Below are 112,278 nucleotides of genomic sequence, written 5' to 3'. Positions count from 1 at the left end.
GAACCTTCCTCTGGAATGTTGGAGTCCAGACGTCTTGAGTAAGATTGCGACCAAGATAGGTATGCCTATTACTACAGATAGGCTAACAGCTACCATGGAAAGGATGTCTTATGCTAGCGTTCTAATAGAGGTTGATGTCTCGAAGAAGTTGATCGAAAATGTTCATTTAAAGTTGTCTTCTGGGAGTTCTAGAGCCCAGCAGGTGGTGTTTGAATTTGAACCTAAGTTTTGTGCTCAATGCAAGATCTTTGGGCATACTCAGGAAGGTTGCAAAGCTTCCATGCAACAGCCGGATATCCGGGAGCATAATAGTACGTTGGAAATTGGGGCTTGTCTTACGAAGGTAGATTCGTCTGAAAGCCCAAGTGAGCCAGTGAATTATCCAATGAATGTTCCAGTCCAGTCCAATCGGAGACACAGGATCCTCAAGGCCCTATTGACACTCTAGCTCTGGATGGAGAAGGTCCGTTTCAGGAGGTCATTATAAAGAAGAAGGCGGCTAGCAAGAAGGCAGATTCATGCTTGGAGCAGAACCCTGAGGTGGGATCTTCCTGTCCGCCAGCCATTGAGAATGCTAAGGAGCCAAAGCTAAAGGCCCCATTTGTAGAGCAAAAGATTCAACCAACTAAAAGAGAAAGGAAAAAGGGCTCAACCCTTCGTATTTCCTCGTGAAGTTAGTTTGTTGGAATATTAAGGGTTTGAACATGCCCCTGACACAGAATGTTGTGCGCAGCACTATGAATCGGTATCAAGTTGATATCATGGGTGTTTTGGAAACCAAGCTCAACCAGGATAAATTATCTAGGGTGCTTCAAAATAAATTTCAGGTATGGATGCAGATCAATAACTTTCATACTCATGCTGCTAGTAAGATTTTGATTTTTTGGAATCCTTTAACAGTGGATATTCAGGCTATGGATTTTTCTCCCCAGGTGGTCCACTGTGAAGTGAGATGCAAGGTATCTTCTTCTGTTTTTCATATTAATTAATTTTGTCTATGTTTTCAACTCTGTGATTAGCAGAAGGCCGTTATAGAGCAGTCTTGTGAATTTTGGGGAGTAATGTTCAGGCCCTTGGATTTTGATGAGGGACTTCAATTGTGTTTTGAAAAATAGTGAGAAGCTCAATGGTTTGGCTGTCAGGCCTTATGAAACTCAAGATTTTTTTGGACTGTTGCTTAAGTGCTGGTCCTTCAAATATGGCTTCTATTGGGTGTTTCTATACCTAGATAAAAAATTCAGTTTGATCCAAGCTGGATCGAGTTTTGATAAACCGCAAGTGGTTCCTTGAAGGGCTTTATGGTCAAGCAACTTCCTCTCCTCCAGTTGCTTGTCAGGCCACTCCCCAAGTGTGGTGTCCCTCTTTAACCAGGAAAGGACCATCAAAAGATCATTCAAGTTTTTTAATATGTGGGCGGAGCATGGCCATTTTTAGTCTATTGTCAGAACGGAGTAGAAGCAATCTGTGTTCGATTCCAGTCAGTTTGTTCTTTGCAGGAAGCTTAAGAGGCTTAAGGGTCCCTTTAAGACCCTAAATGCCAAGAATTATGCAAACATCTCGGAGAGTGGAGAAGGCTTTTAAGGATTCTGATAAGGCTCAATTGGCCCTGTAAAATCACCTGGGTAATGTTGAGCTTCAGAGAGCTGTTGCGATTCTAAGGAAAAATGCTATTTTTCTATCTGATGCCGAGAGGTAGTTTTATTGGCAGAAGGTGAAGGGTGATTACCCCAAGCTAAGTGATAAGAACACTAAGTTTTTCCATGACGTTGTTAAGAGGAATGCTGGCAGAAATTTTATTTCCAAGGTGTTCAAAGCGGATGGGGTGGTTACTACCTCGATTGATCGGGTGGCTGAGGAATTTACTTGATTTTATAAGACTCTCCTGGGGTCTTCTTCCTCTTGTGATCCGATTGATCTAAGTATTTTGAGGTCAGGTCCATTAGTGTCTGATCAGGAGGCTGTTAGCCTTATTAGTGTAGCTACTGATCGGGAAATCAAAGCGGCTTTGTTTGTTATTGGGGAGGACAAATCGTCTGGGCCGGATGGTTACTCATCTTGTTTTTTCAAAAAGTCTTGGCATACTATGGGGGCTCATTTCTGTCAAGCCATTAAAGAATTCTTTTATTCGGGTTCCCTGTTGAAGCAACTTAACCATATAGTGATAGCTTTAGAGCATCTTCAATGGGGAGTGGCATATGGGATACCATTTTCATAACTGCCAAAATGGCTCCTTGGATTAAAAATTAACCACTCCAATGAGGGTGGGATATGAGGTTGTAAAATGGCAACAACCCTCTTGGGGTGCCATTTTTGCAATCTCTGGAGAGAGAAAAAAGAAGAGATGCAAATTCCAACCGCCATTTCTAATTGGTATATTTCAACTTTTATTATAAAATATTAATTATTTGAATTTAAAATTTAATAAAAAATATTAAAATATTAATGATACCTCTATTTTGGCACTTGCCATTGGAGCAGGTTTATTTTTTAGAAGTGCTATAACACTATTCAAAGTTGTAAATAGGTAATTTAGCACTCCAAAATGGCACTCCCCCCTGGAGATGCTCTTAGTGCCTAAATCACCTCATGCTTCAACTGTTGAGGACTATAGGCCTATATCTTGCTGCAATGTATCCTACAAGGTTATTTAAAAAATTTTGGCAGGTAGATTTGCCGCTATCCTTGGGTCTATTGTGGACCATGCCCAGTTTGCTTTCATAAAGGGTATAAGCTTATTTGATAATGTTCACCTTGCTCAAGAGTTATTGAGAAAGTATAGTTGTAAGAGGATTTCGCCTAGGTGTTTGATTAAAATGGATCTGCGCAAGGCTTATAACTCTATGGATTAGGGTTTCATCCATCGAGTCCTTAAGGGTCTCAGCTTCCCTCTTCTATTTGTTAGTTGGATTATGGAGTGCGTTACTGCTCCTTCATATTCGATTAGTGTTAATGGTAATCTTTGCGGGTTTTTTCAAGGTGCCAAAGGTCCCCATCAAGGGGATCTTATCTCTCCTTATCTTTTTTTGGTTGGCTTGGAGTATCTTTCAAGGGCCCTGAATTGTGCTACAACCAGCTTGGACTTTAATTTTCATCCCAAGTGTAGTAGGTTATGGATCTTTCATCTTGTGTTTGTGGATGATTTAATGTTAATAGCCTGTGGAGACCTTATTTCTGTTGAGATTTTGATGAAGTGTCTTAAAGATTTTGGCTCTATGTCAAGTTTGAAACCTAGTGTACTAAAATCTAACATATTCACTGTGGGGATTCAGAGTCATGATTTGGGGGTTATTCTTGCTCTTATTGGGTTTTAACAAGGTAGTATGTCTTTCTGGTACTTAGGTATCCCCTTAGCTACGAAAAGGTTAAGAGTTAGATGTTATGCTCTGTTGATTGACAAAATATTGGACAAGATCAACGCTTGGATAGCTTCATCGTTTTCTTATGTAGGTCGTGTGAAGCTTATTTGGGCGATGCTCTAAGGGGCTGAGTGTTTCTGGTTATCTATCATTTATGTTCTGGCTATTATTATTGAAAATATCTATCGTATGTGCAGGATTTTTCTTTGGAATTCCAAGTCTTTTCTAGTTTCTTGGAGAGATGTTTTCCTGCTGAAAAGATAAGGGGGTTTGGGCCTTAAGGATCTCAAGAGTTGGAACTCCAGCCTTTTGTCTAAAGTCCTCTGGAATATTCATTGCAAAAAAGACTCTTTATGGGTGAAATGGATCCATCATGTGTGCCTTGGTTCTACTTCTATATGGGAGAGAGGGGTAAAGAAGGATGATTCTCTTTTTTTTTAAGAAATTGATGGGCATTAGGGATGCCATCTAGAGTGCTCGGGGCTCTTTGGCTGATGTTTTTGTTATATTTTTCGGTTGGGCTAAAGGTATCATTTTATGCTCTAATGCAGCATATGATTTTATTTGACCAAAGGGGCAAAGGATGAGATGGCTTGCCTTGTTCCTAAACAAGAGTTTATCTTGTGGCTTTGTGCCAAGATGAAAATCCAAACGATGGACAAACTTTTTTTTATGGATATTGATCATTGTTGTCTGCTTTGCAGTGCAGCGGAGGAGACGCTTGCCCATCTTTTCTTTTAATGCTAGATGAGCTCTACAATTTGGAGCCATATTTGAGCTTGGCTGGGAATATCTCATGCTATGTCTTCTATATCTAGCGCCCTCAAATGGATTAAAAAGGAAACTAAAGGTAAGTCATGGCAAAGTGCAGTGAAACGGATTGATTTTGCTGCCATTGTCTACAATATTTTGGATTGCCAAGAATCGAATGGTGTTTGAGAATTTGGAGCCCCAAGTTGAGTATATTATTAATAAGATTAAAACCTCTGTATACAAGATTATTATTTTTTCTTGTATCCTCATATTTTAGTCCAGTACGAGTCTCTAACTATGGGGCATTAAATGTGGTCTCTCATGTTTTGTCTGGGTATGCCCAGTGTTTCTTTGTACATTTTTTGCTTAATGCATATTTTAGTCCCTAGACTAATAAAAAAAATGGCTTTAAGGATATTAATTAAATTATGTTCACTATTCATCTCTGGACAAAATAATTTTATACACTTTTAATCCCTGGCTTAACCGGCGTTAATTGAGACGTTAACTTTGCCTCATCACGTTGCCATGTCATTAACACGTCACTCCTCAGCATTGCCATGTCACCATGGCTTAATGCATTTTTTAGTCCCTAGACTAATCAAAAAATGGCTTTAAGGATATTAACTAAATTGTACTCACTATTCATCCCTGAACAAAACAATTTTATACACTTTTAGTTCTTGGCTTAACCGACGTTAACTGAGACGTTAACTTTGTCTCGTCATGCTGTCACATCACTACCATATCACTCATAATATCCACATTTATTGTCCATATTTTTATAAAATAAAATAAAAACATCTCCAAAGTTGGGCTCCCTGACCACAGCCATGGGGAGGCTGGGTTCCTCTACCCAACCGTGGCTGGGACCGGGAACCTAGTGATCGGGCGACTGACCGCCATGGTCGTCAGTTGTTGGGGGTCGAGGAACCCTAGAACCTTGGTCCCCGACCCACAGTTGTTCCTCGACTGCTGGGTTTAGGGTCCCCGACCCCCAACCGTTCCAAGGCGACTGACAATAGCTGAATCGACAACGAGTGCAAAGGCAAGAACGGTTCAGAACTAAGAGAGAAGGAAAAGGGCTCCCCATGGCCACCGGCAACTATGGCTGGGTGTGTGTAGACGTTGTTGTTGTTTTTTTTTTTTTTATAAAAATATGGACATCATACGTGGATATTATGAGTGATGTGATAGTGACGTGGCAATGTGACGAAGCAAAGTTAACGTCAATTAAGCCAGGGACTAAAAGTGTATAAAATTATTTTGTCCAGGGATGAATAGTGAGCACAATTTAGTTGATATTCTTAAAGCTATTTTTTTTATTAGTTCAGGGACTAAAAAATGTATTAAGCCATGGTGGCGTGGTAGTGCTGAGGAGTGACGTGACAGAGTGACGAGCCAAAGTTAACGTCGGTTAAGCCAGGGACTAAAAGTGTATAAAATTATTTTGTCCAGGGATGAATAGTGAACACAATTTAGTTGATATCCTTAAAGCCATTTTTTTTATTAGTCCAGGGACTAAAATATGCATTAAGCCTACATTTTTTGATCTATAAATTTTTACATTTTGATAAAAAAAGAAAAAAAAAAAAGGATGGGGGATGCGAGGGTTTTAGCTATATAGTGGTGGACAGTAATGATGGCCTATGAAGGCAGAGATTTAAAAGATGGATTTTGATCAAAACCATAACAGTAATAACATGTGATCACTAAAATACGATTAAGGTTTCTCTCTCTCACATGCACATAGAGTCGCTGTAACGACCCACTCCTATTTACAGGCGCCACCGATGAATAATCGACTGGATTACTCACACGACAAACCAACAACTGAAGAGATGGATTATATTTCATCATGAAACGCCCTAGGTGGGTACTAGATTTCGTCTTTCCCTTTACTCCACTTGAGGAATCAGTCTCCAAATAAAGAAGAAAACACAATGGACTGGGACTTGAAACCCGAGTGAGCTTCGCATTTCTTCAACTCGCCCCGCAACAAGACAAATGTGACCTAAGCACAAAACTAGCGCTTCAAACATCCATTGAGTACTGGGGATTTATGGGAACATACATTCTCTATCCTTACCTGATCCGAATGCAACTCCACCTACTAAAGCCATAAACAACAAGTAATCTCACAATCACCTATCACTCTATGATAATTATAACAACTAGATACATCTAGTGCTCAACAACATATTCATTCACACACAATGGTATATATACATGCCACCACATGAATACACACAAGAGATAATAAAATACACAAACTCGGACAACATCGCTAGTTGTCACAACAGCCTCTCAGCACCTTCCCTGCTTGCATCTGGACTTGCACATCTATAACACGAGGTAAAACCTCATGAGTCATAAAGACTCAGTAAGGGTGCAATATATAAGTAAATGAAGCATGAGAGAGTATGTAATGCAAAATGCAATGCAAATGGGTAGTTTTCCATGCCTTCATAACCTTCATAGGTTAAGGCATCAACCAACCCTTCCCACAACACTAGTCCTCCATATGGCCACAGGTACACTAAAACACATATCATGCAACTGTTGATTACTACATGCAACTCATAAAGAAACACTTACAAATGCAAGCAAGACCACCTCATTGGGGTCATCCCTTATATATGTGTTATTACCCACAATTAATTATCAATAATTGTAAAAAATAAGAAATAAATTTCATTAAATTCATTTTTTAACATGTGTATAAATACATTTTCTTGAACCTTATTTGAACATATAGAATTTGTAATTCCTCTTGTATATGGTAATTATTTTATCCATCTAATTTTGTAGCGAGTAAAGTTAATTTAACTATCTTATTTATTGATAGCCATTCATGGTAAAAACTTAAAGACTCCCAGGATGCAAAGAAAGTAGAGCCAGCCTACCACAAACAATATGATTTCAAGAAAAAATAGGTACATAATGTAATTATTACTTTTATAAATTTCAAATTTTCTTGATAAACTAATAAATTAAAAATATCTTTGTTTAGGTCAAAAAAATTTGAATATACAGTTTTCTACGACCAATAAATGCAACAAAATAAATGGCATTTTTTATTTTATTTATAATTCTAAAGTTAGATATATTATTGAAAAATTAAAACTAAATTTAGCTCTTTGTTATTTTAAAAAATACAAGGATATTGATTGTAATTTTATTAAACTTTAGCGCTGAACTATTATTTATTCAAAAGAAAAACCCGTACTTTCAAACATGTTCTTATATTACATGGTTTCCTTGGATGGTCCAAATCAAGAGTGTTGGAATAATTTACCTTAATATTTATGACTAACACTAACAAACACAATATCATACTTAATTATTAAAAGACAAATTATATGAAACACTCTGTACTTAAGGTCAGCCGTAACTTATCATTCTGAACTTTTGATTGTACCAAAAGACCCCATTATGCTTTCTAAATGTTACAATCATTCACTATTCGATAGTCAACCTTTCACTCTGTTAGTTGACCAGCACATGCACATCGTGTGTCACTAAAATCACCCCCAAATTGTATTGACCATGAGGTTGAGTTTAGATTCATATACAATGAAAGGGCTTCGAATTATAGTTATTGTACCACATACGGAAAAATGAAATTTTTTGAAGTAAAATAATCCCTGAACAAGACCTCGCAGCAGTATGCCTTAAGACGAATCATCGCAGTAGAGTAAGCCTTGTGGCGGGGATGGGTCTTGTAGAAAAACCTAAGTTTTCTCTTGACAAAGCCAAGCACCTTAGCAACAATGTGCTCCTATGCAGAAATGACTAGCCTTGGGGCAAGGCCAAGGCTCACAGCTGGACCAAGCCTCGCGATAAGATAGACCTCGCGACAGTGTGATATAAGGCGCACAAAAAGAAGGCCTCGCGGCATAGAGAATTGCGGTCGAAGCCTTGCAACATAAGGGCTTGCGGCAAGGGCAGATGTTACAAAGAAGCTTGGGGCATAGAGGCGAAGGTGTTGCATGGTGGCTCGCAACAAAGAAGGCTTGCGATAAGCAACTTTGTAGCATAAGAGCGAAGCCATTGCACGATGGCTTGGTGCAATAGGGCTTGTGGCAAAGGGGCGAGGCGTTGCATGGTGGCTCGGGGCAAGAAGGTTAGCGACAACATTGCTCGCGACAAATGGCTTGTGGTAACATAGGCTTGGGGCATGGCAGGCCTCGCAGCAAGGGCCTCCTCTCGGCAAGACCACGACCCTCACTCAACAACTGACACGCGCCAACACTTAGCAGCCTTGGGAATCACGCCCTATAAATACCCAGCTACAGGGCATTGAAAAGGACTTCTGAATTTGATAAAATTTTGACACATTAACTATGCTTTTACGATTTTTCATTAGCAATTATCCTTATTTGGTATTAACTTAGGCATCGGAGGGTTAACGCGGGTGAGGATTCCCGTGAGCCTTCTAACCCATTTTCGAGTATCTACAGAGCAATATCCTTATGCCAAAAGTCCTTGAGGCGAACATCCTTGCAGCGAGATCCTTGAGACGAACATCCTTAAGGCGAAAGTCCTTGAGGCGAACACCCTTGTGGCAAAAATCCTTGAGCGAACATCCTTGCAGCGAGATTCTTGATGCAAACATCCTTGAGGCGAACATCTTTAAGGCGAAAGTGTTAGGATTGCGAGTCTCAGCCCTTGAGGTTCGGGGCACATCGGGCTCAGACAACAGCCCGAGCGTTAGCGCAGTTGACGATAATTTGAGGCAACCTGATAAGGATAAGAAGCATGTTGCGCCAGTTGAGGCTCTAGCCCACCATCCAGTGGACCAGTTGGGCCAACATATGCCATTTGAGGCCCTAGTTTTAATCTCAACCCACAATTCAGCCACAGAAGGCCAGCCCAACCCAATAAGATGAAGCCCACAAGAGTAGGCTCATCATAAGCTCAATCTAGCAAGCCCATCAGCCCAACTCATGAAGCCCATCAAAGAGAGGAGACCAATAGCCAAGTCAGTTCACTTAATCTGGCTTCCTTAATTGATCCTTTAATTGTTTCCTTTAATTGTTCTTTTATTTCAGCATTGATATATTCTCTTTAATTCCAGCATTCATGTAGATGCTTCAGTTACATTTCTGCATTCATATACTTAGCATCCAGAGGATCAGGGATAACCTACTATATAAGGCTTTGATCTGCCTTTTATTTGGGACTTTTGAAGAAATATAAAAATGTAATTGTCAAAGTGTCTTCACACTTTTGATTTCTCCCTTCTATTCTGAGATAATTAGGTGAAAATCAGCCTTTCGGGAACTAAGGCATCCATCAGAAAATCCTTGAAGCGAACATCCTTGCGGCAAGATCCTTAAGGCATACATATTTGCGGCATGATCCTCATGGAGAAGATCCTTGAGGCAAATATCTTTCCTACAAAAGTCCTTGAGATGGACACCCTTGTGGCGAAAATCCTTTATGCAAAAATCCTTGTGGCAAGATCCTTGAGACAAACATCCTTGTGGCAAAATTCCTTGAGACGAACTTCCTTGCAGCAAAATCTCTTGTGACAAACGTCCTTATGGCAATCTTATTTCACTAGACACTAAGTTCAAGTGTCTACAACAATTGGTTCCACATCATAAAATCTAATTATTATATTTTTTGCAACAACAATAATGGGATGTGCGAACAAGTGGGAGTAGAGGATATATGCTTCACCTACATAAGAGAATGATGCTTTTCAAATAAAGACTTTCCATCATACATATTTTGACGGTGGTGACAGTGGCGGGCGATGATGTAACAATTGGCGGAGTAGATGCACACGACAGCGGAGATGGTAATAAATGGCGATGCATACAAAGGCGATGGCGGACAACGATAGAGGTGTGTTAGATGGTGATGGCAATGCGGGTGCGGCGGACAAAGACTACAGTCGCACACAAATGTGACCAGTAGCAGGCAATGATTGTTGTGGTAGCAGTAGAAATAGACGGAGTCACTAGTGGTGGCAGTTGCAACGGGAGGCGCCTCTAGTGATGGTGATCGCGATTGATGATATTGGTAGTGGCAGTGACAAATGGCGACAGAAAGGCAACATGGGTCATTGGTTAACAGGCGATAGGTAAGTTCTTGTGAAGCAAGATAGAGAATAAGATGGGTTTCAGGAGTGTTTTGGCAAATTGCATTTGGGGGTGAAATTAGAGATTATGTTATTCTTTCCTTCGACTTTGAGAGTTATTTCTTCAATTCAGACCCCATTAGGGGTGATTTTAGTAGGACGTGATGTGCATGTGTTGGTCAACTAATAAAGTTAAAGGTTAACTAACGAATAGTAGTTGATTGCAACATTTAGAAAGTATAATAAGATCTTTTGATGCAATCAAAAGATTAAGATTATAGGTTATACCTGGCCCTAACTGTATGGAATTTTATATAATTTGTCCATTATTAAATATTATTTTTATCAACATTATTTTCTGTTACGTAACAATGCTACAGGGGCCTACATTGAAGATAAATTTGAAAAGGGTAAATAATAATAATAATAATTTTTAGATTTAATATTGTTTTAGAATGAATTTTTAATTTTTTTCAATTCCTTCATTTAATTGTTGCAGTGTAAAACGATATTAACAACTGTTAACCTTTATCATTTCATAATGACTCAGCGCATTAATTAATTAAATAAAATAAAATAAAGGATAAATTGACTATATAGGTTTAGTGAACTTTGGTCATTTGATCCGGATACTCATTGAATATTAAAATTTGCTCAATTAATTTTTAGGTTTTTTAAAATTAGACACAACACCCCTTAATTAATGTTAAATAAATTGACTATACTTTAGATCTTTGACCCAAACACCTCTTAATTTTTTTTTTTTTATCAAATCAATTCTTAAGGGTCTATTTAATGTTTTCTGTTTTTTTATCTCTAGTTTTTATCTTTGTTTTGTGTTTCTATTTATAAAAAAAAATTAGAAAAAAATAAAAATATATTTATTTTTATTAAATATGAAAAATAAATAAATTTTTAAAAATAAAAGAATGTGTTTAAAATTATACAAATAAAAATATGTAAAGATCAAAAATAATAAGAGAGGTGAATGTTCAACGGTCAAAATGGTCCTATAAAGAAAAGAGTTGTTGTTATTATAATGATAAAAAATAGCTCAGTAATGCTAGTCAAGAGATAAGGATGGTAAGAAAAGAAAAAGAAGGCAAAAAAAATAAAACTTCAATAATATTTATCTTCGTAGTGACAATTAAATTAAGTTAAATTTAATAAAAATAAATAAAAATGAACCAATTGTCACCTTCAACTAATAGAATGAGTTTCAAGAGACCCTGACAGGCAAAAGAGAAGGGGAAACCATTTGTTGGCTATAGATTCCAATGAATTATAATGGATATTATTGAATTTTATGTTTTATTTTATATTAAATTTGATATTATTTAACTCAATTAAATAAAAATTAGGAATAAGTTTTTTACTTAATTTAATTTAATTAATGTCATTTTTTTACGTAGGAATCGATTTGATAAAAATAAATTTTAGATAGGGCATACTCATTATTATACTTAACACCATTAATTAGTAATGAAAGAATGTGATGATTAATTTGAAATAATTTAAAATTTAATTTGACGAAATATAAAATTTAAAAAATATTTAAATAAAAAGCCAATGAATCTACCTTACAATAATAAAATAAAATAAAATGATGAAAATTAAGTGGATTTAAGATTTGCAGATTTGAGTAAAAAAACATAGGAAATTAGCATACATTGAAGACAAAATTAAAAATCCGCAAGTGTCAACTCACTCCAACAAAAATCTTACTAATAGGGTGTTTGACTAAGCGATTTGACCACTTATAAGTTAAGCAATATTTTTGAGTTTAGTGTTTGACAACACAAATTGGCTTAAAAATTAAGTAGTTTAAACGCTACTATAATATCATTTGAGAAAAGCTGGTACCTCCAACTTTTACAAAAGAAGCTATTGTGTTGACTGATGTTATTATTATTTTGTCCTCAAACATTTTTAATATTTACACCCATTGTCTCTCTCTTCTCCAATCTTTCCTCGAACTTCTGCCATTATCACCACAGTCGCCATCGCCCTTCCTCCAGATTCGTCGTCGCCTCTCCTCCAGATTTGTTATCGTCGTCGTTTAGCAGAGCTGTCGCAAGTCACCGTTGGGTTGGTGGGTTGCGCCCATTAGCCGCCGCCCCTATCGTTCGTTGCCCCCATTTGTTTCAACTTCTCCTCAGTTGCTCGTAGTCTATCGCCTTATTAGCCACTACCCGTTGCTGTCCCCACCCTCATCTCTTCCGAGTTTCTCCTGCCCGCTTAGTGTATATATGTATATATATAACAATAATCAATATATATACATATAACAATATATTAGATAATTAATATATTTTTAATATAAATATATAATTTATCAATTAAAAAATTATATAATTTAAATATCATGTATATTTTGATTTTTTTGTCAAGTTTTAATCTTATTAGTTCTTTCAAACTAAACACATAATTATTAATTGATAAGTTAAAAATATATTTATTTAAATACATTATAAATTTAAACACTATCTAATTTTTAACTTAAAAATTAAATAACTTTAAAGCCACGACAAAAATGGGCAACCCAAACACCCTTCCTTAGGGAGGAAGGAAAGTTTGGTTTAATAATCACAATATTCACGTCGTTTTGTCTGTTCATCTTCACAGTTGACCACGTCCCCCTCGCTCGCTTTCAGCAAGAAAGATGGATCAGCAGAGCAAAATCGAGGAACCTCTGCTCTTAGGTACTGCCACTTTCATATTCTCGCATTGTTCTTCATTGATGTTTCCCTGTAATAGCACGCTAAAGTTCCAAATTGAATCGTCAAACAGAGAAGAGCGAGGTGTGGAAGTCGTACCAGTACTTGGGAAGGTCTGGTTCTGCAATTCCTACGACGCCTTTGGCTGGAAATGAAGTCAGCGTGGACGAGATACGCTCTGCGGCTTCTTCCGATCTATACTACCCTCCTTCTCTCCATGCTCCCTTGATCAGCTCGCCGGAGCCGAACCCTAATGGTACTCCAATTATTGATTCCCCCCAATTTTAATACAAATTATGTGTGCAGATAAATAATTGCAGGGAAATTTTACATTGAAAGGCATATGTGCCTCGGCTATTGCTCTCTGCAACATCCGGGTGAAAGATCTCATTTCTCTGCTTTTCCTTTATGCGATGTTATTAGGGTTGGGATTTCTTGGTCTTCTTGTTGCGTGCTAGGAAAGCTGTGTTGTTAAATTTAAGCTTCAAAGGTAGTTGTTTTAAATTAATGACCTGGAAATTCTTTTGGATTCCATATTTGGCGTTACCAGAGTTATGATGTTTACAGTGAGCTCTGGACATCCTGAATTCGTATTTATTAGATAGAACTGGAAAGGAATTCTGCTACTTGCTTGCAATCTACATGTTGCATGAGTCGGCCAAATCTTAACCCAAGACTCAAAAAAGAAAATATGAAGAACGCTATTAGCAGTCATCCACAAATATAATCTATTGTCATTGTTCCCATTGAGCTGGATATAAGGCTAGTTCATCTAGAGATAATATGTGGCAGAGTTTGTAAAATTATGGACTCTAAAAGCAGCTTCAGTCTTATAAGGGGTATAGATAATATGACATCTTGTCATTTCTAGGTATTGTATAATTGGTAAGCTTTTGGGTTTGTTAACATGAATACTTAAAAGTGATTTGATTCATGCACCTTAATTTCAAAAAAGGCCAACTTTTTCTAGTTCCAAAATATTTTTTCACAGGTCGTCACTATGTGTACTATGCCAACCAACTTAATATCACTGTTTCCTTTCCTGAAAATATTATCTTCTTTTAAGATATATTGTTTTGGATGATAAACTATGAACCCCTTTTGCAGAGCAAGCTATTGTTTATCAGGGTGAATATTATGGTGGCACTTCTAATGATTATCAGAGGTGAGGTTCATTAATGCTCTTTAGAACATTAATTTTCTTAGGACCTGTGCAACAATAAAGTTGACGTGGTACTTTTGATCATTCTTTCATTTTCAGAAGTCTTTTGGTCCATTTCCCTTTACCATGAAAATATATTTCTTTTGATTGAGAAAATACAGAAGGGGTAAGATGAAAAGAGAACGGGCAGTGAAAATGGCTAACTGTGATGCCATACATATATGAAATGAGCTCAGAGTCTATGTCCCTAGTGATGTGCAGAATGTAAAACCTGCTATATGCAGATGGCATGGCACCCCCTTTCACATATTGATTTTATCTTTTGCTAGTGGAATCCTTCTTTCTACCTTTGTTCCTTCTTTTTTGAGACAAATTGTATGTTATCATTGCAGAAGAGGCATGAGTAACAATTCCTCAAGAGTTAACAGAAGAATAATGAAGTAACATTGAATAATAATTATCGTTATTGCTTGTATTCTTGCTTCAGGGCGAATTGCCATTTTATGGTTCAACCATGCAGTTTAAGAATAGTGTTAACCACTGCTCGTTTAGACATTATGAGAAGCTTCAAGAACCTGATGATTTTCTAATTTTTGCTGTTAGATGGAACTCATGAAGATGTAGTATCTTTATTGGGGTTTTCTAACCTTTATTTTGGCCCTTTAGGCTTTCAACTTCTTTACATAAAGATTTTAGCAGCTCATATTGGCTGTGCTCACACTGTAGGTTGTTAGGGACACTTAAAACCATTATATGATATTGCTTGAAAAACTTAGATGAACTTTTAGGCCTGTTTGGTAGAGTGTTCATTTTCTTTCATTTCTTTTTCTTTTTCTTTTTTGTAAAAAAAATAGTGTTTGAGTCCATGTTTTCATTTTGTATCATATTAAATTTTGAAAACTTATGAAAGAGCCAAAAGTAAGAAAGGAATGTTTTCACAATTCCAATTTCATTTTCATTTTCTTCCCCTCCCTTCAAAACTGAAAATACTTAGTTATCAATAACATATTAGCTTTTTATTTTTTAAAATGAAAATGAAAATTAAAACACACAAAAAACATGAAGATGAACACTAAAAATAGAAAATTGAAAACTCTGTAAAATGCCCCATAACTATTCAACATTTTCATTTCCACCTAGAACTCTTGTAAACTTAGAAAGCATTATTATTAGGTTACTCAAATCATACTATCTAATGGTTAGAAAAAGAAAGAAATAAGATATATCTGTTATAGGAAACTTGAAATGGAATTGCTTCTGCAATTAATTCAAGTTTGCAATTATTGTTGTTCTAATATTCATGCGGGGTGCAATTGTACATTAAAGTTTATTCTACATTTTTGTCATAATTTTTAATCTTGATTTATTGGAGTATGTGTATGTATTGCTTGATTTACTTAAATTGTGCATGGAGAAAATCTTAGTTTATGTTTACATGAATCCTAATTATGGTCACTTTATTTCTGTTAGTAGAAAGATGTATACTTCAGCATTTTAATTTTCTAATTATTTGTACAGGCAAATACTGAATGAAGTAGAAATAAGAGAACTGCTTATTGATCATGTCGGTCATCGTTGCTGTTGGGGAAGTCTTCCGGCTCGGACCTGGAAAATTCATGCAGTGGAAGACTGTAATGTGTATGTTGGAACTTTAGAAACTTTCATTGAGGAGAGGCAGAATGTAAGAGAAGTAGAGCCATATCTCGGTGGCAGTATAGATGGAAAAGATAAGGGGCCTGAACTTGGAATTTGGGAATTAGATTTAAGGTCTGAATTCCCAGTTCTATTCACCCCTCATAAAGAATCACGAGCCAAAATTCCTCATTCTGAAGCTATTGAGAAATGCTCCGGTACAGATTCCTGAACTGTGACCTTATGCGATCATGATATGGAAATTTATCTTCTTGATATTGTAAAATTCATGTCCATCTGGTGCCAATTTGATGCAGAGGGTAAGGGAGAGGAATTGGCTTCAAATGAAACGCTCAAGTAAAGGCCAAATAGCAAAGTTTGAATTCTAATTTCAGGAATGAGAGAAAAGATGATTCGTATGAAAGAATTTAAATGAGTCAAACCCATAGAGGTTATTTAAGAATAATAAGTACGATGTATGGCAAAGATATAAATAAACTATGAAAAAATTAAAATAGTTTGCACAACTAACTAGCCAAGAGTGAGTCAGCCTTTACAACAATTGTTCTGTCCAAAAACTACTCAAAAATTAACCCCCGAAAGAATATTCGTTGAGCAAGATGTTCACCTACCTCTCTTAATGGATTTACCCAATCTCTTATCAACCTTGATTATAAATGATTTTAAGAAGTCAATTCTCATTCTTTAGTACAATTACTTTTTCCAAGTTGGTTATACAACTGAAGCAAATGAGATTGGCAGGCAGGAGTATTAGGTCTTGAAAGCTTTGAAAGATCATGTCTTGCTAATAAATGCTTTAGTTGCAATAAATGAAGAAATAGCCTTGGAGCTTCATATTAGCTATTGGACTGCATTTAATTCAGTTATATTTGTGTATCCCCCTTTCCTCTATTTTTTTATTTTTTTGGTTAAGTATCCCCCTTTCCTGTCTATTATTACTATTATTATATTTCCTCACAAACGTGGTGACCCTTTTGCTGAAGGCAGTGCCAGTGGGGGAACCAAGTATGGCAGGCAAAGGCCAATACTCTCCCAAAACTTGCAAACTTCTATCTAGATCCTATAATATCTTAGGTATCTAAGCCCTGTAATGAAACAAGTGAGAATAAAAGGCGGGAGAATTAGGTCTTGCAAGCTTTGAAAGATCTTGTCTTGCTAATAAATGCTTTAATTGTTGCAATACATGAAGAAATAGCCTTGGAGGCTAGAGCTTCATATTAGCTGTTGGACTGCATTTAAGTCACTTATATTTGTGCAACCCACTTTCATGGTTGTTATTATTTTCGTATTTCCTCGCAAACCTGTTGACCCTCTTGCTGAAGACAGTGGGGGAAACGAAGTATTGCTTGCAATACTTTATCTAGACACTATAATATTTTAGGTATTATGAACAGAATGTTGTACGGGTCCTTCCAATTTTCAGAAAATTTACTTAAGGCCAATTTGACATATTTATTGGTTCACCATTAGCTTAAGGAATTAGCACTTTCATGTTGACAACAACATGTGTTGAGTACAAACTCTGAAGGTGCTGACTCATTGTGGCAAATTTTAGATTTTGGAATGGCAGGAATTTACTGTCAGTCGTAAACATTTTGGTGAATTAACAAATTTAATAGCTTAGGCTGTTTCATATCCAATATATCATGGAAAAATAAGGGAAATCTTTCAGAGGATTGCATCGTTTTTTTAATCACCAAAATCAAATGTCATATTGGCCGTTCGAAGACCTTCAGGATATACCACTAACCTCAATAATGATCCTATCACTCTGTTAACTTCCATCACTATTTTCTCATCATACTAGAGCTATATTTTCTACCGGTGTCTCCTACTCAGTGCATGAGTTCTGTTTAACAACAATTAGGATTACCATTCCTGATCCAGGTTGCAGTCTTATTATGTTTGCAGGTTGTTCAGGACGAGGAGATATTGTATGTGCCACTTGCAATGCAGATCAAGAACCTGGATTTTACCAGGGAGATCGAATGAACCGGTGTCCTGCCTGTTTTGGGAGGGGACTGATTGCTCACAGAGATGGATCGGATACAAAGTGAGTCATTTATTATTAATGGATCTGCTAACTTATAATTGACTATTCAATCAATCAATTCTTGTGGCAGCCAATTATTGTGAGCTTTAGACTTCTAGATCAAGCTGTCCCTTCTTTTACTGTTTTACACCTGATTGATGGGAACTTATAGTGCAACCTGTATTTTGAACTTGGAATATGTTCAATATAGAGGTTGATTGCTAGTTTGATGGTCGATTAACAGTTGATTTAGAAATTGTTCATCTTTTCTGCTTTGTTGGAGCACCAGAAGGGCATAACTTACATTCATAGAATTGCTTTATTCCTGCAGATGTGTAAAGTGTGATGGCAAGGGGATGATTCCTTGTGCAACCTGTGGGTCTCGTGGCCTAATTAAATGTCAGATGTGTAAAGGCAGTGGCTCCCTCTTGACACATAGCATTGCCATTATAAGATGGTACGTATGCTTACTTCTTGATAGAATGTATGCACGCGTGCGCATGCACACATGCATATATGTATGATCATATTTTTAGACAGTAAAACAATCCTCAAATTTAGACCTAACTAACTGGTTTTTTGAAACTTGAAACATGAAGCTGCACCCACCCTAAAAAATAGACTAAAATAAGAGAAGCAAAAGTAAAACAGGATAAAGAAACAACAGAGAAAGGAAGAAAATTCAATAGATTGATTTCAATATGCTCAACGCCTTAATATGGAATCCCTCCATTCACTTCAATAGCTATCTTTCTCAGTTTTTGAATGAATTATTATGCAAACTTCTGTGAGTAGCTGGTGTGTGAATTTGGAAGCTATGCCCTATTTCTCTAGTTGCCTCACATTATTTGAGACAAGTGATTTTACCGGGTAATCTAGTCATGAAGGACTTCATGTTTTTTTCTTTCTGTCTTTCCTCTTTCTTTCTTCTTCTTTATGGCCATTTGACCATAACATTTGGAATTTGAAATTCCAAAATCATTGTTTGAATTCACTTTTGGTGAAAGCATTTGGGTTTGGGTCCAAATAACCTTGGATTTGGACTTCAAAAATAGAAGCATTAGAAATGACGTCTACATAGGTGTCACTTCAAATAACAGAACTTGAAATGCAAGCCTTTCTAATTACAAATTTCAAGTGACGTCATTTGAAATCCTTATATTCACACGCAACCTTAGATATAACTGGAATTTGGGCCACAGACTTCCAAGCTAGGGAGCCAAATCACGCTAAGGGCATGTTTCTTCCTGGTTTATAGGGTTAGAGAATATACACCTTGTTATCGTCCAATATAGATTCTGTGGTCAAGTGTCCATGAGCAGCATATGTTTACGTTATGGCATAACACATACCTGCAGCCACTAAACTACCTGCCAATTGTGTTCCAAATTCCTTCATTAGGGGAACTTGAAAGGTTGTATTAATTCTACGAGGACAACTATTAGTGTTCACTGTTTTCGTGCAAAATAGTTGAATTCTTATCAGCATGCATTGCAACACAAACCAATCAGCATCGCACATACCCTTAGATCTGGGTTTTTGTCTTGCAACTGCAGGGAGACACATTCTACTCGAAAAGTAAGTGCAACTAGTGGAGCAGCCTCAGTCCCAGATGAGGTCTTCCACAGAGCCAAAGGCGTACAGTTGTTGAACACTCAAGCCTATCAGTGCACCCCTGCGTATTTTGCTGATTCGTACTTCCTCAACAAGTTTTCCTCGGAGGTAATTGCGGACAGGACCCCAGTACCCCCCACAGCCCGGGTCATATGCGAGAGGCATACCATTTCTGTTGTGCCGGTAACTCATGTTACCATGCAACATCCCAGACACAACCGGACTTTCGGGTTCTACATCATCGGTTTTAGCAGAGAGGTTTACCTGAAGGATTACTATCCGGCTCGGTTTTGCTGGGGCCTGTGCCCGTGCCTGGCGTGGTTGAAGTTATGATTCTGCAAGTTTTCCATCGTCACTCGTCAGAGATGCACACACACAGCGAGCTTGTTGCTGTTGTTTTCTACATTTTGGTGAATTGTTTGGTATTGTAAATTTGTAATAGCAGCTTGTTGCTTTTAAAGAACTTTGAAAGTGATTGTTTTATGAATTTGTTTCCGGGATTAGATTGCAGCAGAGCTGCTGTGTTTATGGGTTTGCGAGAGTGGTATTTGCCATGCTTTATTTCTTTCTTTATAACCAGTGAATAAAACAGGAAGTTTACATAGAATTTTTACGTCAAGGGATATGCCTTATTTTTTGATCATTTTTAAACGTTAATCCTCCTCGTTACGTTCATAAATTAAAAGATATTTCTGTTGCCTTTTTTGTTGTTACATCTGTCTGCCTTTCTTTTTCTAGGAAAATGAAGAAAAATATTTTCTGCCTGTAGAATTGTGTTCGATCAGTTAAGGGTCATTCAGGCAAATACAAAGGTGAAGGTAATTAATGATGAAATTTTAATTCTTTCACTCTTGAAGTCCACTTTCAATATGGTAAATGATTATCCAAATTTTATGTGACATATGAGACTTCTAATTTTTTTTTAAAGGTAACTCTCATTGGGTTGGGCTTCCATGCTGGGCCTTCTTTTCTTGGGGGGATACTAGCTCTTGAGTTTACCCTATAAAACATCACATCTACATTTTAAGTAGATTTTTGAGTCTTTAATTATATTTACTTTTTGGGATAATGTGAAAGTGTAGGAGTTTCTAGTTGCCCACGAGACTAGTTTATTGACAGAGCACCAACCCTTTCCTTTGTCCCCTCCTACAAGTTAGAGAAAACCTAATTGAAACTCAAATCCAATGAAACCCAAAAAAGAAATTAAAACTAAGTCACTTTCATTCTAATATGTACAATTTATGGGTTTTTCTATTTTGTACTATAAAGGTTACTTTTAAATTTAAATAATTTTTTATTAGTTAATCTTAAAATAAATATAGTTATAATTTTAAATAATACAAAATTAAAAAAAAAAACCCATAATTTAGTTTATGCCTAAAATATGCAATGCAACGGTTATGTTTTTCACCAGCATTTTGTGTTATTACACCAACGCTTGCTTGGCCGACGAAATTAAAACCCATCGCCTTCTTTTACAACAAAAGCCAATGATCTTCAGACTTATTCCTAACTACTAATGTCACATTCTAACCATTTGTGTTAAAAGTAATCCAACAGTGACATTTATATTGTACGTGTACTATCATTACTCTAGCCAACATTAATTAATAAATTGCTTTCAACAATGTTTGTTGAGAGGTTATATGTTACCCATGTTGCAAGCTAGCAGGAGTGGTGTGTGTGTGGACATTTTGGAGTCCACGTCGCCTCTCTCAAATTATCAGTATCGGATAATTATTATGTTGTCCGACGTGAATAATATAACAATTTTATATATTTGCTACAGATAATCATCTTGATAACCAAATTATAATATTAATGAATTGTAGTTTATTCTGTCCAATCTTAATAATATAAAATATCTCTAATAATTAATAATTATTCAATTAGGAGCAATTAAGACATTTTTCAAAAAATTCGATACCCATTTTTGTTTCTCTTTCGAAATCTACAATCACAACTCTAGAAGTAACTTAAGAAGACTCTCTATATTTGAGTCAGAAAAAAAGAATTTAAGAATGAGATTACGTTTGAAAAATGAAAGTGTTTTCGTTGAAATCTGTAACCAATTGTTCAGGCCATAATGAATGTTGAATTAGTTATTTTGTGAGGAAAAATCTTTGTTAGAAACAACAATTTAAGAGGGAGAGAATAGTAACCGATTTGGTGGGTTATACTTTTAGATTGGTAGTGTGAATGCCCTTGTACAATAATCTTGATTGTAATGACATTACATTTGTTAAAAAAATAAATAAGATATTCCATTTAATTATATATATATAGAGAGAGATATATCATTTAAGACTTTAGATATTCTATAGGCATACACGTAAATATAGAAAAGTTTTATTTTAAATATTAAGCATTGAAAGCTTAAAGCACCTAAGACATAAATCGAATGATTAGATGAACAATATATCGATATTAATCCAATAAGTTATGAGTTTGACCTTTTACTTATGCAAGAACTAAAAATCTTAATTACTTGTGATTTATCTTTTTGACATAATCGAGGGCGCCACCAATATTAAAGAGATTGCACAACAACTATCATCCGAAGTATTGAATGCTTAAAAACAGATGTCATGGCAGTACCAATTAATTTGAAAGCACTGCAGCACTCACTCAAATCAAATCATTTCTTACTTACTTAACCAATTGTTCAGCTTATTAAATGCAGATGACTAATTAGGAGGAGGAACTTTGCGCAGTTGAGCCAGCGCTTGTCCAATTCGGGTTCAATAAATGAACCCCCCCCCCCATTACTAGCTAGCCCGGTTGTTGGTGGGGCCAAGACTGTAATTTCACCCGCCATGGATAACGTTATATTCTTTTTTCTAATTTAGGAACCATGTGTACAACCGTCATTTCACGTGTCTGCGTTTGGAAGGATCTCAAATTTAACAAAATCCAAATGTTTGCAACTTTATTGTTTTTAGTCATTTTCAAGTTGTGAATTTTAGGCACTTATTTTCTTTTATTGGGCATGGCTAAAGTAATTAACATTATGCTTTTTTTTTTTATATAAAATTTTAAAAAAATTATAATAAAATACTTAGACAAAAGTGTTAAGTAAGCCATTCTATTTTAGTTCAAGACTTTTAATTTCGGACATTTATGATTATGTGCGATTCTTCTTATTAGGAAAAAAGAGTCGACATCATTGAAAAATATTAAGATAATATTTTATCACAATAACTAACATATTCTAAAGTAGCATTTGCTAACTAAGATATAGACTATATAAAATATGAAAAATATTCTAAATTTTTATCATTTTTAATATATTTATTAAACTTATCTGACGACCCTTGAAAAAAAATTACGTAATTTCTTATTTAATATTTTTCACATATATTTATATTTTTCTTCTTGAAGATAAATATATGTTGGACTTTATAGTCAAGAAAAAAATAACGCATATATCCTCCAATGTATTCTAAAAAATTTAACAAACAGTTCAAGGGTAAACGCATGGGTGGACAAAGTAAGCTTTAGCCCACCCAATTTTTTTAAAAAGTAGATCTTAAACACTAAAAAATATATATTTTTTTATTACAAGTCCCCCAAGACCAAGTCCCCCTAACCCATCTCCCACTAGGTTTCTTTTTTTCTTCCCCAAATTCTATTAAAATTATAGTTTTGTCTTTGACTGTTATAGTTGAAAAAAAAAAATTATTGGGAAAATCTATGATTGAAAATTTGTTTTGAAACTCCCCCAAAGAAAAAATCCTAAGTACACCCCTAAAATAGTTTTATAAAAATTTTAGAATACTTCACACTCTTATATTGGCCATTTCATATCTTGATCCGAAAAATATTTTAATTTTATCTTATTTATTTTAACAAACACTATCTAAATATAACAATACAGTAACTTATTTGAATATTTTTAAAATATAAGGACTAATTTAACTACCCCCAAATACTGAGGCAAGTTGAAATTGATGGGATAAATGTATATTCAATAATCTAGAAGAAGAATGAGTCGTTAACAACCTTAGGCTCACATGCAAGGGTCAGGGAGGGGAGTGGGGGGAGGCTAATTCTATATAATAATAGAATTATTAGTTTGGAAAGTTCTTACATTAATATTTAATTCAAAATCACTTACCATGAAAGTAATAAATAATTAGTTGGAAATGGTATGGAGGGCCCAATTGACTATCCACTACGGTAACTACCACCCACCGTCGCGGCCAAACGCGGGGCGGCATTGCGCACCCGTTCGCTGCCAATTAAGTCAACTAACTATTACCATTATCATTGCTGCTTCTTAGCTGATGCAGTCTGTAGTAAAAGTTGAGCTAATTTTTGAATTTTATATTTTTTTAATAAATTACTTATTATATTTTAATTTTATTATTATTATAATTATTTGACGAGAAAATATTTTAGAGAGACAAATTTACTCTACTACCCCTAGAAAAATACCATTAACTTGGAGTCATATGTACCGATAGATGCCAGTATGTAATCGTCACGTATTCATTTTTGAAAGTTTCATATGTACTTATAATCTTCATTGTTATTTTAAACTGGGAGAGATAGCGATGAAGACTCAGTCAAACAAGAATCTCTTCAACACTTCAAGATTTTTTTTTTATTCGAAGGTTATCTTATATCTATCTGAAAGTTATCTGATCTTCTCAGGATAAGCTAAACACTATCTATAAATAGAGGACAACCTCTACAAGTATGGGGGATCTGATCTCTAAGAATTTTTTTATTTTTTTATTATTATTTTCAATTTATAATCCTTTAAATTGAATTAAGCGTTAGAGTAATCACAGTTAACAATTCCCAATATTTTTGCAGGTATTTGATCGGGACAAAAGAAAATGATCGACTCTACATCATAATTATTAAATTTTATAATAATAATAATTGTGCTCTTGGTTGGTGTTGGTGTTGGTTTTGATTTTGGTCCGACGGCTTTACAAGTGTACAAGTCAGAACGGTGGTGGCTTCCACTTTCTCTGACGCCGCCGGGTTTGAACTTTCTTTTGATTTCAGTGAGAAACCGTAGATATCGTAATTTGATTTTCTTTTTCTTTTGATTTTGATTTTGCCCCCACTTATTTAAATATATTACATAATTTGTCTCATTGTTCTTCTCGTTATTTATCAATCTTATTTTAAAAAATAAAATCAAGTAAATAAACGTACTCTTATTATTTGATCATCTGGGGGTCAACATTCATTCATAAAAGTACATTACGTGTCCTCCTTTAATTAGGCCGTGCATTAAGTCTCGTTTATTGGTCCAAAAGGTGAAATTGCTCACCTTGGGCGCCTTGTACACCCGGCCCGACAGGACGTGGGAAAGGTTAATCATGGTGACCCAGCCGGACCCAGTGGCTAGATCCGGGCTCACCACTCACAAGGAAGCCCCCTCACTTTAGAGAGAGGTACCCCCACACTGCCGCTTGCGAGATTCGATCCTCGATTTTGGTCCAAGATTCACCACGGAAGGCACTTTGTGCCCCCTTCTTGACCAACTGGGTTGCCCATGCGGGCATTAAGTCTTGTTTATTGATTTTAGTTGTAGATGGTGACAAAAACCACCCTCTAAATATTTGTTATTATAATCTTTACTGAGTGAGAAAATAATTAAGCCCACAAAATTAAATTAAATTAATCTAAACCCTTAAATTATTAAATCGTAAGAGAAGTAGTTGATTGATTGATTGTGGTTTGATAATTTTAAAAGTTGACTAAATCACATTTATGTCTTGAGTTTTATTAAATTACAAAACTGTTATAATTTGCTCAAATTCTAAATAGAATTAAAGCTTTATAATTTGAATTTTTTATTTAAAATAAAATTATGAATTTTAATTTATTGTCAGTAAATAACAAATTTATAATTTTTAGTTAATGAATAAGAGTAAAGTTTTTGAAAAAAATCAAAATGACATTAAATTTGTAAGTTTAGTGGATTGGTTTAATTGACAAATCTTGAATTTTTTTTATAAAAATTAAAAATGTTATTGTTGGAAGTGTGCTCCCTTTTTCATTAATTATTATAGTCAAACTGTCTAAATTATGATTTTGATAGTGTTACTAACATATGGTGGTTAAATTATCAAATCATACCAAGCAAAGTGTAATATCTCGAGAGCCCAGAAAAGTTAGAATATATCGAGGATAGTGTAAGAAAGGAAACAACACCAGCTGGATACCTTTTGGGCTGAATGTTGGCAAAGAACTCCCAAATTAAGCGTGCTTGACCTGGAGTAATCCAGGGATGGGTGACCCCCCCGGGAAGTTCGTGTAGGCCCATCAGGGTAAGTTGTTCCGATTCTTCCTATCGCTCGAGCGGGATGTTACACAAAGCCTGAGTAATACTAATTATTCTTGAAATTATCATTCTTGTACAGTCTCTCGTTGTTCGTGATCTTAATTTTGACAGAAAAAATAAATTGTAAACGGACATTTGACCCTTGCCTAAGTCGAGTATCGAACTCGTGATCTACTAATACTAATTTCAGTGTATCATTTGTCCATCACTTGATCTATGTCCTAAGAGTGAATAATATTAATTATTATTTTAAGAAGAATGGATGATTATGGTATAATGAAGGCATATTATTTTTAGATATTGTCTATTTGTTACATGTTCTTTGACTACTTTAACACTTTTATTAGTTGTTAATAAATGTATCGTATTTTTTAATATTTTATTTATAGATAAAAATATTTTATAAATGAAAATAAAATATATCTATTGTATTTTAACCGTTATTAAGATTACCTTTTTGTCTAAAAATTAAATTAAATTAATAAAAATTTTAATTTACTTTTGAAATTAGGGAAAAATAGAGCTTTCACCCCATTCAACCGGCCCTATTGTGATTGTGGTAAGAGGTTTAATTATATACAATTATTTAATAAATTGATGAAGTTTAATTAAGAGTCAACTATGATTATTTAGTAAAAGCACTTATATGTTTTTAATATCTCAATATGTTCAAATTAAGTTTAAGCTCTCTAAATTAAATTAAAATATATTAAATTTCTTCTTTATTACTATTACGGCATTTTCTAGATCGATTTGGGGCTATTGTCTGGATTGTTTTGGGTTGGGAATAGTCCAATGATTGGGCCCAACCTCTCAAAACTCAATAGACCTAAGGCCGAAAACATCTCAACGATGTCGCATAGTTGCAAAAGCACGAGCTCCAACTGCAATAGCAAGCGAGCTCCTAGCGATGTCTCTAGTTCGCTGGCTAACCCGATCAGTTCGCAAAAAGAATCATAAAGCAGGATAATCGGAGATAATGTCCACATGTTTTATCTATGGTAAACCAAGTCTCAAATAGTGCGGAACTTTTTCTTCATGTTTTATGGAGGTGATAAGGACACATTGTCTCTCATGATGTGACCCCACTCATTTGAAATTCGTATAAATTGCAAACACCCCACATTATAAATAGAGGGTCAAAAACTATTGTATGAGGAGAAAAATGCATATTTTTACTCTGCCAAAATTATCAGAGAGCAGTCATGGACTAAACATAATTCTGGCTGAACCATATAAAATCTCTCGCATATTGTCTGATTGATTGTGATATTACTTTTTTCTCCTATGCTCGTGATCATTCTACCAGTATAGGCCAACGAATCATAATCGACCAATTCTGAACGTCAACAATTATATTAAATTATTAAGTTAATGTAAGGATAAATGATATGTTGAGATTAGTGTTAATAGGTCATAAGTTCAATATTTAGATTAAAGGCTCACTTATAATTTTTTTTTTTTTTGGTTAAAATTAAAAACACAAACGAAAGGAGAGATAAAGACTATAATGCCAAGATGTTATTCATCCAATTATCCTGTAGCCGTAGAATAAAAAAAATAATTCAGAATTTGAGAGATGGAATCCGATCCCAACGGTAAAATTTCACGGGACGGGCCCACAAGGTGCTGCAGCCTGCAGGACGACAGCGACGGTTCCTGGCCGCGGGAAATACAATCGTGCGCGTGTGAAAGCATTGGGAGCGCGCATTGGGTTCATGACACGTGTAGCGCCGAACCCCGAAACTGGCGGTACGGAGAAGCTTTGCGCTGTCTCGGTTGTCGGTGTGTCCAGAAAGTGAGTGTGCCCCAGCGTTCAGGCTACTTGACGTGATTGCAATGCATTTTTAATATGTTTTGAATTGTTCAGATATACATTTCGATCCCCTTCCTTTGCCTCATCAAATGCGTTTAAAATAAAAATACCCTATTATTATATCTTACGTTTTGTTTTTAAGTTAATCTTGTCAATTAACTATAGGCTAATATTAATTATTATTTATTAACAATAAACACATCGTGTGTGGTAACATTTCGTCCATGTTACCACACACGATGGGTATGGACGGAGTCAACAAGGAGTGGATTGGATTAGTCCCTCTTCATTTTGAATTCTGAATAAGACCTTTTCTTCAAAGTATTTTTGATTTTTTTTTTTGAATGTTTATTTTTCTCTTCCAGATAGTTATCGGGCAAGTGGATACCTTCCTTGATAATCGAAGATATGAGCACGAGAAACTGTATAAGGGCAATCATCTCAAGATGACTTGGCAAGTGATTTTAGAATAAATTTCTAAATTACTACAACTTAATAGATAAATGTAAAAGTCATTTATTTTTACCAAAATAAAATGACATGCCTTAAAAATAAACTTAATTTGTGCAACCCGTTTGGCATATTTGCTACATTTGATATTACCAAATAAAATCTATACATACTACTTGTGCATCACATAAAAATACATATAATATCAACAAAACATGTTATGTCACAAAATTAACAAAACTTTCAAAACCTACGCTTCAAGTACTTCTTTTCCCTTCAAATTGCTTGAATATTTGAATATTTCAAAAGATGAACTCAAGTTAGAAAATAAATTTTCTAAGTGAGGAACCTCCCAAAATAAATTATTTTTAGAAAATTTGTATGTGAAAGAAAGTATAAATTTCGACTCTGAGATGCTACTTGTGACCATATCAATATTTTTCCAAAAACTTTCTCAACCGTTACCTTAAACAACTTTTGAAAAGTCCTTGATCATATCATTTTGAGCCCAAGTGGGGCAGAGTAAAATAACATGGCCATTTATGATTGTGAATTTAAATGAAAAGTTGAACATAATAAGTTTCCCTTGATTACCAAAGTTTCTTATTTTTTTCATTAGTTTTTTCTTCTCTTTCATTCTTTCTTTATTTTTATTTTTTTATTTTTATTTCTCTCTTATACTTGTTTCAACTTCCTCGACTAGGAGATCCGCTCCTAATCTCCCATATATAGGACCCTTGATTTTTTTTTATAAAAAAGTTAATTTAAGTCGAGAGAAATTTGATTTATTTTTATCTTTTAAGACTTTTTAGTGAAATATCTCTATATACACATAAGAAAAAAAACAAAAGAGGAAAAGAGTAGAAGGAATTAATGGGGATGGCTTCCATTAATTCTAAGCCATCCCCAATGGTGCAAGGTTGGCGCGCACATGAGTAACGAGTCTCTTTGGGATCTCGCGCACGGCCCCTTGAGGAAGGGGGGAGGGGGACGGAGAGAGATTGAGCCAATTTGCTGGCTTTTTATTATATACATTACACTTTATTTTTATATATACACATATACATTTTTATACATATATCTAACCAGTTTGACCCACTCACTTGGTTAAATAACTTTTTCTTTAAATTGAAGTAAAATTTATTTTCTTAAGTCTCTAAATATTTTAAAAATAATTTGAGATAATATAATTTCTCTACTTCGCTCTTAGTTTGTTGTTGTGGTGGCATCAATGATGACAACCAGGGGGTTCTTTTGCAAAGTAGCACGGAAACGGAAAATGATATGTTTTCGAAATGAAACGAAAATGTTAAAACGACATTTTTTTAAAAAGGTAAAAATTCAAAATGTGGGGTAAACTATAAATTTAAAACATGCAGGAGATTTTTTGTAAATATAATTTTTAATATAAAAAATTATACAAAATAATTCAAATATAATACAAATAAACATAAACAATAAATATAAGTTCAATAATGTATTGAAACAAATATAAACATAAATTTCACAATGCATTCAAACAATCATCAACAATATTTTTAAAGTTCTATTATCCTTCCACAACTTAGTAATTAAAAATAAATAGTAAATTTAAATAACAAAATCAAATATAATACAATTTATAAAAGTTCATTCAGTTCATCATTCCTTATCTCTATTAATATTTTCATCAAAAAATATAGACTCTAACTCTAGTTCATCTAGGGATAGATTAGCAAACTCGAGAACACTCACATTTTCTATACTCTCAAATTTATCTCTACCTACATCTCACATCTTTATCTTCTCGTCATAATATTAGGAGGTGTTCCTTGATAAAAGACGAAAATTGTTATGAACAAAGACTAAATTCTCTGCACGTTTTGGAGATAGTTTATTCCTTCTAAATGAATGAAAGAAGGAATAAGTACTCTAATTCCTTTCACCACAAAAGGAAGAAGTAGGTTGGCCAAACACTTTCAGGGCCTGTTTGATAGTCACTTTTTTTCACCCAATTTTTCATTTGTGTAGTGTTTGACAACCAATTTTTTTTCAGAGAATTCATTTTCCCATTTTTTGTCACGTGATAGTTTTTTCCTTCAAATCAAGGAAACCAAATTCCTTGGGGGGGAGGAGCTCCAATTTTTCAGGCAATTAAAGCAGCAACCCACTGTGTTCCCGTCTTCATCCCCTTCAACTTCCATGGAAACAGATCTGTAGCGAGAGAAAGGGTGAGCAAGCGAATGGGTCAACAGTGGTGAGTGGCAACGTATGGGTGAACGGGGAGCAGTGAGAGAAAAGACGTATATATATATGTATGTATGTGTGCGTATATATATGGCTGTGTATGCGGAGATGTATACATTTTCAGTGTTGGTTTGGATATATATATATGTGTATCTGTGTGTGTATATATATATATATTTATGTATATATGTATCTCTGTGTAGGGATTTAGTATTTTTTAATACATTTTCACCATTGAATTCCATGGAAAATGTGTCATTTTTTTTAGAAAATAATGCCTATCAAACACTAAATGTCAGGAAAATGATCAAATTCTGTACAAAATATTACCAATCAAACACCCAAAAATAGAAAATAACATCATTTTCAAGTAAAAAATTATACCAATCAAACAGTTTAAACTTTCAATTCATTGGAATTCATTTTCTCAAGAATTCAATTTCTTAGAATTCATTTTCTTTCCGCCCAAATTCCAGCATTGCAGTCAAATGCACCATAAAAGTTAACTTTTGAAGCAAAGGAGCATGTGAACCATAGCATGCCCACCACTTTCACAAACAACCATAAAATTAATCAAGGGCCTTCTTTGTGGGTCATTCCAATATTCAGTAACAATGCTAACACATTTTCCCAACCAATTGCTTTTAATGGATTCCAACAATTTTTCAACATTTGTCTTTTTTTATTAAAGTAATGTGGTCCTCAACTTATTATAACCAAGAGGCATATAACTACCCAATTGATGATTAGCAGCAAATGAATAAGAACTTAAATAATATGGGTTTTTAGCAAGATTAAAAGGTAAATCCCTAATATTGAACATTCTAACAATTTCAGCATCTAATTGTGCTCTAATTTACATGTCAAAAGCTTTAGTAATAGGTGAATTAATAGTTTTTCTCTTCTTTAATAGTTCTGAAACTATTGGCTCATATAAAGACAAAGAAGATCCCAAAGAAACACTACTTGTGAGTAATGACACTTGTTTATGTTGTAAATTTAACAATCTTTCTGCACTTTCTCCTTCAATTTTTTTCATCTCAGCTATAATTTCAAAACCTATCTTTTTATAACAAGCAATCTCTTTCCCACTGATATTTAATAGATGAGCCCTAACTCTTATATATGTCCTAAATTTTTGCAAACTGCAAAAGTTACAAGTCCATTTCCAACTACCCCTCATTTTCCTATTTTCTCAATTCTAGTCACATATTTCCATAACGAACTATTTTCCTCATTCTTATTTTTTGATGCAACACAACTGTTAGATCCTTAACTTGAAGTTGAATGAGCTTGAGTCATATGACCTATAAATTAAATTAATAAATCACTAACTAAATGAAATAACAAACCTATGAATTAAATTAATAAATCTGTAAGTAAACGAAAGAATAGTGAATTGTCAATAACTAGTGTTCATAATTTATAATTTTTAAGTCAAAGCCAAAATTCCAAATTAACTATTAACTTTAAGATATTTAGGGCCTTAATGCAATATGCAATATGCCATATTATTGATACGTATAATTTTGCAAACACCAGTTTTGATATTGGTAGACTTTAAATAAAAGAAAATTTTAAAGATTATTTAAAAATTTTGAAAATAGTTGACTAAGAGAAGGATTGGGTTGACCATGAAGAAGTAATTTATGATTTGGATAAAACACCTTATTATGTTGAAAAAGTTATTTCTAATATAAGACACTGATAAGGTTTTGTTATATTCAACCGACAATTTCCTTGTATGCTTGGGGTTAATAACACTTAAAAGAGGATTGAAGTTATAAAAGGCAATAATAGATTAAATAGATTAAAATTAAAATACTAAACAGAAACCAAACAAATAACAACATAGATACAAATTCATATACAAACACAAACAAATTCTTAAAGCAAACAAAGAACAACATAAATACGATACAAATTCAAATCCAAATCCAAACAGTAATGAACATGCATACAGAACACATACAAATCCAAATCCAAACACAAATAGAAATGAATATATATATATATATATAGAGAGAGAGGGAGAGAGATCGGCATCGACCTGAGAATGAGTGAGCGAGGGTGGACGGTGGTGAGATTTCAGGGTCGACACCGAAAGAAAAAGCAACAGCGGCAATCAAAAAAGAGAGAGAAACAGGGGTAATCAACAACTTAACCAGTGTGCGTGAGTGATAACGGAGGAGAAACAACCAGAAAAATGAAGAAGAAGAAGAAGAAGAAAAATAGAGGGAAAATGGGTATTGGGCAGAGATCTTTTTGGGATGCGTGCGACGTGGGCTATCGCCGAGCAATAGGCATTTCGCCTCTAGAATGCGAGGCTACTGGTCACCGCGCGTTTCCAACAAGTTTAAGTAAATTGCGAAATGACTCCCATACATTTTCGAAATTTACAGAAACGCCCAAAAATTAGTTTCTGGCTGTTCTCTTCATCTCCAAAACAAAAAAACGGTTCGGAAATGCAGAAACGACGTCCTGAACGCGTTTCCGTGCTACCTAGTCCTTTTGTGGTGCTTGTTTATCTTTTTTTTTTTTTTTTTCTCCTTACTTTATTTCTCTCTTTTGCTCTTAGTTTGTAGTAGTGAAAACTGGTCTTATGGCGATGACAACAATGATAATGGAGAAAACAAATTGTAGATCTGCGATAAAATTGGATTTGCTTTCATCGCACAAATGCAAATACATTTTCATTGCTAAATGGACCCATTGGGTTTATCTTTAGCGATGTAGCGTGTTCACTGTGGTGGCAACACCATCAATTCTCTCTCTCTCTCTCTCTATATATATCACAAATTTGGGATGAGACCAAATTTGCTTTCATTGTAGATTTGTGATGAATTCGCTGTAGAAATGTATATTAGCATTCATCGTTCGTATGGGGTTTATCTTCTTTTCCTCTTTTGCAGCAACAAATGTTGTTCACGGTAGCAACGGTTAGAGCCAGCCCAACCAGTTTGGGGGCTCTAGGCAAAAAAATTTTTTGAGGCTTTTTTAAAAGTATTAATTTTTTTATAAAAAAATAAATAACACATATTTTTTTTAAAAAAATTCATCATTTCATTAAATTAAAAAAAAAATTAAAGTTCAATCCACTACAAAATTTGTTCATTTTTTATTTTAATCAATTACATAATTGATGTCATTTTTTATTTTTATTTACTAATTTTTTTTAAAAAAATAAAAACATCGTTTAATTTTACTAAATTTGTATTCAATATCAAATTCATACTATGGTTAAAAAAATATTATTGGTAGACCTACATCAATTCAATTATTATAATTATTAGTTATAAATTAAATGAGTAATTTAATTAAATATTAAAAATAATCTAATAATTTTTTTTAAATTTACATTACCCATTAAAAATGTATTATAAATTTATATTAAACTCCATATCAAATCATCTATGTTAAATAAAAATAGTTGGAGATACATGTTGGTTGAAAAGTAATAAAAATAAAAATAAAGACAACTAACTTAGCTATTAATCAATAATCACAACACAACAATCAACAAATTAAAGCCAAAAAAATACCCAAACAAGAATACAAAAACCTGAAAAACTACATATGTTATACACCAAAAAATAAAAGTTAAAAGTAAAAAAAATCAAAGTTATCGAACACAGATGTTGTTGTTGCTGTCTGCAGTCTGTCGAAGCAACGAAGCCTGAAAGTTGAAGTTGAAGGCTTGAAGTGAGTCTACAAATCGTACTGTGAGTTTGTGAAAATTGAGTCTGAATCTTGAACTCTGAAGTAAGTGTGAGAGAGAAGGGGGCACTGAGAAGTGAGAAGAAAAAGTGAATTAAAAAAGTGAAGAAGAAGAACATGCAGTGAGCTAATGACCCAGATTGCAAAAAGAGAAAGAATAGGAAAAAATGAGTTTAATTGGGATTTTGAGAGAGAGATAGAGAGGGGGGAAAGGAAAGGAAGGAGAAGTGAAAAGCGAATTTAATGAATGTGTTTAAGAATTGAGAACTGTGAATATACTACAAAATTGGGAAGGTAACTGTACAAAATTGGACAGAGAGTATGGGAAGGAAATATAAAATTAGTATTTAATTATTTAATAAAATATTTATTATTAAAAAATAAAAAATATATAAAAATTATAAAATTTTAAAAATATGGCCTTTCACAATTGGGGCCTTAGGCAGCCCCACCTACTTGGCCTTAGAGTAAGGCCGGCACTGACAACAGTAATAAATGCCTATGAGCTTTTGCCAACAAGGGCTTTACTCTTTTTTTTGTCTAAGAGTGCGTTTGATTGTAAGGGTGGAATTTGAGTGGATAGAAAATGAATTTCAGGGAATTGAATTGCAGGGAAAATGAATTTTTGAAAATTGAAAGTTTAACCTGTTTGATTGGTATAATTTTTTACCTGAAAAATAATGTTATTTTTCATCTTTTGGTGTTTAATTGGTAATATTTTCTATAGAATTTGGTCATTTTTCATGGAATTCAATGGTGAAAATGAATTGAAAAATATTAAATTTTGTACAGAAAAATTAAAATAATAATGTATTTTAAATTAATTAAATTATTTTCTCAAAGAAAGAAAACTACAAAATTATTTTTTTTTGTTTTCCAAAGAAATAATTTATATAGAATATTTTTTATTTTTATATATTTATATTTATTAATTATTAAAAATAAAACATATAAATAATTTACAAATTCTCCCCACCCACCTGTCTTTCTCCCTCATCCACCCATCCCCTGCTTTCAATTGTCTAGAAAATTCCATCTCCTCCTCCTAAGGAATTTGATTTCCATGATTTGAAGGAAAATGTTTTCATGTGACCACTATAAAAATGATTTTCCTAGAAAAAAAATTGACTATCAAACAATGCACAAATTAGAAATTAGATAAAACATTTATCTTTTTCATAGAAAAAATTGACTATCAAACATGTACTAAGTTCATTGCAGACGCCAGACATGTACTTAGTAGGTCCTACACTACATCAATGTGGGTTTATTTATTATATTTTTTATTTATAAATTAAAGAGAAAAGAGTAAATTGATCGTTTTACTTTTTTTTTTTTTTTTAAAGCAGGGATAGTTATTACTGTTTTCCAAAGATTGAGGGAAACTTAAGGGTATTTTTTACAATTTATCCTAAGAAAGTCCTTTAGCTTACGGTAGAAATACATTACTAACTAACTAGAGGGAGGGGTATAAATGTAAAGAACATTTTTTATATTAAAAATGGATAATGCTAACAAAGTGTATTTATTGTATATGGTTTCTATTTTTAAATAATTTTATTTTTTTAGACTTTCACATAAATATATTGGTTGATAAATATATTATGTTCTAAAGAATTTAATTAATCAATAAATTGTTTCAAAATTAAAAATAATATACAATAAATATAAATTATTTAAAACATTGCCTTTAACTGACAATGGTTAACATAAGTTTTTTATTCTATATTTAAAGGGTGCAAGATGAAAGAGTTGTTGTTCTAATAAACCTTAATTAATGTACCTCAGTCAATCCAGCCAAGGTATATAATTGAAGTGTATTAAATATCACTCAATTAATATATCTCAATTAAATGAACCTCAGTTACATATTTCTTAATATCAAAAAAATATTTCTTTGAAGATAAATATTTTTTAACCTAAGTTAATTCTTTGAATTTTGCTTGGGTTTAAGAACTAACTAGGGTTATTTCGGTTAATATTTTTCATTATTTTCTCAATTTTTCCTCTCAAATAATCAATTAGTGTCACTTTTCACCACTTAAAGGCAAGTTTGGTGTTTTTAATTTTAATTGATATGTAATAATAAAATTGTGTATAATTGTTGAAGATTATAGTTATTTTTCTTTTTCCAATAGTTTTTGGCTAAAAAATAATGTCAAAGAGTACTGTTATTGATCAAAAATAAAAAAATCAAAAAGAATTAAGTGTCCTAAATTGTTTCAAAAAGGAGAGATCTATGAAAAGAAAAACTCTCTCTCTCTCTCTCTCTCTCGTATTAGATTCTTTCTTCATTTAAGTATTTAATAATTGACTAAAGTGGGCAAATACTACGAAAGTAATATTGCCCACAATTGTGACGGGCTTGGAGCTGGGACCATGAAGTTGCCATTTAAGGCAGATGGACATGGACGTGGCTACCCAACTATTATATATTATTAATAAACGCTGTTTCTTCTCGTGGTCGAACGGAGCTTGCAATGATAGGGAATAGGCTCTTAAGAATGGTCGAACGTGAGTTTGCAATGATAGGGTATAGGCTTTGGGGATTGGTTCGGTGGGAGTGACTAATTTTTACAAGTATTCTGATGCTCAAGTAAATAAGAGAATAAATTGACAGAGTATCAGTAAATTAAAAAATAATATATTTTGGCTCTTGATAAAATTGATTTATATAGAAAAAGGAGATGTTTTCTTACATGCATGCTTGCATCAGGCATTATAGGGTGATGAAATCGAATATTCGGTGCCGACGGGACTCCATAACAATGGCATGGTGCTGACGAGACCTCCATTAAAGACAGATGGGATCTGTCATTAATGAGGATATGATCTGGAGCGGACATAGGAATACCCAACATACAATTATAATGATACTGCTGCAGACTGACACATGACCAAGATCAGGTCAAGACTGGGACGAGGGCCAAAATTGAGTCGATACAGTCCAAACGTAAAACCTTTTTCCCTCACAAATATAATATAATATGAAAAAAAAAAATCCAATACCCATTTAAATTTAATCAAGTGAGAAGCCAAAATTATCATCCGCTTATTAAATAAATAAATAAATAAACGGGTGGGTTGATATTTGCCTGTTGTCTTTAGTCATCATCCTCTTATTATTATTATTATTATCATTATCATTACTAATAAAAGGAATTCCACTGCAACTCCAACTCTCCCATTTTGGGATCTCGACAACTTTAAGGACTGACTCCCCACGCCACTTAGAATGTTCTTCCTTCCTGCTTTCCTTTCCTTTCCTTTCCTTTCTTATTATGCTCCCAAATTAAGGATTAATTAATGTTCTCTGTATTTGCATATTTGTTGCTTTTTACAAATTTGAGGACTGGACGGACTTAACAAACAAGCGGTTAAAATCCCCTGCTCCACCCCATCACATTTGTAAGGGGCCTAAAACGACGCCGTCCACCCGCTCTTCATTCGGTACATGCATGCATATTCCTCAAGGTGGACTCTCGTTGTATGTAGCCTGGACACATTACTTGGACGTTAATATTATTAGCTAAAAGTTTGAATCAGCACGACTGCAATTTTTGAGGAAAGAAAAAATAAATAAATAAATAAAATCTTAAAGGTATCAAATAGCACAAAATTGGGGTTACAGAATGGATTCCTCGTATTCCCAAAATCCAAATCTTAAATCACTGCGCGCTGGGCAGTGGGGGAGACACAAGAGAAGAGAACGTGGCCGGGTTGGGGTGCAATTGTAGATTTGGCGTGGCTGCCCCTTCGTGCGTGCGTCCATGTACGTGCGTGCATTTGTCCAATTGCTAATCAGTAGGTGAAATGTAAGATCTCATGTTGCCCATTCGATCTCCTACGCTCTAATTAGTAGGTAAAATGTACACATGCATTTACTCCTTCGTTTCACCTAATAATCCCCTCATTTCCCTTTCTGATCTTCCATTCTCGTTTTGCTCAGGCTGTAAATTTAGTCGTGTTTAAGTATATATATATAATAATTAAATCTAAGAAATGACTCGAAGTGAAGAGATTATTAAATTAGTTAAATTCAAAAAGCTGGGTTCAACAAATCGTTGAACTAGATGGATGTTTCAAACTAATAATTAATTACCATAAAAAAAAAAAACTAATACTTTGATGAGTTTAGAATTTAGTTGCGTATTGTATTGTAGATAGTATATTTGATGTGGAATTATTCTTCCTTAATATGAGCCTCTCAATAAAATAAAAGGTGAGCTATGCATGCAAAATATTTATTATAAATTTACATAGGCTAAACCATTTTTATATATGATAGAGTTTAATTATCATTTGGAGGAGATATTATTCGCTTTGACTTAGAGAGATGTACTTGGCCATTGTCACATGTTTATTTGCAACAAATTTGTAATTTTTTTTTTGGTCTCAAAACAAATGTTAATGATCCCAATAAGTGGATGCATGGCAGGTTCTCACGAAACGAACATCCAAGCAAGCCGATGGATGGAGCCTGGTTTTGAACCGGAGCGGAAGGCGAGTAGGCAGACGACGACGAGCCCAGCACGCGTCAGCGGGAGGCTGCCTGCCTATATATTAAGGCGAAGGGGAATAATAATAAGAGGAGTCCACACACATTATTAGAAGACGACTCAGCCCCTATCCTCGCCTCCTCTTTCGGACCCTTACCCTCTCCTTTGAGCAACCTATATATTCAGAGAGAGAAAAACCAAACAAAAAAGGATATTTGCAGGAGGGAGGCGCACAGAAGCACAAAATAAAAATAAAAAAACAAAACAAAAAGAAGACAACGCACCCCCCCCCCCCCCACCCCACAACAACAACGGTTCCTGAATCACGTCCCTTCTCTCTCCAATTCGATCCAATTTCCTCTTCTTTCCGACGGCCGGCCGATGACAAGCGGTTGCGCCGCCACCACCAACTCCTCCGGCAGCCCCCGCACCACAGCACACCGCCGCCGCGTCGCCGATTTCGCAGACGCAGAGAAGGCCCTGGACGTCGCCGACGAGGTCGACTCGGGCGCCGCAAATGTCGCCGTGTACCACGACCACCCGGTGATTCGGTACCTCTCATTGCTGCGGAAGGACACGTGGCAGCCGGACTGGATGGCGGCGGTGGCCCAGGCGCTGGTGTCGGGGCGCCTGATCTTTGTGCTGCTGATGGTCATGGTCGTCGCTTCGGTGTTCGTGAAGGTGTCGTTCTTCATAGGCGGCGGCAGTTTGGAGGTGGCGGTGGTGGAGAGGGATAAGGCGGTGTTTGTTCGGACGTTGAAGGATGATTTGGCCGTAGCTCAGCGAGCGGTTTCCGACGTTGAGACGGGCGCCGTCATGCCCAAGCGGTTATTGGAGAAGCTCCCGGTAAGTGTTCTTTCATCGATTTTCCCACGTATGTTTTCCGGGAAAATCCAGGAAAATAATCGCCCAGTTGGGTCAGTCCCGAAATTTTTATTTGTAAAAAGGGGAATTTTTAGCACCCTTCTGAATTCAAAATTCTGATTTTCTCGGCAACCGAACGGGGGAAGCCATTTTTTCCGGCGACTTAGCAATTGCAGATGGTCAAAAGCTCCTTTTTCTCAACCCCTAGATTCTCAATGTTCTTTATCAAAACTTTCCGTCTGTCAAATTTTCATTTTGGGTTTTCGTTTTCTCTGCCCTCGTAAATTAAAAAATCAATCTGGGTTCAGAATGGAATGGCTTGATTGGCTCTGCCCCACCCGTATCTGTTTCTAGACCCACCAAATTAGTGGGCGGCAAAAACGTGTTCTTTTGGCGAGCTGGCCAGCCTTGGTCAGTGGTATGGTCCGTGTTGCCTTTTAGTTTTTTCAATTTTCCATTTTCCAAGACGCCTTTCATACGACATTCGCATCCAGCCGACGGTGGGAATACAATTATTATAAAAGTCAAATTTTAACTTCCCTTGTTGCAACGTTAATTTCAATTTTCCACCGTTTAGATTAATCATTAACGTGTCTTCGTTCTTGTTTTGTCAGACGCCGGATATCTGGATGAAGCCAAACAGCGATAGCTATTATCAGTGCATACAGCGGCCAAGGAATCGCATTAGTACGTTTCAATTCTCTGGAATTTATGATTTAATCACTCTTTGGTTTATGGTCTGAAACTGATTGTGATTCGATTCAGGGTCAGGCTCTGCCACCAATGGGTATCTTTTAGTTCACGCCAATGGCGGATTGAATCAGATGAGAACCGGAGTAAGCTTCGATCACCATTTACTAAATCATGATTTTGCTTAGTTTTTTAGGCAATTTCTGAGAGTTGATTTGTGTCCCAGATATGCGACATGGTTGCGGTTGCGAAGATCATGAACGCCACCTTGGTTCTTCCTTATCTGGATCATGAATCGTTCTGGTCTGATCCCAGCGGATTCAAAGATATTTTCGACTGGGAGCACTTCATCGAAGTTCTCAGGGAGGATATTGAGATCGTTGAATCTCTGCCGGACAGCCATGCTTCGATAAGGCCCCTTTTGAAGGCTCCCATCTCCTGGTCCAAGGTATGCGCCGGCCAGACGTTCGACGAAATGTCTATGGTCTTCCATCTCGCTTGGTTAACTAGAAATGCAATCTTTCTTATATGCAGGCTGGTTACTACAGGACGGAGATGGTTCAGCTGCTGAAGCAGCACAAAGTGATCAAGTTTACGCACACCGATTCGCGGCTCGCCAATAACGGGCTCTCCAGCTCGATACAGAAGCTCAGGTGCCGGGCGAATTACGAGGCTCTCAGGTACGCAGCCGAGATCGAGGAGCTTGGGAGTAGGCTAGTTGAGAGGCTCCGGAATGATAGCCAGCCGTATATTGCCCTTCATTTAAGGTACCTATCGAAAAGCACCTGGTTGGTTTTGCTAGACGATTTTCCACTGAGTGACTGGTTGTTTTGTAGGTACGAGAAGGACATGCTTGCGTTCACCGGCTGCAGCCACAATCTGACGGCTGCCGAGGCAGAGGAGCTTCGGATTATGAGGTACAGTGTCAAGCATTGGAAGGAGAAAGAGATTGACAGCGAGGAAAGGCGACTCCAAGGGGGATGCCCGATGTCCCCAAGGGAAGCTGCCATCTTCCTCAAGGCGATGGGGTACCCTTCGAGCACAAGAATATATATAGTTGCAGGGGAGATTTATGGCGGGAACAGCATGAACGCATTCCGGGCTGAGTACCCGAACATTTTCTCCCATTCGACCCTGACAACCGAAGAAGAGCTCAAGCCCTTCGAGCAGTACCAGAACCGGCTGGCTGCCTTGGATTACATTGTGGCTCTAGAGAGTGATGTTTTCGTCTACACCTATGATGGGAATATGGCAAAGGCTGTGCAAGGGCACCGGAGGTTTGAAGGTTTTCGAAAGACCATCAACCCTGACAGGTGCTCTAAGCTTCTTTGAACCCTTCTCAGGTTTTCGCTATCAAAGTAAAAACCGCAATCACACGATGGATCACTAATCTACAATAATTTTTCATCAATTCAGGCAAAATTTCATCGGATTGATCAACCAATTGGATGAGGGTACCTTATCTTGGGAAGAGTTTTCTTCCGAGGTTAAGAAGTTGCATTCAGACAGGCTCGGGGCACCATATCTCAGGCTGCGCGGGGAATCGCCAAGACTAGAAGAGAACTTCTACGCAAATCCTTTCCCGGGTTGTGTTTGCAACACGAACACGTCTCAGGAAGCCCTTCCCCGGAGACCACACCCGAGGGCTGCTGCCTCACAAAGATAGTGTTTCTAAACATTTGGCACATAGGGTGTAAACTAGGTGAGAGACCTGTTGCTTGGAAGGCGGGTAAGTTGGGTTTTCCAGAGGCTCTCTAATTTTGACGGTGGCAGCGAACGAGACGAGGCCGTTCGAAGCTGTAAAGCTCAGTACAATGGGATTGATTTGCAGATGCAGGCCACAGTTTTGATGTAAATAGGGTAATTAAGAATGTGGGAATGGGCAAAGAGGGAAGGTTACAGATAAATTACCACAAACACACAGGTCAGACACAGTGCAGATTTTCATTCCTTGTTCTAATTAGTTCATTCCTTATTTTTTTCTTGGATTATTGTTCATATCAATTATTGAAGTTACCCTTTACAGACTCCAATGTAATATTTTTCATTCAAGACCAAATAGAAAATTGTCCCCCGTTTAGTGAAAACCATTTGTGCCAGCTACTAATTCGTCTTAACAAATTTTCCATGCATTTCTATGAAACTAACAAATAAGAAAACGGTAATTGGCTGCAAACTAAGGAAAGGAGAGTTCACTCAACCCACCCGCCATGGTAAGGTTGTTGCTGTTGCTCTCTGTGGTATTGCGTACAGATATGATTCTTTTTGGGCTCATTTCACCCGATTTGCAACATAATTTCGTTTCTTCTAAATGGAGGGAGAGTCCAAGGTGGGTTGTACCTCGCCAGCAACAACTCCCCCACCACCTTATACCCATCCCTCTCCAAGCACCGCCGCAGCTGCTCCGCTTTCCCTGCCACGTCCTCCTCCGCCGCCGTCCCACCGAATCTAACCACTCCATACTTCTTCTCCGCCTCCTCCCGGACCACCACCCTCTCGTCCAGTGGCCGCGGCGCCTCCTCCGCCTTCCGGTATTTCGCAGGCAATATGAACTGCATGGTCACCGCCCTCCTCTCTCCCTCTCCTCCCCCGGTCGTCGTCACCACCGGAGCCGTCATCGCAATCTTCTCTGACGCCGCCTGCGTTATCACCGGCGCCGTCATCGCGATCTTCTCCGGGGCGGCGTTCTGGGGACTCCCCAGAGCGCCGATGTAGTTGGCCAGAATGGTAAAGCCGCCGTCTTTGTTGCCGTTCAACTGGGCTGGATCGTACGTAACCTCCGCGATTACCGAGGAAGGGTAGCTGCGGATCTCGTAGTCGTCGGTGGATCGGATGACTTCGAACTTCGGGGTTTCAACATCGATCTTCCCGAAAACCATTCCCATTTTGGGAAATTTGGATAAACAAGTGCGGATTGTGAATTTGATCGGTTGAGTGTGCCTGGTAACGGGATTTATGGAGGAGGAGGAAGATGAAGAAGAGATGAGTTGAAGGTTGGGGTTGAAGCGTCGTTAAGAAAATTGGGTTGCTAGAAGGTTCCAAGTGGATCGAGGAGCTTCACCTTGCATAGTGGAATTGCATTTCAGTGGCGGGAAGTGAAGGATGGATGGATGGATTACATGTCTCCACGCTCTCTCTTCCATCAACTATTATCGTGTCAAAATAGGACTCCTCGTCAATCCTGATTATAAACATTTTTATTCGTATATTATTTTATTCTTATTTTTATAAAATTTATGTGAAATTATCAACCTCACTCTTATAATTATCTCGATAATTAGGGGACTTTTGGCTACCCTAAACCCTAAATAAAAATACCCTACAATTTTTAAAATTTATATTAATGTATGTTATGTTAGTTTCCTCTAACAGAATCTAACGAAAACACAAAAGAGAGACTAAATTATAATAAAAATTTAAAATTTAATAATTATGCTGATAAAATAAAAATATAATAAATAATTTATTATAAAATATAAAGTTGGAGAGTAACAATTTAATTTACCTGAAATACACTTTATACTCATCGATAGAAGGAAAAAAAAAAAAAAAACACTGCAGTGATCATGGGGACCATGGGTTTACCAGGAGCCCAATCGCAAGTCGAATCAGAAAAGTTTGAAAGGGCTAGGCCCAGTGGAGCTCTCTATGGGCCCAGCCCAGCCCGAATAATCAAGGGCTCTCTTTCACCATTCCCTCCCACACTATATATAGGAGCTTCGAAGGTCGCCCCAGCCCCACACATCTCTGGTTCGCGTTCGATCTCTTGTTGTAGGGCTCACGTTTTTGTGTTTCCGCTGGAGATCAAATGCTTTATTTCTTCGGATCTCTTGATCTTCTGCAAGTTACCTCTTCCGTTTTCCTTTACCATGACTTTTATTTTCTTGTGTCTTTGATTCCGTAGTCAGATGTACGTTCAGTGAAATCCGTCACTCCGTTTCTGTTGTTGCGTCATACTTGTCTTGTTTCGGTTTGTATGATATTATCTTTTGGTATAGGATCAATGATGTTCAATGAAAACTGCGTTATCTTTCTGTAATTCCCGATCCAGGGTTGAAGATAGACTTATCATTCTGAGATCCATTTGCAAGATTGTTCTTTTTCTTAAGTTCACTATGTCCGTAATTTTTTGCCAGTATGTATATACCAGTGATTACTTGTTTAGATGGAGGTCTTATGATGTGGAATCCAATCGTCTTGATTGGGGGTTAACGGAGTTTAAATTTGTTAAAAATGAAATTCAATTCTAAGCCCAAGATGAAAATGTTATGGTGCAGGACCCCATGTGTGTGTATTGGGATAATTTTTGTGCCAGAGGTATCAGCAGAAAGTTTTGATACTCTAAATGAATGGTTTAGTGTGACCTTGAATTGGGAAATGCAATTATCTTTAATAAACATGATTAGGTGGCTCCAATAATTTGTTTGGGGCACTAAGATTTGTTATTATTATTATTTTTAATATTATTATTTATGTTGAGCTTCCGAGCCACAAAATATTTTCTCTAGTTTTACGTCATCTTTGCACTAGTCTTCCATGTCAAATTCTTTTTTGGGAGCACCTTTATGGTAATTTATTGATACTAGAGAGTTCACGATTGCATCTAGCTTTAACCAGTGTTGCTTGTATGGTTATCATCAACCTTGATATATTATTCGCTTCCTTCTCTTGAGGAATTGTTCTTTGTTTCTCCCCTCATCTATGCTTGGGGAGACTGATAAGTTACATTCACTTCTGGTTCATTGTTGAAACAAATTTCCTTTCATGTTTAGCGACCCCATTTTAAAATCTGTGGATTCTATTGAGCATCAGTGATGAGTAGCTTCCTTATGTTATCCTTGCACTTTGATTGCCCGTGAAGAAATCTATGGGGACTGTTGACTCTGAGATGCTTTGTTGCAAATTTCCACCCCCCAGTCACAACCATACAAGAGAGGTCATAGTTTCCCCTAGTTTGGCTGTTGATTTTGTTTTCATAAACTGTTTTACGTCTTAAGAGTAAAACCAATGTTATTAAAGGCGTGCCTAGGTGCAAGGTGCACCTTTGGTGCCTGGAATGCTTCCAGGTAGGCGTAAACCTGGGTATGCCTAGGCCCAAGCCGCCTTCGGCTTAGGCTCACCTGGCTTTTCTTTAACTGTTTTTAGGGTTTATATTTTACTGTTTATTACTTTATTTAATTTTTTATTGTTTAGTGTTTAAATTTATTGATTCAACTCAAAATTTGACAATGAATAAAAGGGCTACTACTTCAAATGCTCCAATTGAATTTGAACTTGTATGGAAATTTTATTGTTCTTTTCATTATATATATATATATATATGCCAACAATAGATTTTAAAATTTCTTACAAAGTTTGTAACTTTTGTGATGTTTATATGCTGATTGTTGAATTATGATAGGATGTGCTTTGCTGAAATTTACTGGTATTTAACTTTGTTTAATATTTTTTTAGTTAGTATATGTTGAATTTTTTAATTTTTTTGATAACATGATTGTGAATATGTTATTAGGAGTTAAGACTTACTTTATATCTTATTTTTCAATTAGGATATATATATATATATATATTTTAGTTAGCATGCACTTAGTTCCACTAGCGCGCATGCCTCGCCTTGTGCCTTGCGTCTTAGGCTCCAACACCCTTTTGTGCGTTGGGCCTTTGATAACATTGAGTAAAACATCAACTTTGTTGAATCCATAAATGCTTTTGATCCCAGTTGTTGCATGTTCCAAATTAACCCTTTCTAATTATTTTCTCTTTGAATTCTCATGCTTTTGTATATGGTATCAAAACTAGAAGGTAACAGGGTTGGCTCGTTTTCCCATTGACTGCTGTTTGTTCCGTCTTTGATCTTTCAAATGAAAATGAGAAGTCCATGCTCTTCTTTATGTTGTTTTTGGTTTGTCTCTTCTCATTTGCTGCATGCTTTTGTTTTCGTATAGGAATTGATAGTGGTTTCATTTAATCTGTGGTTTACTTGAAATGAGCCTGAAGATATTGATTTATTTTGAAATATATTTGCTATGCATATGCTCATTCACCTATTGTTTCTTCCATTTTTCTTTATGCTTTTGTACTTTAGAATTTTGTTCAAAGGGGAAGCTGTTCCTGTAGTCAGTAATCATTTGATGACTTTATTTGTGGTGGTCTTGTGGGGAGTCCATATAGGATCCCTCTACAGAAACCTGGGGGTTTCAAGCCTGGGAGATGTGGTGCTATCACATTGGTCCAAAGAAATGTTAAATGTTACTCTTAACTGTTAAAAGTTACTAAAAACTTAAAAAAGTTTACTAAACCCTAAGGTGGGTTTAGGGAACCCCTTTGGTCCCGTACATTTTTCCATCCATAATTGGATGTCACCTTGGTTCAAAAATTTAAGGGGACATTTCAAACTCCAAGAGCTATTGTCATGGTTTGAAGGTGGTGGTTGGGTGGGTCCTGTTGTTGCTTTTTGTGGTTTGTCTCAATTTTTTGTCAGTAAATTCAATGCAGCACCCTTGAGGTTTAGTAAAAAGGCACAAACTACTCCTATGTTATCAGGAATTATAAGGGATTCCTTAAATTTATTGACAGTGTAATGCTTTACCCATGCAGTGAGAAAGTTGCTGTTAAATGTTTGAAAATTACCCCCCAACCCCCAAAACACACACAATTCCCTCCCAAATTGTGGGGTAAATGTGGGGGGAAATAGGTTTCCTTCCTTTTCCTCGTTAAATATCCAAACAAGGGGAATGTAACTCCCCCTCCCATCCTTACCCCTAATTCGTAATTCCCTTCCGTTTATTTTATAAACTCTTCCCTCCCCTCCCCTCCCCTACGGAACTCCCAGACATATCCTTAGTCCATTGATGTGGTGTAGGATCAATGGTCTTCAACAAAAACGTTGTTATCTATCTTTAATTCCTTAACTGGGGTTGAATATAGCCTTATCATTTGGAGATCCGTTTACCACAGAACTGTTCTTTTTCTTTAATTTGTTTAAGTCCCACTGTGCTTCCGGTGGTGAAAGCATTAACTATACCCATGATTACTTGTTTTTTTTATGGTGTGTTATGATGTGGAATCCAATCGTTTAGCTGGGGGTTAACATAAATTGATTTTTTTAAAATGATATTCAATTCTAAATCCATGAGATAGTTTTTATGGTGCCAGGCCCTATATGTATTCGAGGCCATATTTGCAATATGAATCCATGTCAAATTCTCTTCTGGAGACCACTTTATTTTCCTTCATTTGCACCAGAGAGCTCAAGATTGCATGTAGTTTGTTTCTTTGTATTACTGCTTGATTAGAAAACATAAGGTTTCCAGTTTAACCAGGGTGGCTTGTATGATTATCATCAATTTTGGATTTTGTTGTGCCCTCGCTTCTCTTGAGGAACTATTCTTTGTTTGTCCTGCTATCTATGCTTGGATAGACCGGCAAGTTATATTCATTTTTTGGTTCATAGTTGACACGTATTGTCTTTCATGTTTAGTTGCTCCTATTTAAAATCCGTGGATTCTGTTGAGCATCAGTGATGAGTAGTTTCCTTTTGTTTGTTATCTTGGACTTTGATTGCTAGTGAAGAAGTTAATGAGGACTATTGACTCAGATGGTTTGTTGCAATAGTCTCCGACCCCCACAAGTGCAATCATTCAAGAAACATCCTTTTTCCCTCTAGTTTGGACATTGATTTTTGTTTTCACAATCTGTTTCATATAGCAAAAGGGAGTAATATATGAACTTTGTAGAATCTATAAATGCTTCTGATCCTAGTTACATGTTTAAATTCTTCACTGTTTTCTCTCTGAATTCTCATGCTTTTGTATTTGCTATCAAAACTAGAAAGCAGTGGACATAACTCTTTATCCTATTGACTGCTTTTTGTTTCCCCTTCAGTTTTTTAAATGCAAATAAAAGGTTGATGCTTTTCTTTGTGTTGTTTTTGGTTCTTATTTCTCGTCTTATTTGCTATTTGCTTTTTTCATATTGGGATTGATGGTGGTATGATTAAATCTGTCGCAAAATTGAAAATAGTCTGCAGAGACTGATTTATTTTGAAATCCATAACCTTGGACGTGCTGATACACCTAGTATTTCTTCGTTATTTTATTTTTTCAGACTCCATTAGCTTTGGATGTTGTTCTCGGGGGGAAGCTGTTCGGTAAGCATTTGATGACTTCTTATGTTTGTTGTGGAGTGGCTGTCATGACGAGTTCATTTAATTGGATGTCACCTTGGATCAAAACTTTGAGATGACATTTCTAGCTCCGAGAGCTGTTGTCCGGGCTTGAACAAATGACATTTAGCCTAAAAATTTAAACACTGTTAGATTGGGCTCATAGTGCACTTATATGGCCAAGACTTTACTTCAAGGGCATAAGTCAAGCAGTCGTATAAGTGATATGTTGGATTCGTATCGTTGGGTCATGAGTTTGATTTTTGTTTTGTGTAGTGAAATAAAGTCTCACACTTATGATTTATTTTTTCTTTAAAATTAAGAGCACGAATAACAAGAGTTGCATAAAACGGTCATTCCAACATCTTTCTTATTAAGTATTTTTGGCATGGAGTTCTCTGACATGCCCTTTCACATAATCACCCTCTTACTTTCTCTTTAAAATTTAGAGCACAAGTAGCGAGAATGGCAGAAGACGGTCATTCCAACATTTTTCTTATTAAGGAGTCGTTCTACAGGCTCGACGGGCCTATCGAGCAGCTCACAAAAAATGGGCAAAAAGATGATTTTCCCTCGTCTTATTGCTCTCATCTCTCCTATATTGGTCGTTATCGTTGCCTCACCGCCGCGCCTCGTCTCCATCCCTTTTTTGCCATCACCGTCTCGTCGACAATCGATGTAGCGACTGTTGGCGAGGCGAGGCGAGGCGAGGCGGCGATGATAGAGAGGCGAGGCGACGACAACGGCCATGATAGGGGAGACGAGAGCAATTGGGCGGGACAAATCCATGGGAGAGGAATGAGAGAGTAGCGCATGGGGGCAAAATTATCTTTTTGTCCCCTCTCGATAATTCTGTAAGTTCGAGTTCGTCGATCTTTCTAGAATTTTTCTTTAATAAGTCTGGCTCACATGCCCTCCATGGATACATTACGTACTCATAAAGGGCAATGAGCTTTACAACTGGTAAGTTCTATAATCTATTCTTATGAATTTTAGATTTTTCTATTATTATTATTTTATTTTAAGGTTAATGAATTTTTAAACCATTACTTTTTATTGGGGATTATTTATAGTTTACACAAAAATTACAAACTCTCACTTTAAAAGCATCTTAAGAAATTAGAAGCACAATATTTTGTTTTTGCTCTTACTTTGCAATAATACATCAAAGTTTTGGGAGCCTATTGGAATTATTATTACTTTTATATTTTTGTTCTCATCTCTCTTTTTAGCTGGTTGAAATCACCCCCCCCCCCCCCCACACACACACACACACATATATATATAATTTTAATCTCTTAAACAACATTATTTAATAAATTAAGCAACCTGTTAATGTGAGTTAATGTAATAACTCAAATATAATAGTGTGAGATTTACTCTATCAAATTATTATGTTGAAAGAATTAAATAGATAAGTCTTATATAATTATTATATTTGAATTGTTACATTAATATTATTTAATATAAATAAATTAAAGAACGTTGTTTAGAAAATTAAAAAACATTGTCTCTCTCTCTATATATATATGAAAATAGAGAGAAAAGGCACTGGACTTTTATGGCCGAATGGAAAAACCTTCAAACCCAATAATTGGATAGATAATTAAAAAAATCTTCAATTTAAAAATAACAAAATCAGTAATAAAATTAATGACCTTATATGAAATTAACAAAAAAATTGTGTTTGATAGCACTTAAGGGTGTATTTAATAGCATAAAAAATACATAAAAAATATCACATCTTAAGAATTAAATTTTATTTTTGGTGTTTAACACATTATATTTTTTATGAAATTGAATTTCATAATATAATCATTAAAACATATTTTTGTCTTTTTTTCCATAGAAAAATTTATCTAAGGGAGAAATGATTTTTATTTTTCATGCAAGTTAAAAAATACTTTCTTTTTTAATTAAATACTATCAAACATACTCTAAGAGGTTCAAATGGAATTAAATGATTTGAAACAACCAAAGAAAACTAAGCGTTGCTATTTGTGTGCGCATGATGTGTGTGAGGGAGTGAGAGAAGTATGATTGACCAACATCGGAGAAAAAGCCTAATTTGCAATAAGTCATTGATCGACACTATTAGGTTAGAGGGGAAATAATGAGAATAATAGAAAACAAAAGGTTTAGCTTTTATTAAATCTTTTGGTTCAATTATATGGCCAAACGATAATAAAGAGAGAGTGATAATATACATAGACAGAGAGTAAAAGAATTTGGTTCAACCATGATTTAGTTTAGGGCAAAAATCAAAAAACACTGCGAGGTTTTAAGGAACTACAATGACACTTTTACACTATTGAAAACCTATATTTTCCACTCTATTGAAAGACTCTTGGTGTTAAATGTAACGGTGTGATGGCAAAATTATCTTTTTAGAAGGAGAAGCAAATGGAACACAATTTTCTTATGATTTTAGAGATTTTTTTAATTTATTTTTGTATTAAATGATTGATATTGTGTATTTGATTATTAATTTGTGAGTTTAATTATTGATTTTGTATATGTGTGTATTTGATTATTGTGCGTATTTAATTATTAATTTTATTTATGCGAGTATCTGATTATTTTATATATTTAATTATTAATTTTGTGTATTAGTAGTGAAAATTATAAATAAGATAAAATATATAGAATTGAAGGTAAAATATATCAACGTAGAGTTTTTGTTTTAGGTTTAAATACTTGTATTTTCCTTTTAAAATATTGACTTTACTACACTTGTTACTAATATATGATTGAATTATTTCTTCGTTACTTGATTTAGTATGTATACTAAATTTAATTATTTTTTGTCAAAATATTTTTATATAATTATAAATTTGTTTACTTGATTTCTTTTTTATTTCTTGTTTTTTCATTTTAAATTTGCATGTGCATTGATATTTGGATGTTATGTATACTATTTATTATTTTAGTAATTAATTTTATTTTATTTTTTTATTTCATTGATTTTGTTTGTTCTAATTATTTATTGTTTTAGTCATTCACGAGGATCCCATAAAGATACTTTGGTACATTCCATAGTTATCAGATTCTAAAACTAACATCTATTAATTTACAGGTCTTTTGTACTACATTGATTAATTCACAAGGGGGAAAAATATAGATTTTCAATAGTATAAGGGTGTCCTTGTAGTTTCTTAAAACTTCAGGGTGTGATTTTTGATTTTTGCTCTTTAGTTTAGCTATGGTTGACTCTAAACATTGAGAGAGAGAGAGAGAAAGGGATATTATTTTTTTAAAAAAAAGAAAAACAGTTAATTTATTCATTTCTTTTTAATAAAAGAGATTATTATTATTAACATAATAATTTTCACTTTTCATAAAATACAGTATCTCTTAGATTTTTTTTTAAAGTAATGTTAGATTTACATCACAAGTGGACTACTTATTATAAAAGGGCATCTTTAAAATTTTGTAAAATTACATAAATTTTTAGAAAAATTTTATTCATAGCCTATATTTTTCCTCTTCACAACTTACACCCCCACCAAATTCCACGTCAATTTTAAAATTTCTCTTTTACCTCTCCTATGACTCACAATCCACTTTCTCATCCGACCACTTGTCTTCGCCTTACCTCTCTGTTTCTCTCACGCATTATATATATACATATAGACACAAACACACACACACACATATATATATATATGCGATCATTATTGCAGACTTAGCCCATTATCAGGGGTAAAATATGAATTTTAAAATTGATATAAAATTTGGTGGGATGTGAGCTGTGAAGAGTAAATATGCAGGTTGTGAATAGAATTTCTCAAATTTTTAAACTCAACTTTGATAGAGAGGAGTTTGAATATTAAATTTTAGAAGGTGATAAGTAAATGTAATTTTGTAAAATTTCAAAGGTGAAAAATGTGCTATGAAAGCAAAAAGCTTTATTTATTTAAAAACTTAAGAAAAAGGCGGCTTCATTAAGTGCCAAAAAAAAGGTTTAAATTTTTGAATCTAAAGAAAGCAAAAGTAGACGTCGCGATCCAAACCCTGGCTGGAGCCGCTGCTTTTTCTACGTTTTTTAAAATACAAGTCACAGCTCATACCAACCAACCAAACAACCCCTTCAAAATTCAAATTTCAAATTACCCTAAATTTTTTGACGTTACTGACAAAACCCTAATTTCTCCTATAAATCATTATCCCTTTGTCCCCACGGCCACTCTCTCTCTATCTCTCTCTCTCTCTCTCTCTCTAGCGAAAACGCGTCTCCTCGTTGTCGCTTCACCTCTCTGGAAAAATGCGTGAGATTCTCCACATCCAAGGAGGCCAGTGCGGCAACCAGATCGGCGCCAAGTTCTGGGAAGTGATCTGCGCTGAGCACGGCATTGACGCCACCGGCCGCTACCATGGCGACTCCGATCTGCAGCTGGAGCGCATCAACGTCTACTACAACGAGGCCAGCTGTGGAAGGTTCGTTCCCAGGGCCGTTCTTATGGATCTCGAGCCCGGCACCATGGACAGCATCCGATCCGGCCCCGTCGGCCAGATTTTCAGGCCCGATAACTTCGTCTTCGGACAGTCCGGCGCCGGCAACAACTGGGCCAAAGGTCACTACACCGAAGGCGCCGAGCTGATCGACTCGGTTCTCGACGTTGTTCGCAAAGAAGCCGAGAACTGCGATTGCTTGCAGGGTTTGTGCTTTTTTCATCCCTCTCCTTCTATTCCATGCCCTAACTTCAATTTTGTCGAGTGAAAATGATATGAAAGAAGGAATAAACGAAATAAATCAGCAGTTGAAGTTAGATCTATTAACCTGTGACCTAGATATGAAGAATGGGAAGAAAATGAGTAGACAACTGTTAGCGATTCATCTTCAATTGAAGTTAGATCTATTAATTTCTTAGCTAGTTCTGGAAAATGGGATGGTAATTGGAGAGATTTGTCTTCAATTGAAGTTACATGAGTTAATTTCTTACCTAGATCTGAAAAATGAGAAGAAAATGAGTAGTAGATAATGTTAGAAATTTATCGTCAATTGAAGTTACAACTACTAATTTCTGGGCCTAGATCTGAAAATGAGTAGATGATTGTTTGAAATATATCTTCAGTTGAAGTTACGCCTATTAGTTTCTTGCCCAGACCTGAATGATTAGAAGAGCATTAATGAGTAGATAGTTGTTAGAAATTTCTCTTCTATTGCAGTTACATCTATTAGTTCCTTGTTGGCATTAACATTGTGTTGGTCTTGGTTTTCAGGTTTTCAGGTGTGCCATTCACTGGGAGGGGGAACTGGATCTGGGATGGGAACCCTTCTGATTTCAAAGATTAGAGAGGAATACCCAGATCGGATGATGCTAACTTTCTCCGTTTTCCCCTCTCCCAAGGTCTCTGACACTGTCGTTGAGCCTTACAATGCTACACTCTCAGTCCATCAGCTGGTCGAAAATGCCGATGAGTGCATGGTCCTTGACAATGAGGCTCTCTACGACATCTGCTTCCGCACCCTTAAACTCACCACTCCCAGCTGTAAGTTCTTCAATTCGTGCCTTAAGACTACTCTTAAGCAAGACGGGAACCTGTGTATGGACAGGTTTAAACCCGGTTGTAGAGGAGACTGTTATAACATTTGGAGGTCACTGTTTAAGCGTTTATGGGCCTTATGTGTTCATATATTTTATATGCAGTTGGTGACTTAAACCATCTGATTTCGGCAACAATGTCCGGCGTCACCTGCTGTCTCCGTTTCCCTGGCCAGCTGAACTCCGATTTGCGGAAACTCGCCGTTAATCTCATCCCCTTCCCCCGGCTCCACTTTTTCATGGTGGGTTTTGCGCCCCTGACATCCCGGGGTTCCCAGCAGTACAGGGCACTCACTGTTCCTGAACTCACCCAGCAAATGTGGGACGCCAAGAACATGATGTGTGCTGCCGATCCCCGCCACGGCCGTTACCTGACGGCGTCGGCCATGTTCCGGGGAAAGATGAGCACGAAGGAAGTCGACGAGCAGATGCTCAATGTCCAGAACAAGAACTCCTCCTACTTCGTTGAATGGATCCCCAACAATGTGAAGTCAACGGTCTGTGACATACCCCCCACCGGCCTGAAAATGGCGGCAACTTTCATCGGTAATTCAACCTCGATTCAGGAGATGTTCAGGCGGGTGAGCGAGCAGTTCACGGCCATGTTCAGGAGGAAGGCTTTCTTGCATTGGTATACAGGGGAAGGCATGGACGAGATGGAGTTCACAGAAGCCGAGAGCAACATGAATGACCTGGTTTCGGAGTATCAGCAGTACCAAGATGCGACAGCTGATGAGGAAGGGGAGTACGAGGATGAAGAAGAAGAGCAGGAGGGTTATTAATGGGGAATTTTTGGGTTTTTGATGTTATTTTAATGGATGTAATGGTGGTTTCGCAGGTTTGGATTTGCCTGTCTCTGGCAACACTAAAGAGAATGCTGCCTGGGACCATGTTATCTTGTCTTTGTTCATCATGACAATCATCTTATTAAGTTTGCTATGCCATGGCTTTGTTCCTCTATTGAATAATTTATTTGGTCATTTGTTTGCAAATTATATATATATAGTTGCAAATTATATATATATAATATCTATATATATAGATATTATTATTAGATTATTACTCTTTATTAATATTATAAATAATTTATTCTTTATTTTTGTTTTACTTCAAAAATTGTGCTTGGTCTGATCACTCTCTATTTGTTTTTTTATTTTATTTATTTATTAGTAAATTTTAATTTTAATTTATTTTATTTAACTTATAATTTTATTACTATAAAAATTTAATATTTATTTTTTAGCGGTCCTAATCAATTCAAATTAAACACAAAACAACATGCCAATAGTCCAAATATGTTAAATTAATACTTAAATTCAATTCTGTAACATTTCGCCTGGTCAGGCATGTTGATAAGGGAATTCTTGAATTTTCTTTTTTTTTTTTAAAGTTCATCACGTACAGTACATCAAGAACAATTTTTATATGTTTTCATGGCTGACATCTGCGGTGATTTCAAGAACAATCTTCACATGTTCACAAAATCTCGAAAACTTTAATTTTGTTCGTTTAACTAACAAAATTAATAGTCTTAACTAAACGAATCATAGTATTACGCCGTGAAAAATAATAATATAACAATACCGTAGACTACCACAATCGTTCATACATATGTCAAAATAAGTATTACAACTCTAAAATGATACAACAGTTATCACGCTAAACATTATCAACCATCAACTGCCCATATCCCTGGTTGGAATGCTAAACATTATCAACCATCAACTGCCCATATCCCTGGTTGGAATGCTAAATGTTCCAGGGGTATAACCCAAATTAGATGACGAAGCATCTAAGTGATGATATGATACAGTTTACTGAATGCATGAATGATTACGAGTATGACATATACAGACAATGACAACATACAACACATCTAACTTGAAAAATCTCACTAGCACACTTAATCTCCAGTGGAAATCATTCCACATCACCCCATTAGGATTGATCTTCCCGCGATATACTTAATCCCTAGGTGCCCATTCACGTCACCTAATCACCAGGATTAACTTTGCTCCATCCTCAAAAAGACCCTATCCTGTCCCCACGGACATAACAACGACACGAATTTAACATAACAATGATATGAAAATCACACGTCATGCACTGGCTCTTTTATAAGTAAAACCAATTGATGCAATACACCACATGTTCAATATGCATATACTAATATCCTTAAGTAAAACGCCTACAAGAAACATCCCAAGTTCTGGAGGGTATAACCGTTTGCTGGAATTGGTCCAACACACGCAACCTAAGCTCGGGAGGGTAAAATGGCTCACTTGAACCCACTACACTTACACCAAACCATTTACAAAACAAATGGTAAGATTGGAATCGAACCACTCACCTTATTCGAAAAGTCGATTTGCCCTTTGATATGCATGCTAAGCCTCGATAGTCGTGCAATCCTTTCTTGTAACGGTCAAATCGTCTCCTGTTTATAGTTACGTCTATAGAAATCAATATTTCAATATTTCTTATTTTTTCCTATTTTTCATAACATTTCTTTTCTCAGAAAATTCATAATAAATACCTAACACTTAATTTCACCAAATCTTTTTACACAAATATTTCTAAAATATTTTTTCAAAAATTATAAAAATAATTTCAGAGCCAAACAGTACCTTATGTGCCCTCACATGCCATACACGTGTACTGGCGCGTGAAGCTCACGCTCATCATCTTCTCCGGCTCCAGTGGTCTGCAACAGTCTCCGATGACTGTTTTTCCTCCACCCTTTTGTATTACTCCTCAAGCCGGTTTTAGGGATGTCTTTTGATGGATGAAACACTCATCGAAAAGGCCTCGAAACACTCACCGAAATGGCCGATTGCAGGATGCAGTTTTGGCAGCCCCAATTTTCCGACCAACTTCTTAAAACCCCATAAAACCTATACCATTCCTCTCCAAACTCTCCATAAATTCTCCCTAGAAATTAAAGAACAAAAGCCCTCTATCCTTGAGGCTCGATTCAAGCTAAAAACGTGGTAGTTTTTCTTGATTTTTGAATGAAACCGTCAGCTTCAGTTGAGCTTCGAAGGGTATTTTTGTTACCTTGTTTGATACTAAGAAGATAAGTTGCATCTTTTTTCCTTTGATTATTGATAATGAATGCCTTAATAAATTCAGATCTCAGCTATTTGAAAGTGAATATGAAGCTTGTGGGTAAACTGTTATACCATGCTCGAGCGTGATTTGCTAAGGTTAGAGGGAAAACTCAACACATAATTTCATCTTCCCATCCATATAACACCATGAGGGATTCATTATTCTAAATATGGTCATTAGGGTTGCCTTTGCCTAAGTGCGTAGCCATCTAGGGCATCTTGAACTTTTTTGGCAAAGATTTCTCCATGATGGTAGAGGCGAAAGGAATTTTCTTTTTAGGTTGATCTTCTAACGTAGGCAACAACTTCTTCTACTCCAAGACTTTTTCGATTATTCTTTTCATATCCATTGCATCACGAACACTAAATGTTGACGGGTTCTCAATTTCTTTGATCTTTTTTACAAGACCCCTTGGCGAAACTTGTTCTTCATCAATAGATGTGCTTTCGACAGTCTCGAGGTATTTCCTTTTCTTGAGGATCTCTTTGGGTTCCCTTGCACCTTTTTGATGTTTCCTCATTTTTCTTATCCCGACTTTGTTAGTTCCAAATGATGGCAAATATATTAGAAGAGGGAGAGTGAATTGGGATTAGGGTAAATTTTTTGATAGATTAAAGACTTATTGATGGCAGAACACTATGTTTCGAAATATCAAAGAGTTTGTTTCGAAATTAACTTTTTTGTTAAGTATGTTTCGGAACCTAAGTGAGTATGTTTCGAAACTAACATTTCTGTTAAGTATGTTTCGAAACTTACTATAATATGTTTTGAAACTTACTATAATATGTTTTGAAACCTTGTTCATTGTTTTGCTTATTTTGAAACTTTTGGCTTTTGAAAAACGTTTCTTTTGAAAGCATGAACAATAAGAATAGGTAAATAAAATTGAAAAGTAAATGCACACGAGATTTATAATGGTTCAGAACCCCGCCTAGTCCGCTACCTTCAAGCTTACCCACTTGAAGAATTTTTAAACACAATCACTTTTACTAGTGATCAACCATAACAAGAGTTTTACCACAGTTTATCCTAAAACCTTGTATACGATGAGTTTTTATGATTCAACTCAAACCTTACACCACAATAAGTTTTACGACTAAACTCAAACCTTACAATCAATAAAAAGATAAATGAAACTTATCTTTTACAACCCAAGAATTTTTAATGTAATAAAATACCTTACCAAATGTTTGTACAAACCTATTGGTATGAGGTGAGGAGAGCTTAGAAGGATAAGATGTCAGTTTCAATTTGCTTCTCATTTTCACACCACAATGCACACAAATGATTGATTGAATGATTTCTTCTTTGAGAGCTTGTTGAAAGGATTTTTGTTCACTTGTGCTTGAGAATGTGACAATGTCTCTTGTTGTTGTATACTCGTGTATGTGCTTGTAAGAGGTACTTCTTGTCTTCAAAGAACTAATATAAATACTAAGAAATAGAATTTTGGCTAATTATAACCGTTAGAGACAAGATGATAAAGTAGGTTTCAAAACACACATTATAGGTTTTGAAACAACACATTTTCACACTAAGGTTTCAAAACTTACATCACATGTTTTGAAACATCTAGCCTTTACAACTGGTTATGCACTTAGAGATAGATTGAGTAAGACACAACGTTTTAAAAATAAAATGATTTTGTTTTATTCTCCACTTCAAAATATTTGAAATTGAAACATCAGGGTATTGAGATTAAGTCAAAAAATAACTTTTAAATAGCTTTTGAATTAATATGCAAAAGCATATCAGTTTTTCAAATATTCTGTTGATAGAGTCAGATGTTTTGAAATATATTATGAATGTTTCGAAACATACTTCAAGAACATATTTTAAAACATATGCAACACATTTTTTAAATGTTCTACTGACAGAAATGATAGAGGTTTCAAAATATACTATATAGGTTTCGAAACATATGCTTAGATTTCAAATAAGTTTCGAAATATAGTATATAAACTTAGCAAACATTGAAACTTTCTCAAAAGGCATTTCGAAACATGCATAGAAATATGGCAGAATGATGTTTCGAAACATGCAAACTTAGTTTCGAAACATGATGCATGAATTTTGGGATTTTCAACTATTTGAACATTTGCGCCAAACACTATTCATGAATGTTTCGAAATATGAAAACTTTATTTCGAAATATGAGATTCACATAAAGATTTTTCAATCTAAGATATGTTTTTTCATCAAACACATTTTCTCATATATAAAAAAATATGATACAACAGACTTTAAGGAGGAGAAGGGTCTTGGGTACAAGTTCTTTGAGAAGGAATGGGATGTGGTCAAGTTTTTTGTGGTTCCGATGTAGTCTCAAAACTTTCCTCTTGTCCCATTTGAAGAAGGATCTGGCTAGACCCAAACTTCCTCTGGGTTAACAGTAGTGCCACTTGTGGGGTAATATTTTGTAACAACCCAGTAACTTCTTGTCTTGTTTGCATTCCTTATTCATGTTAGTGTTGCAAGGCTTCATACTCCGCTTGTGGCCCCATGAGAAGAGTTTGTTCGATTGGGTTTATGAGTCTTGTGGGACAAGTTTCCCATCAACCCTAGGGGTGAGTTCCCGACTAATCTTGAGAGTGGTCTCCTACTTGGCCTTGGGGATGGATTCCCAACCAGTCTTGAGAGTGAACCCCTAACTAGACCTAGGAGTGGATTCCTAGATGGTTTTGAGAGTGAGCCCTTAACTAGCCCTAGGGATGAATTCCTAACTAGTCTTGAGAGTGAGCCCCCAATAAGCCCTAGGAGAGGATTCTTAGCTAGTTTTGAGAGTGAGTCTACATTTGGCCCTAGGAAGGGAATCCTAGCTAGTCTTGAAAGTGAATCCCCAGTTGGCATTGGGAAGGGCCTCCTAGATGGCCTTGGAAAGAAGCCCCCAAAGAGCCCTAGGGTTGAGAATCTTGAGTGGTTTGAGGTGGACTATCATGTGGCGGTCTCATGGGGTGTGAGAGACCATCTTATGCCTCGAGTGAATACCCTAGGGGTTGGTCCTCTACTCCTAGCTCTATTGGTTAGTGGTGCTTCTCATTTGGGCTATCATAGACTACTTCATTGGTTTTTTGTACGTTTTCCACATATGACGTCAATTGTTGTTGTTAAGATACAATAATGAATTTATTTGATTGGAAATATTGTTGTTTGGCCGCCTGAGTCTGCAAAAAATAAAACAAATAAAGAGGGTGGGAATGTTCTTGTATAAATACTCTGATATTTAAATCAGACACTAAGAATACTAAAAATTATAGAGCATAATTTTTGCCAATACGAGAGACATATTTTTTGTAATGAAGGTCTTTTTATTTATAGAGAAGAATGGAATAATCTTAAATAGGTTAGGATTAAGACTATTATAGATAACGTTTATATCTTACATATGTCGTTTATCTTTTTGAAGGAATTTTTGAATGTCAAAATTATCCTAATTTGCGAGTTGCGCCGGACCTGGCATTCAGGGAAACGTTTCCCTAAGGTTGCGACTGAGGCAAGCTTGCAACAGCGGAGGCCCTGGCAGCCCTGCAGGGGTTGCCTCCCCTGCCCCCCCGTGGCTACCATGATAGGGCTGCCGAGGAGGAGAGGGTCTCCGATCGCCATGTCAAGGCCGCTGGGCTCCGTTCCCCCCTCCAACAGTCAAATGGCAGGGCCGCGAGGCTGCCTTTCGCGGGGGCCTTCGTGGCCTTCTTTACTGGCCCATGGGCTGTGCTAGTCACTTGTCGCGAATCTCATGCAACCTTCAATTATTGGGTCATTTCGATTAAATTAGATTGATTTGTTTATTAATTAATTTATTTCTCGACATTTTTTTTTTTTATCGTGGCACACCACTAAGCAGGTACATAAATAAATAAACATGCAACTCGCTGTCATACTGAGTTGGCAGTGGTCAAGGCTTACCAAAATCCACATTGTCCAGTAAGCAAGGGAAGTGGCAGCTACCACCTCATTATTGCCGTCAAAGAGAGGAGAGAGTTTTAAGGGCATTTTAAAAGAAATTAATAACCATCTCCATCTATAATTAATTAATTAACAGTGAACAAGGCATTATAATTTTTTAAATTTTAAGAGTATAAAGTGTAATTTTTTAAAAAAAATCAAAGATGTGGCCCCTTAAATTAAGCCTGAGCAATCAGTGTATTCTACCCAAAATTTAAAAGTAATTCATCCCTAAAAAATGATTTGTAATTATCATCATGTGTTTTAAATTATTACTAAATTTCTAAGAACGAAATAATGCAAAACATAATAAATTGACATATAAAATAATTCCAAGATTTAAAAGTAAAAAATAAAGCATAGTAGATAAATTATCATATAGTCAAATATGGTCTTCTTCCTCGTTGACCAAATCATGTGAACTAAGGCTTTGCAACTTCAACTTGCCTGCCAAGAAGTAACGAAAATCGAAGCATTTGGAATTCTTCATATCTTTTTAGACAAAAATCCTCTACACCTCCAGACGGAAAAACAAAATTATATATTTATTTTATAAAATAAAATTATTTGAAATTAAGATTATTTGCCTATACACATTTTAAATTTTGGGTCCAACATTCTCGTCCGACTAGTCTTTAAATTTTTTAAAATTAACTATGACAATCCCATACTGATGCCAAAATTTAGAAGGTGTTCTAACTAATTTTAAAAGGTTTACAGAGTTATTGAGCAAATTTTAAAATTTAAAAAGTGTTCGTCTAGGTAAATGACTAAAATTTAAGAAATATTTAATCTATTTACTTGCCCTCAACCTATACTTGGGCTAGAACTTTTTTTCCCCGGCAAGTTTACTGGATCCCCAATTAGACTGGGTATTCATTGCCGGTCCTACTCTTTTCTCTCAAAGTTTTATTTATTTATTTATTTTTTTTATAATTCAGGTGTTTGGACTTGTTCGCCTAAACTTAAGAGGAGACCAACATTTCCCTTAGTTCAATTTTTAGATAAATCGAATGTGATTGCAAATTTCTATACTCTCAAATTAACAAGTGATCAATCTCTTCTAGATAAGACATTTCTGTTTCCATAAATCGAATGGGTTGTTCCTAAAGCACGCCGCCCGGGGGGGGGGGGGGGGGGGGGGGGGGGGGGCTAATGGGCAACGAGGTGTGGATGAAGTGTTAGAATCAACAGAATCTCAACGGGGAATTGAATTATCACAGAATTGGGGGGAGAGGGTGGGGTAAGTCAAATCATAAATTTCAGTAGGGACCAGACCAATATCACAGCAAGCTAGCTAGCTGGAGTGGGGCTGGACCATCTGAATATACATAGCTGTAACGAAAGCACAATATCGTATTCTCTAAGAAACAATTCAAAACCCACAACACTTACATAACATATATGCACATACATACACAGTATATATATATATATATCTTGATAGAGTAGATGAGAATGGGAGGGCGGCGATTTAATGCATCAACGGGTAAAATCAATCTTTCATGTAGAAAGCTCAGATTTTCAAGTAGGAGCAAATTTGTTTTTTTATTTTTACCTGTCGCCCTCCCATTTTCAGTTGCTCTCTCTCTCTCTCTCTCTCTCTCTCTCTCTATATATATATATATATATATATAGATATCAATATACAGGTATTGGGATATGTGTAAATATGTTCTTCAATTTATTCATTGCATTAAATTTTTTCCTGAAATTCTGCATCTTTAATGCTAAAGGCTGAAATGTAAGGTAGGAGGTTGCAAAAAGCTGAAAACAAATGCTTCTTCTAGCGACTGTACAATCACGAGAAATCGGTGGTTATTATATCTAAGAAGAATTTCACTTTATAACGCGACAGAGGATTCTATTGAGTAGAAATAATTCGCATAGAATTAGATGAAAGAATCAAGAGAAAATTAAAATAATTATAACAGTGAAGGATCCAAATTATAGCAAAATGCCAGGGAGAAAAAGAATCAGGAATTCCTATTGAGGAAGTTTCTTCGTATCAGAACAAACATTTGGCAGACTTTACTAAATTTAGTTTGGATCAACACGGTCGTGAGAGAATAGCAACTTGATATTGTATTTGCCCAATTTGATGCTGTATTTCAGTGATCATAACATTGTGAAACACTATGCAACATAAACACATTCGGATGGATGGTTGATCATCAAACTACAGCAACAAGATGAAAGCTAGAGAATACAAGCACTGAAGGACAATGATTTACAAGAACTTAAGACTGCCCTAAAACTAATTCAAACACCTAATTCCTACCATCTTCGATGGCTTTCTCTACCACTACCTTCAACTTTTTGTGCTCCAATGTCTCAGGATTCGGCGAATACTCCTCTGGCACCACGGGCAGCCTATTCCCAAACATGGTCCATATAAACATCACAACAAATAGCCCCAAAACCCCACATCCAGTCCCGAAGATCAGCGCAGCCAGGACTCTCGATAGGCAGTTGCGCCTCTTAGGCAGGGGCAGGGCCTTCATCTTCTCCGAGAAAGCCTTGGGATCCAGAGGCTGCGAATGCATCCAGTGGGGCACGACCCTGAGCTCAAAGCTCCATGAATGCACATTACAGCTCTGGGATGAATTCCCATTTGACGAGCTTAAGCCTATAAACACCTCCTCTTCCTTCCACATCCTAGACAAATCAATTGGGCAAGAAACCAAAGGATCGATTGGTTTCATTCCCCCTAATTTAGATAGCCTAATCTCTAGCCGCTTCGAACCCGCCTCGTAATCGATCCAAGATTGCAATTTCTCACCACTATTCAGCACCAAATTGATTGAAGAAGCGTTGCCCACTTTAACCGAAACTACACTGTTGACATCAACTCCAACATGGTTGCCATTCACATCACCAAATTCATCATCCATAAATGTATCGAATTCAACAGCAAGAGTCCTAAATTTCTTCTCACTTAGCAGCCCAAAGGGGCCGCCGTCGAACACGTCCAGAGGGAACCCAATGGGAACCAGAACAAAGGCTAAACCGTCCCCATTTCGAGGAGACATCGAAAACGTGAAACGCGTCGAAAAAGACGCCGTTTTGCCAGGGTTTCCGTCCACCACCTTGATGGGTTTCCTGTAAAAGACTCGCCCAGAACTGAAACTGGAAGACCCAGTAATTTCCACCAAGGAGCCGCCATTAACAACCTGGGCGTCGCCGTGAAGGGAGACTGTGGACTCAAAATTGGACCCTTTCCCGAAACTTTCGAAGGCAAAGCTCGGATTTGGATCTGCAAATATGGGTTTAAAGAAGAAAATGGCGAATGAAAGGGCCGCGAAGTACCTGAAAGGTCCAAGTTTGGCCATGGCCGATCTGGACTTTGAGCTGAAAGATTGAAACGCTTGTGGTTTGTCCGGTACTGGGGAGATTCTAGGGTTTGTTGGGAGAAGCTTTCTGGCGCAGCATATTTTGTATTTTAATGGAAGGGCATGAGAGAGGAAGGGGGTGGAAATGGGTGGTGGGGAGGTAGGGCTGCTTCTGCTCGGAGGTTGTGAAAATTTATTAGGTTTTATTTACTCTCTCTCTCTCTCTCTCTCTCTCTCACTCTCTGCGCAACTCCACCACTTAGCTGCTTTTTCTTTCTTTTGAGCACTGGTACCTGACACGGGGAATAAAATATTAGAATTTCCTTCGGGTCCTTATTTTGTTTCATTTTGCAGTTACGGACGGGATTTCTTCACACTCAAATCTTAACTTGACTCTTACTCTTGATTTGAGTATCTTAATTCTGGTTTATTTATGCTTTTTTGAAATCAATTGATATTAGGTTGGATTTAGATTATTTCATTGGGTTTATGAATTTCAGTCAACGCTGTTTATATTAAACTTTTCCCGTTAAAATTTGCTTATTCTTTTAACTTTTATTCAGTCAAATCTATTTACCTTTTTCAAGTAGTTGCAAATACGAAGAACTGCAGGGGCTGAGCTGCAAAAACATCTGTTTCAAACTACGCTTTTCAGCTTAATTTTTCGTTCTTAAGACTGAAGCCTCTCCCTATGCATTTGCTTTGCTGTAGTTAATATCATAATAATAATAGAAAAAGAGGGGATAAAGATGAAGTTAGGGCAAGACCAAGAAAGAAAAGGGGAGGAGGATCGGAGGAGGGCGGCGTCTAACGAGCGCAGTGGGCGCATTCCAGCTCTCATCCGACAAGGAACACATGTGTTGTGCACTGTGCCCACTTTAGCAAAATCTTTTCAGTCCAAAGATAACGTGCGCGTGCCTTTTGTTCTCTCCTCTAGAGCAAAACAAGGAGTGAGAGTGAGGTGGCAGCCAAGAAGTGGTCCTGTCAGTGGACGCCGACGATTCACTGGTCATTTTAACGAACCTTCGCTTTGCTCTGGCTAAAAATATTGTCTCTTTGAGATGTGGATTGCGCTGTCGTGCTCCGCGGGTGCATCCCCCACCGTCCACATCTGGCGGTATTAACGGTGGTGATGGGTAATGTTAGTCTATCTTTTATATATAAAAGTAGGATACTTTGTAAAATATTTTTTTTTAAATTTGTATTAAATATTAAAAGTAACAGTAATTAAATGCTTATATTTTTTAATAAATTAAAGATAGTAATTAAATTAAAAAATTAAACATGAGTTTCGAATACTATTTATAATATTTATTTATAACTTAATTTTAAACTCAATTAATTTTTTCATCAATTAATTAAAAATAAATATTATTTTTGATTAATTCCTCAATTAATCCCTCAATCAATCAAAAATAAATATTATTTCTAAAGAATATGAATAGACAACTTAAACTATTAATTAAGTCATAAAAAATTATTCATTTGTATAAAATAAAAATAATTTGTATTTAGTACTTATTGTTCCAAAGCAATTGAAGATCTCTATAATTTGAGCTTATCAATTAAATAAATATTATTAATAAAAAAATTGAATAGACAATTTAAATTATTACTTAAGTCATGTATAGATATATAATTTTTCAATCAATTAAAAATATTTTTTTTATAAATATTATTAATCAAAAATATTTATAATATTATTTTTGATTAATTCTTCAATTATTAAAAAATAAAAATTAATGCATGAATTTTTTAATGTTAATTAAGAATTAATAGATCACATTTACGAGACTATTCAAGAAAATTAATATATAGTAAAAAAAATAAGTCAAAATTCATATTTTTAAAGTTTTGTTATCATTGTAAAAATTAAATTTCAATATCAAAAATTAAAAATTTTAAATAAATTTTTAATTAACATTAAAAAAATCCATGTTTCTCCGTTTAGAAGTTTTAATTTATATTTATATTTATAATTTATAAATAAATATATAATATAATAAATAATTTTATTTTAATAATTAATCAATCACTAAATCTTACAAAGAAAAAGTCATTTTCGATATTTGGGATCAGTGATTCAAAAAGATAGAGAAATTCATGAGGATGTCACACATAGAATTAAGGTAAGTTGGCTAAAATGGAGAAATGCATCGGAGTGTTATGTGATGGTAAAATCCCATTAAAATTGAAAGGAAAATTCTATAGGACAGCTATAAGACTAGTTTTGTTGTACGGCTCAGAATGTTGGACACTCAAATACCAACATGAGCAAAAGACGAGAGTAGCGGAGATGAGAATGTTAAGATGGATGTGCGGCCATACAAGAAGTGACAATAAACTCCTCAACCAACTTTAGGAGTGACAATAAACTTGTCATGTACTTGTACCTATATCACTTTCTTAATATCCATTGCTCATTAGACAAAGTAGTTAATCCTTCTCAATACTCCAATCTCCATTGGATACATACTTGGTAAATTCTCAATGAAAAAGGAAATTACTATGCTTTTAGGTTAAAATTGATTATTATTTTTTTGGTTTGGCTAAGTTAAAAATTATAGTAAGAGTAGAAATAAGCAGTGTCGGATTTACATGTGAAGTTCAGGACAATCTACAATTAAAATTATTTTTTTATATTAAAAAAATAATTTTTAATAATAAATTAGTCCATTTTTTTTTTTAACTCACCCCAAAATTTGTGATGTATAGTTTTATATCTCAAAAAAAAAAAAAAAATTTCAACCTCCCTCTACATAAATTTTTAGATTCGCCTCTAAAAATAAACATAATTAATAACAAACATTGATTTAGATAAGTTGTATAGACATGACCTTGCTATAGATTAACAATGTCTTCAATAATATATTTACCTATATATTAGTTAACCTTCGAAACAAGAACAAAATTTGTCATTCTTTGCTTTTGTTTTGTTTTTACTTAATAAATCCATGAACAAAAAAGTACAATCATATAGATGGGATGGTTCTGAATAAAAAGGGAAAAGGGAGAAAGAAAAAAAAAATGAAAATACTATTTCATTTCATTGTTATGTTTGATACGGGAGGAATATAATGTTTGATTTGTCTTTATTTTGATGAAATTGAATGGTAAAATTAATTAGATGATAAAAATGCCTTTTTCATTATAAAAATTAAAAAATTTTATAAAATAATATTTAATTCTAAAAAATCATATAATTATCAAATATATGCCACAAATTGTTTTCCTTTTTTAGCTAAAAATATTAAATAAAAATTGAATAAAGATAAAATTTTATTTAATTTTTAAATAAAATCAATTTAAACGATGACGGATAACGATTGGCGATCGCAGGCTGCGAGTGGCAGCCGATGAATGACAACAAACTAATGTATGTGGTAATATGTAATTATAAAAAAATTGTGAGGGAAAAGTGTCATCATACCATTCATTTCTTGGAATGGGAAAGTTTTTCATCCATTTTGTGATTGACAAATCTTTTCATAAATTTGAGAGAATGATCATTTCTTAAAATATATCTTTCCATTCTTTTGTAGTGTCCAATCAAATTTTTGTGAAAGTCTCATTCTCCTCCACTCTGCTCAACCAAATGTGACCCATTTTTATGCTTGAGTAATGTATCAAGGTGCTATATATCAAAGTGGTATTAGAAGACACTCCTTCAAATTAGGAATTTCTAAGTGAAAATTAAAAATACACTTAAAAATGGTACCAAAACAATCTTACTTTCATTTGTTGAGAAAAATGAAGAGAAAATGAAGCATGGCATACACATTTGAAAGAGTTTCATATTCCAAGCCAATTGTACTTCGTCTCAAACCATTTCTAAGTCAATAGAGAAAGTATTTAGGGCCTGTTTGATTGGCCATATTTTTCATAAAAAATAATCATTTTCCATGTAAATTCCCATTTTGGTGCTGTTTGATAGACCATATTTTCTAGATAATTCAAATTCTCATTTTTGCTCACGTGATGCCCAATTCTAGCTTTTGCTAGAAAACCAATTCTTAGGGGAGGGGTTGGAAAAGAAATTACAGGCATTGGGGAGAAGAAGAAGAAGATGCAACAGCAACAAACAACAGAGGAGCGGAAGCACAAAGGAAAAGAGAGGGGAAGCGCGATCGACAGTCGCGATGAGGAGGGGAAACGTAGTCGGTGATCGCGATGAGGAGGGGAAGTGTGGCCGACGGTCGTGAGGAGCAGGGGAAGCGCGGTCGGCGGTCGAGCATGGCAGCCACGACTAGTGATGGCAGCGACAAACTGAGAGAGAGAGGGGGCGAGGACGGTGAAAGCATTCTGAAGCATCAGAAGTGCTCTGATTGATGCTGCCAGGCTCTCGGCCTCGCGCTACTCCACTGGAACTTGCTCAATTGAAGACGATGCTGCCATCATCGCCTCTTCCCTCTTCTCGGCTTTGCTTTGCTCCTATGTATGTATGTATATTTGTGTATATACATACACACACAAAGATGGGTGTGTGTATGTATAGGCGTGTGTGAAGTGCTCTGATCGACATCGCCAGGCTCTCGGCCTCGTGCTGCTCCACTAAAACTTGCTCGGTTGAAGACGATGCTGCCATCATCGCCTCTTCCCGGCTCTGCTCTGCTCCTATGTATGTATGTATATTTGTGTATGTACATACACACACAAAGCTGGGTGTGTGTTTGTACGTGTGTGTATGTATGGGTGTGTGTATGTATATTTGTGAGTATATATTTGATTTTTTGAATATTTGTGTATATATATTTGGTTTTTTGAATATTTTGTATAATATATTTGATTTATTTTTAGGTAATTTCTAGGTAGAAAATTAAGCCAATCAAACGCCTTCAATTGATATTTTTTCTAAAATTTAATTCTAGGTAATTTAATTCCCTATAATTTATTTTCTTTCTATCCAAATTTTACCCTTGCAATCAAACGCACCCTTAGTGATTTTAAGAAACAATATCATAAATATCTCAAATTTAGTAAGGAGTTGAACAAAAAAGGATAAGTCTCTTGCTTTCAAAGTTTCACAATCTTCAAGTGAGGGAGAAGGAAGTGATCGACGGTGATGACATAGTAATACTCACTAGAAAGTTCAAGAGATTTATTAGAGGAAGAAGGTGGTGGATAGAAGAAACCTAATAGAGAAGAAGGATAAGTTTAAGAGAGAGCAAGATAGAAGATACTATTGAGAAATTTATGTTTTGATTTATAAAAAAAAATAATTTTTAAAAAATATATTTTCAGTAAATTTAGTTTATTGATGATCTCTAAAACATGTTATATAATTTTTTTAAGTCAAGAAACTTCAGACTTATATACATATATATTTCAAAATAACCGAGTATGTTTTTGATGTGGCACTACCTAAATTACAAAAATACCCTCATGCGCTAGTAGTTTTGTTCCCCACGTGGATTTCCCGAGAGATTGGCACGTGACAAGTCCACAATCCTGAGCGGAGTTCGAAAAATTCGGGCTGGACCACGAGACCCATTCTAGCTTGACCGGGGCCCTCGGGAGTCATGCCCGCCCATCTTGGATTTTATCTCGGGTACCCCATAACGGACTTGACTATAAAAAGTAGAGGTCCTCACCAGGTATGAGAAGTTCTCTAGCTCTTATATTTTCTACTACTCGCATTTACTCTACTGACTTGAGCGTCGGAGTCTACCTTGGGAGATCCTAGCCTCGTCACTCCGTTGTCTTGCAGGACTTGACATACCCAAGTCCAAAGTTCTATTCCCAACGTCCATTCGTCGAGACGACATGTGGTGGTCAGTCTCAAATACCATCATCAATTTCTGTATTAGTCGAGCATTCTGAAAATATTAAAAAATTGACTAAGTATGAAAAAGCCTTTTGAGTATAAGCTCATATTAGTTGAATATATTTATAAAGATTTTGAAAATTTCTTTCTAAGTAAGCTTTTTATTCAATTGAGTATTGTTTTTCAAATTAATCGAATATTGAGATGTCTCAATCAACTATCATAAAAACTTATTTCAATAAGTTTTTGCAAAAGCTATGTTTCTTAAAAACTCAATCAAGTATGATACTTTTATAATCAAATATTGATTATTCACCATTGGAGTAAGGTTTTTAGAAAATCAAGCATTTATATAGCTATGAAAACTAAGTATATTTTTTAGTCGAGTAAATACTTTATATGTTTTTTCAAAATAGTTGATTATGTGTTTTAGAAAAAAATCATTTTCAATATAATATTGAGATTCTTCTACTTGAGTGCTTTATGAAAATTATCTGTTATTTCAAATTTAGTCGAGTAATGAGATTTTTTAAATTGAGTATCTTTTAGTTTAAAAAATTCTGAGCATCTCCTTAATCGAGTATACCTTTCTCTTTAATCGACTAATGTATTTTTTCTAATCGAGTATCTATATGTATTAGTCAAGTAAACATTAGATTGAATCTGGCTAAGTCTCTAGTTTTAAATACAATCAAGTATCAAATATTTGTACTTGAGTGAATGTATTTATTAGTCAAGTAAGTTTAGCCCAATAATTTAGTAAGCAATGCAAAGTCTCTATAATTTCTGAATTAGTCGAGTAATGAGTTGGTCATACTCAAGTGAGACTTCTGTATAATTTATTACTTGATATGTCCAATTAAATATGCGTTATAATAGTCGAGTAAGCCAATAAGTTAGTCGATTAATTGGTGTTTGATTTTGAAAAATATAACCATTACTAAAAAAATAAAAAGGACAATTTTGACCTTTAGAACTTTATCTCTTTATTTTATGAAGTCTAACCATGTTCTCTTATATAAGAATGATAAATATGTTTATGTATGAGTAAAAAATGATTTATCTTAATATCATATATATTGTTCTTAACTAATTTGACTATTAATCTTGTATGTTTATCTTAATATCATATATACTAGTTGATCACCCATGCGATGCATGGATATCGTAAAAAAAAAAATTTGTTAAAGCGAAAGTTGTATAATTTAGTAGTTACAATAAATGAAAATCAAAATAAAGAAGTAAAAAATAAACAAAATAATCGTGTTACAATCATGAGAATATAACAAAAGAATTACAAATTTGGAAAGATTTCCTTATATATATTCAATGGTAGACGAACAATAAAAAGCACATAACTCTATCTCGAAACCATGTAAAAAATAAACCTAAATTAACATGTAATACAATAAGCAATGCATAAAACAATACAAAAATTACACGATAACAGGAAAAAAGAATAAACGATAACCAACCTCTTTATTCTAAAATATGCATTCAAGGGTAAACGTTTTTTTTTTTTTTAATTTTCACGTGTATTTGTCTCATATGTGCGTACCACACGAATCCTTAAGGCCTAATTTTTCCTAGTTGCATTCATATCACTCACTTGACAGAATAGTGGTGTTATGTTACACCAGAAGAGCAAACTGAATAAAAAAATATGGGTAAAATTTACTAAATAAAAGTAAAGAAGAAGAGAAAATTTAAGAAGAAGAATTGAGAAAAGAGAAGAGAGGAAATGGAAGTGTTGAACGGGAATGAAGAGGAAGAAGAGAGAGATATATTTGTTTTCTTTTATTATTTTTTTTTTCTTCAAATTCTCCTATTTCTCTAAATTTATCAAATCATATGTTATCATTAAGTTTTCCTTTTTTTCCCACGCTTTGCCACACAATTTGAATCTTACTTAATATAATTTTCAAAACACAAATTTAATTTGTATTTAATTTCCCCAAGTCCAACATATAGCACATCTTCGGAGTAGACCAATGGAAAAAAAGAGAATTAAATAAATGACAATAATCAATTAAGTTGAAAAATAAAATTATGACATTTAAAATTATAAAAAATAAATTTAAATTAATTAAATTGTATGTAAAATAAAGATAATTTAAATAATCAATTAATTATAGAAATAATAATAATAATCAAATTTTCAAAATTGATTATCCATACATGACTTTATATATTTTTCTCAATAATTAATTACCACATTTAAGATAGGTCAAATTTTTAAAGAAGTAAAAAAAAAAGTTAAAAAATAAAATTATAACATTTAAGTTATATTTAAAATTATAAGAAAATAAATTTAATTTAATTAAACTATATATAAAATAAAGATAATTTAAATAATCAATTAATTATAAATGATAATAATCAAATTTTCAAAATTGATTATCCATGACTTTACATGTTTCTTTTAAACAATCAATTACTACATTTAAGACAGATCAAATTTTAAGAAAGTAATAAAAAAATAAAGTTAAAAAGTAAAATTATAATATTTAAATTATATATACAATTATAATATTTAAAAATATAAAAAATAAATTTAAATTAATTAAACTATATATAAAATAAGAATAATTTAAATAATCAATTAATTATATAAATAATAATAATCAAAATTTCAAAATGGATTATCCATATATGCAAGCAAGCAAAGCAGCAGCAATAGCATTTAAACCTAAATGGAAGAAACTTTTTACTCTTATCTCATTAAACCAATATCCTATCAAAAGCTCTATCTACTAGTAGTTAAATAAAACTGCACAAATTAATTTTCCCTATTGAATCCAATTGGACCAAATCTATCTCTGTAAATATATTGAAAAAAAAAATTATATAATGATCACTTTTTAAATCTTACATAAACACAATTGAAATCTTAACTTTAAAAAGAGTTAGAATTAACTCATTCGTGACGAATTGAGCCACAATTGAAAGTTGTCGTCAATCAAAGACACAGATAATGAGAGAGACAAAATCTTGAAACAAAAATCAATGTTTATCTCTTTTTGAAAATACAGAAAAAGGTAATAGGGTTTTATTTTTACTTATAAATTATAAATTTAACATTATTAAAATTTATTAATTTAATATATTTTTCTTGAGAAAGGGTCACATTGACCAGGCTAATCACCAGAATGCCCCTTTTGCAATCCAATAATCTATAGATTCACCTGGTCTGGTCTCCATTAAGAAGCCCCATCAAACTTTTATTTTATATATATATATCTATATATATATATATATTTTCATGTTGTTTAAATTCGATAAAGTTTAACTTGAACCATCATCATCAACTACTTAATGTAAGTTTTTTTTTTTTTTTTTTTTTGATTACGCCCTATTATTGACATCCTCAGCCACCCTGCTCCTAAAGCTACACTGAGGAGGTAAATTGAGGGATGTGCCCAAATGATCAGAATGGTAGATCTTAACACTATTAATATCACTCTTAAGATCCTCTCCTAAAAAGAAGCAAGGAATCAAACCCACACTAACAAATTTTCAGTCTACCCTATTATCACTTGGCTATGCCCAAGCCCTTTTTTTATCCAAACTTAAGATGCGCAGCAAGTGGGAATCCAGTTGCAATAAACATATAAGAAGCTGAAGAAAAGACAGACAGACAACGATACAACCATACTAACTGGGAGCTGTCTAATTTCTTTCTGTACGAGAATCATACCAATCATATTTTTTTCAAATACAAATTAAAAGAAATGCAATCAATCATAAGTGTCAAATTGTCAATATGCCCGGTCATAAGTGTCAAACTATATGTTAAGTTTTGTAAGTGGTTGTTATAAAAGTCAACAATAACCTTGATTTAGATAACTTGTATAGACATGACGTTGCATACACGATAGATTAACAATGTCCTCAATAATATATTAAGCTATGAAAACTAAGCATATTTTTTAGTCGAGTAAATACTTCGTATATTTTTTTCAAAATAGTTGATTATGTGTTTTAGGAAAAATGATTTTCAATCAAATATTAAGATTCTTCTACTCGAGTGTTTTATGAAAATTATTTGTTATTTCAAATTTAGTCGAGTAATGAGATTTTTTTAAATCGAGTACCTTTTAGTTTCAAAAATTCTAAGCATCTCCTTAATCGAGTATAGCTTTCTCTTCAATTGATTAATGTATTTTTTTTTTATAATCGAACATCTATATGTATTAGTCAAGTAAAGATTGGATTGAATCTGAATAAATCTCCAATCTTAAATACAATGAAGTATCAAATATTTGTACTTGAATAATGCATCTATTAGTTAAGTAAGCTTAGTCTAGTAATCAAGTAAGCAACGCAAAGTCTCTGTGGTTTCTGAGTTAGTCGAGTTATGAGTTGGTCATACTCAAGTGAGACTTTTATATAATTTATTACTTGATATGTCCAATCAAGTATGCACTATAATAGTTTAGTAAGCTTATAAGTTAGTTGAGTAATTGGTGTTTAATTTTGAAAAATATAACCATTACTCAAAGAAGAAAAAAATGACAATTTTGGCTGCAAGAGGTTTATCTCTTTATTTTATGAAATCTAACTATGGTCTCTTATATAAAAATGATAAATCTATTTATGTATGAGTAAAAAATGATTTATCTTAATATCATACATATTGTTCTTAACTAGTTTGACTATTATCAGTTAAATCAAAGAAGATACAATTATGTGCAAGTATCAAGGCAAATTTCGAGTCTCAAGTTTCTATAAAATGCCAAGTGCTACTTGAGATCAAAGTTGATTGGCTGGTCAATTAGTTGGTCGATTAAGAGAGCAGTCAAGTAAGCTCAGGCTGTTGTCGGAACAACGAAGAGCCAATTCAAATTTAGACACAACAAAAACTACGCTCTTTTGAACCAATGTTCACTGCTTGAGTGACAAGCCCTTCATGTTCATCTTCTTCACTCCAAGCAATTATCTGGTAAAATTTTTCATGTAGATATTCTTAAACCAAATATATTAGATTAAGAGAGTTGAGTGTTTTATTCATTCATATTCTTATAACTCTATTTCGTTCAAGAAAATGTTAAAATTATTGTATTATCTTATATTTTTCTCTTGAAATTTTTTTTCACAAATCTTATGTGAAACTCTTGTAAATGTTACACCTGATCCTTTAAAATATAGTGATTGTGATTGAGCTAGTTATAAAAAAAACCTCATGTAAAGGTTACAGCTGCTCTTGTAAAAATTGGGATTCCTACTTAACTCGTCAAAAGTGGAGATTATAGTTGAACTTGTAATATATGTGTTATAGTTGAATCCTAAAAACTAAAATCTCACAATGAATGTTTTCAAAATTCTTAGTGAGGAACTAAACTAGTAGGCTATGTTTGTTGGCTGAACCACTTAAAAATTTACTGTGTTCATGTGATATGTTTCTTATATTTTTGATGGTATTATTTTTCATATGTCATGCAAATATTTTCATATTTAATTCAACTCTATAACATTGAGCAAAATACTTTTAGTTTTTGTTTCTTATATAAATTATTTTCTAATGTTTTTGATTTCATATTTACTTCTCAAATTCAATTATTCACTCACAGAGTTCTGATTTTTATGACCTCAATGGTATTATTTTTCTCCTACCATAAAATGGTACTTCATGAGCATCATGTAAGTTTGCTCTTTTCATTGCATATATAAATGCTTTTAATGCAATTGAGTAATTAATATTGATACCCAAATATTTCTTTTTAAGATATTTGAATAAGCTTATTTTTTTATTTGTATAAGCATAATTTTTTTTCTCATCTTAAAAAAATAGTCTTCATCTTTATCAAAAAGCTCTACGATTTAAATTGATTCCTATAAAACATCTTTTCATATACTATACAATGTATTCTCATGTTAATCATTATTATGCAAATTGCTGTCAGTTTTCAATTGCATGTAAAAAAGCTTTCAAATCTCTATGATTTTGTATATTAGCTCATGAAAGTTTTGAAAACCACTTTCTTATAATTTTGTTCTAATACTATTTTTTATTCATACATATTTATTCTATATTAGAAGTAAGTTTGTATTAACCTATATGAAAATGTTTTACTCCATATAATTTCATATTAAGTTGCTGCAACATTTTTTTGTTATGAAAAGTATATTTAAAATTAACTTCAGTGCATAATTATTTTTAATATATCTCAAAAATTTCAAAATATTCAATTCACTCCTCCTCTTAGGTGATCTTTCAGATACATTAATTGTTTTGGATGCAAAAGACTTGGATATGTAAAAACTAAATATCCATTGATCTAGAAGAGGGAGTAGAGCCCCCAGGGCATACATCAACTAGTAAATGAAGAATGTGTTGAGGTGTTGCCTTTTGGGCTCACAGGTTCCATGTTCGAGCCTCCCAAGTTCCATGTTCGAGTTTTGATCAGGAGATAGTTCAGCAGACAATGAGCGATCCTGAAAATAAAAAATATTTGCTATTCTCAAGTTTGCGGTTGTGTTAGGGGTCGAAACCTGCCTGATGAATTTCTTGATTTACCTCTTTTGCTGAAATCGTGGGGTCAAAAAGCGGGGGCACTCGTGATGATGCGTTAACAAAAAAAAAAAAAAAAAAAGAAGAAGGAGAAGAAATCCAAGAAGAAAGTCCTAGCAACTTGGAGTGAAAAAGATCAATCCATTTCAAGCGATGAATCAAGTGATGACAATATTTGCTTGATAGTTCAACATGAACATCTTGAGATAACATCTCAAAATTTTGATAGTTTAGAAGATAATTTCTCTTTTGAAGAATTACAAGATGCTTTTAAAGAATTAGCCCATGATTTTAAGAAATTAAGTTTGAAAAATGTTTTGTTGAAAAAGAAAATTTAATCTTTATATGATAAAGTAAATTCTTTGTAAAATGAGAATGAACTTTTAAAAACTCAAAATGATGAATATCAAGAGAAAAACCAAGGTCTAAAGGTATCTCTTGACAATCTCAACAAAGAAGTGGAAGAATTGAAAAATGCCATTGACAATAATAAAAAAAAAGATTTCCAAAAAGATGAACAGGGAAAATAGCTTCGTGAAAAGAAAACAAAAATTATTTGCCTCACATTCTAATATTATGTCATTATTGTAAAAAAAAGTGGATATTCTATCGACAAATACTTTACAACAAACTAACCACAAAACTTAAACAAGTATTAGTTTCAAAAGGAACTTTCAATACTAATAATAATGGACCCAAAATGTTTTGAGTACCAAAATCTTGTGAATAGTTAAATTTTGCTGGTATGCTTGACATTCAAATAAAGTTGCAAAGTCAAAACATTAAGGGTGCGTTTGATAAGGGTGAAAAATGAGGGTGAAATTCATTTTTTATCTAAATTCTAGGAAATTTCATCAAACAATTTTTTTTTTTTCCATAAAATTCAAATTTCATGGGAAAGTGAAGATTTTTTCCCCCCATGAAATTCGAATTTCAAGGAAAGTGAGAATTTTCCTTAAAATCAAGAAATTAGAATTCTTAAGGGGTGGGGTGAGAATTGGAATTCTGCCCCACTTTCTATCCCCCAATCAAACACACCTTAAAGGATGAAACAAGTATTAAGAATAAAAGAGAGTGAAGATGGAGATCATCGCTCAAATGAAGTACATTAATTACCAACCAAGAGTAAGAAGTTTTAAACATTTTGTGTAATTTAACTCCTAATAATATAAATATTAGTCTTTTTTTTTCAATATGGATAATTTAACTTGTTATTAGGCACATTTGAGCCTCCATTGCCTACTAGTATTCCTATAAGTCACCAAATTCCTTGTATCTCATGCATAGTGCAACAAAAATGATGTGATTGATGATGCAATTGTGGCTTTTCTTCTCGTTGTGGTGGTTATCCACATTTTTTGTTAGATGGAAAGATCAACCATATTTAGATAACACCTAAATTACTGAAAAGGATTTTCAAATCTTAGATCCTAAGATTTCAAGTGGTGTTTACAGTCACCTTGTTAGAGCTGAGTTTCTTTTAACTAGGGATAATGATGAAAATTATAAAGACAAATATTTTGAAAAGTAATATTTTATAAGTAAAAGTAAAATTATATTATCTATTGTTTTATTAATTTCTCTATTGTAATTTGTTTTCTAAGTTTTTTTTTAATTTCTTAATTTTTTTTATTTCTTAGAATTCTAATTAAATAAGGATTACTTTTATAATCTGTGGGGTATTCTTTCCCAAAATGTTCTTAATTCGGCATATAAGTGTAAAGTTCGAAATTAATAGCAGCCGTTGGTCTTCTTGGGTAATTAGATTATACCAAGAAATTTGAATTAAAATAAATTTTTATCTATTAATTGTCTACAAATAATCTTTTAATCTTTTAGTAAAATATTGAAAGACAAACTTTGATAAACAATATTGAATATTATATTATTTTCAAGCAATTAGGTTATTCTTGTTTATTTGATTTGACTTTTTACATGAGTGGCTAATTTTGAAAAAATTAAAGACTAATTAGGCGAATTTTTAAGTTTTAAGAGTTTGAACCTAATGACCAAAATTGAGGGAAATTTACCTAACAAATAGATAATTAGACTACTATTCATCCAAAAAAGAATACTTGTAATATTTGTCCAAAAAAAGAATACTTGTAAACCAATCATAACTATACACGTAACTCCAACTAAATATGCAAATGAATTAAGATATCTATCACACATTGTTGACATGGCATTATTATTGAAGACAATTTGACTCTACAACCATGTGGAGAGGGTGAGCAAACTCATGATTTAAACCGGGAGAGATTTACAACCCACAATTAAATTTGAATTTATAAGATAAAAAAAAAGTTTTTAATAATAGTCCAACCTAACTAGATCTAGCCTATGATTTAGCCGACCCAATATTTTTGCAACCCACCCCAATCATGCACAACCCAACCCCTTTGGCCTTTTCAAATCGTCAAACCCTTATCCCCTTGCCTTTCTGGAAACCCTTCTCCCTTTTTCATTCTCGCTCACTTTGTTCGTCGTTTGTCGCTCGCACTTTCTCTTGCTCTTGTTTGCTGCCTCTTTCGCTCTCGTTGTTGCTCGCTAACTCTTTTGCTCTTGCTCGCTACGGCGATGCGACTAACACCTAGATCTGTGTCATCCAAGTCCATATCTGTACAACTGGTATGTTCTCCCTCTTGTGATTATCTCGATTGACAACTAAATCTAAGTATTATTGGTTATGCTTGCAATTTTTATGTTTTTTAGCCATATTTTTTTTATTTGTTTATGCTTAATTTGTTTGCCCTTCACTCCATCACTTGTTGCAGCAATTCGTGAGGGGTGAGCGTGGACTCCATGGAAATGGAGGTGAGACTCCCCCATTTTCGGATCCGCCCTTGGAGTTAGATTTGTTAACCCCCACCTTGTTTCTACTAATGGAGCATCCATGGTGGTGCAAACGAACCTTTTTCTACTATGGAGATGACAATCTTCCCCTAATAGAAAATATGATATCTAGTTTTAATCTCATTATTATGTAAGATTCAAATAAATTTAAAAAAAAAATTGGTCCTATATATCATCACCTTCTCCACTATGTCGTTTAGTGTTTTATACATAATTAATTAGAAGCAATTCTTTTAGAGAGTTATTTTTGCTACTACCGTCATTATGTTTTTATATAATATAGAAAAGGACTTAATAGTACTCAAGTAGTCAAGTCCCTTTCAGGGAAAACAGTCCAGAGAAATCACAAGAGCAAACCACATGACTTGCAGCATTCAAAGTTGCACAGCCCCGCTTGTCTGAAATTTGAAACAAAACCAAAAGCCTATCTTAATGGCCATTTGATGACATTGTGAATCACAGATTTATTCAGAGGCTTTCAACCAAACAGACAACTGGCAGTCCCATCCTCATCTCACAGGTGAACCCCACACACATATAGCAACCCGAATTTTCACCTTTGGTGAGTTCAATGTTCTAACTAATAACAGATTAGTAGTGGCAGAAGCATGCAGTATGAGAAGATGCACTTCACATTGTTCTGATTGCAACTTAACTAGGATTCAGAATTGGAAGTCTCAAGCATGGGTTGCTCTGGTGGTCCGCCGGATGAAGCCCCGCCCTGTGATCAAAACTTGTCACATGGTTTACAGCCAGATGCAAAGTAAAGTTTGGAAACAAATTTCAGATCAAATTACTAGGCATAAAGCTCGAAACTATTAGCACCTTATTCCGCGTGATGTCTTTTCTCAACAAGTGCCTAATTTAACAGCTACCCTACGTGTTTGAAGATGCAGGGAATTATGCCACTTCAGGAGTAATTATATGAGTGCGTGTACGCACACACACACAGGGAATTATGCCACTTCAGGAGTAATTATATGAGTGCGTGTACACACACACACACACACAAACATTCTTAACAAGGTTGATTTTCAGTCATATTCAAAATGCAGTCCGGGGAAGGAAAAAAATGAAAAGATCAATCAACCTTTGTGTGAATTTCTCAAGCAAAAAAAGAAAAAGAATCTGTGCGAATTCCACTTTCTAGGCAGTATGTTAAAGATCTAAATTGACCTATGAGGGAAAAAAAAGAAAAAGTATTTCCTGGCAATGATAATTAAGCTTTTGAAATATCATCAAGAAAGAACAGACATACTTATTTTGTCTCCACAACAATTTCATTGACATCTAGGTCTACTAAGGTCTCTTTTCCGAAGAGAGTAAATCCAACAGTTGCCTGCAAAGAAGACAATTTTCAAGATTGAATCAGCTATTTGTCAATTTATTGCCAAGAATGCAAAAATATACGTACATTACAAAAGCACGTAACAAATAATAAAGAAAAACTGTACCATGGTTAAAATATGTTGGTCTCATGTTTTAGCATCATATTTGGACACTTAGGATTCATTTAAATATATATGCAGGCTCCACACAATTGCATTATTTGATACAAAATATTTAACATGTGAAAAACATACCCTTCCGGTTTTTCTTTCCAGTTTCTTGAGAACACCTGTGAACTCTGCAAATGTACCAGACAGAATGCGAACACTGGAACCCTGTCTGAGGAGCTTATCACCAGTAGGTGACGATGAAGTTTTTCTGGATTGCCTTCTTGGCTTGGAAACTACGACTGATTCTGTAGAATATTTGGAGGATAATTGAGAGTCTGTGTATACTACATTCAGGTCCTCAATGTTGACGGCTCCTTCAGCTTGCTGCTCTTCTTTGAAAGCTTGGTCAGTTTTGGCTTGTTCTTCCTTTGCTTGTTGGAAGATTGCTTCCATATCATCCGTGGAGACTGGCCTGGGTTTGTTAATTTGTCTTTTCCTGCATGTGTTTGAGAAACAGATTCTAATTAAAGTAAAACATTAATTGCAATATGATATGGCTGCAAAAAACAGACTAGTCAATGAGCTGTCTGGAGATCAGGGTAGAAGTAAAACAAACGTGGAGAGAAACTACCAAAAAAAGAAAAATAACTTTAGCAATATGCTATTTCTGCTTTGGATTGTAAAATGAGCCCTTTTCTTAGTTGATAGAGAAATTCTTCTATGAAAGTTAACGCAGTTCTATCATGGAAACACTTCAAATTCAAAGTATACGTCCCCTTATAAGTTACAATGATCTCAAAAAAGAATTGAATATAATGGAGTAGAAGCCATAAATGTCATGGCCAAATCATCCCTGGAGAAGAATTTGTGAGCCAGAAGAGAGGTAAATAGTTTTTTAAACTGACATCTGCGCTATATTACATTATATCATTACGTTATTGTTTAATCCTTTCCTACATGTAAATATAAGAAAGTTTTAACACCTGCCAAGAGATTAGAGAAATTAGCAAAACTAAAAGATATTACAAACTTAGTCCACAAAATCAAAGACTGTGTCTAAAAGGGAATAATTCTTACTTATTCCCAACCTTGGAACCAACAAAGCCTCCAACCCCATCATATTCACGTATAAAGTCATGTATTTCCTTGTTCAGTATACATCTCAAAAACACACACCCAGGAAACAGAGATTTTGGTTTAACTGAGAGGGATCCATTTTTCAATTTCCTTTTCACCTGGACAGCTGGAACATATACCTGGGGTTACACATTAAGGCAATGATGAGAAGTACAAAAATGCTATAACTCTATTATCCAATGCTTGGCATGTGTTACTTCTAAAATTTGCAACAACACCATAGTGAAGCCACATATATATAGATAAAGTAAGCTCAACACTTCTTAAAGAAAAACAAATAACAACAAACTCAGTTGAATGCACATATGTGTGCGAATATATATATATATATATATAAATCAGACCACTGCAGTGCTAGTAAAATCCAAAAATGATAAGGAACAGGATGAACATCATTCTCATCACAACATAATTAAATAGGACCTCCATAAATTGCGGTTAACTCTCAGCAAGATAAGTTCTGAATTCTGATATTTGAAATACAGCTCAGGCTTTCATCTGAGTATCCCCTGCATCTCCCAAACTAACGACTTTATCAATATCAAACAATTTCCCAAGTCCTGAACAAGATAGAGAAGTGATGTTAAGTTGTTAACATATAGTTCTACCTGGATCATACATTAGTTTCTGAAATAATAGCTCCTGAATGCCACACTCTCTTAAAAGTGCTACTTACACTGGTGAATTCATCTTTGATTCTAATTTCCCATCTAGCCTTCAAGTTCAACAATGATAGCCTGCGCAGAGTAAATATTGCTATAATTTAGTTTTTCTCCAGACCCACTAATAGGGTTTGCCCCTCCATGTATTCCCCCTTTTTTGGTGGGCATATGGCTTTGGGCTCTCATCCTAAAGTATTTATCTTTCATATAAATGTTTGTGTTTTATGTTGTGTTTCCATATTATACTTGTTGGTTTCACTATATCAACTAAGTGATGGAACACAACTATATCAATTATCTTCATTCACCACCATCTCATGAAACTTCTCCATGTGAAGATGGTGTTCAAACTTCATTTCATCATTACTCCGCCAGGGGATATTATCCACTGTCGGTCCCAAGCCCGGATAAAGGAGGAGGGTTGCGTTAGGTAGCCGACAGCCAGCGTAAAACCTAGTCGGATTCAAATATGAATTCTAGACAAACTATCTGTTGGGATGTAACCCACATAGAAGTCTAGAGTTCATGTAGCCAACCCCACATAGTGGGATAACGGCTGGATATGTTGTTGTTGTTGTTTATAAATGTTTGTGTTTTCTCTTGTCTCTCTTTGGTGTTCAACCATACCTAGTGAGATAAAGGCTTGTGATTGTTGTTCTATTCAATATTCAACTCCTCTTCTTAATTTGCGATACCTGCTCTGCTTTCACATCCGGGAATTTTCCACACAATTGAATTGATTGACTGTGTGAACTCAAATAAGTTTTGTTGTATATTCTATTCGTGTTGGCCATTCTTCTGGCCCCTGGAGATCTATAACTTAAAAACTGCAAGCTGAACTTTGTCCCATTTTCACACATGGACAGATTTTGGCTAATGGAGATTCAAAGGTTAAAGACAAAAACTAATAGGGGGCATGATGTGCCCACAAACTTCATGACCAGTTTCATCGAGTTGTTATTAGCCTGTAACACCACATATGTTCCCCTTTTATCCAGTTTTCTCAACCTAATAAAGACTTGTCTCCTTCCTCTTGGTGCTGGTAAGAGAAACTTCATTTAACAGCGAACTCAACCAAAAACTTCTCTGAAACTTGTAAATAGTTTCTTATTCAAATTGTTCAGAAGTTTCTGGTGGAGCAACAAGAAGACAACTAAAAGGATGACTGATGATAGGATACCAAGAAGAGTTGAGAATGATAGGGAAAGAAGATGAAGCCTAGAAATTGCAAGGAACTTGTCAAGGAAAGGATTACAATAGTTAGATAAGCATCCAACCACATAAAGTTGAAGATTTACCATTTATTTCTCTTATTACACAACTTCCATTGATTTCCAAATAAGTAAATTTATGAACATGTGACAGAGATGTTTTGCAACATGGATAAGCAAACATTCTAATCTAGAAAAACAATAATAATAAAAATCACAACTACCCACATGACAGTTAATCACAAATAGAAAAGGAAACTATGTAACACTTCTATGTGATTAGAAGTGATAAAACTTTGCTCTCTATGCGGAGCACTAATTTTTTTTTTCTCCTTTTCTTCTCCCTTGCAAGCTCAGCTTCTACAGCTATTACTAATTTGTACTTGGAATTAGTTTTTCACTCTTCAAATCTTCCTCATTATAGCTCTTCTTAATTTTATTTGTACCTTTTAAGGCCAATAAAGTTGCTTAAGCATAGAGCTGAATCGCCATAGCAAGAATATGGCTTGTGATGTCGTTGTATATCAGGCTAAGGCTTATTAAAAGTACAACAATATATAAATGTGTATTCTATTTTTACCTTTGCACACTGTGAATCATGTTGTTGGGAAGCTTGAAGTTTGTCTATAGCTTTTTGGGAATTACAATGGGCCATGAGCTAGAGCTGGCAATCAAAATTCAGACAGGACAGAGTATTCGAGATAGAGAAAGGAGGGGGGGAGGGGGGGGGGGGGGGGATTAAAATTGAAGTGTCAGATCACAAATCTGACAATGGAATTCTTGAGGAATCGAGAATGGAAAACCGAGAGAGAATAGGGGAATTTTAGGGAGAGAAGGAGAGATTAGATCAAAGAGGGAATTTAGAGGGAATGGGAGGGAAATTTATTTCCAATTTTCATTCAACATATCATTTAAGCGCCTGGATTAGCTATTTATACTGATCCAACAACTTGGGCGCCAAAAACGGTTGGCCCGAGGCATGTGCACTTACAACTAGGCTATAGCATGCTGGAACATTCTTCCAGCTATGTGAAATACAGAAACTCAGCTTCTATTAGCCTAATTACATATTATTCATACCGCTAGTTACTACCCCCAACATTTCGGTACATGACAACTACCCTCTCTGTCAATCATTTCTTGTCCTTAAGAAATGTGTAGTAGAATGGCCGAATTTGGAAACTGCTTCAGGAGATCAAGCAGGTACTCCCAAGTCTCTGATTGATGTGAAGACTACTTGACCAGTACTTGAATAATTGGCGCCCCATGTCTGTAAATTACTCTCCTATCTAGGATGGTAGTAGGGATGTTGGGTCCTTCTTCTTCGTTGGTATTGCCGGGAAGTATGGGATTGACTGGCAACGAGGCCACTCCTTTCTTGAGTAAGGATAAGTGGAAGATTGGGTGCAACTGGTACCCTTCAGGCAGTTGCAATCTGTAGGCTACCGGTCCCACTTTTGCCAGCACTAGGTAGGGGCCAAAGAATTTAGGACTCAGTTTAGACACCGACTGCTTGGTGATATTTTTGAGCTATTAGGGGATTATTTGAGATAGACTCTCTCACCCTCTATAAAGGTTCTCTCACTCTTTCAGCGATCAGCCATTTGTTTCATTCGGTTCCTAGCCTTTGTTAATTCAGCCTTCAAGATCCTCACGACCTCTTGCCTCTGTTGCATGTATGCCCCAACTTCCGTCACTGTCGATGGATCCCTCAATGCCGGTAATAGTACTGGTTTATACCCATACAAAGCCTTGAATGGACTCATATTTATAGAGCTATGGTGGCATGAGTTGTACCACCATTAGGCTATCGATAACCACTTGTGCCATCCTTTTGGCTGCATGAAACATAAGCACCTCAGGCAGGATTCTAGACATTGATTCACCCTCTCTGATTGCCCATCCGACTGGGGGTGATAGGCAGTAGACATATGTAGCTTGGTGCCTAGAGATTTAAGTAGTTCCTACTAGAAAGCACTAGTAAAGACCTTGTCCCTGTCAAATACTATAGATTGAGGTACTCCATGCAGCTTTCCTATGTTGTCCAAGAAGACTCTTGCCATCTCTTGAGCGGTGAAGGGGTGGGATAAGCCTATGAAATGGATGAATTTAGTAAACCGGTCCACGATTAAAATGATGCAGTCCTTTCCTTCCGATTTGGGTAGCCCTTCAACAAAATCCATAGTTATATTAGTCCAAGCCCCTTTTGAAACTGGTAGTGGTTGTAGTAGACCTGGTTGAGCTATGGTCTCGTGTTTGCACCTCTTGCACACATCACAAAATCAATCACAAACTTCTTGAGTTGTGGCTAGTAAAATGTCTGGTGTACTTTCCGGTAGGTGTTCTGTATCCTAGAATGTCCCCTCAATGTGGAGCTGTGTAGTGATTGTAGTATTCGATGCCTTAAAGTCATATCCTCCCCTAATACCAATCTTCCTTTGTACCTGATCAGTCCAATGGAAAACATGTAATCGGGTTTGCAGTTCCCATCCACACTCAATTGCTCTAATAGCTCCTTGGCCCATGACCGGAGCTAGTAACTCTCTGCGACCTCCTAGACCCAATCTGGCACTACTACAGTGATGGCTGCTATTGCCCCCCCTTCATGGCAGCGAGATAACGCATATCAGTCACATTTTCCTTGCCCTTTCTATAATGAATACTATAATCCAGCCCCATCAATCTTGCCATTCCCTTCTTTTGAAGGTGAGAGTGAAGTTTCTATTGTGAGAGGAACTTGAGACTCTCATGGTTAGTCCTAATGACAAACTGTTCTCCCTCTAGATAATACCTCAACTTTTCTACTGCCATTAAAACCACTAGAAGTTCCTTATCATAGATGCTGAGCCCTTGGTGTCTGGGGCCCAGAGCTTGACTGAGAAAAGCCAAGGGTCTACCCTCCTAAGATAATACTGCCCCTATGCCCACTTTGCTGGCATCCATCTCCAAAGTGAAAGGCTTGCCAAAGTCCGGTAGCCCGAGTATTAGAACTTTACTCATAGCTTCCTTGAACTGTTCAAATGCCTCATCTGTTCTCCAGTCCCATTTGAATCCCTCCTTGCGCAGCTGATCAGTGAGGGGTTTACTGATCGTTCCATAGTCTTTTATAAATTTGCGGTAATATTCAGTCAGTCCTAAAAAACCCCTTAGAGCTTGGATGTTGGTGGGCTTAAGCCAATTAGTGATAGCCTCAATTTTCTTAGGATCCGTTCCCACCCCTACTGCCGAAATAACATGCCCCAGATATTCAACTTGTGCTAGTGCAAAAGCACACTTAGACCTTTTGAGATACAACATGTTGAATCGCAAGATCTGAAAATTAGTCTTAAGGTGCTCTAGGTGTTGGTCAAAAGAGGAGCTATATATCAATATGTCATCAAAAAATACTAGGATAAATTTTCTGAGAAATGGTTCGAATACTCAGTTCATTAGTGCTTGAAATGTAGCAGGGGCATTAGTAAGGCCAAATGGCATTACCATGAATTCATAGTGCCCATGATGAGTTCGGAATAAGTTTTTGGTATGTCAAGAGGGTTCATTCTTATTTGGTGGTAACCTGAGCGTAGGTCTAGCTTAGAAAAAATGGTGGCATGTTTGAGTTCATCAAGAAGATCTTCAATAATGGGTATTGGAAATTTGTCTTTAACGGTAATGGCGTTGAGTTGTCGGTAATCGACACAAAAACGCCATGTCCGATCTTTCTTTGGAACCAAAAGAACAGGGGAAGCAAAAGGGCTTCGGTTGGGTTTGATAATTGATTGGGAGAGCATTTCTCTCACCAAATTCTCGATTTCTGTTTTTAGTTTGGGTGGGTATCGATAAGATCTTATGTTGATAGGCTCAACATTTGGTTTTAGGGGAATGGAGTGGTCTAGAGGTCGCTCAGAGGGAAGAGACTTAGGTTCTACAAACAGGTCCTAATATTCAACTAGTAATATCTCAAGTAAGGTCAGATTAGATACCTGCTATGCCTCTTGTGGTCGTATTTGGTCAATTCCGAGGTGATCCATCCCTACCTCCTCTCTTTCTGTCCCTTCTTCTCTGGCCTCAATTGAAAACAAGTGAGCTACCTGGGATATTTTTCTCCTCAGAAGCTGATGCAGTTTCTTTCCTTTTATCATCTTACAGGATCCCACCTCCATATTACCTTAGAGGACCACCCTCCAGCCCTTCTTGTTTATTGATATCTCCATTTTATTAAAATCGAAGCTAATTGGACTCACTCCTTTCATCCAATCTACCCCCAACACTATTTGACAACCCCCTAACTTCAACAACCTCAAGTCAATTATGAATGTTTCTCCCTATATCTTCTAACAGAATCCCAAACAAACTGATGTGCTCAGTGCTTTGTTCCCATTGGCCACTATAATTGAGAGTGGTTGGGTACTAGCCACCTTACACTTCATCTTTCTTGCAATTCCCTCATCAATAAAACTGTGGGTACTCCCACTGTCAATCAATACCATAAGAGTACCTTCTAGTACCCTGCCTTCCACCTTGATTATTTTGCTACTGGTGGTTCCCTTGATGGCATGTAGCGAAATTGCTCCGTTATCTTCTTCGTCTGTTTCTTCTATCAATGTGAGGCCCTCCTCATCCCCTTCCTCTTCTCCTTCTAGCAACAACAACTGCTTCTTACATTGGTGCCCCATGTAGTATTTATCTCCACACTTGAAACACAACCCCGCTTGTCTCCGTTGTTTAATAATTTTGTCCCTAGACTGCAAGTTAGGGGGTGGTAATGCCTGAAATCGGTCCCCTATTCCTCCCTTCGGGGGTCCCTATCCTGCAAATTTATCCCCATATTGCATAACACTTGGCAACCCTCCCCTGTTTTGGACTCTCTGTCTCTTCATCAGTGCCTCAAACGTTAACTCCTGCAAAGAGGCTCCCTCAACAGCCTCTTGTACCGTCTGTGGCCGTAGTACCTTCACCGCTGATCTTAATTCATCAGTCAATCCCCCCACGAAGCTGGACACAAAGTACTCCTCAGTAAGGTATGGAATCTTGATTAGCATTAAGGATTTAAGTTCTTCAAACTTCATTTGGTATTCCATCACTGAGCCTTCCTGCCATAGGTGATTAAACTCTTCTACTACATTCATCATACCTCATTCTCCGAACCTCTCACAAAGGCTCTGAGCGAATTCTTCCCAACTATAAGACTCATTTACTTTAGACCACCCCTGGAACCAGATGTTCCCGGAGTCATTGAGGTAGGCAGAGCCGCAAAGGCTAAGGCTACCTTCTAATTTTCAACTACTTGATGGATCACGAACATCTTCTCACACAGCCTGATCCACCATCAAGGCTTCCGTCCTTCAAACACCGGCAGTTCCAATCGCGGTACTGGAAATTCGATATGGCTTGAGTGAGCATTGCCTCCTGGCCTGCTCTTCCATGCATTTTCTTCCTCCAAAGATAGGTCTATCTCCTCTTCTGATGGTGCTACATTTTGCCGACTAGTACCAATGCCTAGAAGGATTGGTTTAGTATGCACCTTAGGAGGAAAGTTTGGCGAAATCCTCACCTGATGTTGATCGGAGAACATGATCATAAACTGTTGCAGTTGATCGCGTAGCACATTACTTTGCTCGTGCATCCCTTGCATCTCCTCCTTGATCTTATTCACGATCCCTTCTAACTTACGATCCACCACCGCACCAATCTTATCCTCCATAGTCTCCACCCAAACTTGGACTTCCGCCATCAAAGAGGTAACCTACTGAATCTGTAGCTCCATTTGGCTCATCCTCGTGCTGTCGGCCATCATCTCTACACTAAATGATGTCCACTGGAAACTGCTCTGATACCAATTTGTCAAATCACGAATCTAACAATGGAATTCTTAAGGAATCGAAAATGGAAAACCGAGAGAGAATAGGGGAATTTTAGGGAGAGAAGGAGAGATTAGATCAGAGAGGGAATTTAGAGAGAGAGTTTAGAGAGAATGGGAGGGAAATTTATTTCCAATTTTCATTCAACATATCATTTAAGCGCCTAGATCAACTATTTATACTGATCCAGCAACTTGGGTGCCAAAAATGGTTGGCCCGAGCCATGTACGCTTACAACTAGGCTATAGCATGCTGGAACATTCTTCCAGCTATGCGAAATACAGAAACTCAGCTTCTATTAGCCTAATTACATATTATTCACACCGCTAGTTACTACCCCCAACATCTTGGTACATGACATGGAGCAACAGTGTTAATGGAAGCTTGAACAATTGAACTACACATTTATTGAAGGGAGGCTTGACGTCCAAAGGATGTGGTTGTAAGTTGTGGCCTGAAATCCCATTACTGGTGTGACCCCATGCCGGCAGTGAAGTAATGTTTGTTACAGAGAAGCTAGCCTGTAGATGATGGCAAATGTGGAGCTGTGACCCTAAGCATATGCATGGTTTTTTGTTGTGCATGTCAAATTCTCTGTATCTACGAACTACTAAAGATGAGGATCTTGCAATGGAGATCTGTTCTTGATAAACCCTCAAAACTCCAAACTCCATAAGCAAAGCCTTAAATGTCTCATGGAAAGCAGATTCTAGGTCTGCCTCTGCCTAATTGCTATAGCTATTGACATTGTTATTAATGTAGAATAGGAGCTAATAGGGGGCACATGTAGCGTGCATATAGTACTAGTAAATAGGAGTGACAAGCAGAATGGCCTGCAGAGTAGAGCATATGACTCCAGCTTATGGAACAACCCATAGAGCATGAAGCAGCTTCTAGTGCAGCTACATGCAGTGACCATGTGGAACAACATATGGTACTGTACATGGAGATCATATTCAAATATGGCAATTTGTAAGGTGATCAAACGAAATTCATGCAGTTGAGCCGAAAAGTGCTGCAAGCATCTTATGAGATGTGGGCAATACCTGATCAGATTAGCCTTGCAATGGAGCTGAGGGATGCTATAAGTGTCCAAACTCCATCCACGTAAGGAACGGCATAATATTACCATTAACAAATTCAGGGAGATGATCCCATAATTGAAAAGACTCATGGTGCTATGTTGATACTCGAGCAGAGGCTCTAGAGATAGGCTGGATCTTCTAAGGGAGAAAAAACAGAGATACACAACACAAGAGGAAATTGACAAATTGGAGTGATGAAATACTCATATGCCTCAATTTTTACAGTAAGAAGAAAGGGCATCCTAAGTGCACAAGGTTCCCTGTTTTGCAAGAATTGGGAGAGGGTTGGAGTGATATGAAATACTCATATGCTTCAATTTTTAGAGTGAGAAGAAAGGACATCCTAAGCGCACAAGCTTCCCTGTTTTGCAAGGATTGGGAGAGGGCCGTATTTGTGTGTAGTGAAATTATAAAACAACAACAACATATCCAGCCTTTATTCTACTATGTGGGGTCGACTACATGAATTCTAGACTTCCATGTATTTCTATCTTTTGTCATATCTTCATTTAGGCCCATACATTTCATATCAAACGTTAATGTCTCTGCCAAAGTCTTCTTGGATCTGCCTCTACCTCTTCTTTTAACTAATTGTTCCATTTCATCAACTCTCTTCGCATGAGCGTCTCTTGGTCTCCTTCTCATATGACCAAACCATCTTAGTCTAGTCTCTCTCATCTTTTCTTCGATTAGCACTACTTCTACCTTATTACAAATAACCTCATTTTTAATTTTATATTTTCTTGTATGGTCGCGCATCCATCTTAGCATCCTTATCTCCGCTAGGCTTGTCTTTTGCTCATGCTGGTATTTGATTGCCCAACATTCTGAGCCACACAACAAAACTGATCTTATAGCTGTTCTATAGAATTTTCCTTTCAGTTTTAATGGGATTTTACCATCACATAACACCCCCGATGCATTTCTCCATTTTAGCCAACCTAGCTTAATTCTATGCGTGGCATCCTCGTGAATTTCTCCATCTTTTAGAATCACTTATCCCAAATATCAAAAATGGTCTTTTCTTTATAAGATTTGGTGGTCTTCCAATTTTATTATAACATCCTCCACTCTTACATTCTTACTAAATTTATATTTCATATATTATGTTTTCCTTCTACTTAATTTAAATCCCTTAGATTTTAAATTGTTTCTCCACAACTCAAGCTTAGTGTTCACTCCCTCTTTTGTTTTATCCACCAACACTATATCATCTGCAAATAACATAAACCATGGCACCTCTGTCTAAATGTGTTTAATGAGTTCATCCATTACTAAAGCAAATAAGTATGGACTTAGTGCAGAACCTTGATACAATCCCATTGTAATTTGAAACGGTTCAGTATCCCCTCCACATGTTCTGACTCTTGTCTCTACACCGTGATACATGTCCTTAAGGGCTTGTATATAGGTTATTCGGACTCTTTTCTTCTCTAAAACCCTCTATAGTACTTCTCTAGGGATCTTATCATAAGTTTTTTCTAGATCTATAAACACCATATGCAAGTCCTTCTACTGATCTCAATACATTTCCATTAGGTGCCTCAGTAGGTATATAGCTTCCATTGTTGACTTACCAGACATGAAACCAAATTGATTTTCCGAGACATTGGTTTATTTTCTGAGCCTTTGCTCTATTACTCTCTCCTAGAGTTTCATAGTATGGCTCGTTAACTTAATTCCTCTATAATTTTCACAGTTTTGAACATCTCCTTTGTTCTTGTATATAGGAACCAAAGTACTCTTCCTCTACTCATCTATCATATTTTTTTATTTAAGGATCGCGTTAAATAATTTTGTTAGCTAGGAGATGCCCTCTTCTCTCATGCATTTCTATGCTTCTATTGGCATATTATCTGGTCTCATTGCCTTATAATTTTTCATGTTTTTTAATGCTTGCCTTATTTCATTTGAACTTATGTGTCGATAAAATGTATAGCTCACGTTCTCTTCAGAGTTACTAAAATGTCCCAACCTAACTCTTGTGTCCCCACCATCATTGAATAATTTTGTGAAATACTCCTTCCATCTCTCCTTAATCGCTCCCTCATTCACTAATACATTTTGGTTTTCATCTTTTATGCATTTCACTTGATTTAGATAATTTATTTTTCTTTCTCTTGCTTTAGCTAATTTATATATATCCATTTCTCCATCTTTTGTATCAAGTATTTATATAGATTCTCATATGCTTTTGACCTTGCTTCACTAATAGCTCTTTATGCTGACTTTTTTACTTCTTTATAATTTTTTAGGTTTTCTTCATTGTTGCACTGATATATAGCCTTATAGCAGGTTTTCTTATTTTTAATTTTCAATTGTACCTCTTCATTCCACTACCAAGACTTCTTAAGGTTTGGAGCTCTACTATTTGTCTCTCCAAGGACTAGCTTTGCTGTGCTTTTCAGGGCAGTAGCCATTTCCCTCCACATTTGGTTTACCTGTCCTTCTCCATTCCATTCCCTTCTACCCCTTAATTTTTCTTTGAAGATTAGTTGTTTCTCCCCTTTTAAATCTCACCACCTAATTCTTGGATTTTGTTTTATGTGATTTTTTCTCTTCCAATTTCTTACTTGGACATCAAGTACCAAAAATCTATGTTGAGTAGTCAAACACTCCCCTGGTATCACCTTACAATCCCTACAACATAACCGATGCTCTTGTCTCATGAGGAAATAATCTATTTGGGTGCTTGATGTGACATTTTTATATGTGATTAAGTGTTCGTCTCATTTTTTGAACCTAGTATTGGTTATGATGAGTCAATATGCTATAGCAAAATTTAGAATAGACTTATGCTCATTATTAATTTTCTCGAATCCATACCCTCCATGTACCTCTCTATAGCCGTTTTCGTCTCTACCCATGTGACCATTTAAGTCACCTCCTATAATCACTTTCTCCCCTCTTGGTATCATTTGTATGAGTCCCTCTAGGTCCTCTTAGAATTTTGTTTTTATCTTCTCACCTAACCCAGCTTGTGGTGCATAATGCAAGGTTGGCCCTACCCTTAACCCATTTATGCCATGGCATTAGGCCCCCCAAATTAGAAGGCCCCAGATTTTAGAAATTTGTAATATTTATATATATATTTTTATTTTTTTAATAAGTAATATTTTATTAAAAATTAAATATAAAACATTTTAAATTTTTTTAACTTCCTTCACTATTTTCCATTTTTTAACCGTTGCTATGGTGTTTCCCATAAAACCCATGATTTATTAGATAAACTTGATTATGGAGATTTAATCAACAATTTTGTATCTCAAAAGGTAAGAAAAATTGATTTTATATAAAGGTGAATATAGTCAAATACATATTTGTAGAATGAAAAGTTGCTATTGGTGAATTTTATCCTTTAACACTATTAGTTTAATGTTATGTTTTGTTTCTCTCTACAAGAGAATCATGAATGTATAATTTTTTGCTCGCACTGATCTTATTAGACTTTCAAGAAAAATTAGTTTTGTTTTTCTTTGTTTATTGTTGTAAGTTGTTTGGCTTTTTTTTCTTATCTCTGAAACATTATATTTTAGTTGAAAATTTATTATGGTTAAGAGATTATTATATTTTGTAATTAATTGAATTTTAACTTTTTTTTATTTAATAAAATGAAGAAATATTTATGTAAAAAAATGTATTATTTATTTTTTTATAAAAAAAATTAATACTGAAAAGCCTCAACAAATCTTTTCGCCTAAGGCCCCTAACTCTGTTGGGCCGGTTCTGAGTACATATGTACTAAAGATATTCATAGTCATTCTTTTTAGACCAACATTTACCATAATAATCCTATCTCCTATTTTCTTTACATCTGCTATCTCATCTACTAAGCTTTTATCTATAATAATTCTCACTCTATTTTTCACTCAATTATTTCTTGTGTACCATATTTTATTCTTTCAGTTTTTATGTTCCTTTAACACTATCATATGTGAAATGCTATTCTTCATTTAAGAAATATGGGCTCAGCAAATTCCTCGTAATGACGTCATGCACAAGATGGTATTCTTCATTTACAAAATACGAATTCAGCTAATTGACTTGCAGGCAATGTTTCGAAGTCATGTTTATCTGGACGTTAAAATGAGCTAAAAATAAACATATAGTAATACACGATGCAAATAAATATCTCACGTATAGCTATAAGTTCATGGATTTGTAATCTTTAATTTATTTGATCTTATTCTTTAAATCATCAAAATTATTTACTTAATTTTTCAGTACTGGCCAGTGGCCTCCATATCTTTACGTATATAGGTCACTCTCCATATATTCTCCCCCTTCTCAATTCTTTCATCAATCAGGATCCATAATCAAACTACAAAAACCAATTCCAATCTACTCATTCCATCACAAACCCAGAATTCTTCGAGCACAATGAAACAACAAAGAAACTTTCAGAGTCTAAACCCACATACCAAAACCATATACGTCGAGTTACCTTGAAATCCATATCGGGAAAGTTCCTGGCAAGCGATCGTGCGAGCAGTTCGGCGGTGGTCTGGCCGGAAACTCTGGAAACCCTAACGACCCACCATTGAGGGCCGAGTAGAGCGAGGTTATCGAGGTTGAGCTCTTCGGTCCAAGAAGCGTACCTCTTCTTGGGCTTCTTGATGAGCCTTTCCTCGACCTCTTCTTTCCAGTTGTAGGCGGGCTTCGTCTCTCTCCTCTCGTTCCTCAGCTGCCTCCTCTCCCTGGCCGTGAGGGGGCTTTCTTCGGTGGAATTCAGAGTTGCAGAGACGGAATTGGAGGTTTTGGGGAAGTGGGTTGTTCTGGAGCGGGGAGAGAGAGAGGTGGGTAGAGAGAGAAGCGGGCGGCAAGGACTCCACGAGAGAAGCCCTTGCTTCATCTTCTCTACTTTTTTGCTGCTGTCTTCTTCCCCTTCTTCACCAGTGGGAGGAGGGAATTATCTATTTCGGCTACTCACCGGCTGGTGTGTACTGATTTTGATTTGGGGGAGTAGTGGACGTTAGTTAGCGGTTAGTGCAATGCCTCCTCTATGTAGTGGGCTCTCTCAATATTTTGGGCCACCGTTGGGCCATTTTCAGCCCAATAAGGCGATACCGCCGTTTGGCACACGGATAAAAGCGTGCCTGACAGAGGAATAATAACACATTTCACACCTAAAAAGAGGAAGGATAGGTTAAGCCAAAGTATAAATTTACCTCAAAGTATTAAATAAAAATAATGATATTTAGTTGGAAATGCTAGTCCTGTTCTAATAAATAAAATGTCTAAAGTACTCTTCCACTGTTTGAGCCATTATTGTAATTATCAAAAGAATGAAAAGACATTTTAGACTTTTCATATGGTAGGATTAATTATTATTTGGACTAAGAAGTAAAACCAAATAGTATTTTTTATCCATTAAATAATTGTACGCCAAGTGATTAAATCTTTGTAGCATTTGGAGGTCTATAGTCCCTCACTCTCTTTGTCAAAGTACACCTTAGTCGGGCATAACTTAACGGTTGAGATCGTACATGCGTTGGTTTAAGAGTCCTAAATTTAATCGGTGCAGGTCCCGTGTTCGAATCTCACTGTTGGGTTTCGTAATTTAATCTCCCTACAAAATTTTTGGAGTTGAGTTGAGTTAAGAGGGCTTTTGAGGTGAGAGATTTCACCTTTTGATCCCAAAAGTATACCTTATTTAAGATTTACTATACCAAATATAAAAGTGGATTAATTTAAATTTATATCTTCTTGAAATATAACAGATAGGATTATTTAGTTAAATCATTATCTAATCTAAATATCAACGTGTGTGTCAAGAGTGGGATGCAGAGAAAGTAGATGGAATAGAAGTGGATTACTAGGGGTTTTTTGGTCCTTTGAGAGGCACATATAAAATTGGACACATGCAAAGCAAAAAAAAAAATTCTATTATTTTTTCATTTCCAATTCACCTCAACTTGGAAAAATATATCTTTTATTTTATTTTATTTTCTACCCATTTTCATTCTATTTGATTACTAAACCACACCAAAACAAAGCCAAAAAGACAAAAACGAAATTAAAAATAAGAGCAGCAAATACAAGTCCAGTAGCTGTGCCCTCAATCTCCTCAGCTGACCAAACATGAGAGGAGATGAGTTGAAGATACTCCCTCTAAGTTGACTGAACCTAAGTTGCACAGGAACGAGTTTGGGATGTCGTTTCGGTGTTTTTGAATCATTTCCCGTTTCAAAAACAACAAAGATAACTCGAAACGATTTTTGTGCCATTTCTGTAAATTGCGAAACGTTTAGGGGCCGTTTCCCAATTTGCTCAAATTAAATGGAAATGCGTTTAAGGAGAAACGCGTTTCTGGTTCCTATAACAGTGGCCACGCCTTGGCCGAACCCCCCTCAGTTTCCCTCTCTCTTCTGGTTCCTGCAATAGCGGCCACGCCCCACGCATCCCCAAGGTTAGCCAAACCCCCTCAGTTTTCCTCTCTTCTTCTTCTTTTTCTTCAGCCGAACCCTTCTCAATTTGCCTGAAGGTACACGTTGGATTGCGAGCATGAGCAGTACGCGAATGGCAGACAGCCAATTGGGGCGTGTTTGGTTGGAGCCTGGAGTTGTATGCGTTTTTTTTTTTGTGTTTTATGTTTTTGTTTAATTTTTGTTTGGTATTTTGTTTTTAATTTATTTATATCAAAATTAAATTTATTTTATGGCACATTAATTACATATTATTGAAAATAAATTTTTATATTTAAATTATTTTTTATAATTTACTATATTAAAAATTATATTTACAAAACTTCTCTTATATTTTTAAAATTTACGATTTACCCCGCGTTTTTGTTTTCTACTTTTTTTTGAAAAATGTCGTTTCAACATTTTCATTTCGTTTCAAAAACATATCGTTTTTCGTTTTCATGCTACCTAGGACGGAACAAGGGACCTTTTTCGTTGGTAGCAGTCTTATGTGTAAAACTTGGTTTCATTTTGATTCTCGAGAAAGATAAAAGAAACTTTGCCTTTGCCTTTCTGTTACGGTGTGTAAATAGATGATCGAAGAGATATTGATTAACATAATTCATAGTACAAGGAGCTTCTATCTTTACACTAATATTTTATCTATCGCTTTACTTATATTGATGAGATGTATAAGTTTGATAATCAAATTAAACTTTATAAATCGAATTTCATCATCAATCATCAAAATCTATCAATCATGAAGTCTGACCATACTTCATTCAGGATGAAGTCTAAGGCTTCATTTAGAGACGACAATGACAAATTAGACGAAGATATTTTTAAATTTTAATGTTTTCGATCATTTTTTTAATAATTTAATTATTTGTACAAGTAATATTTTATTTCTATAAAACTCTATTTATGTGACGGCTAAATGGGCAATCTAAGGGTCTGCTTCAGAAACTGATCTAAGAAAGATCCCTCTACCTCCATCCAACTCAAAAGGTCAAAGAGGAGCAATCAAATAGAGGGAGAGGGGGAATTACCACAACATATTCACAAAACCTTTTGACCCATGGTTGGTTATAAAAACAGACAGCGACGCCAAAAGCATCAATACTCGAAGCTTTTTCTCAACCTCAAATAACTCAAATGGTACACACAGAGAGACGTGAGACAAATAACACTCTAGTGAAATTCTGTCTCAAACCTAAAATGTGACCATTGTATAGAAATATATATATATAAAGATCAAATAGAATGATGGATTAAGATTTGGAAGATTAGAGCTTATAAAAATGTACTAAAAACTTCAATTAAATTAGCAATTAAAATTAAGACTTACTTAGAATGTGGTATTTCAACGTGCCATTAGCATGAAACTATAGAAAAAGTTTATCCATATAATTAAATTCTTTAAGTGTTTATAAGTATTTGAAAGAAATAAATTTATTTTGAAAGTTCAAGATAAGAAACTATATAATTTTTTTTTAAATTTAATAAATACAATAAAAAATATTTTTGTGTGGAATACTTTTTATATTTTATTTTTTTTGGTCTATATCTAAGTTAACAAACGTCACCTTAGTAGTTAGGATGACATTTAGGTTTTATTTTGGTGGAAAAATTGTAGTAATCACTTATAAAGTTTGACATAATTATAAAAACTATCTTTCATGTTTCGAAAATAGAAATAGCCTCGTTCAATGTTAAATAAAGGGATAAAATAATAATTTTAGTTTTTTAAAGAGTATTTTAGTTTTTTTTAATATTTAATTGCATTAATTAACAATAAAGAGAATATTGCAACATAGGAGTATTGCATTATTTTCTCATCTCTTAGAGATAATTCTTGCAATTATTCTAAACCTCAAAGAGTACTGCATGTAATTTTTTCCATTTTGGTCCAAATACAATTTAGAAGGGATTATTAATTAGCTAATATCTACTACAACACCAAATCATTTTTCAGGATTAATTACCCAAAAAACAAAATCAAATTTTGGTCAATGTATTAATTCTAAAATAAACAAATTTATTTACCATTCATTCATGATCATAGTCGGGTGTATTGTCTTCAATGTTGATTGTGGAATGATATTCAATTAGAAGAACAATAGTGAATAGTTTACCCAGAATTTGTAAAGACATATGCGCTTCAAATTCAAACTTGGTAATATACTAATCATGAGACAGCACACAGTTAGGCTGAGGAGGAGATGCTTATGTTTTCAAGCCAAGTACGTCTCTAGCTTGTCCATTTCATCTGGGCTTCCTATGAAAATGGGCGTCCGCTGGTGAATCTGAAAGGGAAACATCAAACGTCCCAAGCACAAGCGGAATCAAACTTAGCTCCATAATCCATTTGGATTTATTCAGCCGTATTTGCTGATTTAAATGAGTAAATTTTAGTTTGATTTTAAATTTAGTTCGTAATTGTAAGTTCTTCATACAAAAAAAAAAAAAGTGAAAAAAAAATATTTTTACTAACAAGGAAAGAAATAATAGGAAGAAGATATGAAATCTACTAAGATGTAAGGAATGCGTGTACCTACCTGCTCTGGATTGATCTCCAGTATCCTCCGATGGCCGTCGGTCGCTTTGCCACCAGCTTGCTCGACCAAATAGCTCATCGGCGCACACTCGTACAGCAGCCTCAAGTTCCCGCTCTTGCTCTTCTTGTTCTTGGGGTTGCCGTAGATGCCGCCGCAGAGCAGCATCCTGTGGATTTCTCCGACCAGACATCCTAAGTACCGGCCGGAATAGGGCTTCCCGTTCTCGGACGGCTGCCGCAGGTGGTCGAGGTAACTCTTGAGTTTGTCGTCCCACAGATCGTAGTTGCCCTCGTTGAAAGAGTAGATTTTCCCTGATTTGGGGATCCGTATGTTGTCGTGGGTTAGGACGAATTCCCCATAGGCAGGGTCCAGGGTGAAGCCGAAGACGCCTCTGCCTATTGAGAGAGAGAAGACCGTTGCGCTTGAGTAGAGGCAGTACCCAGCCGCCAGCAAGTTGGTTCCCGGTTGGCACACGCTGATGATGCACTTCTCTTTATCTTGATCAAGCTAGTGTTTCCAGTGTCAAAATAAAGATGGATTCATTGAGGAATTAGTAAAATTAGAGGTGGAAGTGGAGGTGGGTTGCTCGTGTTTTATATAAGTTCGGAGTTGCATTGATCGAGGTTAGAATTTTGGGTTCAGAAACAAGTGAATGATGAAGAAAAACTAAACCAACTCGACCTAGTTAAATGCATATTAGATTGAATCGAGTCTCAGATTTTAAAAGTCACAAAGATCATAAGAAAATTTTATAATTTAGTACTTATAGCACACCCAAAAAAGTTTTGTAATTCTTATTTTAACATAAACTCTAAAGGGGAAACAAGCAAAATACTTGACAAAGCAATAAGTTATACCAAAAACAAGTCAAAGAAAGAACAGCAACTTTAAGAAAATAGGCTTTATATTAATGGAGTTGGGACCATATGATTTAATTTGGATATGAGCCGATATTAATTGAATTCAAAAAACCAAACCAAAGCTAAACTAAGTTTGGATTAAAAACGCGAAGCTTGTAGACTTAAATCACTTTAATTTGATTTAGTTATCGAGTTTATTGGCACTAGTTAGTAAGATCTCATGAGAACTTTGATCAAACATGGACGAGGAAGGAGCAAAACCTTAATTACATGGTAAAAGACAGAGAAGAGGGAAAGAAACAGTTACAGTGGAATCATCCTCAATGTCGATGAGGCATTGCTTGTCAGGGCCGTATATGCCGAAAATTGAACCAGTGGTCAAGGAAGGGTCGATGTTGGCGGATCCATCAATGGGGTCAAATACAACAATGTAGTTGCCGGAGTAGGTCTCTTCAACTGCAACCGGTTCATCTTCCTCCTCCGACGCTATGATCCCCGTTCGCCCGCTGGATCTCAGGCAATTGCAGAAAACCTGCACATTTCGTTTCAAACCCTAGCTCTTCGCATTATAAAATTTGCAGAGAAAGTGTCCAATTAACCTCGTTGGAGATGACGTCGAGCTTCTTTTGGTCTTCGCCTTGGACGTTGACGGTGCCCTGAGTTCCGGTGAGTTTGACGATGCTGGACGTCCGGAGCAGGGACGCGATCTGCTTGCAGGCGAGCGAGATGCTGGAGAGGACAATGACGAGCTCGGCGTCGATGTGGCCAGCCTGTTCTTGCATCAGCAGCCACGTGGTGAGGTTTTGGATCTGGAAGGCGCTCTTTGGCTGGGTTTTGTCCTCCGTAACCGCCGGCCCCGTTGCCACGGAGGCCCCGCTGCGTTGCAGCGGAGCCGGAGGCCGAAGGCGGCGGGGAGAGTGGGAATGAAAAGTGGGGAGGCGCGAGAAGGAAGCGGTGGTGTTGGAGAAGAGAATACGGGAAGACGAAGACGAAGAAATTAAAATTGCCTCCGCCATGCCCGATTCGCCTCCTTTCTCGGTCTTATCGCTCGTTCCCCCTGCAGAAAATTTTGTGAACCTAATTCGGCGGTACAAATCCAGTTTGCCACGGTGGAAATATGTTTTAATTTTTAAACCATTTTATGGAATTTTCTTTTCACCAATATAAGGTAAATGACAAAAAAAAATATCCCTAATGTTTAAGGTAAATGACAAAAAATACTCCCAAGATTTAGCAAAATTATAAAAATATCCATAATGTTTTGAAAATAGAAAAAGATGTCCATTTGTTAATCAATGTTATATTGGAGCACGAAATGATAAATTTATTCTGACATTTTAAAAAGAAATTTATGATAATTTGAACGGTAATCATGCATCAATAAAATAAAAAATTAAAATAATATTATATATTGTAGTGAATACTCTTATAATTTTATGAGATGCGCATAAATTATTCTTCTAATCTTAGTATTTCTAGAAAAAAGAATCTCTTCTAAACAAGTTTATTTTTCATATTTTTCATACTATTTTTCACTAATAAATGTCTATATAAGCAAATGGAAACCACAAATGTGTTAGATCATTCACCTTTTTGTCCTTAATTTAAGGATGAAAATGATGGTTTAAATTTTCACTAATGTAACAACTTAATCCTTCACCACTTAAAGCCTTAAACACATTAAACTTGTTACACATTCAAACACTAGTCATCGATAGTTTTAGTTCATCAATAAACAACCTTATTTTTTGCCAGTTGAGATTTAACTTTGATCCTTGTTTATAAACTTTCAAAACAATTGACACTTCTTTTTGATTATTCAACACAAAGATAAAATGGACATTGCAAACTCACAAATGGTATTTCAAAAAGTTTATACATAATTATATTGATAGTAGTGAAGATCATTAGGGTTTTTGGATGGCTATTTAACATTAGGGGGTAACCACAATGTCTTACTAAAGGTCAAAGGTATTTTCCATATTTTCTCAAATGTTAGAGATAGTTTTTGCAATAAGCCTAAACTTTATGGGTACAACATGCAGTTTTTTCTAATTTTTAATATATCATAACCACAGTTACACGTTATCATTTTATTATTAAGGTCACTTTTATAAAAAAAATAAATAAATATAGTTAACGAGTGTCCTGGTTAAGGAGATATAAATGCGCCTTATTTTTATATAAGATACATTTATTATACCTTATTTCTAATTTCTAAATATTTTTATTGGTTGGTGATAAATATATTATTATGTTTCAAAAAATTTCATCAATCAATAAGAACGTTTTAATGTTGAAAACATAGTATGATAAATACACATTCATTAATGTATATTTATATCTCCTTAACAAGTGCTCTAATGACAAGTTTCACAGTTTTTCTAAAACATGGTAATACCATCAAAATTGATATTACCAATTTTGATTTATAAAGAACCATTGTCTATTCATGCTAAATCATTTAACTCGGTGATATATACTATATACTTGATTGGTTGAATAACACTACTCAAGCACCTGTTACCTTTCAATTAATTTGTATATATGTTATAAAAGGAATATTTGATTGACTAATTTTTGATATTCAATTTTTTATGTTATCACTCAAGTATATCATTCCTAGCAATCGATTTGATAATGAGATACAAACCTTGTTTTCGATTTTGTTCTAAGTATTTGACTGACGTTTAACCTACTCAATTGCTATCTAAATTTAGAGACTTGAAATCCTACAACTATTCTAATAATTAATTGTATAAAATTTTAAATTGATTTGAGATATAAACACTAAGATTTGATATTTTAAAATATTTTTTTCACCCGGTTGGTGATGAGATTAACTCAATTGCCCACACAAATACTCGAAAGCTATTTGATCACTCAATTGGATATCTTACAAAGCTATTTGAGATTAACAAGTTGATACTCAATTGAATCTTTATCAAGCTTGTTTAAATTACTTGATTAAGGTAAGCCCAAATATGTTTAAATTATTTGATATAAAACTATCTTGCTCATGTCACTGACTCGAATACCTAGTAATCTCTTACTTGAGTTGTTATGTATTAATATTTTTCATTAAGATCTCACTCGAATATTTGAATATAATTAAAGTTTTTAATTAATATTTTATCAATATATCATCATCAAAACATTATTAGTATACAAACTCACTCGAATATTTGATATATAATTAAAGTTTTGCGTCATCATCAAAAGATTATTAGTATATGAACTCAAAAAGGTTTTGGACTTCAAGGTTTTAAACTCAAACTATTTTGAATGCCTCTTAAAAATAGGTCTTCAAAATGGTTTAAACTTGTATTTTAAATCTTGTGGATCTGAAAATATGATCAAAGTTTTAAAAAGACAAAGAAAATAACTTCAAAATATTCGAAAAATCATGCACATATTGAATCCAATAAAAAATGTCGACCTATTTTATGTGTTTGTCGACTGGTTTTTATAATTATCAACTTCTTCTTCAAGCCTATTGATTAGTTCTTCAGAATTGTTGACTGTTCCCTAAAACAAGTTGGCTGGTTTAGTGCATACCTTTTACATTAATGTTTTAGGATTAAACAATCAATTGATTTTGGAAAAATTGTCGACTAGCTATTGAATTTGTTGACAGTTTCAGTTTGAAAAATTATAACAACTATATTTCTACAAACTAAATTTTTTGCTATTCTTGTTTATTAATGGCTAGAAATCTATAGGAGATATTCCAAGCTATAAATACAAGCTAATCTGATGTTCAAATGCATTTAAGAAAAGAGAGAAGAAAGAGATTGAGCTTATAAAGCTTCTGGTTTTGCTGCTGCATTGGATACTTATTATTTTATCTCTCAAATTTTGTTAAGACTTGATCATTTATTGTAAATTTCATTTCAGCCTTGTTCTAGAAAAAGATTGGAGAGATTTCTATTAGTGCTCTCATTTCATTAATATTTAACTTGTAGTTTCCTAGCTGGTGTGCCAGAAGACTAGCTAGCGTGGATTGCTATTAGTTGTATTTTATTCAAATCAATTTTTAGTAAATTTAGGAATCTCTAGTGGGGGTAAAGTAGTAGATGTAGATTTGGGATTGCATTATAAATACCCCGCCCTTGGACACCCTGGCCGAGGCACCAAGAGAAAGGTGTCAAAAAGAAATAGTACTTGCTGGGGTTATGGAGGAATACACACACACAAGATCACTGGAAAAGGTAACAAGACTTTATAAATAACTAGGCAACATGCTGCCATGTACAATGGGTCATACATTTGAAAAATCATAACAAAAGACAAAATAGGACCCACAAAACTATATATCTACAGTCGAAGCACATGCTAAAACTCTCAAAGATCTTTCAATCATGGATGGCTCTATACACACCTAGACACTGGACCCCAACTGGCTAGGCTCCTTGTCAGCTACAGTCTTGCCCTTACTTGGAATATTGCAAAAATAAATGAGTTACAAAGCCCAGCAAATAACATAAAATAAAAGGGAAGAAGAGCGAAAATAACCATTCATAGAGAACCATAAATACCCCACCTATGCACGAAATGAGGAGGGAAATCATGAACATTGCAACTTTCAAGCCATCATAATGTATACATAGACAAAATGCTTGCTTCTACATTATTGTTATATTACACATAATAAATGTAGTAAGGAAATTTGGGTCCCACATGAGTTTGGCCTTAAAGCCCACTAGAGCTTACACAAGTTCGGCTCTTAAGCCACCCGAGCTTGATGGTGTTGCACTGTAGGGGACATTAACACACACATAACATGCTTAATGCTCATAACCATGCTCAATAAGATACACAACATTCCCATGATGCATGCATAGGGTCTCTTTATTTTAGGTGTATAAGGCTAGCTCACTCATTTAATCATGGATGATATGCGTGGGACGCATTTATGAACAAAGGAACCCGAGTCACTAGGAAAAAAAAAGGGAATCAAGGCTTGGAAAAGGCTTTTAAGCCAAAACAAGGGCTGTTAGTCAATCGATTGCCTTTAAGAAGGCAATCTGTTGACAGACTGCCTTAATATGTCTACAAATTGCCTAGTTATGTGGCAATTTGTCAACAGATTGCTTCCAATCTATCGATAGATAGAACCTCAAAACACCCGACTCCCTTACTTTTCTCACACGAAACCTAGGCAAGATGGCTCAAACTCTTGCCTAATATTTAACCCACAAAAATGCATCATTCCCAAGCAAAATTGGGAAGAGCAAATCCCCTTGGAAGTGTTAAAGAAGAGATTAAATGAAGAAAATCAAGTATGTTACAAGCACGTAGGAATTTACTCCAAAAATAGAGGGTTTAGGTAGAAATCCTCTTTAACAACTGAAAGTCCAAGTTAAAAACCATAAGTAGGGATTAGAACCTGCCTTAGATTGCTTTTCTAACACCTTCTAGCCTTTCTTGCCCCTTAACTCCTCACGTAACTTGCCATACATAGGGATTTCCAGCTTCTCTTAGTTACAAAACAGGGGACAAGCTGGATTCTAAACTAGAGAATGGCTAATAGATAGGTTCCCTACCTTGAATTCCTCCATTGAGACCTCTAGCAACCCCCATAAGAAGAGATTAAAGAAAAGGAAGAACCCTAGCAATTGGAAGCTCTCTTTCCCGAAGCTCTCCACCGCCTCATGCTTCTCTCCCCCTTAAACTTATCCCTATTTATACTTCCCTCACTTTATTTTAATTTAATTGCTAAATATCCAACCCACTTAAGTCCCTTAATCCTCTCTTCTTACCCCTTAATCCTCTTTTAATTAGAAGCCTTCTTATCTCACTTTAAACATTCCAAACTTACCCTTAAGTTGACTTGTTCTCTTCTCCCTTGACTTGAATAGTCAACCCCCTTGACTAGCCAACACCTTCACTTCAACCTACCAAATTAAACCCCCAAATTCCTTTAACTAGCCAACACCTTCACTTCAACCTACCAAATTAAATCCCCAAATTTGTGTTATTTCAAATAAGAGAAAATTTTCCAAAATAATAGTATAACTCCCATAATAACGGGGCGTTACATGCACTGATTGACCGATGAGCCTTCTGCCCTTGCTGGTTGACAACGTCTTCCTTCGGTGTCCTTGCCCTCACTGTCAGTCGCCTAACAAACCTCCATCATCGTTGACAATAGGTTCTCAAACTTTTAACCATTGTCGACCAGTTTAAGTCTATGCCCAAATTTGGTCCAGACCCAACCTGCCAAGATTTGATCCACTTCAAATTTGTTCAGCTCATATTTGACCTAGCAGATTAGATTCGATCTGCCATATCTATCACTACAAGAAAAATCGTATTTAGCGACGAAATTATTCTGTGGCTAATTAGTGATGGATAGTGACGGAATTTTCATCGCTAATTTTTTAAAATATTTTTTTAATTTAACGACGGAATACCCGTTGCTAAATTACTAAATTTAGCGACGGAATTTGCTATGGAAATCCCGTCGCTAAATTTTATTTTTTTATTTAAATTTATTTTATTTTTTAACGATAGGAGTAACCCAATCGCTAAATTTTAAGTTTTTTATTTAATTTTTTTTATCTTTTAGCGACGGGGATGACCTTGTCGCTAAATTTTATTTATTTTTTATTTTTTAGCCACAGGAGTAACCCCGTCACTAATTTTAATTTTTTATTTAATTTTTTTAATTTTTAGCCAATTCGAATTTTTTTATTTTTTAGCAACGTCGCTAAATTTAAATTTTTTATTTAATTTTTTTATTTTTTAGCGAAGAGGTTTTAATTTTTTTATTTATTTTTTTTATTTTTTAGCGAATTTGAATTTTTTTATTTAATTTTTTTATTTTTTATATTTAAATTTTTTATTTAATTTTTTTTTATTTTTAGCGACGAGGTTGACCCCATCACTAAATTTTAATTTTTTATTATTATTTTTTTATTTTTTAGCGACGGGGTTGACCCTATCATTAAATTTTAAAGAGAAACTAAATAAAAATTAAAGAGAAATTAAATAAAAAAATTTTAATTTAGCGACGGGCTCAACCCGTCGCTAAAATATAAAAAAATTTAAATAAAAAATTAAAATTTAGTGATGGGTCAACCTGTCGCTAAAACAAAAATAAAAAAAATAAAGAATTAAAATTTAGCGACGAGGTCTACCTTGTTGCTAAAAAAATAAAATAAAAAACAAATTAAAATTTAGCGACGGGTCAACCCGTCACTAAAAAATAAAAAAAATAACTAAAAAATTAAGAATTTTACATTTAAACATGTCACAATAATTTTTACTAACATTAATATTAGTAAAAATTAAATTAATAATTTTTTAAATATATTAAAATTAAAATCAAAATTAAAACATAATTTTTCACTTCTAATATAATAATTAATAAAATTTTATTTAAATTAATAACGAAATAAAATTAAAATTAATATTCATTTCCCTTTATTAAATATAATTCTGAAATATTTGAAAGAGAATAGTATAAATATATTTTACATCAATGAACAAAAAGATTTCCAGATCGGCTAGCTCGCGCGTAAAACTTGGTCATGAGAGGTTGGGGGTTCGAATCTTGTTGAGAGTATGAGATAATTGCTGAGAGTATTATCCTAGCGCTGCCATGTGGCGAGTAGAGGAACGGCCACGTGGCGCACATGAGGGGTGGTTGGGGTCTGGCGCGCGTTGAATTTTGAATTTTGAGGTTGAATTTAGCGACAGAATTAGTGACGGGTCGCTAAAAAGTTAAAAAAATAAATACAAAAAATTCAAATTTAGCGACGGGGTCGTCGCTAAAAAATAAAAAAAATTAAATAAAAAATTTTAATTTAGCGACGAGGTTAACCCAGTCGTTAAAAAATTAAAAAAATTAAATAAAAAACCTCGTCGCTAATTCCGTCGCTGATTAGTGACGGGTACAACCCTTGTTGCTGATTCTGTCGCTAAAATTAATACTCTCGTCGCTAAATTTCAATGACGCCCTTTTTAGCGACGAAAAGGTGCCCGTTACTAAATCCATCGCTAAATTTTTTAGCGACGGATTTTTATGTTAACATTGATTTTTTGTAGTGTATCTAACCTAGATTCGCCCAGATTTGCTGCCTAAATCCGTTATCTTGGTATATTTTCTATTGAGATTTTATTTATCAATTATTTAATATTATTTGGGTTATTTGATTTTCATGGTTACTTTTGAAGGATGATATTCTATTATTGGGCCAAAATATTAAATTCTCACTATGGCAGGTTAAGATGCGTTTAATTTTGACATAGATGGATTTAGATGATATACTTTTGAGCTTTGGTAAAATGCTGTAATCATGGAATACTGAAAAAAAAAAAAAATAGCAAAAGAATCGTAAGGCCTTTTTTCATATACATTTGCATTTATCGAATTAAATTTTGCAGAATGTTTTAAAAGAAAAAATGCTGCTACTATATGGTTGAAATTGGAACAACTGTATATGACAACAAGCTTGACTACTAAGTTGCATCTAAAGTAAATGTTATATTCTCATCGAATGACAGAAGATATGTTTATTGAAAAGCTATTTAACAAATTTTAAGGAAATTGTTTATGACTTGGAAAGTATAGAGGTTAAATACGATGAAGAGGATTTGGACTTAATTTTAATGTTTTTTACCGACCTCGTATTCAACTTTTAGAGACACCATATTTTATAGTCATGACACTCTTACTTTAGATGTAGTTTTTGATCCCTTATTCTCGAGAGACAAAATTGATAAGTACTTATTGGAAAATTCTAAAAATTAGGGAGAGAGTTTGTTAATTAGAAGGAAAACACATGATAGAAATTCTGGAGGTAAAGAAAAATGTAGATCAAAGTATAGAAATAAAAATAAAATTTGTAATTATTATAAGAAAAAATGACACATAAAGAAGGAGTGTTATAAATTACATAACAAACTTAAGAGATAAGAATCAGATCAAAAATAAAAACAACCAGAGACTTCAGGCGAAGCTAATGTTGTTGAAAATAGCATTAGTGATGGGGAACTTATGGTGGTAACTAATGAGATTACCAAACCTTGTGAAAATTGGATCCTTGACACAGCATGTACGTTTTATATGCCTTCTAATAGTGATTGGTTTTTGACATATAAAATTTTGATTATTGGTGATGTGTTTATGAGAAATATTTCTTCTTGTGAAATTGTTAGCATGGGAACAATTAAAATTAACATGTTTGATGGTATTGTTAGAACTTTAACTAATGTCAAACATGTTTCCATTCTTAAGATAAATCTTATTTCATTAGGGCTCTTGATTTAAATAGGTACAAATTCATTAGTGAAGGTGGAGTCATTAAGGTTAGTAAAGGTGCTTTTATTGTAATGAAAGACAATGTAAGAATAAATATGCACACTAGAAGGGGGTGAATTAGGTGTTTCAAAACCTTTTAAAATTTGGAGCAACTTTATGCACATAAAATTGTGTCCTTTTTAGAACTTTCAAAAAATAGTGATAAAAGTATCTATTGAAAGATTTAACTTTAGTTGATTAAGAAAATAACAATGTAAGTATGATTTGAGTGAAAATGAACTTTACAAAATCAAAGTTAGAACTAAGACTACAAAATTTAAATGTTGGAAATAAAAACTTAACCTGTTGAAATGAAAAGTATAAATGAATAATACAACACACAAAGATTTTATAGTAGTTCGGCACACACAACTTACTCCATTATCTTGACTCTTTACCAAGGATTTCAACAATTCACTTAACTTTTGTAGGATTTGGGATAATCTTAACTTTTAATAGATGCAGCTTTAATCTTTACTTTTTAATAGATTAGCAGTAACTAAATACACAACTTTTTGTAAGGGTCAGCTGAAACCTTTTACAAATGGTTTTTATGGGTTTTGGCACAAATCTTTTAAACTTTAAACAAGATATAAAAAGAGACAAGATAAAGCTCATAAAAATTGTTACAATATATCACTCAACAAAAGAGATACTTTTTTACAAAGTAAAGATAAATTGAAAAGATAAGAACTCTTTATCTCTTTTTCTGATAGGTGTATGCTTTGAGGAGTTCTTTTGCTCGTGAATGATTGTGAGAAATTTAGCTCAACCTCCACAGCATTCCCTTTGAATCACATATGCCTTTAATAACTCTCTTTGTCTCATAACCATTAGACTTTTGTGTAAATGATACACCTGTAAGATTTTCAAGATATATTTTATTTTTTTTTATCCTAACGGTTAGATATATAATTTATACTCAAAATATGTTTAAAAAGCCTTTTTGCAATGGTTAGAATAAAAAATTATGCACTTTTTGGTTGTCTAAAATGACTAGCTTAATGGCTAGATTTTTAAATTGTATCACAACATTACTCGAATAAATTTTATTTGTACTCGAGTATATTTTAACATTACTTGAGTAAAAATTATTTGTAATAGAGTATTCTTTGATTGTACTCGAGTAAAAATTATTTACTCAATTAAAATTTCAATAAAGAAAACATAGTTTTAAGGACAAAGATGAATTTGATGAACAAACTACCATCATAGATACATTCAAAATTTGAAGAGTTCTTAATAATATAAGGTTAGATCACTTTAATTCCTAGAATTTACAAATATTCTGCATCTTCATTTTTCTTGATCTTCACATTCTTCTTCAGAATCAATGATTACTGCTTGTTGCCTCTTCTGAGCCCTTGTCCTTGGCCTCCCGAATCTGGCAAGGATTATTTGCTGATTATGTTCCACCATCTTGAGCCTCTTATCCACGTCTTCTACTTTCTTCATTATCCCTTGCTGTATCTCCCATTTTTCTCATTTTTTCTTGAAATATATTATGAAAGGTGACTGACTCCCTTGGAAGTTTAGGATCTTCTAAAGGAGAAAGAGTAATAATGTCTGAGGATGAATTGGGAGAGGCAAGCCTAGGGATGGAAGGACCAACTTGATCAAAATGATGACTGAATGAGGATGGAGGAGGATTTGACGGTATTTGCCACTCTCCATGATCACAATGATTTTTTAAAAGATTAAGGGTGAATTTGGAGTAGGTATGATCATCCTTCAGAGGGTGGAATAGGTTCTCCTTTTCTAGGCACCCATGGGTGTGACTAAGAATAAGACAAGCAAGGCATGCCATATAAAAGATGGCCAGAGGACCTACAAATGACTGATTTATGCATTTTGTCCAAAATGAAAGCAGGAAGAATGAAATGAGTGTTTGAAGCTATGCACCACATGATTTTTAGATCTTCAATTGTGACATAGTTCACATATTCATCTCAGCCATTAATAGAGGTGGAGATGAAGTGGTGAAGAAAACAATGTTTAGGGTAAGGAAGATAATGAAATGAGATCTAAATCAAATTGTTGTGACTTTTTAGAGAAAAATTTTCATATCTCAATAAGGCCAAGAGGAATGGATTCAAGAAGGATTTCACAAGGAGTCAAGTCAAGGAGGTAACAAAGTTGAGATGAGGTAAAGGTGTAGTTTTGACCTGAAACCTGAAACTTATACTGTCAATAGAGTATTTTTCATTCCAGGGATTCTTAAGGAGACTTGAGAAAGATTTGACGATGGCCTCGGGAAAGCAAGGGTGATTGAGACCAGAGAGAGTGAACTAGCCCATACTGGATAATCAAAGTTTGAGATTTCTACTGAATCCTAGTGAGCCCAGGTTTGGCCAATCAAAAATTTTTCCTAATAGGAAACCTTTACATAGTACAACATGGAACAAGACTTCTTTAAAGAAGACCCTACTACTGCTAGAGTTTTGATTGAAAGAACTGGAGAGATTTCCCTTACTCCTAGTTATTCTAGGTGATAAAGATGATGGAGTTTTTCTTTGGGAGTCATTTAGTGAAATGATATCTAGCTAGAACAATAGAGCAAAAGACTGAAACAAGAGAGAGCACACAAGTTTGAGGATTACCT

General features: G+C 35.0%; 7 protein-coding genes and 3 non-coding genes across 11 annotated transcripts; 6 read left to right on the top strand and 4 right to left on the bottom strand.

The window, feature by feature from the left end:
• Positions 1 to 12,758: 12,758 nt before the first annotated feature.
• LOC127789152 (uncharacterized) lies at positions 12,759 to 19,997 on the top strand. The gene is made up of 7 exons (XM_052317953.1): positions 12,759 to 12,902; positions 12,991 to 13,173; positions 14,025 to 14,082; positions 15,598 to 15,929; positions 17,644 to 17,785; positions 18,096 to 18,221; positions 19,321 to 19,997. The coding sequence occupies exons 1-7, from the start codon at positions 12,863 to 12,865 to the stop codon at positions 19,709 to 19,711; spliced, it is 1,272 nt and encodes a 423-aa protein (XP_052173913.1). The 5' UTR covers positions 12,759 to 12,862; the 3' UTR covers positions 19,712 to 19,997.
• An 18,454-nt stretch (positions 19,998 to 38,451) lies between these two features.
• LOC127788586 (O-fucosyltransferase 19-like) lies at positions 38,452 to 44,111 on the top strand. The gene is made up of 7 exons (XM_052317045.1): positions 38,452 to 39,239; positions 39,872 to 39,944; positions 40,023 to 40,093; positions 40,174 to 40,395; positions 40,482 to 40,718; positions 40,788 to 41,260; positions 41,364 to 44,111. Exons 1-7 carry the CDS (start codon positions 38,775 to 38,777, stop codon positions 41,611 to 41,613), a joined length of 1,791 nt encoding a protein of 596 aa, XP_052173005.1. The 5' UTR covers positions 38,452 to 38,774; the 3' UTR covers positions 41,614 to 44,111.
• Positions 39,323 to 42,832, bottom strand: LOC127788587 (heme-binding-like protein At3g10130, chloroplastic). The gene is made up of 2 exons (XM_052317046.1): positions 40,788 to 42,832; positions 39,323 to 40,718 (listed from the first exon to the last, which is right to left on the bottom strand). The coding sequence occupies exon 1, from the start codon at positions 42,830 to 42,832 to the stop codon at positions 42,224 to 42,226; it is 609 nt and encodes a 202-aa protein (XP_052173006.1). The 3' UTR covers positions 39,323 to 40,718; positions 40,788 to 42,223.
• Positions 43,943 to 44,032, top strand: LOC127789429 (small nucleolar RNA snoR27). The gene has a single exon (XR_008020596.1). It is a non-coding gene; the product is annotated as a small nucleolar RNA snoR27 (small nucleolar RNA).
• A 638-nt stretch (positions 44,112 to 44,749) lies between the features above and the next one.
• On the top strand, positions 44,750 to 44,841 carry LOC127789427 (small nucleolar RNA snoR26). Its single transcript, XR_008020594.1, has one exon. It is a non-coding gene; the product is annotated as a small nucleolar RNA snoR26 (small nucleolar RNA).
• Positions 44,842 to 47,457: 2,616 nt separating this feature from the next.
• LOC127789428 (small nucleolar RNA snoR26) lies at positions 47,458 to 47,550 on the top strand. Its single transcript, XR_008020595.1, has one exon. It is a non-coding gene; the product is annotated as a small nucleolar RNA snoR26 (small nucleolar RNA).
• Positions 47,551 to 52,284: 4,734 nt separating this feature from the next.
• Positions 52,285 to 54,617, top strand: LOC127788991 (tubulin beta-2 chain). The gene is made up of 3 exons (XM_052317711.1): positions 52,285 to 52,769; positions 53,335 to 53,604; positions 53,763 to 54,617. The coding sequence occupies exons 1-3, from the start codon at positions 52,376 to 52,378 to the stop codon at positions 54,437 to 54,439; spliced, it is 1,341 nt and encodes a 446-aa protein (XP_052173671.1). The 5' UTR covers positions 52,285 to 52,375; the 3' UTR covers positions 54,440 to 54,617.
• An 8,155-nt stretch (positions 54,618 to 62,772) lies between these two features.
• Positions 62,773 to 64,291, bottom strand: LOC127787924 (lectin-like protein LEC). The gene has a single exon (XM_052315996.1). The coding sequence runs from the start codon at positions 64,040 to 64,042 to the stop codon at positions 62,981 to 62,983; it is 1,062 nt and encodes a 353-aa protein (XP_052171956.1). The 5' UTR covers positions 64,043 to 64,291; the 3' UTR covers positions 62,773 to 62,980.
• A 15,123-nt stretch (positions 64,292 to 79,414) lies between these two features.
• LOC127788968 (uncharacterized) lies at positions 79,415 to 95,518 on the bottom strand. Its single transcript, XM_052317689.1, has 5 exons — positions 94,992 to 95,518; positions 81,690 to 81,868; positions 80,757 to 81,108; positions 80,432 to 80,512; positions 79,415 to 79,894 (listed from the first exon to the last, which is right to left on the bottom strand). The coding sequence occupies exons 1-4, from the start codon at positions 95,397 to 95,399 to the stop codon at positions 80,432 to 80,434; spliced, it is 1,020 nt and encodes a 339-aa protein (XP_052173649.1). The 5' UTR covers positions 95,400 to 95,518; the 3' UTR covers positions 79,415 to 79,894.
• A 3,462-nt stretch (positions 95,519 to 98,980) lies between these two features.
• LOC127789342 (fructose-1,6-bisphosphatase, chloroplastic-like) lies at positions 98,981 to 101,456 on the bottom strand. Of its 2 annotated transcripts, none has more exons than XM_052318304.1 (4): positions 100,969 to 101,456; positions 100,677 to 100,901; positions 99,506 to 100,016; positions 98,981 to 99,257 (listed from the first exon to the last, which is right to left on the bottom strand). In XM_052318304.1, exons 1-4 carry the CDS (start codon positions 101,383 to 101,385, stop codon positions 99,217 to 99,219), a joined length of 1,194 nt encoding a protein of 397 aa, XP_052174264.1. In that variant the 5' UTR covers positions 101,386 to 101,456; the 3' UTR covers positions 98,981 to 99,216. The 2 variants fall into 2 exon arrangements, with proteins under 2 accessions (XP_052174264.1, XP_052174263.1); XM_052318303.1 differs by having other exon boundaries at positions 99,510 to 100,016; positions 100,969 to 101,453.
• Between the last annotated feature and the right edge of the window lie 10,822 nt (positions 101,457 to 112,278).

Source organism: Diospyros lotus, chromosome 13 (genome assembly GCF_014633365.1).
Source record: "Diospyros lotus cultivar Yz01 chromosome 13, ASM1463336v1, whole genome shotgun sequence".
NCBI lineage: Eukaryota > Viridiplantae > Streptophyta > Magnoliopsida > Ericales > Ebenaceae > Diospyros > Diospyros lotus.
Note: the sequence above shows the minus strand (reverse complement) of the source record. Positions and strands in the feature narration are given on the sequence as shown.

What these genes read in the sequence shown, in the direction of transcription:
- LOC127789152 (XM_052317953.1), top strand. Translation starts at nt 12,863, where the DNA reads ATGGATCAGCAGAGCAAAATCGAGGAACCTCTGCTCTTAG. An exon ending in AGAGATGGATCGGATACAAA is followed by an intron (nt 17,786 to 18,095) that starts GTGAGTCATTTA and finishes TTATTCCTGCAG; the next exon opens with ATGTGTAAAGTGTGATGGCA. An exon ending in AGCATTGCCATTATAAGATG is followed by an intron (nt 18,222 to 19,320) that starts GTACGTATGCTT and finishes TTGCAACTGCAG; the next exon opens with GGAGACACATTCTACTCGAA.
- LOC127788586 (XM_052317045.1), top strand. Translation starts at nt 38,775, where the DNA reads ATGACAAGCGGTTGCGCCGCCACCACCAACTCCTCCGGCAGCCCCCGC. An exon ending in TGAATCAGATGAGAACCGGA is followed by an intron (nt 40,094 to 40,173) that starts GTAAGCTTCGAT and finishes TTTGTGTCCCAG; the next exon opens with ATATGCGACATGGTTGCGGT. An exon ending in TTGCCCTTCATTTAAGGTAC is followed by an intron (nt 40,719 to 40,787) that starts CTATCGAAAAGC and finishes TTTTGTAGGTAC; the next exon opens with GAGAAGGACATGCTTGCGTT.
- LOC127788587 (XM_052317046.1), bottom strand. Translation starts at nt 42,832, where the DNA reads ATGGGAATGGTTTTCGGGAAGATCGATGTTGAAACCCCGAAGTTCGAA.
- LOC127788991 (XM_052317711.1), top strand. Translation starts at nt 52,376, where the DNA reads ATGCGTGAGATTCTCCACATCCAAGGAGGCCAGTGCGGCAACCAGATC. An exon ending in GAACTGCGATTGCTTGCAGG is followed by an intron (nt 52,770 to 53,334) that starts GTTTGTGCTTTT and finishes CTTGGTTTTCAG; the next exon opens with GTTTTCAGGTGTGCCATTCA. An exon ending in TAAACTCACCACTCCCAGCT is followed by an intron (nt 53,605 to 53,762) that starts GTAAGTTCTTCA and finishes TTTTATATGCAG; the next exon opens with TTGGTGACTTAAACCATCTG.
- LOC127787924 (XM_052315996.1), bottom strand. Translation starts at nt 64,042, where the DNA reads ATGGCCAAACTTGGACCTTTCAGGTACTTCGCGGCCCTTTCATTCGCC.
- LOC127788968 (XM_052317689.1), bottom strand. Translation starts at nt 95,399, where the DNA reads ATGAAGCAAGGGCTTCTCTCGTGGAGTCCTTGCCGCCCGCTTCTCTCT. An exon ending in TTCCCGATATGGATTTCAAG is followed by an intron (nt 81,869 to 94,991) that starts GTAACTCGACGT and finishes GTGTAACCCCAG; the next exon opens with GTATATGTTCCAGCTGTCCA. An exon ending in TGGAAAGAAAAACCGGAAGG is followed by an intron (nt 80,513 to 80,756) that starts GTATGTTTTTCA and finishes TCTTCTTTGCAG; the next exon opens with GCAACTGTTGGATTTACTCT.
- LOC127789342 (XM_052318303.1), bottom strand. Translation starts at nt 101,385, where the DNA reads ATGGCGGAGGCAATTTTAATTTCTTCGTCTTCGTCTTCCCGTATTCTC. An exon ending in TCGACGTCATCTCCAACGAG is followed by an intron (nt 100,902 to 100,968) that starts GTTAATTGGACA and finishes CGAAATGTGCAG; the next exon opens with GTTTTCTGCAATTGCCTGAG. An exon ending in ACATTGAGGATGATTCCACT is followed by an intron (nt 100,017 to 100,676) that starts GTAACTGTTTCT and finishes TGGAAACACTAG; the next exon opens with CTTGATCAAGATAAAGAGAA.